Source organism: Argopecten irradians, chromosome 15, assembly GCF_041381155.1.
Source record: "Argopecten irradians isolate NY chromosome 15, Ai_NY, whole genome shotgun sequence".
NCBI classification, from domain to species: domain Eukaryota; kingdom Metazoa; phylum Mollusca; class Bivalvia; order Pectinida; family Pectinidae; genus Argopecten; species Argopecten irradians.
This window is the reverse complement of record NC_091148.1, coordinates 17,957,906-18,102,084: the sequence shown is the minus strand read 5'-3', so window position 1 is coordinate 18,102,084 and position 144,179 is coordinate 17,957,906. Positions and strand designations below refer to the sequence as shown.

The window sequence follows — 144,179 nt, the reverse complement described above, 5'->3', positions numbered from 1 at the left end:
AATGTAACCACGGACATAGTGAGCCGGGAGGACGTTTTAGAATTCCCAAACTTTAAATCAATTTCTTCGTACGCAGGCAGATTTTGACGAGAGATTTTATTTTTCCATTTCATAAGAAATTATACTGGGTACATTCACACCATTTTTACAGACTTTAGCCATCCTTGCCCGACTGTTCACTTTAAATTCATTCAATACTTACAACATAGGGGCCACCGTCGACTTCCGTTTCATAGAAGTCCTCGATACGACTACCTCCGGTCGTTGTAAAATCGTAGACACCAGGGACTAAAATCAACATTATCTTGAGTAACATTTCAAGTGTAGTTAGCATTCCGTCAATTTAATTTTTTGTCTGAATTTTATGAATCAGCAACTATGATCGGCTGTGGTGACCCATCCTCCGTACTTCAGGACTATTTCTCATTGTAAAACTGGAGGCAACACATCTCTGATAATTAAAGCTATATGTGCCGTATTTGTCATAGTCACGAATCAAGAAGAGCTTTTAATATGTTATTCAACTCCAAAAGTTACCAACATTTTGAGAATTACAATACTTTCAATGTATAGGTTTTAATTTTACAACTACAAAAAAGAGCTCAAAATGGTTTGTGGCAGTACTGCCAAAAATCATTATATTAACATCTTCAGTGTAGTGAAATGAGTACATACGATCAGACCATGAAGCCATATTGTTGTCCCCGATTTCATTGCACATTTTTACAGTGTTATTAGTAATTGTAAAGTGATTTCTGAAGGTATGTTTCCATCTAAACATGTATAAGGCATAAAAAACAAGATTTTAACAGTACATAACCAATGTGTTCTTACTAACGTTTATAAGGCATTATATATGTTTGTCTGTCCATTTGAATGATTTTCACAGCTTTATTCATTAAAACTTATGGTTTTAAATAGATAATTGAAGAAAAAATAACATGTCCAAATTTTCGGCCAGTTACGGCACATATAACTTTAAGTCCTTTGATGTACATCTAAAGTATTGCATACTGGTACACTGTCATTGCAGGCCTGTGATTGGACAGATGTTTTCTTCTGGACTGTCTTCAGTTAAACAATGAGATAGTCAAGGGGTGGATATAACGTCAGTAACATACTTCGAGGATGGAGGTGACAAAATGAAAAAAGTATAAACATGGATATGGTTTCCGGTAAGATTGGTTGTTTTTTTACCAAACTTCATTATTATCCACAACTTCTGCAGGATTTGGGCCTCTTCATTAAAAAGTCGTTTGAACTGAGGAAAGCGGGCTTGCTGAATGCATAAGTTGTTCTTGTTTTATTGTTATTGTGTTATACATGTAATGTTATCTTTGTAATTTGCTATCGATCCTTGCTTGTGGATGTAAAAATGCAAATAAATGAATTGAATTTAATTGTATAAAGCTGAACTGTTCTTGTTTTCAGAAACTTTTAATTTCCTGTGTAATCTATGTTAACAGTAAAGAATAACTTCAATGCTTTGCCGATAATCGACCATCCTCGATACTCCAGGGGTTACGATCTCTACACCCCTGGACTATCTCATAGCAAAACTGGAGGCAACAGAACAGAACTGGTAATTTAGTCCTTTGATGTACATCAAAAGAGCCGCATAACAGTACACCATGGTTAACTGTGTGGCTTTGAAGTTGGACTCGCTCTCTCTGTAGTCTTCAAAGGAAATCTTTGCTGTGATTGGTCACATGTTTTTCCGCTGAACTGCCTTCAATTTCACTATGAGATGGGGTGTAGAGATCGAAAGTGATCGGAACCCCTGGAGTATCGAGGATGATAGTCGACTAAGGCGCGGTAATTCCAGGTAGGATGACGGGGGAGACAAATGAGGACTATGAGCATTATGAAAATTAGTATATTTTTAGATTTTAGTGGTGTTCAGAAGGTGGTACTATTAATTTAAAGATGCTCCACCGCCGACAGAGCATAAATGATATTCATCAGTTGAACAATATTTGATGTTTGATCATGTATATATATGTCTAGTCCGCTAAACCTGCATATATTATTAGGCCTTTCTGAATTTGTTTTGCCTAATATATATAATAGGCAAAAAAAAAAAAAATTAAAAAAGCCAAATAATATAGGCAGGTTTAACGGACTAATGTATGTCTAATTAACACAAAAAAATGATTTAAAATAATTTATTTCGCCTTTGGTGCATGTGCAATCAGTACTTCCTTCCATATAGGATATAGTGACACGGAATTTTTTCGGGATGCAATTAACTGTTTTTCATATTTTTAACTTGAAGTAAAATCAGAAGCTCAAACTGTTCAATGGTGGTAATGGTGTAAAGTAAGTAAATTTTGTAACTGAAGAAAAATACTAAATCGTCTGTTCCTGTTTTTGATAGTGCAAAAATACCATTTGTCAGCGCTGGAGCATCTTTAAGTTTAAATTTAAAAATATCTTTTTAAAAATCAAAAGCCATTTCGGTTTAGATATGAACTTTTAAGACTCCAGAATAATATGAAAACACGTTTCAATGCTTACCCTTTGAGAAGTACATCGCAGAATTGGAAACACTAGCGGTGGTGCCCTCGATAAGAATCTGTGAGTAGGTTTGACATGTTTTGTTGACCCCATTGTATGAGAAAGAAAGACAGCCCTTTTCTTTATTACAGTGGTCTGCACACATCGTCCGACTTCGAATAGATGTAGTTGAAATGATATCATCAAAACTGATGTCCTTCTGCGCAACGTGGTTTCTCTTCCTGTATTTGTCACTGGTACAGATATCCTGAAGTGCACCGAACCGCATTGTCATGAAAAACAAAATGACGCTGAATAGATCCATTCCTGGTTTTGAATCGCTTTCTCAACAGCAGCAGTATCTGTGGTTTAGTATCACTAGGTTTAGCATTTAAGATTTGTGCCTAGATGTGTGAAGTAAAGTAACACGACATCCAAGCCTCACATCTATATATGTCTGTTCAGATAAGGTCTCCATTTATTATTTAATTGACTATTTCACGGAACACTGGTTCTACAAAATTGTCAGGCTGTTGGCGTTACCTTGACACCCATCCACATATGACCTTGGCTGTTGGCGTAACCTTGACACCCATCCACATATAAACCTGTTTGTTGGCGTAACCTTGACACCCATCCACATATGACCCTGACTGTTGGCGTTACCTTGACACCCATCCTCAACATATGACCCTGACTGTTGGCGTTACCTTGACACCCATTCACATATAAACCTGGCTGTTGGCGTTACCTTAACACCCATCACATATAGCCCTGACTGTTAGCGTTACCTTGACACCCATCCTCATATGACCCTGACTGTTGGCGTTACCTTGACACCCATCCACATATGACCCTGACTGTTGCCGTTACCTTGACACCCATCACGTATAGCCCTGACTGTTAGCGTTACCTTGACACCCATCCACATATGACCCTGACTGTTGGCGTTACCTTGACACCCATCCACATATAAACCTGACTGTTGGCGTTACCTTGACACCCATCCACATATGACCCTGACTGTTGGCGTTACCTTGACACCCATCCACATATAAACCTGACTGTTGGCGTTACCTTGACACCCATCCACATATAAACCTGACTGTTGGCGTTACCTTGACATCCATCCTCATATAAACCTGACTGTTGTGGCGTTACCTTAACACCCATCACATATAGCCCTGACTGTTAGCGTTACCTTACACCCATCCTCATATGACCTTAGCTGTTGGCGTTACCTTGACACCCATCCACATATAGCGCTGACTGTTGGCGTTACCTTGACACCCATCACATATAAACCTGACTGTTGGCGTTACCTTGACACCCATCCACATATAAACCTGACTGTTGGCGTTACCTTGACATCCATCCACATATAAACCTGACTGTTGGCGTTACCTTGACATCCATCCACATATGACCCTGACTGTTGGCGTTACCTTGACATCCATCCTCATATGAACCTGACTGTTGGCGTTACCTTGACATCCATCCACATATGACCCTGACTGTTGGCGTTACCTTGACATCCATCCTCATATAAACCTGACTGTTGGCGTTACCTTGACACCCATCCTCAAATGACCTTGGCTGTTGGCGTTATCTTAACACCCATCACATATAGCCCTGACTGTTAGCGTTACCTTGACACCCATCCACATATAAACCTGACTGTTAGCGTTACCTTGACAACCATCACATATAGCCCTGACTGTTAGCGTTATCTTAACACCCATCACATATAGCCCTGACTGTTAGCGTTATCTTAACACCCATCACATATAGCCCTGACTGTTAGCGTTATCTTAACACCCATCACATATAGCCCTGACTGTTAGCGTTACCTTGACATCCCTCCTCATATAGCCCTGACTGTTGGCGTTACCTTGACACCCATCCACATATAAACCTGACTGTTAGCGTTACCTTGACATCCATCCTCATATAACCTTGGCTGTTGGCGTTATCTTAACACCCATCACATATAGCCCTGACTGTTAGCGTTACCGTAACACCCATCACATATAGCCCTGACTGTTAGCGTTACCTTGACATCCAACCTCATATGACCTTGGCTGTTGGCGTTACATTGACACCCATCCACATATGACATTGGCTGTTGGCGTTACCTTGACACCCATCACATATAGCCCTGACTGTTAGCGTTACCTTGACACCCATCCTCATATGACCTTGGCTGTTGGCGTTACCTTAACACCCATCACATATAGCCCTGACTATTAGCGTTACCTTGACATCTATCCTCATATGACCTTGGCTGTTTGCGTTACCTTGACACCCATCACATATAGCCCTGACTGTTGGCGTTGCCTTGACACCCATCCACATATGACCTTGGCTGTTGGCGTTACCTTGACATCCATCCTCATATAAACCTGACTGTTGGCGTTACCTTGACATTCATCCTCATATGACCCTGACTGTTGGCGTTACCTTGACACCCATCCACATATGACCCTGGCTGTTGGCGTTACCTTGACACCCATCCACATATAAACCTGACTGTTGGCGTTACCTTGACATCCATCCTCATATGACCCTGACTGTTGGCGTTACCTTGACACCCATCCACATATAAACCTGGCTGTTGGCGTTACCTTGACATCCATCCACATATAAACCTGACTGTTGGCGTTACCTTGACATCCATCCTCATATAAACCTGGCTGTTGGCGTTACCTTGACACCCATCCTCATATGACCCTGGCTGTTGGCGTTACCTTGACACCCATCCACATATAAACCTGACTGTTGGCGTTACCTTGACACCCATCCACATATAAACCTGACTGTTGGCGTTACCTTGACATCCATCCACATATAGCCCTGACTGTTAGCGTTATCTTAACACCCATCACATATAACCCTGACTGTTAGCGTTATCTTAACACCCATCACATATAGCCCTGACTGTTAGCGTTATCTTAACACCCATCACATATAGCCCTGACTGTTAGCGTTACCTTGACATCCCTCCTCATATAGCCCTGACTGTTGGTGTTACCTTGACACCCATCCACATATAAACCTGACTGTTAGCGTTACCTTGACATCCATCCTCATATGACCTTGGCTGTTGGCGTTATCTTAACACCCATCACATATAGCCCTGACTGTTAGCGTTACCGTAACACCATCACATATAGCCTGACACATCCATATGACCTGGCTGTTGGCGTTACCTTGACACCCATCACATATGACCCTGACTGTTGGCGTTACCTTGACACCCATCCACATATGACCCTGACTGTTGGCGTTACCTTGACACCCATCCACATATAGACCTGACTGTTGGCGTTACCTTGACACCCATCCTCATATGACCCTGACTGTTGGCGTTACCTTGACACCCATCCACATATGACCCTGACTGTTGGCGTTACCTTGACACCCATCCACATATGACCCTGACTGTTGGCGTTACCTTGACACCCATCCTCATATGACCCTGACTGTTGGCGTTACCTTGACACCCATCCACATATGACCTTGGCTGTTGGCGTTACCTTGACACCCATCCACATATAGCCTGACTGTTGGCGTTACCTTGACACCCATCCACATATAAACCTGACTGTTGGCGTTACCTTGACACCCATCCACATATGACCTTGGCTGTTGGCGTTACCTTGACATCCATCCACATATAAACCTGACTGTTGGCGTTACCTTGACACCCATCCTCATATGACCCTGACTGTTGGCGTTACCTTGACACCCATCCACATATGACCCTGGCTGTTGGCGTTACCTTGACACCCATCCTCATATGACCTTGACTGTTGGCGTTACCTTGACACCCATCCACATATAAACCTGACTGTTGGCGTTACCTTGACACCCATCCTCATATGACCTGACTGTTGGCGTTACCTTGACACCCATCCACATATGACCCTGACTGTTGGCGTTACCTTGACACCCATCCACATATGACCCTGACTGTTGGCGTTACCTTGACACCCATCCACATATAAACCTGACTGTTGGCGTTACCTTGACATCCATCCTCATATGACCCTGACTGTTGGCGTTACCTTGACACCCATCCACATATGACCTTGGCTGTTGGCGTTACCTTGACACCCATCCACATATAAACCTGACTGTTGGCGTTACCTTGACATCCATCCTCATATGACCCTGACTGTTGGCGTTACCTTGACACCCATCCACATATAAACCTGACTGTTGGCGTTACCTTGACATCCATCCACATATGACCCTGACTGTTGGCGTTACCTTGACACCCATCCTCATATGACCCTGACTGTTGGCGTTACCTTGACACCCATCCACATATGAACCTGACTGTTGGCGTTACCTTGACATCCATCCTCATATGACCCTGACTGTTGGCGTTACCTTGACACCCATCCTCATATAGCGCTGACTGTTGGCGTTACCTTGACACCCATCCACATATAAACCTGACTGTTGGCGTTACCTTGACACCCATCCTCATATGACCCTGACTGTTGGCGTTACCTTGACACCCATCCACATATAAACCTGACTGTTGGCGTTACCTTGACACCCATCCTCATATAAACCTGACTGTTGGCGTTACCTTGACACCCATCCTCATATAAACCTGACTGTTGGCGTTACCTTGACACCCATCCATATACCCTGACTGTTAGCGTTATTGCCCATCTCATATGACCCTGACTGTTGGCGTTACCTTGACACCCATCCCATATGACCTGACTGTTGGCGTTACCTTGACACCCATCACATATAGCCCTGACTGTTAGCGTTACCTTGACACCCATCCACATATGACCCTGACTGTTGGCGTTACCTTGACACCCATCCTCATATGACCTTGGCTGTTGGCGTTACCTTAACACCCATCACATATAGCCCTGACTGTTGGCGTTACCTTGACACCCATCCACATATGACCCTGACTGTTGGCGTTACCTTGACACCCATCCTCATATGACCCTGACTGTTGGCGTTACCTTGACACCCATCCTCATATGACCCTGACTGTTGGCGTTACCTTGACACCCATCCACATATGACCCTGACTGTTGGCGTTACCTTGACACCCATCCTCATATGACCCTGACTGTTGGCGTTACCTTGACACCCATCCTCATATAGACCTTGGCTGTTGGCGTTACCTTGACACCCATCCACATATGACCTTGGCTGTTGGCGTTACCTTGACATCCATCCTCATATGACCCTGACTGTTGGCGTTACCTTGACACCCATCCTCATATAAACCTGACTGTTGGCGTTACCTTGACATCCATCCACATATGACCCTGGCTGTTGGCGTTACCTTGACACCCATCCACATATAAACCTGACTGTTGGCGTTACCTTGACATCCATCCTCATATGACCCTGACTGTTGGCGTTACCTTGACACCCATCCACATATGACCTTGGCTGTTGGCGTTACCTTGACACCCATCCACATATAACCCTGACTGTTGGCGTTACCTTGACATCCATCCTCATATGACCCTGACTGTTGGCGTTACCTTGACACCCATCCTCATATGACCCTGACTGTTGGCGTTACCTTGACACCCATCCACATATGACCCTGGCTGTTGGCGTTACCTTGACATCCATCCACATATAAACCTGACTGTTGGCGTTACCTTGACACCCATCCTCATATGACCCTGACTGTTGGCGTTACCTTGACACCCATCCTCATATGACCTTGGCTGTTGGCGTTACCTTGACACCCATCCACATATAAACCTGACTGTTGGCGTTACCTTGACACCCATCCTCATATGACCCTGACTGTTGGCGTTACCTTGACACCCATCCACATATAAACCTGACTGTTGGCGTTACCTTGACACCCATCCACATATAAACCTGACTGTTGGCGTTACCTTGACACCCATCCTCATATATGACCCTGACTGTTGGCGTTACCTTGACACCCATCCTCATATGACCCTTACTGTTGGCGTTACCTTGACACCCATCCACATATAACCCTGACTGTTGGCGTTACCTTGACACCCATCCACATATAAACCTGACTGTTGGCGTTACCTTGACACCCATCCTCATATAGACCTTGGCTGTTGGCGTTACCTTGACACCCATCCACATATAAACCTGACTGTTGGCGTTACCTTGACACCCATCCTCATATGACCCTGACTGTTGGCGTTACCTTGACACCCATCCTCATATAAACCTGACTGTTGGCGTTACCTTGACACCCATCCACATATAAACCTGACTGTTGGCGTTACCTTGACACCCATCCACATATACCCTGACTGTTGCGTTACCTTGACACCCATCCTCATATACCCTGACTGTTGGCGTTACCTTGACACCCATCCTCATATGACCCTGACTGTTGGCGTTACCTTGACACCCATCCACATATAGCCCTGACTGTTGGCGTTACCTTGACACCCATCCCACATATAAATACTGACTGTTGGCGTTACCTTGACACCCATCCTCATATGACCCTGACTGTTGGCGTTACCTTGACACCCATCCACATATAAACCTGACTGTTGGCGTTACCTTGACACCCATCCTCATATGACCCTGACTGTTGGCGTTACCTTGACACCCATCCACATATAAACCTGACTGTTAGCGTTACCTTGACACCCATCCTCATATAAACCCTGACTGTTGGCGTTACCTTGACACCCATCCACATATGACCCTGACTGTTGGCGTTACCTTGACACCCATCCCATATGACCCTGACTGTTGGCGTTACCTTGACACCCATCCTCATATGACCCTGACTGTTGGCGTTACCTTGACACCCATCCCATATAGCCCTGACTGTTGGCGTTACCTTGACACCCATCCACATATGACCCTTGGCTGTTGGCGTTACCTTGACACCCATCCACATATAAACCTGACTGTTGGCGTTACCTTGACACCCATCCTCATATGACCTGACTGTTGGCGTTACCTTGACACCCATCACATATAGACCCTGACTGTTGGCGTTACCTTGACACCCATCCACATATACCCTGACTGTTGGCGTTACCTTGACACCCATCCTCATATACCTGACTGTTGGCGTTACCTTGACACCCATCCTCATATGACCCTGACTGTTGGCGTTACCTTGACACCCATCCACATATGACCTTGGCTGTTGGCGTTACCTTGACACCCATCCACATATAGCGCTGACTGTTGGCGTTACCTTGACACCCATCCACATATGACCCTGACTGTTGGCGTTACCTTGACACCCATCCACATATGACCCTGACTGTTGGCGTTACCTTGACACCCATCCACATATGACCCTGACTGTTGGCGTTACCTTGACACCCATCCACATATGACCCTGACTGTTGGCGTTACCTTGACACCCATCCACATATGACCCTGACTGTTGGCGTTACCTTGACACCCATCCTCATATGACCCTGACTGTTGGCGTTACCTTGACACCCATCCACATATGACCCTGACTGTTGGCGTTACCTTGACACCCATCCACATATGACCCTGACTGTTGGCGTTACCTTGACACCCATCCTCATATGACCCTGACTGTTGGCGTTACCTTGACACCCATCCACATATGACCCTGACTGTTGGCGTTACCTTGACATCCATCCTCATATGACCCTGACTGTTGGCGTTACCTTGACACCCATCCACATATGACCCTGACTGTTGGCGTTACCTTGACACCCATCCACATATGACCCTGACTGTTGGCGTTACCTTGACACCCATCCACATATGACCCTGACTGTTGGCGTTACCTTGACACCCATCCTCATATGACCTTGGCTGTTGGCGTTACCTTGACACCCATCCACATATGACCCTGACTGTTGGCGTTACCTTGACACCCATCCACATATGACCCTGGCTGTTGGCGTTACCTTGACACCCATCCACATATGACCCTGACTGTTGGCGTTACCTTGACACCCATCCACATATGACCCTGACTGTTGGCGTTACCTTGACACCCATCCTCATATGAACCTGACTGTTGGCGTTACCTTGACACCCATCCACATATGACCCTGACTGTTGGCGTTACCTTGACACCCATCCTCATATGACCCTGACTGTTGGCGTTACCTTGACACCCATCCTCATATGACCCTGACTGTTGGCGTTACCTTGACACCCATCCTCATATGACCCTGACTGTTGGCGTTACCTTGACACCCATCCACATATGACCCTGACTGTTGGCGTTACCTTGACACCCATCCACATATGACCCTGACTGTTGGCGTTACCTTGACATCCATCCTCATATGACCCTGACTGTTGGCGTTACCTTGACACCCATCCTCATATGACCCTGACTGTTGGCGTTACCTTGACACCCATCCACATATGACCCTGACTGTTGGCGTTACCTTGACACCCATCCACATATGACCCTGACTGTTGGCGTTACCTTGACACCCATCCTCATATGACCCTGGCTGTTGGCGTTACCTTGACACCCATCCTCATATGACCTTGACTGTTGGCGTTACCTTGACACCCATCCACATATAGACCTGACTGTTGGCGTTACCTTGACACCCATCCACATATGACCCTGACTGTTGGCGTTACCTTGACACCCATCCACATATGACCCTGACTGTTGGCGTTACCTTGACACCCATCCTCATATGACCCTGGCTGTTGGCGTTACCTTGACACCCATCCTCATATGACCCTGACTGTTGGCGTTACCTTGACACCCATCCACATATGACCCTGACTGTTGGCGTTACCTTGACACCCATCCTCATATGACCCTGACTGTTGGCGTTACCTTGACACCCATCCACATATGACCCTGACTGTTGGCGTTACCTTGACACCCATCCTCATATGACCCTGACTGTTGGCGTTACCTTGACACCCATCCCCATATGACCTTGGCTGTTGGCGTTACCTTGACACACATCCACATATGACCCTGACTATTGGCGTTACCTTGACACCCATCCACATATGACCCTGACTGTTGGCGTTACCTTGACACCCATCCACATATGACCCTGACTGTTGGCGTTACCTTGACACCCATCCACATATGACCCTGACTGTTGGCGTTACCTTGACACCCATCCACATATAAACCTGACTGTTGGCGTTACCTTGACATCCATCCTCATATGACCCTGACTGTTGGCGTTACCTTGACACCCATCCACATATGACCCTGACTGTTGGCGTTACCTTGACACCCATCCACATATGACCCTGACTGTTGGCGTTACCTTGACACCCATCCTCATATGACCCTGACTGTTGGCGTTACCTTGACACCCATCCTCATATGACCCTGACTGTTGGCGTTACCTTGACACCCATCCTCATATGACCCTGACTGTTGGCGTTACCTTGACACCCATCCACATATGACCCTGACTGTTGGCGTTACCTTGACACCCATCCTCATATGACCCTGACTGTTGGCGTTACCTTGACACCCATCCTCATATGACCCTGACTGTTGGCGTTACCTTGACACCCATCCTCATATGACCCTGACTGTTGGCGTTACCTTGACACCCATCCTCATATGACCCTGACTGTTGGCGTTACCTTGACACCCATCCTCATATGACCCTGACTGTTGGCGTTACCTTGACACCCATCCACATATGAACCTGACTGTTGGCGTTACCTTGACACCCATCCCATATGACCCTGACTGTTGCGTTACCTTGACACCCATCCTCATATGACCCTGACTGTTGGCGTTACCTTGACACCCATCCCATATGACCCTGACTGTTGGCGTTACCTTGACATCCATCCTCATATGACCCTGACTGTTGGCGTTACCTTGACACCCATCCTCATATGACCCTGGCTGTTGGCGTTACCTTGACATCCATCCTCATATGACCCTGGCTGTTGGCGTTACCTTGACACCCATCCACATATGACCCTGGCTGTTGGCGTTACCTTGACACCCATCCTCATATGACCCTGGCTGTTGGCGTTACCTTGACACCCATCCACATATGACCCTGACTGTTGGCGTTACCTTGACACCCATCCTCATATGACCCTGACTGTTGGCGTTACCTTGACACCCATCCTCATATGACCCTGGCTGTTGGCGTTACCTTGACACCCATCCACATATGACCCTGACTGTTGGCGTTACCTTGACACTCATTCACATATGACCTGACTGTTGGCGTTACCTTGACACCCATCCACATATGACCCTGACTGTTGGCGTTACCTTGACACCCATCCACATATGACCCTGACTGTTGGCGTTACCTTGACACCCATCCACATATGACCCTGACTGTTGGCGTTACCTTGACACCCATCCACATATGACCCTGACTGTTGGCGTTACCTTGACACCCATCCTCATATGACCCTGACTGTTGGCGTTACCTTGACACTCATTCACATATGACCTGACTGTTGCCGTTACCTTGACACCCATCCTCATATGACCCTGACTATTGGCGTTACCTTGACACCCATCCACATATAACCCTAGGATTGGCGTTACCTTGACATCCATCAAAATATGACCCTGGCTGTTGGAACCATGAATAAGAGTCAAATGATATGGTAAATTTAAAGATGCTCCACCGCTGACGAATGGTATTTATTCGATTAAACACAGGAGAAGACGAAAAAGTATGTTTGTCAAGTTACAAAAGTTATTTGCTTTACACCGTATTACCCTCATTGAAAAGATTGAACTTCTGGACTTTTTTACTTCTAGTTAAAAAATATTAAAAATAATTGCGTTCGAAAAAAAATCCACAACATTATGCCCTATAATATAGTATATTATTTATCCATGATTTATCATTTTGGAGTTTGGGATAAATGAAAAAATGATAATAACAAATTTACAAACAAACTGTTTGTCAAAGTCCTGAATTTCGGTTGCTATGGTAACGTCATTACAACACTGAAATATTGAAAAAGGTTATCTGAAATTTCTACATCAATATATATATATAGTTTGTTAAAAATACAATATTCATACAAAGCTGTTTATTTGTAGCCTTATATCTCCTAAACTAAACTTGAAAATGTCATATACTTTAATCTAAAAATGTAGTGATTTTAGAAGAATTCTACATCTAACGTCTTGCAGTGCATGTTTACATGTAATATGCATTTGACATTGGTTTATAATAAACCGTTTTCTGTATGTATACAGTGATGCGTGACAGATAAAGCCTTGGTATACATTGATTTTACAGAGATCGAAATTATCTTTTTATTACAAACATCGGTTATTTCATCACGTGGATGTTTCATGAACCGCTGTAAAGGGTGAATTAAAGAGAATTTTATGAAAAAAGACAGAGAGAAAGAAAGATATGTATTTGTGATATTTATCATTGTATTTTATGGTGGCATATTTCTGCCATCGAGTTGCCGACTTACGACTTAATGATGTCGACATAATTAAGGCATTATGCCGACATCATATAAGAAGATGTCGACATAACAGAAGAATATGTCGACTTACCACATGTACCTGCCCACATAATGATTCCATAATGATTGTGACACCGACTTGTCTGTTATTGATGTCGACATCTAAACTAAAAGATGTCGACATCTGGTCTTGAAAGTGGAAATCAAAGGCCACCCTTTCACTGTGTACATGTAAATAGTAAAAAAGTCACGTGCACATGTAAATAGTAAAAAAGTCACGTGCTTATACCTCATTCATGCCATTTGTCGGAATATACAATTGTATTATGGGTAACTAGTGATCACGTGATTGTAGTGTTTACTTCCAAATATGGTGATAGATTGCTTGCCATTTCTTCGGAAAAATTGATTTATTTGAAAATATTTAGACTCCAAAATGTTATTAATATCGCATGCATATCATTTTGACTTGCACATATGTACTGTTTTAGTATAAATAATGAACTGAAAAGAGCTATAAAACTGCCATTTTCACAATTTGTAAATAAATGATATAATGCGAATTGACCAATTCAAAAGGTCTAACCGTCTAATCTAGGATCAGCGAAGATCGGCTACTCCCGGCTAAATTCGTAGAATTCTAAATTTATATTGATATATATAATGACCTGCTTTAAGTTTCAGAACAGATACATATAAATAGAGAAAATAAGATCTTCGTCAAAAGGCCAAATTATATATACTAAATACCAGGTCAGAGAAATCACTCTATTTGGAAGTAAACACACACTCATGTGATCACTACATTGTAGTTACCCATAATACAATTCCATATTTATTTCGGCCAATGGTATGAATGAGGTGTAAGCACGTGACTTGTTTTACTACGTTTGACTACAAAGAAGTAAAGAACGCGTGTTTTGTATCATTATGGGGAAAATCCCCCGCGGATCTTAGTTTCATTTCAACCATTTGAAATTGCTAAACAATACTATCAAGGGCGTAGCTAGAGGCTTTTACATGTGCAAGCCCAGGCAAGGGGTCTGGGGGCCGCCTAGGGTGTTTTAGTGTATGAAAATCTCATGATAGGTTCTACATGTATCATGAGTGACTCTTAGGGGACTTGACGTTACAGAATGTTTTCATGTGTAAAAATTGAATTATACATATATGTTTGAAAAATATGAATCATTAATTTTAGATAAATCATCTACGTTTAGGTTATTTTTTACTTTGATATAACATTACATTCAAGACTTCGACGGATTGACATAGATGTTTTAACTTTACAAGACCACGAATAACTCATACAAGAATTTTTATGTGCAAGCCCGGGTTTTTTTTTTTTTTTTTTTTTTTTTTATAGAGCAAGCTACGCCCCTGACTATCATATCATAGTTTAATTTCCAAATTCTTTCCAAACATATGTTTGAATTATATCACACAAAGGCAGAGTTTGTGTTAGCTTACAGAAGGCTTAGAGTAGACTTTGATTGAGAAACATTGATAAATTGAAGATTACATGTTGTGCCAGATGTAAAAGTTCATGTACATGTATATACAGTGTGTACTTGACAATTACTTGAAACAACATCTAATAAATTTGTGTTGAAATTATAATTGACGTTGACCAGGAAATGCACCAGTCTAAATTTTGGTTGAATAATACATTGAAAGTTAATTATAATCTTAACTTTTCCACCTTGTGGAAAAGCCTTCAAAATGGATTATCTCCTTTGATTGAAATGACAAACCATGTACATATGCTTTAATATGAAGGGTTTTTTTTTCATTTTTTTAACTCAGAAAATAAATGCAGATTAAATATATTAATCAAATATGTGTCTTAATTTGATTTGAAACATATTTGTTTTGCTGAAAATTTGCAAAAAAGTTAATATCAATACAAAATATTCATGATTGTAATTTTATTGTTGTTGTTTCTGTACTTGCGAGAAAAACCATGTTGTGGAGAAGAAGTTTGTTAGAATTTGAATTGTTTACAAATGGATGAGAGTTGAGAATGAGCAGAAGGCAATAAGAATATATATGTCTAACAGTCACCTAAATTCCGATATGCACAGTTATAAATATTGTTTTGCTTTTAAACAAACAAATAAATATGTCGCAGTCCTTGGCACAGAGGTCAAGATCATCGATTTGAACAAACTTTGTACATCCGGGCGCTCAAAGGTACAACTCTGTATATCTACACATAAACATACAGTATATAGTGGGAACACAGCCGCTTGCGATGATTGTTTACATTCTATTGTAATAAATAGTGCGACAATCCGAGAACTATTGCGTTATTTTAATTATAAAAAAGGTAAATAAATATATTTTAACAAAAATATTTAGATATAAACATCTGGTATTCATATATTTTACTCTATTTATACTCCATTTTCGACCGCCACGAGTAAAAAAAACACGGTCGACATTAGACATACGTATAAACATTGACAGAAGTTACAAAATTATCAGAAACTACATATCAAATTCCAAGTTTTCCCAAATAATATAATGATATTTTAATAATCGATTACTGTTTTCTAAGTTTAACTTGGTAAAACATCTTACGATGTGTGATTATGACTAAATTAAAATTTGCCTTCGTAGATTACCCCAAGCGCACGGCAGCCATTACGTACAGTACTGCCGAGATCCCGACTTTCGTCATTTTTCAGAGTCACAAAATTATATATTCTAGTTAACTTTTTCGTCAGAAATTTTGGAATTTAGTTTATGACATTCAAAAGAGTCATTTTATAGTTTCTTTTTATCATATTTTAAAACAAAAACTTCGAGTATTTTAGGATTCTCGATGCCATGCGCAATGTGTCCTGGTCGGCATTTCTAGTATTACGATCTAGCTATGTTGTAATTCATAAATCTAAATGTAGTCTATCTAACATGCATTCAAATTACTTAAAAGTAATATCATCTCAATTTGGCATTTCACATTACGGCACAAGGAATAAAAGTGACTAAAAATTAAAAAATAAACTCATGAAATTGAACGATTTCACTATTTCACTATTTTATTTTTCGAGATATCGGCAGCGATACTGTACGTGTACGTACACATACATCTTCATTTATGTGTAACCGTGGTTTATACCATTTATTTAAAACCAGATATACATAGGAAATAACGAAATATATATCTTTTACAAGTACTTATTGAGATATACGTTGGTAATTACGTATAAATATTATTAATTTCCCAACTATTGGCTGTTGACCGAGGTGATCTACCGGCGAAGCCATGCACGAGCGGCCGTAGTCTGACCAGGTGGTTCACATTTCGTTATATTTATATTAAAATAGTGTTATGAACAGATTTTCCGTGTATTACAGAAATATGATACATTGAAATCAATTATTTATTCATAACTTTTTCACAACATGGATTTCTATGTGTGAACAAAAAGCGTGTACATGTGACGGCCCGACACCGCTTCGCAAGCTGGCCTCAACACTAAATCTACACAAATATATTTAGCAATAAGAAATTGTAAATATAAATGTCTGTAACCTCTGAAACAATAAGAAACTATTTTAATGTCAGAATTTGCAAGTATGAAAGTGTATACTTTTGTCAACGTATCGATTTTGCAGCAGTGCTGTACGTATCTGTTATTGTTTTTATTACTCGCCATATTGTGTTTGTACCTTTGAGGACCCGGATGTAAACTTTCTGTGACGTCACGCCATCTTTTCTGAAATCTCCTATTAAGACGATTGTAAATTGTTTACAACAGACACTGGATGATGCCGGCCAAAAGACAATTGCAAAAGGTCACTTGAGACTTCACTTGCACAAGAGGAGATTAATTCAACACACAACCATATATACTTTTAAGTTTTTCTCATAAATCATTACATATATACCTTGTACACATCCACATCTATAGACAGTTGCGACGCTAACAGGAAATTAATGAATAAGCAAAATGGCGTGCGAGCGTCGAAGGGTCGATATTTTGGTGTTTGGGGGTACGGAGGTCTCCCCCGGAATAATATTACGATTAAGAATGGCTGAGGTAATTTTACGATGTATTTTGATGATTTTGCGAGCGCCGAATCCGCGAGATTTTGGTGTTTTGTGGGCCCGGAGGTCTCCCCCGGGGAAAAAATTGGGGGGTCCGGAGGTATCCCCCGGGAAAAAATATTACGATTTAGAATGGCCAAGATGAGTTTTACGATGTATTTTGAGGATTTTAAAGCGTTCTTAACGTGTTTATTTTTCGATTTAAAGTTACCTGCATTTAGAAATTATAATTGTGAATGTCGTCATATCATTATGCAACCCTGCTGGACCTAAACATACCGGCTTCACACCATCACCACATTGTTGTTTAACTCAAGAAATAATGAATTGATTTAATAGTCTTGCTTAGACATATAAACAAATTGATATTTTAAGAAACATTTTTGAAATAGTAGAATCCCTTGATGGATATTTTTAGTCTAGTTCATGTGTATTGAATCTTTATTATTAAAGGTTTGAGCATTACGTGCTTGAACGTTTTAGGAAATGCGCCGCAAACGGCAAAATTTTCTAAAATGAAGTACGAAAAATGTGCAGGAGAACCCTTTTTCTTCCTACGCCCCTGCAGTTGCACATTAAAGTTTAATTAACTTGTTACCCACTACTGACTGATGTAAATCATGCCAATAAAAGATGGATCTTTTCTCTATTTTTATAATTCTTTACCTTTTTCTTTCCTCTTGGAAATGTTTTATAACATGGGAAAACTAAAAATGAAGTCTATATAGCAGTAATAAAAAAAAACATAGCCACCTGTCACCCATGGGTTTTTTTCTGATTGGTCACCTGAGTTCGGATACAGAATGAAACAAAGACATACACTGTATATAAGCACCATATATTAACCTATCAGGCCCATGAAATCAGTCAGTGATGATATCAATTTAACCCTTTAAAGATGCTCCACCGCCGACAGAGCATTAATGATATTAATCATTTGAACAATAATTGGTGTTTAATCGTGAATGTGGATTCCTTATCAACATCAAAAATAATATAAAACAATTGATTTCGCCTTTGGTGTATGTGCAATCAGTACTTCATTCCATATAGGATATAGTGTCACGGAATTTTTTCGGGATGCAATTAATTATTTTTTCATATTTTAAACTTGAAGCACAATTAGAACCTCAAACTTTTCAATGGTGGTAATGGTGTAAAGAAAGTAACTTTGTAACCGACGAAAAAATACTAAATCGTATACTCCTGGTTTTGATAGTGAAAAAATATCATTTGTCATCGGTGGAGCATCTTAAATCTATAAAGCGTATTTGATTCCATTACATCTGTTAACGTTTCCTATCATTTCCTATGAAAATTGAGCAAATAATGCTCATAAATGTGTTTCCCTATATAAACTATGGTAAAGGCCCTATCCCCCGTGGAAAATTCCGAGACCCCAGGGCCATGATATTCACAATATTGGTAGAGGGTCTTGAGACCTTTCAATCTATGAAGAGTCATTCTGACAAACAAAATGATACATTTTCGTACGGAAAAGTCACAGGGCTGAGAAATATTTATTTGTTTGTTTACAAGCAAAACATCATTTATAACCGTGCATATCGGAATTCAGGTAACTGTTAGACATATATATCCTTATTGCCTTCTGCTCATTCTCAACTCTTATCCATTTGTAAACAATTCAAATTCTAACAAACTTCTTCTCCACATCACGGTTTTTCTCATTTTACATTGTACAGCAAGTACAAAAACAACAACAATAAAATTACAATCATGAATATTTTGTATTGATATTAACTTTTTTGCAAATTTTCAGCAAAACAAACATGTTTCAAATCAAATTAATACACATATTTGATTAATACATTTGATTTGCATTCATTATTAAATTTAAAAAAAAACAAAAAACAAAAAAAAAAACACCCTTTATATCATAGCAAAGGTACATGGTTTGTCATTTTTATCCATAGAAATGATTTTGATTTTACTTTGAATTTATTTTGGCCTTTTATTTCGGATTATTAATATACTAGCTTTATACCGTTTTTCCTCATTATCATTTTAATCAAGGGAGATAAATCCGTTTTGAAGGATTTTCCACAAAGTGGAAAAGTTAAGATTAAATCACTTTCCATGCATTATTCAACCAAAATTTAGACTGGTACATTTCCTGGTCAACATCAATTATAATTTCAACACAAATTTATTAGATGACGTTTCAAGTTATTGTCGAGTATATATACATGAACTTTGACATCTGCCATGGCACAACATGTAGTCTTCAATTTGTCAATGTTTCACAACCAAAGTCTACTCTAAGCCTTCTGTTTCAAATGGTGGAAATGAAATCACGATCCGGGGGAGATTTTCCCAATTATGGTACAAAACACGCGTTCTTTGTAGTCAAACCTAGTAAAACAAGTCACGTGACATACCTCATTCATGCCATTGGCCGAAATAAATATGGAATTGTATTAGGGGTAACTAGTGATCACATGAGTGTGTGTTTATTTCCAAATAGAGTGATTTCTCTGACCTGGTATTTATACATAATTAGGCCTTTTGACGAAGATCTTATCTTCTCTGTGTTATTATGTATATGTTCTGAACCCTAAAGCAGGTAATAATATATATAAATATAAATTTAGAATTCTTCGAATTTAGCCGGGAGTAGCCGATCTTCGCTTATTTTAGGTTAGACGGTTAGACCTATTGAATTGGTCAATTCGCATTATATCATTTATTTACAAAACGTGGAAATGGCAGTTTTATAGCTCATTTCAGTTCATTATTTATGGTAAAATAATACATATGCGCAAGTCAAAATGATATGCATGCAATCTTAAAAACATTTTGGAGTCTAAGTATTTTCAAATAAATCAATTTTTCCGAAGAAATGGCAAGCAAATTAGCACCATATTTGGAAGTAAACACACAATCACGTGATCACTAGTTACCCATAATATAATTGTATATTCCGGCCAATGGCATGAATGAGGTATAAGCACGTGACTTTTTTACTTCGTTTTTACTACAAAAAATAGATGCAGATATATCCCGAGTTTGGAGCTAAAACCGCGTCCCGGGAGGATTTTTAGCCCAAAGGTTGAATCTGGTAACAAAAATTCGTTGTGCCTTTATATAAGTGTATCGAGGTATGTAAATATTTATGTATATATATGGACAGAGCAAGCTAACAAGTAAAGCTAGTTTCCAAATGGGTACATGTATTATGTATCTGTACTGTGACCTTTTTGGCTTTTAAATTACGTAACTGGTATTTTTCGTGATTCGCAAGAAAATGATATCTTGAAAAAAATCATTGTAAAATAGTATAGTACGGTATGTACCACATGGACTTGGTACGAATCCTAATCCACAAAGCACACACACAGCTTTTAAACGAATTTACAACCCACGGTTATATATATTAATAAATGATTATGACCAAGAGGATGGAAATTCGTTGTACAAAGCAGAGTCCTTTTGCACTCTATAACTTCCTCAGCTCGGACTGACAGCTACATGTACAATGTGTACGTACACGCAGGCTACAGCTGCATGGCCGGGATGTGCTGGATCACAATTTTTAATTTTGAAATCAAATAAATAAAAACTTTTCTTAATTTACAAAATCAACGTCGAACTCTGCTGTATGGTGCCTTGCTGCATATACACAGTGCCCTATGAAAGGGTGGCCTTTGATTTCCACTTTCAAGACCAGATGTCGACATCTTTTAGTTTAGATGTCGACATCAATAACTGACAAGTCGATGTCACACCCGGGCCATCCTCGATACTCCAGGGGTTCCGATTACTTACGATCTCTACACCCCTGGACTATCTCATAGTAAAACTGGAGGCAACTGGAAAGAACAGGTAATTTAGTCCTTTGATGTACATCAAAAGAACCGTATAACGGTACACTGTGGTTGACTGTGTGACTCTGATGTTAGGCGTCGCTCCCTCTGTAATCTTCAAAGGAAATCTTTGCTGGCCTATGATTGGTCAAATGTTTTCAGCTGAGCTGCCTTCAATTTCACTATGAGATTGTCCAGGGGTGTAGAGATCGTAAGTGATCGGAACCCCTGGAATATCGAGGATGCACCCGGGCATAAACACGATTAATCGCCGAGTTACCAACTTTCTTCATAATTATCTTGGAATCATTATGTGGGCAGGTTCATGTGGTACGTTCGACATATTCTTCTGTTTATGTCGACATCTTCCGATATGATGTCGAATTAATGCCTTAATTATGTCGACATCATTAAGTCGTAAGTCGGCAAATCGATGGCAGAAATATGCCACTATATACATGTATTCATATTGGAAAGTCGAGTTACACTATCGCGACTGACTATCGTGGATCTCGTCGTATAAGGTAAGTCAATTTTCGAGGATGTAAGTTGACTTTCCATGATCTAATTAAGTCGACTTGCCGACATAAATATCTCAACAAGTCATGATATAACTCGACAGGTCGACATAATTATCTCGGCAAAGTTACGTTACATAACTCGACCTAAAATAACACGATGGCAGAAATATGCCACCATAATTATAACTCACCTTATTACGACGAGATCCACGATCGTCTGTCGCGATAGTGTAACTCGACTTTCCAATATGATATGTGGATTTGTCGTTGTTAAAACTCATCTTGCCGACATAAATATCTCAACAAGTCATGCTATAAATACACATATCTGGTCAAAGTCGAGTTACCCTAAGTCGACCTAAACTAACTCGATGGCAGAAATATGCCACCCAAGTATTTATAAGTGAGAGAGTAAGTCTCATATACGTACTTGATGCCACCATAGTATTTAAGCAAAGTAACATTAATATTCTTCGAATTATATCAACTAATAAGGTTGTATGACATGTATAATGGGTTGTTTTTTTTTAAGTTGAAATATATTTAAAACCTGTACCTGTTTAGATTAAAAAAACAAAACGTTAAACAACCCAATTAACAAACTTTAGATAGCTCGTCGATCGCCGTCACATATAAGTAAACATCAGCCGTGTTTGGGTGCGTAACTCGTATCATTCGCCATCAACACAGCCGAGATTATATTGCTACCGGTTATTGCCCCTGTCACACAGCCGCCACGGTCGAGTGACTCCACAGGTAAGCACACACGAGTGTATTCAAAAGTGAGACAATATACTGTGGTGTTTGGTACACACAAACTTAAAAAATGTGTGCAGTAGGCGTGTCAAAGGAAGGGGACTTACACATGGAGACGGAGGAGGAAAGCGGGAGCGACAAGGCCTGTGGGTGGGGCTGTTTCACCCCACGGGCCTGTCAGCGGTTCCGTACACCGAGATGGCTGTTGTTTATATTATCCTGCGCCAGTTTCATACAGGTAAAGTTTATGTATAAACGTACGTAGGTATAGATCTGTCATAGACATTTCTGTCATTTGAAAGCCTTCGGCCATTGCACTGAAAAGACTGTGTTTACTAAACTAGGTGATCGACTAACTGATCAAACGCGATCGTCTGCTATATTTGAAATACTCCATCAAACTAGTCGAAATAGCTCGTAATTTCTGTATGAACTCTTAATTTCTTGATTTTTATACGAAAACACAAGAAGTGCGTGCATGAAACCGGGTACAATTCATATCAATATGTCTACAAAATGTCTGTAAAATACCTGTAACAGATGTAAGGCGTACAATCAGAATAATACATTTTTTATTGTATGAAAAATATTTCAATATCCTATTGATTTCTGTACTGATGAATAAAACTGTTTAATTTCATCAAATCATTAAATTATATATATGATCTGGTTTCATGTTTAGGAACTATATATGGTTATTTGGGATTTTTAGCAGAGTAATAGTAATACCAGATTTTTCATTCATTAGTAATACATTCCCTTTCATAAAAGATACCGTAGTTATCCTATTTAACACAAAAATATACATGTGTAGTGATCAAATTATACATTACAACGTGTTTTATATCAATTTGTCAAAATAAGAATTTATTACATCTAACATTATAATCAAATAATGCCAGCTAGATAATTACAAAAAGGGAAATTAAAAAAAAATAAACCAATTATGAATGTCAAGTAACACAAGGTCCATGGCTTAGGCTAGTGGTTGAATGTCAAGATGGCTTAGCCTCTCATCTGCTATTGCTTGCAAGGCAAGAGCTAGTGGTTGAATCTCAACCTTTCATTCACTGTGGCCTACAGGCGGAGAGCTAGTAGTTGAATCATACAGATGGAGAGCTAGTGGTTCTCAACCTTTCAGTCACTATGGAGAGCTAGTGTGGAGAGCATATGGAGAGCTAGTGGTTAAATATCTAAACATTTTATTCACTATGGCTTACAGGTGGAAAACTAGTGGTTGAATATCTCAACTTTTCAGTTACTGTGGAGAGCTAGTGTGGAAGAGCATATGGAGAGCTAGTGGTTGAATATCTTAACCTTTTATTCACTATTGCTTACAGGTGGAAAACTAGTGGTCGAATATCTTAATCTTTCAGACACTGTGGCTTACAGGTAGAGGGCCAGTGGTTGAATATTTTAACCTTTCAGTCACTTTGGCTTACAGGTGGAGGGCTAGTGGTTGAATATCTCAACCTTTCAGTCATATGTGCAGGCCTACATAACGTGGAGGGCTAGTGTACTTTGTGGTTGAATATCGTAACCTCTCTGGCCTACAGGGGGTACGTAACAAAATGAGCTGAAAATCGCAGACCACTACATACAAACTGGTATTAGCTTTCATATGAACTCAGAGTGTTACCTGAATTTGAGGGGCATATGTTTGAAAGTGCACAGAACCTGTAGGACACATTCATACGTGTATATGATTATCATCCCAGCTCCAGTGACCCATAAGGAATTCAAAGCGCTGATTGAATGGCTATGATCAATGCCCCCATAATTCATAATTAATTAATTTCAAAAATCAAACCAACAATTTACTTTTTAAGCAAGTCCCTGTCATCCATGAGAGAACATGATTAATTATTTTACATCAAGCCAAAGATCTTACAGAAAATTCAGTAACAGAAATCATTGATTAATTAAGCCATTCATGAATTGACATGCTTTTCAATGCTTGCAGAATCACTGTTTGATTAAGGAAAATTGCCCTGCTAAGACTGAAAATCAATCGCTAATGAAAGTCAACATTGGAAAGGTCTGCCATCGGCAAGGAAAATTAATTAACACATATACCATATTTGACCAAATGGGTAGCCATGTTTATATCCTCTTCTTTACTGATAATCAAATAATTATATGGTTGACTATGCTATTTATCTATTATGGTCTGGTTGAGAGGGCACTATTGCCTCATAGTATTGTCGGGAATGGAATAGTGCCCGAGCGGAAGGCGAGGGCACTATCCCATCATGAGACGTCAAGTGATACCTCGCAACGCTATCTTTATTTCCACACCACGTTGTTACATAAAAGTGCAACATATGAATTGTCGCAGAAATATGGGATTCTATAAAAACAGGATTCAGCTTCATGAAAATTAAAAGTAGATCAATATAGAACATTAGTGAACTATCTTCTGTAGAAAAGCAACATTTGCTTCCATCCCCACACAACAGTCTGTCTGCCATTTTGGTTGAAGCGCAACGTTATAATGACGTCTTGTAATGGTGACGTCACTATGACGTTCAATTTCGCGCCACTTCAATAGTGCCCGCTTGCCCAGGCACTATTGCAAATAGTACCCATGTGTGTAGCCAATCAGAATCCAGTATTCTGTCATGTGATGTACTAATATACAATATCAAGAAGTACTGGAATAAAACGGCCTTAAAAGATTCTCCAATGCTGACAAATGGTATTTTTTCTCTATCAAAAATAGGAGAGGACAATTCAGTATTTTTCTTTGTTTGCAAAAGTTACTTACTTTACACCATTAATGCCATTGGAAAGTTTGAGCTTCTAATTTTACTTGAAGATAAAAATATTAAAAATAATTAATTGCATCCCGAAAGCAAAAGCAAAATGAATTATTTTATATTACTTTTTGTGTTAATTATACATATATAAACATGATTCAGCATAAATTATTGTTCAAATTATGAACATTGTTTATGCTGTGTTGGCGGTGGAGCATCTTTCATTAAATCAAATTTTTATTACCTAAAACCAAAAGCAAAATGTATTGTAGAACTGAATAATTTACAAGTTAATTGTAGTTCATTAGGCTTTTCATCGTATATATGTCAATCATCGTATATATGTCAAATGGCTTTTAAATCCCATTTAGTCCCAGTGTTGTGTGTTGTACCATGCAGTGAAACCTCCCAATTAGTGACCACCTCTATATACTGACCACCTGCTTAATAAGACAACTTTCTCATGGTCCCAAATTGTTTTTCAACACAATTGGCCATGTGTATCAAGACCACCTGGCTAAAAAGACCTTTTTGGTCTCTTGAGTGGTCTTTATAGACAGTTTTGTAGTCATAGGGTGGTCTTTATAGACATGTTTGGTGTCTCTTGAAAGGTTTTTATAGATAGGTTTGGTGTCCCTTGTATGGTCTATATAGACAGGTTTGACTGTCCCTTGTATGGTCTTTATAGACAGGTTGGACTGTCCTTTGTATGGTCTTTACAGACAGGTTTGTGGTCTCTTAGGCGATCGTTATAGACAGGTTTGACTGTCCCTTGAATGATCTTTATAGACAGGTTTTTGGTCCCTTGGGTGATTTTATAAATAGGTTTGACTGCAGTATTTGTTATTGACTATTATTTTTTACCTTTATTGTTTAGATAGACATACATAGTGGTCAATAAAATACACAGGTCAAACTGTTTTGATGAAACTGGTCATTTGGAAACCAAGGAAAGTTACCTTATTAAGAAGTTGGTCATTATACAGAGGTAGTTGCTTAGGTTTTACTATATTGAATTATCATCAGGTCAAAAAAAAATGTATGTTTCAGGTACCCCTACCTACCCTAGTTTTTACTTCCGACCCTACCTATTTTATCACACTTTTTCAAAACAAAAATGTAGTGTGCAATTTAGATTTTTACACTTGCTTTAAGTTTATCCAGATAAAGTTCAATTATGGTAATGAGAAATAAAAGACTTCTAGCCAGCCTAAAGCCAGAAAGACAAATTACTTTGTTATGTAGTAATAAAGCAACTCAACCCCACCCCAACCTCTCCTAATAAAATAAAAAAAAAAAAAAAAAAAAAATTCCCAACCAACCTACCCTATTTTTTTTAATCATGTAATCTGAAACATGGATATAATGTTTTGGCCTCAGACATACATTTGTGTTAGTAATGCTGAATGTACATCTGTATACATACATTTATACAGGGTAGCTATAGGTATTGTACAAAAAAAAGTTACGTACCAGTAACTTTCCCACAATCAGTGAATTATTGCAGCCTACGGGGCAGTCAAGTACATTTAAATGTTTAAATATATTACATGTTCAGATATATGAAAACCAGGCTTCTTCATTCAGATTTTCAATGAATAACTTTTCAGATATAAATCAAACAGAATTAAGGAGACACAATAGCATACACACTAAAAATACTTTATCAACATGTACAGGACCCAGTGAAAGTACCTGTGGTAATGTATGACATCTTATATTACTGGTGTAGCAGAAATGGACACAGTGGATCATTGATGAGCAGGTAGCTCAGTCAGTATAGCAACATTGCTTAGAGGTCCAGGGTTTGAACCAGAGGTCTGGGGTTTGAACCAGAGGTCCGGGGTTTGAACCCCGTTCTTGTCACTTAACATTAACTCAACTCCTGTTACACTGGTAATATACCGTATTCGACCCAATAAGCGCCCATGTCCCTATAAGCGCCCTCCCCCTTTTTGAGGCCTCAATTTCAATTGCCCATGCATAAATAAGGACCAAAATTACATAAACGGTATAGATTTGCAATAATTTCGACTTATTAGCACCTTTTCATTTTTATCAATTTTTTTAAGCGCCCTGGGCGCTTATTGGGTCGAATACAGTAAGTAAACTTAGGAATACATGATAATCTAGAATAAAACATTCAAGATTGCAAAATAAGTCCATGTTATTGGAGATAAAGGCTTTATCTCCAATCACATGGACTTAAATTTAATCACAAAAATAAAAGATATAAGAAAGAGGGATGAGAGTGTCTGATTAAAATAACTCCATAATCACAAGCAAGATGTTTTACTGACTAAACAAGAGCTGTACTTGGTCACCAAATCCGGTGACTGACCCAGTCCTGAGTCCTGCTGTACTCCTCCCTTATTTCTCAAAGTCTTTGCATGCTCTATTTATCAATTCTGAACTATTATCTAACACTTAACTATCAATACATCTTTTCTTGGGCATTATTCATTCCTATATATCAGTATATTCACTCAGTCATTCATTTCATTCATTCATTCATTCATACATTCATTCATTCATTCATTCATTCATTCATTCATTCATTCATTGATTAATTCATTCCATTCATTGATTAATTAATTGATTCATTCATTCATTAATTCATTCATTCATTCTTTTTATATCATTCATTTATTCATTTTGTTTATTTCAGATGATGGCCATCAGTGGGTTTGTGAATGTAATTATATCCTCTATTGAGAGGCGGTATGACTTGACCAGCGCTGAGTCAGGACTAGTCGCCAGTTCTTACGATATCTCCTCCGCGATTCTCCTACTTCCTGTCAGCTATTTCGGGGGACTGGGTTCGAAGCCTCGTTACATCAGCCTTGCGTTTTTACTGTTCGGAATATCCTGCATCCTGTTTGCGTTTCCTCACTTTGTGTCGGGGTTGTACAACTCTGGTGTAGACGACGGAGGACTCTGTGTTATCGGTGGGGCTACTGTCTCGTCCTGCGAGGGAAACCAAATCTCTTCTCTCTCTAATTACAAGGTAAGCGACAGCGGTCTCATTCTGCGAAGGAAACCAAATCTCTTCTCCATCTAATTACATGGTAAATGACAGCGGTCTTGTCCTGCGAAGGAAACCTGAAATCCCTTCTCTCTCTAATTACAAGGTAAGTGACAGCGGTCTTGTCCTGCGAGGGAAACCAAATCTCTTCTCTCTCTAATTACAAGTTAAGTGACAGCGGTCTTTTCCTGCGAAGGAAACCAAATCTCTTCCCTCTCTAATTACAAGGTAAGTGACAGCGGTTTTGTCATGCGAGGGAAACCAAATCTCTTCTACCTCTAATTACAAGGTAAGTGACAGGAAATCACTGCTTTATCAGTTTTGTATGAAGACTATCTGCAAAGCTCTGGCATATAGACCATAGATTTCATTCGAAGATAGTTTAATACTTAAAGATGCTCAACCGCCGATGCATGGTATTTCTTTCTGTACCAAAAACAGGAGCAGACAAATTAGTATCTTTCTTCATGCAGTTACAAAAGCTAATTATTTTACACCAATACCAGCACTGACCCGTTTGAGCTTCTAATTTTTCTTCAAGATAAAAATATTAAAAATAATTAATTGCAACTCGAAAAATATTCCATTGCATTTTATCACTATGTCCTATATGGAATGGTGTACTGATTGTGTATGCACCTTAAGCAAAATGAATTATTTTATATATATTTTTGTATCTGTTAGACACATATAAACACGATTACACATCAGGTATTGTTCAAATGATGGGTATCGTTTATGCTCTGTCTGTGGTGAAGCATCTTTAGAATTACATTGTTAAACTCATTTCGGGATCTATGCATTAACATATTTAAGTTAGACCATAAAAACTATTTATCAACGACGATTTAAAGATGCTCCACCGCTGACAAATGGTATTTTTTCACTATCAAAAACACGACCAGACGATCTAGTATTTTTCTTCAGTTACAAAAGTTACTTACTTTACACCATTACCACCATTGAAAAGTTTTAGCTTCTAATTTTACTTTAATTTAAAAATATGAAAAATAATTAATTGCATCCCGAAAAAATTCGGTGGCATTATATCCTATATGGAATGAAGTACTGATTGTGCATGCGCCAAAGGCAAAATAAATTATCTTATATTATTTTTTGTGTTAATTAGACATATATATGCAAGATTAAACATCAATTACTGTTCAAAGGATGAATATCATTTATGCTCTGTCAGCGGTGGAGCATCTTTAATCTACAAGATTGAACAGCCATTTTGACAATGATCAGTTGACATTACCATATCAACATAAGTGACGTCATAATGGTCACATTTTGGGAGTCATGCAGTTATGCCACCATAGACTTCACTTTGCCTTGGTTAGTGTATGATAGAAGTGGTATGTGAAAGTAAATATTTAATGAATAATGTTGATGGTATTGCATGTATTTTATAATGAACAGCAAAAACATAAGGCATTTTGTATTAACTTTTAAACTTTTAATGCATGCATGTTTACTCCTACTGATGTTACCAGATTTTTTTTCAGTTATGACGTGACCCAACATATCATATTATAACCATATTGTTGATTTAAGCTCTAATGCAAAAGGAACCGGTTATCACCAGAGAAAATTTAGAACATATATATATATTATGACATAGTTTATATCTGCCATACTCTGTTATTTATTCATATCATGATAACAACTTGTTGACAGTATTGTTATTTGTGTCCTTGACTTCCAGGTATGATACAGTATACATTATCTATGCATACAATGTGAACATGTGTTTCTATTGTACAATATTTAAATACAGTTAATACGGGTAATTTTGATTACAAATAAACTTCTCCTTCTCCTCACTCTGTTTTATGAAGGATCTGACAAACTCAAGTCTATCAAGCCTTATATGCAATTAAGCCTTTTCACAACATTTTTGTTGAAATCTTCTTTTTAATGCATAATGTTACAATGTTGCAATTGTGATATGATCATCTTATACATTTATATGATCTCAGTGATTATTGCATTTATTGAACTTTGACCTCAATCATATTGTCTCTATACGGCAGTGATTTACTTACTTACAGTACTTTGACATTGATCACTGTTTTAGTAATATGATTTGACTTTGGCCTCTACATATTTCATTATTATAACCTTGACCTTTGTTACAGTACATACTATATGCTTCTATTTTGATCTTTAACCTCTTTTTCACTATCACATCATTGACCTTTGTTATAGTAATGTGATGTTGACATCTTTTGCAGTAATGTGACCTTTAACCTCTGACATAAATATGTCCTTTATCTTTGTGACAGTAATTTATCCTCGATTTTTGTTTTACTGATGTCTCTATTACAGTATGCCCTTTGCTTTTGTTACAGTAAATGTTCTATGTCCCAGTATTTAACCTTTGACCTCTATTACAGTATGTCCTTGACTTTGGTTACAGTATATGTTCTATGCCCCTATATTTAACCTTTGACCTCTATTACAGTATTCTGTGACTTTCCTTACAGTACATGTGTCTATATATTTAACCTTTGATCTCTATTACAGTATGTCCGTGACTTTTGTTACCGTGTACATGTGTCCATATATTTAACATTTGACCTCTATTACAGTATGTCCTTGACCTTTGTTACAGTACATGTTCTATGCCCCTATCTTTAAACTATGACCTCTATGACAGTATGTCCTTGACCTTTGTTACAGTACATGTTCTATGCCCCTATATTTAAACTATGACCTCTATTACAGTATGTCATTGACCTTTGTTACAGCACATGTTCTATGTCCCCTATATTTAACCTTTGACCTCTATTACAGTATGTCCTTGACCTTTGTTACAGTACATGTTCTATGCCCCTATATTTAACCTATGACCTCTATTACAGTATGTCCTTGACCTTTGTTACAGTACATGTTCTATGCCCCTATATTTAACCTTTGACCTCTATTACAGTATGTCCTTGACCTTTGTTACAGTACATGTTCTATGCCCCTATATTTAACCTATGACCTCTATTACAGTATGTCCTTGACCTTTGTTCCAGTACATGTTCTATGCCCCTATATTTAACCTTTGACCTCTATTACAGTATGTCCTTGACCTTTGTTACAGTACCTGTCTATGCCCCTATATTTAAACTATGACCTCTATTACAGTATGTCCTTGACCTTTGTTCCAGTACATGTTCTATGCGTCCATGGTCCTGATGGGTGCGGGGACCACCCCTCTGTACACCTTGGCCACAGCCTTCATTGAAGAGAGTGTTCCAGTGCGTTCATCTTCCTTCTATCTTGGTAAAGAATCTCAAATCTTATATGTCTTTTCCATCTGTCTATTATTAAGGCCACTTAAGTAACAAAAAAAGGTCTTTGTGGCCAAGTGATGATTATGCGTTGTGGTCAAGTTTTGTTGAACTTGACCATTTGGATCCTGAGAATGAGGTCTTTTTACAGAAGAGGTTGCTAAAGCAGGTTTGAATGTACTGGATCCTTTTTGTTAAAAAAAAGACTTTTAGGGTTATATTGAAGGAAAAAAAACATGTTGTTATAATTACTTAAGTATCTGACTTAATAGCATAATAAGGAGTAAAAATATTATTTCATGACAACAAATTTATGTTAAGAGATATAAGTCGCTATTACAACAAGACGTTATGATGAAATAATCCAATGTACGGTGGTTATATAAGCCTTATAGGGTTCCGTAATTTTTTATTTATTGTTCTATATAATGTATAACATTGAATGGAGACATTTTTATTGGCGTTAAATGTCGGTTAAGAACAAAGTCATAAAGACATATAAAGTTATCTCAGAGTGTGTTTCTGTTGTAAATATTATGATTATTGTAGAGTCAGATCCTGTAAATAATCTGTGGTAAGGTATAGTGTACCCAGTGACCAGTAAGGACTGCCACAGGGCATCTTAGAGCACATCATAAATCTTGTCCTTCCAGTGGTGGTAAAGATTAAAGAGGATTAAGTTGCTCTTGTTAGAAGTATTTTCACATCCTGATACAGGGTTGAAATTTGAATTGTAAAATCTATAGGTGAAAAAGACCACAACACAATATGTATTATTTTACCTTGATGAATATCAGATTCTAGAATCAGAATTTTTATATTGGTTTTTGTAAAGTATTTATTTATTTTTACACTTTGATGTGATATATGTGGACATGAATACCACATTTGCTTTAAGTATAGATTAAACTTATGTAAAGCATATGTGAAACACTGTTTACAAAAATACAGAATAGCGTGATAAAACTTTGAGGGGCTGGAAACTAATAAATTGTTCATTATTTCTCTGAAAAGTATCAAATCGTTCAATTAGAAAATGCATTTTAAATTTCCTCAAGTTGAAGTAGGAAGTAGGGAATATAATTTATGGAGCAAGGAAAGAGGGGATTGGGGAAGGTTGCTAGTTGTGGATATTTCAATATATATATAGCTCTTATTAAACTTGGAGTCAGCTGTCCTGTAATTATATACAAAATGTTCACCTTAAAATACTACTACCTGGGTTAAGATCTTAAAATGCATTAAACTTTTACCTGGGTTAAAATCTAATAGGGGATGGGGGGGGGGGGGGTTTCGGGGGGGGTGGGGGTTCAAAATGATACTTGTCCTGAACATAAACAGGTTGTAAAAACCTATAGACAGAATATGGCTGTATTCTTTACTTGTGATTCTGTAATTTATCATTTCTGAAAAATATTATGTTCATTCACAATCAACTGTTACCCAATATCTCTGTAATGATTCTATTGTGTATTTGTAGGTATCTATTACGGAGCCAGCATCCTCGGTCCAGCGTTGGGGTACCTCCTCGGGGGATTACTTTTGAACGTTTACGTGGATTTCAATACTGTGGACATGGACAGGTAAAATTCTGAGCTTAATTATATTGCCAGTTACTTGTAATGACCCGAAAATTTTTTACGCATTGATAAACATTTAGTAGAACCATTTGATTTTGTTGCTTAGGACTATTTAGAAGTTTTGGAAGGGGATGTGAAATTAATTTTTTTTTTTTTTTTTTTTTTTTTGTAAATATTTTTTTCCCAAAATAAAACTGAAAATCATACTTGCAAAAATATGAAAGTGAAGAGACTTGGTGAACAATTTTTCTAAAAATTTTCAGATCAAATTTTCTTGCTCAGAACTATGTCCTGTAAATTGCAAAAAGTATCAACCCTGCAAAAAATGGCATATGTATATGGAGGTATCTAATTTTAAAGTTCTCTAATGCATTTGTTTTCCAAATCCTTTCCATGAATTAGATGTTTTTGTAAATGTTTTCTTGCAGTTTGACAATCGACTCGACCAGTTCGCGTTTTGTCGGAGCGTGGTGGGTTGGCTTTGTGGTGTGTGGGATTCTTGCCGTTATAATTTCCTTCCCTCTGGGAGGATTCCCTCCCGCTCTACCAAGTAAGTGTGTCTTTTGTGTATTTCTATGAGATTGCAGATGGTAGGTTTTACCCTATACACTGTCAGTAAGCTTGAGTTATTCTGCTTTTACAGGGACTTGACTTGTTATGATATTTGACCCAGAATGAAACATTACGAATCTTCAATTATGAACTTCAAAAAAAGGATTTATACAATTAATTTTTAAATTATAAAATGCCATGGTTTGAGTAGAATTAGACTCACTTCTGGCGTTTATGATGACATTTTTTTTTTATTGGTCTGTCCTTTATGGACAAGTGTCCTTTATATAGTGGTGATTTTATAACAGGTTTGACTGTATACAAAACTAACTTTGTTTTCATATAGTCCCCATCTTGTTAGATATATACTCCCGAATTTGTCCAGAAATAAGACCCACCACCTTATCTTACAAATTTTATAGAGAATGTACTTGATTTTGTTACTGAATTAAATTAAAATTTATTCATCCTGTCATTCTTTCTGTTTTCAGACTCAGCACAATACATGGAGGAACGCCGTAAGGAAGTATACAAGAATAAAGATAAGACAGACGACGATGTCCCTCGTACATTCAGTTTCGTTAACATTTGGAAATCGTTGAAGTTGTTAATCACCAATCCGACATATGTATTCCTCAGCCTGGCGACAGCGACTGATGGAATCCTATTGGTGGGGATATCGACCTTCATTCCCAAGTATATAGAGATACAGTTTGGTCTCCCTTCGTCCACTGCTGCCCTCTATGTTGGTAAGTTCAGTTGTGATTTTAATGCTCCACCAAATTATTTCCGCATACGATTAATGTTGGCATTTTTCATGGCCAAAGGAAATTGAGAGAATAAATTGCCATGATTTTGTTTCAAACACAAGTAAGATAGAATCATAAGAGTCTAGGCCTCGATTTCTCGAAACAAACTTTGACTCAAAAACTGTTTTAATTAAAGAAAAATAACATAATTAAGTTATATAAGGAGAAAAACTTAAGTTTTGACTTAAAGGAACAGTCGGGCAAGGATGGCTAAAGTAGGTAAAAATGGTGTGAATGTATCCAGTATTATTTCTTATGAAATAGAAAAATAAAATCTCTTGTCAAAATCTGTCTGCGTACGCAGAAATTAATTTAAAGTATAGGAATCCTAAAAATGTCCTCCCGGCTGACTATGTCCGTGGTTACATTTCCACGCAGCCTCGCTTTCAATGCTTTCAACTTTTCTTTATTTCAATGGTCAGAACTTGGAAACTAAGCCGAACTTGACCTTCGTATTAATATGCGAGAACTTTTGGAAGGCTAATGAAAGCATTTAGACTGGTTTTCTTTGCCCGACTATTCACTTTAAGTCTTCACTTTTGTTTCAAGAAATCGGAGCTAGGTCGCAAGATTAAGTTTTAAGATTTAGAAATAAGTCGATTCACACTTAGTGTTTCTCCCTGTCTGTCCTATTCAGTCCCATCACATTGTATTCTATCCCCTTCTGCATGTTCAAATTTCATTCAGACACAGAGGCCCAAGAGCAAGTGGTCTTTATGTACAGAGGTTAAACTTATTGTATTTAAATTGTTCATTTAGGACCTTGTGAAAAGTGGTCTTATTAAGCAGACAGTCTTTATACAGAGGTGGTCCCTAAAGGAGGTTTGATTGTATGTTAAAAATTTAAAGTAAAATTCTGAATGATTTGTTTTGTAGGTTTTGTGGCCGTGCCGGGTGGTGCTGGGGGTACTTTCCTCGGTGGATACATTATAAAGAAGTTTGACTTGCATGTTAAGAGGATAATCCAGATAACCATAGCAGCCGTCGCCGGGAGTCTCGTCTTCAGTCTCGTACTTATCATAAACTGTCCCAGCATTCCATTGGCGGGAGTCAACATCATGTACGGCAGCACGGACATTAAGAGGTACGTAATTGTATAGTTGATCATTTTTTCATGCCAAGATTTTTACAGTTTGATTTACCTACAAGTAGACAAATATATATACTGCAGCCTCCCAAACATGCAGACATTATGCAGCACATTGCTCCTACTTAAGGCTGTCTTAGCTGTTTATATAAAGTAAAACTTATACACCAAACAAAACCATTACCTATATATATTTAACATTGTCCTTTATTGCACATTATAAAACATATTTCCTGGGAACTTTTGTAATTTCAAAATCCCTAGTTACGTTAAAATGTAATTTGAGATCTAACAAGTTCATATAATGCTATATAACTTTTCCAAAAGTCTTTAATGTACAGCACATCATTCCTGCGAAGTTGATTCTTTTAAACGTAATTTTCCCAGGTTCATATAACGCTATATTGATATTATCAAAAGTCTTATCAATAAATATTTACCATTTTTCCTCACAGTACGTCATTCCTGGGAAGTTCATTCTTTTAACTGTATAATTCTACCAGGTTCATATAACGCTATATTGACTTCAGCAAATGTCTTATCTATAAATATTTGACATTTTACAGCACATCATTTCTGGGAGGTTTTATGAATGACAGCTGTCACACCAACTGTGGGTGTAGCCAGGAGGAGTTCAGCCCCGTGTGTGGGCGCGACGGTCTGACCTACTACTCTCCATGCTACGCTGGCTGTCAGGCGGTGGTCAAGGACGCGGATAGTAACATGGTCAGTACTACAGAGACAATAAGGTTAAAGGTCATCCATGATTAGGCAACGATATATTATTAGGTTATCTGACCCAAAGCTTGTTCACATGAGTGACCTTGCATGACCTTAGTTCAGGGTTACAGAGGTCAAATAGGCTGCAATTTTGAACTACTTACTGAGTACTTTATTTCTACTATTTGTTGAAATGTATTAATAGTCAGATGACTGTTAAGGCCCATTGGACCTCTTGTCTACTGATAAACCTACTTTTAATCGTGGCTAATAAATATTGCAATTTTCATTTCAAAACAAAGTTGTGAAGATTAGCTTTCAAAGATTTAAAAATTGAATAGAAATACATTTCGATATAAGGGAGGTACTTACGTGTTTAATCGTTTGACTTAGATTCATGTTTTCATTGAGTGTGTTGTTTTACCTTCCAGTTCTATCACAACTGTACTTGTGTAGGAAATGGTACGACAGACTACCATGCAGTGCTCAACAAATGTGAGCCGGAATGTCCATTTCTGCCTTTGTTCATAGTGATATTTCTAGGTTCGGTACTGTTGACGTTTTTCAGCTCGATGCCGTTCCTAACTGCAAGTTTAAGGTAATTTCTGAAAAACTATTTTTCATGCTTCTCGAGAAAGAAAAGAGTGAGGGAGTACAAATAGTGTTACCTTGTCAAGTTGTGTCTTCTGTCCAATGCAGGGGGTAACTATCACTGTCTTTATATCCATCCCAGAGTCTGCCTGATTGACAATGATTGACTGATTACTTCTCCTAAACTACTGGAGGCATTTCAACAATAGGAGCAAGACACACCAACACCTTTTTTTCAGAGTTATGTCCCTTTGGTCACTCCTCAACTACTGGTAGGATTTCAACAAGACTTGGTGGCAATAATCCTTATACAGTATAAATATGATTGTCTTCCTCAACTACTGGTAGGATTTCAACAAGACTTGGTGGCAATAATCCTTATACAGTATAAATATGATTGTCTTTCCCTAATGATGTTTTACACCAAATATGGAAGAAAGCCAATCAAGGGTTAAGGAGGAGTAGGATTTTAAAGCCAAATTTCATCAAAGTTCCCCCTTCTGAACCCCACCCCTCTGTCCCCAGGGGTCGGACCTAAGCTTTGCTGAAATTTGGCTTTAAAATCAGACTCTTCCTTAATCCTTGAATGGGTTACAACCATATATGGATGGAGGGCTACCAAGTTTGTTCAACAAATGACCTTTACCTTTTTCAGAAACTTTCATATTCAACAAAGGAGTTCGTTGTATTGCATATATTAATTGTTAACCAGTACTATATACTGTGACTTTGTTGTTTTGTACCATGAGTCATATGACCGTTAAGGCCCATGGGCCTCTTGTTTGAGTTGCAAAATTAAAGATAAGTATTCTGTATACCAACTTTCTTTTGACTGTGATTTATTTATAAAGTTTATCTCTTATAACAGGAATTTCTGGACATTTTTTTTTAATTCCGCGAATGTTTATCTTCGCTAACTTGTTTGGAAATGGAATTACGAAATTTAGTAGTCACGAAAGAAAGTTTGTTTACAGTAATGAGGATTATTTTATTAGTCGGAAGGTTAATTAACAGTTGCTTCGTTATCGTCTTTTCTCAGGTGTGTCCCTCCTAACGAACGGTCCTTCGCACTGGGAATCCAACTGTGTGCTACAAAATGTTTGGGTAGGTATTTTGTAGCATTTTGATGTGTTTCTGAAAAGAGAAATGATAATAAAAAATAATATCCTGACTAGAGGTTTTCATATATGAAATATCTTTAGAAGACTCTTGTTCAATTAACATTTGGCCACATTTACTGTAAAACTGTTTAAGCCCCCATGGATCGATTGCTCTGTTGAAATCAATTCCGGTCCCATGTTCACTACCTTAGGCCCCCATGGGCCTCTTGTTGATTTGAGAATCCTTCTGAATACATTATGAACCTCCTAAGGTCCCCATGGGCCTCTTGTTCAGTTAAAATCTATTCTGGTTCCATGTAAAACTCCTAAGGCCCCATGGGCCTCTTGTTAATTTAATATAAATTCTGACTCCATGGAAAACCCCTTAAGCCTTCAAGAATCTCTCGCTCTGTTTAAACCTGTTCTGGTCCCATATTATAAAAACGATTTCTTTGGTCCCCATGCATGGGCATCTTGCTCCATGGAAACCCATTCTGGTCCCATGTAAAACCCTTAGGCCCCCATGGACCTCTTGTTAATTTGACAATCTTTTGGATTATATTTATACTTCCTAAAACCCTTAGGCCCCCATGGACCTCTTGTTAATTTGACAATCTTTTGGATTATATTTATACTTCCTTAGACCCCAATGGGCCTCTTACTCTGTTGAAACGCATTCTGGTCCCATGTAAAACCTTTAGGCCCCAATGGACCTCTTGTTAATTTAACAATATTTCTGATTATATTTATACCTCCTTAAGCCCCAATGGGCCTCTTGCCTCGTCGAAATGCATTTTTGTCCTATATACAACTCTCATGGGCCTCTGATTTGAAGACCTCACTGATCACATTTCACAAAGATGATATTGTTCATTTTACAGGTTTTATTCCTGGACCTATTTTGTTCGGATGGCTGATAGACCTCTCCTGTCTAATCTGGAACACAAAATGTGGCGAGGAAGGTTCCTGTTTTTTCTACGACAACCAACAAATGAGTAACAATATTTTGGCCATTTCTATAGTGATGAAGGCCCTTACTACCATATTAACTGTGATAGCCTACGTATGTTACGTCAAAGGGAACAAAAGTGAAAGTGAGGCAGCAGAGCATCAGGCCAATGGCAAGGTCGGAGAATTGTCCTCGTATGAAAACGGAATGTCGGAAAATTCAAAAGATCTTGTTTCAAATGAGCTCACAGATTCTGAGATAGGAATAAAGAACGAAGGATTTATTGATCATGAAACAGAGAAGGGTGAAGCCAATTTATCAAATATTGAATTAGATACTTCAGGTCCAGTTTTTGTGAATCCATCGAATACAGAACTAAATACATCACCAACAGAATCTCAAACAGTTACTGAACTCTGATGAAGTTTTACAATATTACTGTTCATGTTCAAAAGCTGCAAAATGTTTGAAATATTTTGTTCCTAACTTTCTGTTGAAAATTTGAAATGAATTGTTCATATCTATTTTAATTGTTTACTTATTTCTTTAACTTTAACTTTAATTTGAATAACTGCAACAAAAATGTATCATTAATGTGGGTTTTTTTTCTCTCTTTCATCAACTTTTGTTGGACTGTCATATCCTGCATGTTTGAAATTTTCAATCAAAATACTCATTTTTTTTTTACTGTATTTTATTTATTTACTTTCGTTTTGTCTCTCATTGCATAATTATCCTTTTACAAGTTATCATAATAGTTTACCAGCCATTCTACACATACAGAAACCAATTTTCCATATCTCACTTTCTGCCACTTCTGTACAGTAACTGTAATAAATATTAACCGGTTTTTCTTCAAACTTGGTAACAAGGTTTAATACCTTAAATGCCTGGCCAGGTTCGATCAACTCTTTCAGCAGAAGTTATTTATCAGAGTTATGGCCCATTAATTTACTACAAATGTCATTTTTCTGCAGTTTCTGTGTAATAACTAACAAATGTTAAAACTAATATTGTTAAAACTTGGTAACAAAGTTAAATGCCTTAAGGGCTTGGCCAAGTTCGATTGCAACTTGCAACGGACCTTATTTATCAGAGTTATGGCCCTTTGATTTAATAAGAAAAAAAATCATTTTAGGCCATTTACCTGTAATAACTCTAATAAATATTATTTAGTTTCCTTTACCCCATAATACATGTTTTATCATAAAATAACTAATAAAACATTTTACTTCCGAATAAAACTTCAGTTTTTCATGTTTCAACCAAGGTTAAACCTAACCTCAATAATGTTTACCTACAATATGTCCTGAAAGCGGGGGATGGAAATTCTACAAATTTGCTTATAAACTTATAATTAATTAATATCAACACTGCTTATCTTGAAAGATATTTTCAAACAATTTAAAAATCTATAAAAATTAATCCACACAATCATATTTTGAAAGATTTTGAAGGTTAACGGTAAAAATGTATCGTGTGGCTTCTGATATCTTCAAAAAAATAATTTCAAATGTCTCGCAATCTGACTGAAATCCAAACACTGATTCATAGAATCTGTACCCCCCCCCCCCCCCCCTCCCTCTTTTATGTTCTGATGGCATCGGTATTTCCATGAGAATCTGGCAGTATATCAGCTTAACAAGACAAAAGAAATTCAGTTTACATTAATCCATTTATAACATGTCATGGAGGTCTACTTCAATGCTGGCCAATACTTCTCATTGCGTGAGATTCAGGTGTGTGTAGTGGTCACTCAATCATAATGGCAAATCAGGTTTATGTAGAATTTTGAAATACTTTATTTTAGATTTCAAATTCATGTATAAGAATGTACAAATATTCCATAATTCATCCAATCAGTTTTTTTCTGTTTCATATAATCATAGTTTATATTTCAAGATTATAATTATATTTTTTGTTGAGAAAATATTTATATATATATATATGTATGCGAAATTATATCTAATATAAACAGAATATTTTTATAATATATAAGATAAAAAAAATTGTATAACAGTACTTAAATATGTAATGTTGACAACGAATATATATATGTACAGTACATTTGTATATAAAAAGATCAATAATTTGAATATAATGCTGCTTATTTTCCCTAGCGCTTTAACAACTGTCACTGTGTTTAAGAATTTCTAGTAATGTTTATAGATAATTACCTGTTTCCATCTAAAATATCATTATTTTAGACAAAAAGTTAAGTTAAATATTGTGATTCATAAAAAAAGATATCTCCCTAATTCCATATCTGTTCAATAAGGGCAGCTGAGCATATTATTGGTACTTAACATTTGCAATGGGCTTTAACTCTTTCACCCCTGAAAATCTATAATGAAATGTTCCGGTGTTTGAATCGGATTAGTTTAAATCTGTTTTTAGGTGAATCAGTTAAAGATGCTCCACCGCTGACAAATGGTATTTTTTCACTATGAAAAACGGAAGTTTGATTATTTTTCTTCAGTTACAAAAGTTACTTTCTTTACACTATTACCACCATTGAAAAGTTTGAGTTTCTAATTTAAAATCATTTTACTTCAAGATAGAAATATTAAAGATGCTCCACCGCTGACAAATGACATGTTTGCACGATCAAAAACACGTACAGATGATTTAGTATTTTTCTTCAGTTACAAAAGCTACTTACTTTACACCATTACCACCATTGAAAAGTTTGAGCTTCTTATTTCACTTCAAGTTAAAGTTACAAAAAATAATTAATTGCATCCCGAAAAAATTCTGTGATACTATATCCTATATGGAATTAAGTACTGATTGCGCATGCACCAAAGGCAAAATAAATTATTTTATATTATTTTTTGTGTTAATCAGACATATATATACAGGAATAAACACCAATTATTGTTCAAGTGATTAATATCATTTATGCTCTGTCGGCGGTGGAGCATCTTTAAATATAATTAATTGCATCCCGAAAACTTTCAGTCGCACTATATGTCCTATATGTAATGAAGTACTGAGTGTGCATGCACCAAAAGTAACACGAATTATTTCATATGTATTTTTGTGTTAATTAGACACATTTAAACACGATTATACATAAGTTATTGTTCAAATGATGAACATCATTTATTCTCTGTCAGCGGTGGAGCATTTTTAAGATTAAAAATAGCATTGATTAACTTCATTAATGCTTCTCCGAATGAAGGCCATAGTGTTTTTGTTTGACTTGCTTTACAATATGTTAATGTACAATACAAGTGCATGTATTAACACTTTCGTGGAAATTGTAACGCTATATTGTGATATCATATATTTTCAAGGGTCATATTTTATTTATTGGCAGCATTTATTTCCTTAATAGTGCTTATAGAATTTTTAATTTTTTTGCTTTTTGCGATAAGGACACTGCCCTAATGATTTCCTTCACTAGAAGAGAGTTATACTTATTGTTGTTAGATTATTCAAACACAAAACTAAGAAAGCTTTTATTATGCATTATATTTATGTTAACTTTATTGAACTTTTCTAATACTTTTTCAGTTAGCCTTAGTCAATACTTTGGTTTCGATATCCCAAAGCAACGTGGGTAAAGTTCAATTTCACGTCGATTATTCCCACCTTTCTTTGATTACGACGTCATCTTTTGATGTGAATTTTGTGACGTCATAAGCACTAGAAGGTATGACTTATTTACCCACATCATTTTGGAATCTCGAAACCCATGTATTTCTCTTTAACCATTCAAATGCATTTAATTGTGCATAATATTTGTATATATCTAGCCATCATTCTAATGTCTTCCAATGTAACCAAGCATTTTCAGCTTCCTATTAATTGTAAAGTCTATGCAAGGTTGTTTAATTAAGCTAGTAGAAGTTGTATCGCTGGGACAAAATTTATAAGAGTGATGTCTGTGGCAAGAACATATGTAATAAGCAATTAGCTGTTTGAGTGTAAAATGATGAGAGAAAAGAAGTGAATGAAAAAAAATACCATAGTGGACCATGAGATCTATCTAGCCCACTAGAGGGTATTTGTTATGAACAAAAGTTTGTTACATGCATATCAAGTTCGCAGCAGTAAGAAATGTTAATGTTAACAATTCTGCTGCAGTCAGGGATCAGTTGTTTACTATTTCATTACGGTATATGCAAGACTTACTTACTAACCTAAGTTGTTATATTCAAGTGGTACTGTACATTAGTAGCCATGTTTATATAAAATTATAAGATCAATTAATAACTGATAATTAGTCAACCAATTGACAATGATTATTGTTGAGGGTTGTTATACAATAAACTGTTAAAAATGTTGATATCTTAAGAGTTTGTCTTTTGATTCCATTCTATTGAAATATTATCAATTAGAAGACTCCTCATCTATTGGAATTTTCTTTCAATCAAATCAGGCAATCAACAAGTGTTTCAGTCAAATTCATCTGGCAGGATAAAGTTCCACATTTTAATGGCGTTTTGGTTGAAATACCTGGGTACATTGTTAAATTATCTTGCATTATATCATAAAATCATGAAGAAAGCAGATTTTACTGTACTGGGAAACCTGAGTTGTTAAAAATGCTAACTAACAATACATAACTTAGATGCTTACATGCATTCCGAGTTATCTGAGTTACTTCCCTTCGATTGTTACAAAGGGAAGTAACTCTGATAGATCAAAATGCCTTCATAAGACCATGTGATTTTTATGTAATCTAAATAACTAAGACATGACAAATTTGGATATCTGGATATTGTTTCCAAGGACACAATGGGTCTTGATTGCTCACATGTTGCCTGACATGAATAATGATCATGGTGCATGATATACCAAGACCATCAATAAGATATTAAACTTAACATATTTGGCCACCTTAAACGAAGGTCTAGCTAGGTTATTCAACAAAACTTGGTAGCCCTTCATCCCAAGAGCTCAATATCGGGCTCACAATAGTTACTGACAAGAGATCATATAGATTTTCATTTCAACAAGTTTTACTACCGTATTCGACCCAATAAGTGCCGGCCAGGGCGCTTAAAAATTGAAAAAAAAAAAAAAAATGAACAGGTGGTTATAAGACGAAATTATTGCAAATCTATACCGTTGAGTGTAGTTTTGGTCTTTGTTTATGCCTGGACAATTGAAATTGAGCCTCAAAAAGGGGGATGGGCGCTTATAGGGACATGGGCGCTTATTGGGTCGAATATGGTATATGTAAATACAATGTACATATAAATGGATTAGATAACAGGCTAAGCCTATAGAAATCTTGTTTATAGGTCATTTAGATATTTTAATCTATTTTACACTTGTGACTTTGAATGAAGGTCAAGGTCATTCATTTTCACAAACTTGGTAGCCAATCTTCATAGAATTCTACATGTATGTCACTGTCTGGTGTCTAGGCAACTAGTCTCTGACAATAAGTTGTTAAAACATTTTAGTGTATTTGACCCTTGTGACTTTGGGTCATTGACATTTAAACAAATTTGATACTTGATGCTCTACTCCCAATATGAGGTCTCTAGACCTCTTACATTTTGAAAAGTTTTTGAAAGGGAAAAACTGAATATCAGACAGATGGACAGACAACATGCCTTAATTAATATGCATAAGCTCACTTTGGGTAGATGAGTTAAAAATATGTAGTAATTCCAGGATTGAGGTCATCAAACAAAAAACAAAAGATCTAACAAGTTGAAAATCTATCTTTTATTCAAAATATACATAAAATTTTATATAATAGCACCATATAATACTGGTTTGTGATATGTATAAGCACAAGTTGAGCACATTGATGGTCAAAATCTACATATAAATTATGATATATCCCACATTGATGGTCAAAATCACAGGGACATGGCACAAATTTTTTACCAACAAAATTTATATGTATATATAAAGATACTTTAACATAAACTGTTGGTTAGAAATTTGTGCCAGGTCCCTGTGGTCAAAATCTACACATAAATTATTGACGGTCACAGATGTAGATGTTCTAATAATATTTCATTTCATATGATATTTAATGAAAGAAATTTTAGATTTAAAAAAAAAAATTTGCAATCCTTTTGGAGAACAAATCAGATTCTGAAGATACAATTGTAGAAGTTGTTTTCTTTCTCTGTAATTGTATGAGATTTCAAATTTTCCATTGCTCTGAAAATAGTTCTGATGTTTCTCTGAATAATGGAAAATTTGAAATCTAGACTCTGAAGAGTTTTTTTACAGAATCTTTGTCAGAGGCCAATGGTTGGTTGCACTATGCAATGCTACACTTATAGATGTATGTGAAGTGCGACCAACCGTGTCTTTCTGTGATGACGTCATGAAATGAACGCAAAGTAAAGGACTTTTCATTACACTGCTCCATATTTTGGACATATGTCCAAATTTGAGCAATCAGGTAACTGTAGCAAAAACTGAAACTGAGGCAGCCTATTTTTGACATTGTGTCAATATTCACACAACGATGGTATTTATGCAATGGATTTGTGACCAGTGCAGCAAATAATAAAATCATATTACATGTCAGTTTTGGAACTTATCTTTGCATGATTGCACAGCTTTGCATTTTTTTCTGATATAAATTTCAAAACTGGGAATATAAGTTATCTCCCCTTTGATCATATGACTATAGTTCAAAGTTGAGACTTTATGAAAAAAATGTTATTACGAATCACTGGATAATGATCAATACAGTATATGTTTTTCGTCAAAATATGATGAACAATTTATACTGTAGCATTATATACAATGTATTTGAAGTGATTTTGAAAATAGCCAAGATCTAAGTCTTTATATAATTTCTAACATTTATATATTGCAACACACCATTCCCAATGCAGTTTAAACAACTGTCATAAATATTCAAAAATATGAATGTTGTGTAAAAGTGATCGATATAGAAAAATTTCAGAAATTTTGATTTATCAAATATCAATAACAAACAAATGACCATTTGGTGTACCCTGAGCCTATTAAAACGCTGAAATGTTTCATGTTTGATGGTGTTTTTGAGTAGAACATTATATAATGATTACACATGTATTTACCTAGTAAATGACTGGTCCATGTGATTCATATAAGTTTTCCTGGGTAACAGCACAGGGTCTTGTAACATATTTTTGAGGATAAAGGGATGCTGTGTATATATATACTACACAGTACTCCAATCTCAACGCCATTCAAACTATGTTACATACCCCTGTGGGTAAATTTGTGTGACCATTATTTGATGATATACATACAAACATACAGTCTCGTCACATACACAATTTGTTATATGCTGAGGTTATTAGTTCGTAAACAAGAATTATGTAATTTTCTCTGAAAAAAATTTGTTATGGTCACAAGTACATGATGTCACTATCAATACCTACTGGCAAGGGTAGATAACTCTGTAATTACTTGTACAGTTTCCCAAATTTCACTGGCTATCCACTGAAAATATAATATAACATCAGACCTGGCTCTAGTTTTAGTAATATTCCTTAACCAACAGAAAAAGCTTGAAAAAGCTGGAAATAATTACAGAAATTAAAAAAAATTCTCAGATTATGTAACCTTCCTGTACCTATAACATGTATTTATCACATAATCCGCCTGATATCCAGTGATATTGTCCGTGCTATATTTTTGCATATGTCACTATAGTGTTATATGACCTGGGGCGATTTTCATTGGCTTGAAATTCATTGTGACGTCAGCCAGAAACAATAAAATGACGTCAGGATTACGAGGATGGCGGAACAAAATGGCAGCCTCTGGTGGAGTTTCATGGATTACATTTTGACATGAAATTCTTTGTTATGTAGGTATTTGTAGATATGTGATAAAAAGTATCTTAAATTTGTGATCATTTCATATGAGATTTTATGAAACGTGTCTACGAAGTTTTATATATTTTTGCGAGCCTTGGCGATGTAACATCCTATAATTATTGTATGCAGAACTTTAATTTAAGTAATTTCTTTAAGTTACGGGATATTGGTAAAACTGTTTCTATGGTATGTTTGTGTTCCCTTAATTTGATTGTTCAGTGTATCAATTAACAACAGATTCCATTAAAAAGCTGATTGTAAGGATTATTGCAATGTAGCTCCATAGACCAATATACCAATACATTCACAAGTAATAAACATAAATAAGATTTTTTGTTCATGGTGTAAAATTGACTTACTATACAAACATTACAACAATCACAGAACATTGAATGATTTAAAGTTGACACAAAAACATTCACTTGTTGACAACTTACACAACACCTAAGACATGTTTTCAATGATTAAAACATCAAACAGACATTTTACACAAATAAAAATACTTTACACAAACTCTTAACATTTTAAATTATTAATTTTTACAAAATTGTCAACAAATACTGTGTATATAGTAGCACTTCTAAGTATCATTTAAAACATGACAAATACAGACAATAACACAACTATACCGACATCGCCGTAATTAGCGCCCCTCCTTTTTTATGGAGAAAAGTTGAAGTTGTATAAACTTTTTTATGGATTTAACAAAGTTTTACAACATGTGATGCCTCTAACATCAACATTGTGTCCAATATATGTGGGAATCTTTTACATGTGAATCCTGAATACAACATCTGTAATAATACATTCAGAAAGGGTTCATATACATATTTCTTTCATACCTACACGTGTAATACTGGCTGGTCTAGGGCAATATACTCATGTCGCCTGAGGCTGTATTGCATGGCTACCCATGCAATAAAGCCTCGTGACGTCATGGCGTCAACAAAATCTCTATTTCCTCGGTAAAATTTTAACATTTTTTCACAAAATTGACTGGTTTTACTATAAAAGATGCAAGCAACGGAATTTGTGTTGAAAATATCACGTAATTTTTCATGTATGGAAATTGACTTCCAGTCGTGGATTTCTTCAAATTTATTTCAAAATGTCGGGATGTTATAGTTGTAAAATTGCAATAAAACGTCGAGGTATGAAAGAAAAATACTCTTTCATAAGTGGATATGAAGGATAGGGATATTCTACCCTCGGGATCACAAAATGTTGCATAACCCTTGACAAGCCTCGGGTTTTACTACATTTTGTGACCCTCGGGTAGAATATCCCTATCCTTCATATCCACATATGAAAGAGTCTTATATCACTATACTTACATTTTGGTTCATTAATAAGCGTCACCCTTTCTTACAATTATCTAAGTGCCCTGGGCGCTAATTACGGCAAATACGGTAAATGTAAAGCCACCCTTAAAGCTGGTGTGTCTCATCAACACACAGACTTAATATGGACTCCATTCTAAATACCTAATATAATTCTTACTCAGGCAATATTTTTTTAAAGATTTACATATATATAAACAATTCAAAATAAAGAAAGATGACATCTCTTTTTCACAATAAGCCATTATTGAACACAAAATATTACACAGTGAAACCTCTGTAACAAAACTGCCTAGAGGTCTAAGTAAAAGAGGTCTTTTGAACAGGGTAGTCACATAATCTCATTTTCACACGGAACATCAAGAACAGTAACTCTGTATGATACCAGTAGACAACTGCATCAAGAAGAGTAACTCTGTATGATACCAGTAGAGCAACTGCATCAAGAACAGTAACTCTGTATGATACCAGTAGAGCAACTGCATCAAGAACAGTAACTCTGTATGATACCAGTAGACTGCATCAAGTACAGTAACTCTGTACCAGTAGAGCAACTGCATCAAGAACAGTAACTCTGTATGATACCAGTAGAGCAACTGCATCAAGAACAGTAACTCTGTATGATACCAGTAGAGCAACTGCATCAAGAACAGTAACTCTGTATGATACCAGTAGAGCAACTGCATCAAGAACAGTAACTCTGTATGATACCAGTAGAGCAACTGCATCAAGAACAGTAACTCTGTATGATACCAGTAGAGCAACTGCATCAAGAACAGTAACTCTGTATGATACCAGTAGAGCAACTGCATCAAGAACAGTAACTCTGTATGATACCAGTAGAATAACTGCATCAAGAACAGTAACTCTGTATGATACCAGTAGAGATAACTGCATCAAGAACAGTAACTCTGTATGATACCAGTAGAATAACTGCATCAAGACAGAACAGTAACTCTGTATGATACCAGTAGAATAACTGCATCAAGAACAGTAACTCTGTATGATACCAGTAGAATAACTGCATCAAGAAAGTAACTCTGTATGAACCATAGAATAGCATCAAGAACAGTAACTCTGTATGATACCAGTAGATAATGCATCAAGAAACGAGTAAAAACTGCATCAAGAACAGTAACTCTGTATGATAACAGTAGAGCAACTGCATCAAGAACAGTAACTCTGTATGATACCAGTAGAGCAACTGCATCAAGAACAGTAACTCTGTATGATACCAGTAGAGCAACTGCATCAAGAACAGTAACTCTGTATGATACCAGTAGAGCAACTGCATCAAGAACAGTAACTCTGTATGATACCAGTAGAATAACTGCATCAAGAACAGTAACTCTGTATGATACCAGTAGAATAACTGCATCAAGAACAGTAACTCTGTATGATACCAGTAGAATAACTGCATCAAGAACAGTAACTCTGTATGATACATAAGATAACTGCATCTATCAGAACAGTAACTCTGTATGATAACAGTAGAATAACTGCATCAAGAAACAGTAACTCTGTATGATACCAGTAGAATAACTGCATCAAGAACAGTAACTGTATGATACAGTAGAATAACTGCATCAAGAACAGTAACTCTGAGTAGTGATAACTGCATCAGAAATATTGATACCAGTAGAATAACTGCATCAAGAACAGTAACTCTGTATGATACCAGTAGAATAACTGCATCAAGAAGAGTAACTCTGTATGATAACAGTAGAATAACTGCATCAAGAACAGTAACTCTGTATGATACATGCATCAAGAACAGTAACTCTGTATGATAACAGTAGAACTGCATCAAGAAAGTAACTCTGTAGTACGCATCAAGAAATCTGAAACTAGATACTGCATCAAGAAAGTAACTCTGTATGATACCAGTAGAATAACTGCATCAAGAACAGTAACTCTGTATGATACCAGTAGAATAACTGCATCAAGAAAGTAACTCTGTATGATAACCAGTAGAAAAATGCATCAAGAACAGTAACTCTGTATGATACCAGTAGAATAAACTGCATCAAGAACAGTAACTCTGTATGATACCAGTAACATGAGCAACTGCATCAAGAACAGTAACTCTTATGATACAGTAGAATAACTGCATCAAGACAGTAACTCTGTATGATACCAAGCAACTGCATCAAGAATGGTCTTATTAATCATAGCAAATGGTCTTAATACAGAGGTGGTCGTTAAGGCTGGTTTTATGTATGGCATTAGTAATACCTGAGACTAATTAAACCTTGTATAATTGAAATAATGGGTAGGTGGCCCATACTGCATGTGCTTGAATCTCTTTTATATCCAATTGGTCTTAATACACAGGTCAGAAAATGTTAAAATTAGTCATAAAGGATCCATATGAGTGGTCTCATTAGGCAGGTGGTCTTAGTGCAGAGGTAGTTGTTATGGTGGTAAACCTACTATAAAGGACACCTGTCTATAACAGACAGGCTCATCAACCCAACCAGGTACAATTTACTATGTAATAAACTCTTTATAAAGGACACCTGTCTATAACAGACAGGCTCATCAACCCAACCAGGTACAATTTACTATGTAATAAACTCTTTATAAAGGACACCTGTCTATAACAGACAGGCTCATCAACCCAATCAGGTACAATTTACTATGTAATAAACTCTTTATAAAGGACACCTGTCTATAACGGACAGGCTCGTCAACACCATTTGGTACAATTTACTGTGTAATAAACTCTTTATAAAGGACACCTGTCTATAACAGACAGGCTATCAACAATTTACTATGTAATAAACTCTGTATGAAGGACACCTGTCTATAAAGAACATTCTGCTTTGGTGTCCGTTATAGACAGGTTTGTAGTTGCTATGATAGGTTTTACTATTACCTATGGGTACACATGCTATTTTTAAGCATGATTTTATTCAAAGTTAATGGACCATTAATCCATACAAAGTTAAATCAAACATAAAAATGATCTAGTGTACAGCTGCTGTAAGTTTCATTAGGTATTTTTTACCAATTTATCATAATCAATAAACAGATATGAATCCAACATGATTTTCTTGAAGTGCCAGGAATATTATATTTGTGAAATCTGTAACCATGCCAACGGTAACCATAACAATAAATGCCCAATGGAATGTTTTATCCTTAGTTATATATGTATTATATATACTTAAAGATGAATGAATGTTAAAATTTGTGAAATTATTGATCGTGTGCCTTAAATGACCTATAAAAGGGCTTTACAATGATTACTGTTTGCTTTAGATATTAAACAAATTAACCTGACGAAATATCTACATAAAATACGTGTACAAAACATTACAAAACATATATTTAAATAAACAAATTACTACAATATTTACTTAAATATTCCTAGACAAAAATATACTAGTCATATATGAAATCGCCCAGAAAGTGCACCAATGATCTTATTTGTTCAATAACTGAAAAAAAATACAATAAATAGTTACAATAAATACATATCAACTAAAAGTTACTTCTTCCATTGATTTTTGCCCTAAGACAATATTTCTTAACTCTAATTTGTAAACTAATAAATTATTTACATTTTAAAGGATAAATATGAGAAATTTCAAATTAAAATAATGGTTTTATGGACAATACATAATTTCATGAAAAATGTATTTTGTGATTTCTTAGCAGTCGGATAGCACAATTGGTAAAATGTAGTTTGATTAGTTTAATGGCTTATCAACCTACTCACCCCTAAAAGGTTATAATGGAATGGCCTAGTCTTTGGTTTAGAAAAGCCTATGTGTCTTCAGGGGTGGTTGAGTTGACTGGTCATTTAAGGATATGCCAAGTATAATCTTTGATTCCATGTTTTACAAACTAATTCTTTTTATCACTCTACATTTTGCACCTCAATATTCACTGTCGCATCTTTCACACATCTTCATCGTTTATACATGTAATGCACCATATAAATAGCACCATTTTGTTTTGACAATGTAAATTTTGTCCACAGTAAACTTTAACGGCCATCAGGTTTCACTTTTTTTTTTGAAAAATTAGTTTGTGAAGATTAACATTTAATAAAATAAAGATTGAATGGAATTTCTTATCAATAAAAATGTTTTGGATTTACACCCACGAGGACAGAATAATCACAAATTTTTCGCACATTTTATTCCCAAAAATAAATATCACACGAAATAAAGCTGCTTTACAGAATTCTACATGAACCTTCATATATTACTTAACACAAGACTTTTGGTTCAGGTAAATACCATTTACTATAAATACTTAATTTGAATATTCGGTCTTAGCATATTTTAGAGTTGCCTCCCTTATAGGTAGGTATCAAATGTTACCTCATTATTTTATGAGCACAATTTACTTCCTTCTCTGAGAAAAGTATGACTTTACACTCGCAAACACATGACATCACAATCAATACCTACCCGCAAGGGCAGATAATTCTGTAATGCAAATACAGAATTTATCTTTCATGAGTAAAATTCTATATGTTACTATTGTCAAGAATCACCACTGTATATGTATAATGATGAATAAGATACAAAATATGAAGCTATTATTGCATCTTTCATAAATCATAATTGTGAAATGTAACTGAATTGGCAACAATACAAAACAACAAAAACAATAATTTATTTAACAGACGAAACAAATTATTTTCTTAAATATAAACAAAAATTGAAATGTCACTGCAATTATATTAGCAATGTAAAATATAGAGATCTAACACATTGAATTTCTAACAAAAATTTAATAAATAAACAAAATTATTCAAGTCAACAAAAACTTATCTTGTGTAGTAAATACTGTATCTCCGTCACTGACATCTTCATCTATATACAAGATATCATTATTTATAGGTAATTCATCGTGTAGGGAAGATGTCATAGTGTCTATACTCTGAGTTGTCTCTCTTTGGCGGTGCCCATTTTGAATTGTCTCCCTTGGTAAATCTTTAGATGACAGAGAGGTGGCACCACTGTCTTTGTCCTCAGATTCTTCACTGCCCTCTTGTGGTGAGCCTCGGTAGAGGATCAGAGCCAGAAGGAAGAATAAAGTGGAGAAAAACTTGCCAATGAGTCCCAACATTAAAAGATTATTGCTCATGTTTTGATTGTCGTAGAAGAAACAGGATCCGTCCTGTCCACAGTCTTTTTGCCACAACACACATGACACGTCTATCAACTTCCCAAACAACATTGGTCCAGGGATTGATCCTGAAAAATATCAAATAAGAATTCAAGATATTTTAAAGCTGTAAATTGCATAAGTAACGAACTTGGTTAGCGAATGATTATCAAATAGGTATCAGGGGAGACAACTGTAAGGACTACATTATTAAATTATTGAAATATTTTGTGGAAATTGCAAAATTATTTTATTCATTATCATCATAGTACTTACTCTTTACTAAAACCGACTCCTAATGTTTCCTTTTTTCATTCAAGAAATCAAAAGTACATTTTACATCAAATTCAAAATAATACTTAGGGAGCAGTCCATTATGAAATTTCAAGTGCAAAGGTCTGTTACACAGGTTTAAATGTAATGAATCGGGTACATTGTATTTAAGACAATTAAATGGATCATGTTACAATAATCACAGATTAGAGGTCATTGAATCAAGGTCATACAATGGCTTGGGGTTTCAAATGTGTTTAAAAAAACATTTTCTCTAAAACTTCACTCTCTAGACTCAGACTTTATCCATTGAATCCATTGACACTTTTTTCAAGCTTGACACAGCAACCGTTCTTCCATTCATCAACTTTACTGTATATGGCAATAAGTTAAGCCCCCTCTTGGCAATAAGCCCCTTCCTCTTTTTATCTTTTTTCTATGGTTTTATATATAGTTAGTTAGTTATACTCAATCTTCCCCTAGCTATATACAATGTATGATGGAATACCTACCCAGACACCTTGCTATGATCCACTGTATACCCAGGGCAAATGATCGCTCCGCTGGGGGCACACACCTTCATAATAAACCACATTGCAATACACAGCTCAAGTTAGGTCACGATGACATGCATGTAATTTAATTTCAAGTTAGGAGTTTTCAATAGGTCATTTAACAAAGAGCACAATTAGGTCAAATTATGGTCACCATGACCTATATCAAGAGTTCAATTATCATTATTGTCTGACAATTAGGTGCCCATAACTTTATATATTCCTTCTGATAAGACTAGGTCAAACATGGTCACTATGACCTATATTATCAATCAACCATTTTTGTTTGACAATATGGTGTCTTATAACTATTCCTTCTGATAAAAATAGGTCAAATCAAGGTCACACCAACCTAGATGATAAAGTACTATTTATAGCTTACCTTAGGGTAGCTGCAAGTGCTGGCATACTAGAGGTGAAGGTCAGAAGCATTAGTAATCCAAATATGGGCATGAAGATGGGGAGAAGACTACAGGCAGTGTCACATTTTCCGTCGACAGCCGTCTGACTGTCCTCAGATGTCGGGTTCACACAGCTACAGTTATGATACACCTTATAACAGAATTTAAAAGTAAAACATATCTAGTAATTATAGTAGTGACATCTATAATACAGACGTGTTTTATATATACATGTATTAAGGTTTACAAACAAAAACTTCATGATAAACATGTTAACATATTGCAATCAAACCTATCTATAAAGATCCCCCCCTACTTCCACCCCACTCCCCGCTCCAGGAAACAGCAGCCAAGTAGATTGCAGAGCCAGAGCATCATATCCACGATGATTTTTACCCACAATCCTACACATGAATCCAAAATGGCCCCCGAAACCTTTAAGTTCTCAGTGCAAGCTGAGTGTTGAACATAGGGTTTTCTTATATTTTCAAACATGTGTTACCTTCAAAGTGATCTTAATGAGCAGATGTTCATTACACAGAGGTGGTCAATAAGGTAGGGTTAACTCTACAGTGTATTACCTACAAAGTTGTAAAAAATAGTAGTATTTTAATTACTTCCCTTTGCTGTTTCATCATTTTGTCTACTATTTTTTAATCTTACTAATGGAGCAGTGGCAATAATGAGGCCAAATGGCCCAAAAAATATCAATTTATGATTTTGTCTTAATACACATTTAATACATATTTTCTATTAATGTGATACTTGATAGATAAAAAGATGGAATTTGGCAGAAAAATTGTGACGTCACGTCCCCAAAATTTGGCGGGAAACGTCACGTTATTTTTAGAAATTACTTAAAATGGCAAATTTTTTGTTGTTCAATTCAATATTTAACTACCTCCGCATTTGTGTACCAGCCTGAAATGTTGCTTATAGAACTATCAGCCTACAATGAAGACTATCTCCAAAAATATTTTTGGTACATCCTTGCGGAAGCATTCAAAATTAAACAAGTAGGTGAGAAAATGGAGCCTTTTTCAGGCCTAAGTAACTACGTTGTCATAACATAAAGTTACATCTTGGGCGAATCGATTGCAGATCGGTAAATTATTGACAGATATGATGAAAAAAATATATAATCAGCAAAAAATCGGCTCATTGCTATGAAAATAAATCATTAATTTCCCCCCTTTTTCCGCGTCTTTAGATTAAACAAATAAGATCGATGCGATGTAGCCTATCACTTCTGGGTAACGATCACGTCGGATTGTTTAAACGTAACCATTCAAGAACGAACCTGTTTTATCGACTAGATAGATCTAATTCCTGCTATCAACAAAGACGAAATGTAGTCAGATAACTTCACAAGGAAGGTAAGTACACTAAAGTACTAACAATATTTTTAATCCAAACACAAGATGGCGACGTGATTTGTGGTAGGTGCCGTCAACAACATCATACACATCGATTACCAAATATTCCTTCTTCGACCATTTTCAAACAATCAACTGATCAGAGTACTTTTTCAGCAAAGAAAAGCACACTGTCTTCTCCAAGAAACATAACGTTGCCAATACCCTCAACAGGTGGAAGTCACACTTAGTGTGTTGTTTGTCAAGACTCTCCATCCCATTTAGTTGTAGTACCATGCGGCACAAAGTACAATCTGTTTTTACGAAAAGGTATTTTATTATCAAGTGGTGCTAGGTGTTGTTCTGTACACATGTCAAATGGACTTTTTAACTTTGAAGCATTGGAAAACATTGTAGCATCCCATGATTCTACGTCTATGAACAGAACAGATATCACGCATTTGATTTCAAGTATTAGAGATGCCGCCAACAAAAGCAAAGATCAACGTATTGATTTTGATTCTCCTGATGCCCTCAGTAGTGATGATTATTTAGTACTCACAGGGTTAGATAAGGAACAATTTTATGACTTGTGTTCTCATTTGAAAAGTTCATTGCGCAATACAAAGAACAGAAGTAGGAAATCATGTGTTGGTATATTTCTCACCAAATTGAAAGGAGGTATGTCAAATAGAATGTTGTCAACCGTGTTTAACATAGGAAAGAATTCCATCAGGCGAGCAGTTTCATCAGCAAGAAACGCTCTTGTAAAGGATTTTGTCCCATCCCACTTAGGATTCCAACATATAAAAGATAGTAGTTTTTCCAATTACTTCCCTTTGCTGTTTCATCATTTTGTCTACTTTTTTTAATCTTACGGTACTAATGGTTAGGAATGTTACAGGTTGTACGTGACTTACCCTTGAGTTGACGTCCCCGGTAACTGTTGTACAGCCAGCATAACACGGAGAAAAGTACATACTGCCGTCACTCCCGCACACCGGGTGATACTTCTCGTCATGGGAACAGTCACATGACTGATGACAAGAGGCTACTGCCCCAATACCAATCGTCCTGTTCAACAGAAATTTCATTATTAAGTAATGTAGTGAATTCAGTGGATGATTACTACAGGTGTCTAACTGCACTAGATACCTGTTCGCCATTTTAATTTTTTTCTTTCGTATGTGAGCAAAAAATAATCACTTCCTACCTTAGAGGACATCAATGTCCAACCCTCATCCATTTTCAGGGTGGAAAATAATAAACTTTCCTGAGATGTGAACATTGGCCAATTTAGAGTAAAAGGGAGATAATTCACTGCTTGTGTTGTTATATGGATGGTAAGTTGAGCCCTATGGTATATTAAGGGAATATAACTCACCTATTCTAATTTTCCCTGTATGGACTGGTACATTGACCCCTGTGGTATAAGGGGAGATTAACTCACCTTTTTCTGGGTTTTTCCAGTGTATTGTACATTGACTCCTGTGTTATAAGGGGAGATAACTCACCTGTTTTGTGTTTCCCTATAAGGTATGTTGACCCCTGTGAACGCCTGGTTGGGACAGTGAATGATAAAACACAGTGCAAGGATAAGAGAAGGTAGAGTGAGGCCAAGACACAGGCGGACGATTCCCTTCATTCTGAGTTTAAATCTCTTAACCAGGTACCCTCCAAGGAATGTACCACCACCTCCAGCCGGAATCGCAGCAAACCCTACAAAGTTGTTGGAATGTTGTAATGATTACAGTAGTACACTGGTGTTATAATAACTATTGTAATGGCTAGGGCATTTCTTTACCAAAAGTTTCATTGGATATATAGCTTAACTCATTCACCCCTTAAATTTCATAATGGACTGGTCTAGTCTTTGATTTAGAAGAGTCTAAATCTGTCTTCAGGGGTGAATGAGTTAAAGGTTTTACCATTATATTGTTACTTCTACATTGAGATAATCCAATTCAACAAGTCACAGATTTCCTTTAAGATGCTCCACCGCTGACAGCGCATAAATGATATTCATTATATGAACAATAATTGGTGTTTAATCATGTATATATATGTCTAATTAACACAAAAAATAATACAAAATAATTTATTTTGCCTTAAGTACATGTGCAATCAGTACTTCATTCCATATAGGATATAGTGCCAAGGAATTTTTTGGGATTCAATTAATTATATTTCCTATTTTTAACTTGAAGAAAAAATTAGGAGCTCAAACTTTTCCATGGTGGTAATGGTGTAAAGTAAGTAACTTTTGTAACTGAAGAAAAATACAAAATCGCCTGCTCTTGTTTTTGATAGTGAAAAAAGATCATTTGTCGGCAGTGGAGCATCTTTAATGAAAACCCACACCTTTTAAGAACAATAACAAAAGTATAGATTCCATTCATGAGTATAATGCCACAAAACTCTTACCAACAAACATGGCTGCTGTAGATGAAGGAATGCTGAATTGCTCCTGGATAAACTTGGGTGTGAAGGTCGCAAATCCTGCCAGTACATTCCCTATCATACAGAAATATTACACTCAACAATAATGATCAGATAATCCAACAAAGTTAAGTTCCCTACCGTATATGCAATCAATAAGGTGCATTTTCCTTTCTTAGATGAACCACAAAAAGTTTCATAAAAATGGAGAGAGGGCTAAGAGCCCATAAAATATTCATTTGAAATTGAGATTAACAATAGAAAGTAGTTCTGTAACTTGATTCTGGTATGTGACACACCACCTTGCTTAGTAAGACCAATGCACCAAGTAAGATGTTTCAGTATACCTTTATAATGAAGAAGATGAGTTCTTAAAAGGAGATCAAATGTCATAATATAGGTCACATAGAGTTTCTTGTCTACCTAACTTTCATTGTTATGAAGCTGAAGTGTTGACATGTGGTTTTTGAGCTAACCCATTAGAGCCCTGGCATGTTTATCGGAGGACGCCATAGTGTCCGACCAGTTGAATTCTTGCTGTTTTCCAATGTTTCTGGATACCCAGTTGCCTTTATACGGCATGATATATAATGTATCATATACCAAATTAAAGATAAATTATCTGGCTGTCAATTGAGAGTATTCTCATTGTCACATCTTATACGGTTTATTAATTATCATACTTTTTCTGAAATTGGGAAGTGTTATATGGACGGCAGAGTTAAAGACCACAGTATTACATATATATAGAGAGAAAAATGTCTACGGTATAGAGCCAAACGCCTGTGGGCCCCCATCTCCCTGTGGAACAACAGAAAAACCATTAAATGAAACAGAAGTGCATTTCACCTTATTCTATAACCAAACCTGTTTACCTTCACACGCCGCGGCTAAGTTCAGGAACATGAAGGTAGGGTTCAGCAGTAGAACTCTCAGAGATGTAAATATTCTCGCCACAAATAATTTCTTTTTCCCCGGCTCATATTCTGGTTCTGAAGGTCTTCGTTTTGTTTTGTAAACCTCCGTCCCTTGTTCTGCCCTGAACTTTGAAGTTCCTGTTGAAGAATTTTAAAGAAATACTTTACAAACAATTTCAAATAACTGTAACGATTTCAAAACTCTGCAATAGTTATTCTTTGTGTTGATAATTTGTTATCATGCTTTATGTTTAATATTGATTTAAAAGGGCCATAAAAAGATACCAATTTTTTTGCTTCCTGGAGATTGAGTTCTCATTGCAGTATATGAGTAATGTTCAGGGTGCCAATTAAGGGCCCCATGACCAATAACAGTCACTTGCTTCTGGTCTCAATGTCTTCAGGCAAAAAGCACCAATTTATGATAAAACTTGTGTCATCAATTAACACCAACTGATTCATAATTGGTTTTACACTTAATTTTGATAAATTTGAGCCTAGACAGTCATGCACATGGTTTTTATTTTTCATTTAACTGCACTTTCATGAATACTTACATCTCATGAATACATATGCATGTATGTGTTAAGATACTACTAAAAGTAAAGGACTACCAAGATTGTTCCTTTGGGTTTTTTGATGTTGTTATGGGATACAAACCTGGCAGGTTGCTAGGGAAACCACACAGGGGAACGGCCACAATGAACGCGAGAGCAGCACTTACAAGGAAACCGATCCACCAGGCACCAACATAACGGGGACCAGCAGGAGCCATACTGAAACACAAAATGGAAGATGGTTATTTTTCAAACAGGGGAGTTAACCCTACACCTAGGGGAGATCAATTTTAAACCCAGGGGAGATAACCATAAATACTGTGAAACTGGAATGTAATGAGTGTTTTTGGAATTTCATGTACAGTCAAAACTGCCTATAAAGATTGCTTCCTTCCAAATAAGGATGTGGTCTTATTAAAGAGGTGGTTACAATTATGGCAGGCTTTTCTGTATTGTTATTTTCATTGATGCTCTTTGTTACCTCAGGAATAAGAAAAAGATTGAAAACTAATTATTGACTTTACATGAAGTATGTGACATGTTCGCCCTGTTGTACCTGACTCTAGAGCCCTTGTCGATATCTACATGCAGATCTAGAAAAGCCCCACCAGCCAGGTAGCCCACCGCTGGTCCCAGGATAGCACAACCGTAGAACATCCCTGGAATAAAAAAAAGAGATGATCAGCCATAAAAGTAATATCAAATAATGATTTTTTTTCAAATCTATACACTACAAAATAACAAGACTTTATTGTTGCTCATCCAATTTATTTAAAGCAGATTTTGCACTTAAATATTCTTCTCCAGAAATACCGTTGGACTAAAATGATATTTATCCAATTACTATGTAATTTGTATATTTTTAATTGTTGTTCTACTAATTTTCACCGAAATCTTATTCTGCCAAAATGTTGGATCTTTTTGACCCAAACTTATTTATTTGATTTCAGTTCTATTGCTTTGATGGTTTAATTCAAACCAAACTTTTTTTTATGTACATGACTTGTATAAGAACACTGAACAAAGTTATCCAGAATTTTTAAAGTTTTGCTTCCAACTTTGAGTTAAACACGATTAATTCAATGTTTCAATTAATTTGATTAATAAATTGACAAAATATAAACCTACCCTGGTACATGGAGGATGATGTTACTGGTAGGTTGTCGTCGAGATACGTCGTCCCCAGAGTGTACAGAGGAGCGGCCCCCGCGCCGTGCATCAGCTGTCCCATATAGAACACGTACTTATAGTACGACAGTCCCTGAGACCCGGAGTGGGACATACACTCATCCAGGGATGAATTACTCTGTTCACCACACAATGACGGTCCGTTGGGACGTCCCACCTCGTACAGTCCAGATGTAAACTGTGGTAACGAGAACATCAGAGAGCCTAGCCCCATCACAAATACTCCGATACCGAGATATCGTGGCTTACATCCGAGTCCGCCGAAGTAACTGACCGGGATCAAACACAACACAGATGCAATGTCGTAACAACTGGCGATCGCTCCAGATTCAGTGCTGCTCAAGTCATATCGACGCTCCACACTCGAGATGACGACATTCACAAAACCATTCACCACCATGCCCTGTAGTAGACAAGATATTACATTAGTACAGTCAAACCAGCCTATAAAGACTTGAGTTAACAACTTTACATCCTCGATACTCCAGGGGTTACTGTCACTGACCTTATATCCAACCCTTGACTATCTCATAGTAAAACTGGAGGTAACAGAAGACACAGGTAATTTGATCTTTTGATGCGCATCAAAGGAATTGGTATAACAGTACACTGTGGTAGACTGATATGTTGCTTTGAAGATTGGCATCACTATCTCTGTAAACTTCAAAGGCCTGTGATTGGTCAGAATTTTTCTCTTGACCTGCCACAAGTTTTACTATGAGACAGTCCAGGGTTGGATATAATGACCGTAATAGTAACCCATGGAGTATCGAGTATGACAAGTTCAATATTCAACAACTTAGAAATATACCTCCTAGGTTGAGATTGTTTAGTCAATTATTAGTTACCAACTACATAGTTCACCTATTGCTATAACGGTAAAGATTTTGTTTTGTTATTTCCTCTTATATATAGACAGGCTGATTTTTTTTTTGTCACTTTGCACTTATGTATTCCTCAATGAAGCTCATATAGTCAAAAAGAGTTACCTCCCTTCTAAAATCAAGCTGGACAAAATGGTTGAGACCTAAATTTTGAAAGAATTTACAGAAATGTTGCAGAGAATGCTATATTGCTTTCGTAATTACTATATTTTGGCTTTCCAGTAATGTACTTACAAGATTTTTAGCCTTATTTCAAGATAGTATAAAGATAGTAAACAGTATTTATAAGATTGTATAAGACAATAAATAAATAAAACATAATCAGTGCCATCAAATTCATAAATTCATGTATTGTTATAAGCATGTTTTAAGTTGTTTTTTTTATATGAATTTTCTTCAATATTTAATCATTATTCTGTGAAAAATGGGTCCTTTAGATTCAGCATTTGTGGGGTTTAGGGTTCTTTTAATTCATGCTACTTCAAAATATACACGTATTCCTCTAAAAATTCTGTGAAATGAACAAGAGAATCAAACTTTTTCAAAACATCTCATTCACAAAAGTTAAGAATTTGTGGAATCCTTGTGACTTTTTTATAACGATTTGGCCTGGCTGAAATTATCCTTTTTAAAATCACATAACACTGTTATTTAAATGAGCTTTAATTGTCACTTGTGCTGTCAGATAAAAGAAATTGATTATCAGCTGTGGTGATTCTCCGTGGCCTGGAATTCAAAGAAGACTCTGATGTGACAGGCATGTGTTTAGTTTTCTGTGTGTGACAGCGAGTCTGGAGATGTAAATTGGACAACTGACTAAATTACTGCCCATATCCTCCCAGTTCAGCCCTCATAACCTCACAATTTCATCTCGTAACCTCACAGTTTCATCTCATAAACTCAGCAAAGTTCACACTGATCCCCAGCACCCTCTAATCATGATGTCAAACACCCAGGGATCAGGTTTCAAACATAGTACCGCAATTCAAAACCCTTTTCATGAAATTATGAGAAAAAGAAACAATTTGAAACAGATTTCTCCGTTTCAATAATTACAGTGCTGGCACCAGCCAGTGGGCCCTCGAATTAAGTGTTCAGAGCAGAGTCAAATTGGCTCAAATGGTCGTAAATAGTCGGTTTTTGTTACGGAATCATTTCTTAAATTTCACGCCCTGTGCCTAAACCAGAACCTTAACCATAAGGAATGCTGCAATCGTTCAAAGATACAACGTTTACACTGAGGGCGATTCGGAGATCATGCAAAACGTAGCACCAGAAATATGTGGAAGAAATACCAAAAATCGTAATCGTAATCGTAACAGCTAGGGGAATGTGTATAGGCTATTCTTTCACAGGTGCAGCTGACAAATTAGAGAGAGTTATGAAAATCGGAGTAATAAAGAAAATGTACCTTGTATATCTGTAATTGTTAACAACTTTATACATGTTTCTTATTTATTAGATATGTAAATACACTATGATTATTACCAGGCGTAGTATATGTATGTGTATACATTTTGTACATGTACTTATAGAAGATATAATATACCATTATCTTTTGTGATTTCCAACTCAGAAATAATCAGAAAATGGGCCATTATAAAGATGTGTACTGGTATGTTCATACAACTATAGGTAAATATTCTGTACAAAAAAAATTGAATCTTTAGAGCTCAAACTAAGAATTTAGGTTTCTGAAATTGACAATAAGTCGACTAAGAAAACAGAAACCAGCCGTTGTCTACATACTTTTAAACAAAATGAAATCTGCAATAACGTAAGTTAATTGCATGATACCTACCAGACTCTGACCTTACTTTCTAGCAGTTCAACTACAGTATAACTTGTCTAACTTGTGACCAGCATATGTGGTCCATATAGCTAGGTTTCTGGATAATACATGTTTTAATCACAATAATCTAGAAGAAAACTGCCATACAATGAAGCTAGAATTGACAGTCATCTGTAATAGACAAGGGTCCATTTGGACAAGTTACAATGTATAAGAGCTAAAATATAGCAGCCTTTTGTTTCTGTGGAAGACACATACATGGGATACACTCTTTGTGTGTATAGTAAAACCTGTCACCATAGCAACCACCTCTGTATAAACACTATCTGCTTAATAAGACCACTTTTCTAGAGTCTCCATTGACCAATAACAACACGATTCAGCCTGTATATGAAGACCACCTGGCTATAAAGACCATTTGTCTTCTGCCCCTAGAGCAGTTTTATAGACAAGTGTGATTATTTTAATCAGTAAATATAATTTTTGTAGAAATGTTGAGCCCACCTAATTTTGGACCAGAATACACTCTGGGCGTGAAATATGAGCTAATGAAAATAGGGTACAACTATAATGTACAACTACAAATAATATACACTTTTACTGTTTTCCTATGATTCCATTATGATGTTTGCCTTTATGTTCTATAAATAAACATATTAAAGAGGAAGGTGCTATTTTTACCATCTGTAAGTGTTAATTAGCAGTATTTTTTGTGCTAGTTTCATTATTCAATGTTTTTTTGAGAGAATCTGTTCACACACTGTCGGTGTTGTTGATAGTGAAACTCTAATGAGTATGACCAAACAATGATTATACCAGAGATCTCAAATAAACCCTGAAATTGGTTGGTTTCGAGGAATCATTTGTCATGCATATTTTTGTATGTTGATCATGACCTCACAAAATAACATCAGAAGAAGAGATCAGAAAGTAAAAAAAAAAATACACAGAAGATTTGGACAATAACATATTTGTCTAATAGAGTTCTTATACAGAGTTATCTTCCCTTTGAAAGAGTTATCAATTATTCTGAAGAGATATCTATCCTTTAAAAGAGTCATCTACCCCTTGAAATAGTTGTCTACCCTTTGAAAGAGTTGTCTACCCTTTTGAAAGATTATCAACCATTCTGAAGAGTTATCTACCCTTTGGAAGACTTAGTTACTATTGTAAGAGTTGTATTCCTTGTGGGGGAGTTTTCTCCCCTTTTAAAGAGATAATCATAATAATTTATGATAATTGTATTACTTTTTACATATTAATTGTTCGCATTAGTATTTTGTGCAACAAAATCAGTTTTCTCAAAAGTGGATATAGTTCAATTTTATATACAAACAAGACAAATTATCTATGTACATTTTTCGTCCCTGGAAGCTCTTTTGAACTCTACTGATTCAAAAGCCTGAACAGATTATTAAGAATTTTCAGGGGTGATTGAGTAAACCAATTTTGAAGATATATCTTGCTACCTGCCAACCACTACAACATGGGTTCCATAGTAAAAAACGGGATTTTATTATCATATTTGAATACAGATTATCTCCCCCTAGTTTGAATCTCTGGAACTCTTAAAATAAACATATCATAAAGATGATTGTCTCCAGAATATAAAAAAACCCAATTTTATTGACAATTTTTATATTTTTTAGGCAAAGACACTAATGGCCCTGTTTGTATCCATGTCAACAACAGTGATGGATTAGTATTGCTTCAACATAAAGGAAACAACTTGCGGCTTAAAGTTTGATATAGATAAATTATTTTTAGCTTTACAAGTATAAGATTGTAATATTGAAAAAGATAAATAATTCTCAGTTTATTAAGATAAAATTGTAAAAATTGAAATAGATAAATATTACTCATTTTATTAAGATAAAATTGTAAAAATTATATAGATAACTAATGTTCAACTTTGTAGAGATAAGAACTTAAACTTTAAATAGATAAATAATGTTCAGATTTATATAGATAAGAATTATAATCTACATGCAGCTGTTTCAAATTTCTCACATCATAAAACCCTAATGTACTATCTAATAAATGCATTATAAAGACATTACATGTGCTGTTAAATTATCACAAATTTATCTGGAATTCTGCACGTTGTCTTTAATGCATGGTGACTTCATGACAAATTCACGAATCTATTTAAGATAACGCAAGAGAACTACATAACTAGTTCAAAATTCATTTGATATTGGTGTAGATACTCAACCAGATGGGTAAAAACATTAAAGTTATTCACTTTAAGAGCTAGAATTCTCGTACATCAACATACCGTAGTTATTACGAGAATAAAATTTCAAATAAATTAATTTAAAAAGTATTACAAATGCATTCAGATCTTTAAAAAAAATATTTGTAAGGTTTTGGAATCTTTTGTTTTTATTACTTGCGATTTGCTCGACAAACTTCACATATTTAACTGTTAAAGATAACAGGAGAGTAAAGTTTCGTGGAAGAATGTTTCACATTTTTTAAAGTTTCACATTTTAAAAAAGTTTCCTGGTTTTATAGTTTAGCCCATACATGTAGAGATAATGAAACGCCATCCTAGACCAGAAAGGACTGCAGCTGCAGCAGCCATATCTTTACAAATATTTGAAAACAGAGCTTCGACAGGTTTCTTAACACACACTTAAGTTTCTGTAAAACATTTGGAGAAGAATGAAGAAAATGAGGAATTGATAAGGGTTTCGCAGTGGGGAGGATTTATATTGCAGGAGTAGTAGGGGTGATCAGTTTCTGATAGAGGAGAGATCAGTTTAATGTGTGTGGGGTATATATATGGGGGTGGGGGAGAGGGGCCTGGGGAGGAGAAGGGGTGTCATGTGTGGAGTATATATGTGGGGTGTGGGACCAGGGGGAGGGAATAGGGTCTGGGGGAGGGGAAGGGAAAGGGGTGTCATGTGTGCAGTATATATATGGGTGGGGTGGGGATATGGTCTGGGGTAGGGGAAGGGGTGTCATATATGTGCATTATATATGTGGGGGGTGGGGACCAGGGGGAGGGGAGAGGGTCTGGGGGAGGGAGAGGGGTGTCATGTGTTCAGTATACATGTGGGGGTGGGGACCAGGGGGAGAGGATAGGGTCTGATGGGGGAGTAGAAGTGATTAGTTTCTGATTGAGGAGAGATCAGTTTAATGTGTGTGGGGTATACAGGTATCTGGGGGTGGGAAAGGGGTGTCATGTGTTTTAGGTGTATATGTAGAGGTGACAGAGGGGCCAAGGGAAGGGGAGGGGTCTCAAGGGGGAGTAGAAATCAGTGGGGTATAAATGTGTGGGGTGGGGACTAGGAAGGGGGCAAGAGTTTTATGTGTGTGGGGAACTATGTGGGGGATGGGGGATGGGGAGCCGAGGGAATGGGAAGTCAAGGGCCGTGAAGGGGGGGGAGGGGGGAGGTGGTAAGGAACTAGATACTGGATAAGTGTCATATCAATGTATTAGGTGATCATAAGATTACAAGAGAAACATTTCAGAGCTTTTAGAGGTAGGGAGAATGGTGTAAAGGATGCAAAGAGTAGAGAAATGGGAGATTAGTAAAGATTTACATGTGACAAGTATGAAACTAAACCATTGGGTTATATTGGGGCTGCAGAGCGGGGCACTTCTGGTCCTAACACCAGACACTGACATTCTGACAGTCAGATGTCAGATGGCCACAGTACCTTATGGTACCTCAATTAGACTGCTTACCAGACCCTGTCATATTTGTTGATAAAAATTTCTCCACAAGTTCTACATAATACTAGATTATCTCTACCAAGTTTGAAATTTAGTATCAGACATTTCTTGGAACAAAATTTATCAGAGACAAAATATCAGTGATGATTTACATATTCTATAGACTGGTGGTGAGTGTAGGTACCTACCATCATCAGAGTAAGGGTGCAAGGTGCATATTAGAGAGGAGGGGAGGGGGTAGGAGGGGGTAGGAGGGGATAGAAGGGTGTAAGAGGGAGGGGTATGTGGGGAATATAAGGGGGTTGAAGGAGGGATAGGAGGAAGGGGTATGAGGGGAGTAGAAAAGAGGGGATAGAAGAGGTAGGGGTAGGAGGGGAGGGGGTAGAGGGGTGTTAGAGGGAAGGGTATGAGAGGAATATAAGGGGGTAGGAAGGAGGTTGAAAGGAGGTATAGGAGGAAGGGGTATGAGGGGAATAGAAAAGAGAGGATAGAAGAGGTAGGGGGTAGGAGGGGAGGGGGTAGAGGGGTGTAAGAGGTAAGGGTATGAGAGGAATATAAGGGAGAGGGAAGGGGGTTGAAAGGAAGGGATAGGAGGAAGGGAGGGGTATGAGGGGAATAAAAAAGAGAGGATAGAAGAGGTAGGGGGTAGGAGGGGAGGGGGTAGAGGGGTGTAAGAGGTAAGGGTATGAGAGGAATATAAGGGGGTAGGAAGGGTGTTCAAGGGAAAGGTATGAGAGGATATAAGGGAGAGGGAAGGGGGTTGAAAGGAGGGATAGGAGGAAGGGAGGGGTATGAGGGGAATACAAAAGAGGGGATAGAAGGGGTAGGGGGTAGGAGGAGAGGGGGTAGAGGGGTGTAAGAGGTAAGGGTATGAGAGGAATATAAGGGGGTAGGAAGGGTGTTAGAGGGAAAGGTATGAGAGGATATAAGGGAGAGGGAAGGGGGTTGAAAGGAGGGATAGGAAGAAGAGAGGGGTATGAGGGGAATAGAAAAGAGGAGATTGAAGAGGTAGGGGGTAGGAGGAGAGGGGGTGTAAGAGGGAAGGGTATGAGAGGAATATAAGGGGGTAGGAAGGGTGTAGGAAAAGAAAAGAGGGATATAAAGAAGGGGGGGTAGAAGGGGTAGGAGGGAGATTGAAGCAGAAGGAGGGAAATAGAACAGGCGGAGGGAGGGGGGGCTGAGGGGAAAGAGGAGAAGGGATAGAAAGGTGGGTGTAGAATCGGAAGGGGGTTAAGGGGGTTTGTGTTAGGGGGGATATGGTAGGGTGCTCAATCCACGAGATTAGTACTGAGATTTTTTTCAGAGAGGTTTCCAAATGTATGATTTTAGAGATATGAGTAAATGATGTATAAGAGCACTTTAGGGGACAGCTGGGACAGAATCATCAAGGAGAAGGTAGTGTACAACCAGGGGAAATATAGAGACAAATTATACTGGATGGTTTTACACTACAGATGATTATCACTGTATTGGAGATATCGTAGAATAACAAGATTAACAATTGTGATAAGGAGCACTTTAGATGGAGAGTTTACAATGTTAAACACAGGGACCTGGAAAAAGGTTCCAACCTATAGTCCAATTATATTGTATCTAAATACATAATTAAATATATGGATAATAGAAGATTTCTGCCAAGACCCTGTGCATTTGGAGGCCTGAGCCCGGCACAATAATGCTTTCTCAGACAGATTTTTTTACTCAAGTATATGATTTTCCATAGGCTTGAGTAAAAAAATTGTCTGAGAAAGTTTTATGGTGCCAGGCCCTGATCATGCAGGAGAGTGAATTGATTTGAAGGAGAGTTTACAGTCTAAACAACAGGGACCTGAAAAATCTCAAACCCTGGTTCATAGATGTATATATACATGTATCCTGCAACTGTCCCACATACTGACCGATAACTACTGCCGGATAAACTTGTGCTTTATCCGTCAATACGATATGCTTTATCCGTCAATACGATCACGTGAATTTGTTCCATATCTGACGGAACTTTTTCTAACTTGACCCAAAACTTGAACCTTCCGGTGAATGAAACGTCATTCAGTCCCGCTAAAACGTGACGTCACATTCACCGAAATGACGTCATTTTTACGATATCGAAAATCTCGTATGGCGGTGTCGTCGTTTTCTTGGCTCATGACAAAGGTATGTATTGTTAAGTAATTCTTTAATGGGTATTAATTGTTATTTGAGTATTTTCATTTCTTTCAGTGATATATCACACTGGATAGAATTACGGTTACTGTTTGCGAATGCGCTTATTTCCCACGGCAGTAAAAAGGAGTACACTCTCATTCGGTTAAGTGAATGAATCTTTACCTCTGCATCAAAGAAGCGTCTCGCTTCGAGCGAAACAAAGTAATTAACTGTCAATTTGCTTTCGTTTTGAATGTCATAATGGTTGCATGATAAACAGAATACACGGTTAGTATCTTACAATACAAGTTTTATTTTGGTGCTCGACACGGAAAGCCGAGATGACTCGGCAAAGCCTCGTCATCTCGGCTTTCCTAAGTCTCGCACCAAAATAAACTTTGTATCGTAAGATACTAACCATGTATTCTCTATGTATTGTATCTATAATACTGAATGATGAGTTGAAAATTTCTGCCAGGACCCTGTGATTTCCTGCTAGAGGTCTGTTCATGTATGGGAGTGACATGATTAGCTAATGGAATGGGAAGTCTCTGGTAATAGTATAATGGAGAGCTAAAAAGGTATAATAATATAATAAGAGAGCCATGGTAATGTAGAGAGAGTGTCAAATGAAATTTGTTCTCATGTCTCTTAGGAGAAATTATCTGGAGTAAGTATTCCAGGGAGACATAAGGATCAATTTCATATTTTATCAATCTGTTGCGGAAAACAAATTCTGGGGCTGATTTGGTTTTATCAGAATTTATAAAACAAATATAACAGATTGCTCAACAAATATAACAGATTGCTCAACAAATACAACAGATTGCTCAACAAATATAACAGATTAATCAACAAATATAACAGACTGCTCAACAAATACAACAGATTGCTCAACAAATATAACTGATTAATCAACAAATATAACAGACTGCTCAACAAATACAACAGATTGCTCAACAAATATAACAGATTGCTCAACAAATATAACAGACTGCTCAACAAATACAACAGATTTTTCCACTAATAAACAGATTGTTCAACAAACACAACAGTTTGCTCATCAAATACAATTCATTGCTCAACAAGTACAACACATTGCTCATCAAATACAATTCATTGCTCAACAAATACAACACATTGCTCAACAAATACATTGCTCGACAAATACAACAGATTGATCAACAAATAAATACAACAGATTTTTCAACAAATACAACAGATTGCTCAACAAATATAACAAATTGCTCAACAAATATAACAAATTGCTCAACAAATGATACAGAATGCTCAACTAATAAAACAGATTACTCAACAAATACAACAGACTGCTCAACAAATACAACAGATTGTTCAACAAATACAGCAGATTGCTCAACAAATACAGCAGATTACTCAACAAACAAATACAATAGATTGCTCAACAAATACAACAGATTGTTCAACAAATACAATAGATTGCTCAACAAATACAATAGATTGCTCAACAAATACAATAGATTGATTGCTCAACAAATACAATAGATTGCTCAACAAAGTCACATAAGTGGTTTGATTGCCAGCTAGATAACTGTCAATTCTTCCAGCTAGAGAACTGTCAATTCTTGCCAGCTAGAGAACTGTCAATTCTTGGCATAACCCTAATAAATAGAAGATAAACTGTCTATTTTCAAATGAGAATTTTTGTTGTTTATCATCCAGTAAAGGAATATCATTCATTTTCTTGAAACATTTTAGATTACCTCCTGAATATGAGAGGAAACTAGGTACCACCCAAGAACATTGAATTTCTACTTTCAATGTTTAAATTCAAATGATAAGACAGAAAATGTATATACCACAGGCAAAATAGAGAGTTTTATAGTCATCTAGGGATTTTAATGAAGCCATATGACACTGAACATATGTATCTAGTTTAAAGAGAGATAATTAATGACAGGTAGGAAGGGGAGATAATCAGGTGAGTTAGGGGAGATAACTAGTGATAGGCAGGTCCAGATTATCTGTTACAGTCAGGCGGAGGGAGGGTGTACTGATAAGATTCTGGGGTCAGAAAAACCCTGACAGTTTACCAGGAACTGATAATGATTAAATTGAGATAGGAAAGGAAACATCAGACAGGCTGGAAACATTTGGATTTAAGATGCCACGATTTAAGATGCCACGCTTCTTTCTCCGTATCATCTTTAACTATATCACACACACCTCTATTGCCCCAACACACCAGTCCGTGATCTCAAGGCTATACTAATGATATTTCAGTAGACCACACTTCAGGAGGTCCTGAGATGTTCATTAAAATCAAAAGAAAAAACATTTTTATGCTAAACAAAGTGCAGAAAAAATCATTTGATCAAAGGTTGAACTGGTGAGAGATACAAACTGCAGAAATAAAAGAAGAAATGAGGGTATTGAAAACCATGCACAAAAAAAATTTTTTGCAAACAGAACTTTAGAATGATTTTTATCTAGAAATAGGGCAGCATTGAAAGATACAAATTGAAGAAATAAAAGCAAAGATGAGGGCATTGAAAGCCATAAGAAAAACTATTTTTCAGCACACCGAAGATTTTATCTAGAAAGGCAGCATCATTCAAAGATACAAATGTGAGAAATAAAAACAAAGGTTTTATAAAGCAAAAGAAAAAAACGTTTTACGCTATCAGAACTGAAGAAAAAGTTTTGATAAACGAAGACAGACAGAGATTGTGTACATAATAGAGGTAAAAATCAGAAAATGTGCCGTATTTGCCGTAATTAGTGCCCAGGGCACTTCAAAATTTAACAACCCTTGAGGCTTATGAGTGAACCAAATCGTAAGTTGTGGCCGAAAAAAATCAGCCATATTTTATCTCTTTCTGTACTCATGGTACATTAATCTGTTACAGTAAACATACACATGTCTTTTATCCTTTGAGACTCATAATCATGTCGTGATTCACATGTAAAAGACTTGCAAGTTAAAGTTATATGGGTTACAATTCTGATCTTAGAAGCATCACATGTTGTAAAACATTGTTATATCCATGGGATGGGAGCATTTATACTACTTCAAATCTTTCTCCAGAAAAGGGAGGGGTGCTTTTAGGGGGAAAGTGCTAATAACAGCAAATACAGTATTAGAGGAGAGGGATTGTGTTGAGTTGGAAAGGAAAAACATACACTGGCAATGACAGGTAATATTTTGATGAAAGGTTTTTGATGTTCTCGAACTCTGGGTCTTGGGTTTGAATACTTTTAAATGACCTTGACTGTTAATGGGATGTTAAACTAATCAAACTACAGTATAGCTAACACAACGAACCAGGGTAATAGGCTACTTAGAACTGAAGCAATCCTAAGGCAAGGGAGGAAATGAGCAGTCTGGCAATATGATGATAACAAAGAATAAAAGAGCAAAGGAGTAATAATGTAATGAAGATAAATATTACAATCAGAATTTTTTTGGAAAGATCTTGTTTATGATTTGGATGGAATTGTCTTCAGGAGTGGGAATCAGTTGAAGAGGTAAATGGGAGGGGGTGGAGTCTACACAGCTTAGAAAGGGTGGGGGCAGGGGGATGGAGTCTACACAATTTTGAACGAGGTGGGGGCAAGGGGGTGGAGTCTACACAGCTTGGAAAGGGGTGGGGTCAAGGGGGTGGAGTCTACACAGGTTGGAAAGGGGTGGGGGCAAGGGAGTGGAGTCTACACAGCTTAGAAAGGGGTGGGGGCAGGGGGGTGGAGTCTACACAGCTTGGAAAGGGGTTGGGGGCAAGGGGGTGGAGTCTACACAGCTTGGAAAGGGGTGGGGGCAGGGGGGTGGAGTCTACACAGCTTGGAAAGGGGTGGGGGCAGAGGGGTGGAGTCTACACAGCTTGGAAAGGGGTGGGGGCAAGGGAGTGGAGTCTACACAGCTTAGAAAGGGGTGGGGGCAGGGGTAGAGTCTACACAGCTTAGAAGCTTAGAAGGGGGTGGGGGCAGGGGAGTGGAGTCTACACAGCTTAGAAAGGGGTGGGGGTAGGGGAGTGGAGTCTACACAGCTTGGAACGGGTGGGGGCAGGGGGGTGGAGTCTACCCAGCTTGGAAGGGGGTGGAGACAGGGGGATGTTTAATGAATTGGAGACGTGAAGGAGGAGGGGGTGGGATGATGGAGTCTCAACAGCTTGGATGGGGAAGGGAGGATAGAATGGGTGGGGTGGAGGGAGTGGGTTTGATAATGGAGGGGTAGGGGGGAGCATGTAGGAGAGAGGGAGGGTGAGGGAGAGGGGGAAGGAGAGAGGGAGGGTGAGGGAGAGGGGGAAGGAGAGAGGGAGGGTGAGGAGGAGGGGGAAGGAGAGAGGGAGGGTGAGGGAGAGGGGGAAGGAGAGAAGGATGGTGACGGAGAGGGGGAAGCTGAGGGAGAGGGGGAAGGAGAGAGGGAGGGTGAGGAAGAGGGTGAGGAAGAGGGGGAAGGAGAGAGGGAAGATGAGGGAGAGAGTAAAACTAGGGTGACGAAGAGAGAGAAGAAAAGAAGTGACACAGAGATGGTCCTGATTGAGTAATTGAGTTGTAACTAAACAAAACTATACTATGTTTTGGATACATAGGCAACTACTCATGTCTGTTGTATATATCAGTTAGTTACCAAACAATCCCCCTCGTAATGCTTTCTGTACGTCACCTAGTATCTCTCCACTGATAACACACTACCGCAACATTACACAGACCAGAGGCAAAAACCATTAAATGACGTTGTCGTGCCTGAGTAAATTACTTGTGAATGAAGTTGCACAATTCTTCTGCACTTTGTGGTAGATGGTAACAGCTCGCCTACACCCAGCACATTACTGCATGTTTTGTAAACAACTGTATGTCTCACAGCTCACACGGTATATGAATGCAATAATATTTTTTGTGTGCAATTTAAACTTTAAAAACCTTAAACTTAAATTCAGTTGTGAACATGCACAAAATTCAAAACTACGCTCTTTAACCTTAAAATTATATCAAATGCATATATAACTTTCATTATGGGTGGAAAATTTTGCCAAGTCATAGTGGAGTCTGTAATTATAAAAAACAAATTCATATACATGTAGAATAGAGATATAGAAATGTTGATATGCACCATTTAATGTTTTGTTAGCAGTGCAATTCGGTCCTTACAAAATACAAATGTATGTGCATTTAGCATTAAAGTCCCACTATATTTCCAAAACAAAAATTTTAAGTTTCTTAAAATCAATAATAACATTAAAATATCTAAATTGATGGCCTAAGATGAAGTTACAACACTAAACAACAAGAGATCCCAGAGGGATCTTGGCGCCCACCAAAGATTGATCTATGTCTGACAAATGAAAGAGGGATCTTTTCTCTGCTTTTCAAACTTACACTTCTTTTTTCTGCTTTTCAAACTTTAAACTATCAAAATCCAAGATGGTGGTCGCAAAATGCAATAGGCAGAACTAGGGTCCTAGAGGAACCTACATATGATATTTGAGAACAAACCCTTCAATACTTTCTGAGAAATAGCGGTAACAAACTTTAACTATCAAAATCCAAGATGGCTACCGGTCGGCCATTTTGTTGACCGATCAGTCCCAAAATGCAATATGCACAACTGGGGTCCTAGGGGAACCTACATATGAAATTTGAGAACAATCCCTTCAATACTTTCTGAGAAATAGCGGTAACAAACTTTAACTATCAAAATCCAAGATGGCCACCGGTTGGCCATCTTGTTGACCGATCAGTCCCAAAATGCAATATGCACAACTGGGGTCCTAGGGGAACCTACATATGAAATTTGAGAAAGATCCCTTCAGTACTTTCTGAGAATTAGCGGTAACAAACTTTAACTATCAAAATCCAAGATGGCGGCTGGTCGGCCATCTTGTTGACCGATCAGTCCCAAAATGCAATATGCACAATTAGGGTCCTAGGGGAACCTACATATGAAATTTGAGAAAGATCCCTTCAGTACTTTTAGAGAAATAGCGGTAACAAGAATTGTTAACGGACGGACGGACGAACGGACGGAAGGACGGACGGACGACGGACCACGGACGAAAGGCGATTTGAATAGCCCACCATCTGATGATGGTGGGCTAAAAATAGAGATTTCCGGTGTATTATCTATGTTAACAATTCTTTATAATCATTAATGCACAAAAGTTTCAAACCTATGGTCTATAACCCCGTGCATATATGATTTTTATTATCTATGGGTGGAAAATTTTGCCACGTCATGGTGGAGTCTGAAATTATGAAAAACAAATTCATAAATAGAATAGAGATAGAGAAATGGTTATATGCATGATTTAATCCTAGTTTGGGATGTTTATAGAAATCAGTCAACCGTTACATCATCTCTACTCAATAAGGACATATGGTACAAAAAGGACTGAATTGTCCCTTTAAAAAAAAGACTTATTATGTATTTTTATGCTAAATTTCATTTAACAGACACCACAACATCGGACTGGGTCTGGTGAGGTTATTTTAACCTCCTTCTAACGACAGTGCCATTTAAGGACATGCCAGGTTTGTTGGTGGAGAAAAGCCGGAGTACCAGGAGAAAAACCTACCAGCCAGCGGTCAGTACCTGACAACTGTTCCACATGGGATTCAAACTCGTGACCCAGAGATGGAATATAAATATAAACTTTATTTATTTTACATCGATTGAGAAACAAGTTATACAACTTATGTAAATCACTCTCGATGGCCCGAATGTAAGCGTGCGATGGGTCTTAGTTTGGGAGGAAACCGGAGTGCCCGGAGAAAACCCACATGATTGGGCAGGTGACCCCTGACCTTTTCACGTCCGTGTCGGGGATTGAACCCCGGCCGGCTAGGTGGAAGGTGAGCAGCTTAACCACTACATCACCCGATCACCAGAGATGGAGGGCTTGTGGTGATATGTCATGATAAGAAAGTTGTGAGATCCTAGACCCGGCTGTGGTAGAGAGAACCTGGGTATGTCATAGACATAGATTCAGGCCTTACTACAATGATATCTTTACCACTTGGTCACCATGACAACAGAAAGAGTAGGGCTATATTGTTTTGACATCAGTAATTGTAAACATTATACTTTAAAGCAGGGAGAGATCTCAATTCATTTAAGTCATATCTTTACTTGTACATTTTTACTTCACATTAAATGCACTCAAGAGACTGGACAGAAAATGATGGGGATGAATGGGGACATCGATGGTTATTGTTTGTAATAGTACAACTGTATAGTTGGCTAATTTTGTGAGGAGAAAATTTTGCAGTTTTCTTTATGATACTTGATACAAAGAAAGAAAGAAAGAAAGAAAGAAAGAAAGAAAGAAAGAAAGAAAGAAAGAAAAAAGAAAAAGAATATGATGGAGATCAATGTGTTTATTATTTGTAATATGTACTACTATGTATAGTTGGCTAATTTTGTTAGGAGAAAATTTTGCAGTTTTCTTTATGATACTTGATACAAAGAAAGAAAGAAAGAAAGAAAGAACGAAAGAAAGAAAGAAAAGAAAAAGAATATGATGGAGATCAATGTGTTTATTATTTGTAATATGTACTACTATGTATAGTTGGCTAATTTTGTGAGGAGAAAATTTTGCAGTTTTCTTTATGATACTTGATACAAAGAAAGAAAGAAAGAAAGAAAGAAGAAAGAAAGAAAGAAAGAAAGAAAGAAAGAAAGAAAGAAAGAAAGAAAGAAAGAAAGAAAGAAAGAAAAAGAAAAAGAATATGATGGAGATCAATGTGTTTATTATTTGTAATATGTACTACTATGTATAGTTGGCTAATTTTGTGAGGAGAAAATTTTGCAGTTTTCTTTATGATACTTGATACAAAGAAAGAAAGAAAGAAAGAAAGAACGAAAGAAAGAAAGAAAAGAAAAAGAATATGATGGAGATCAATGTGTTTATTATTTGTAATATGTACTACTATGTATAGTTGGCTAATTTTGTGAGGAGAAAATTTTGCAGTTTTCTTTATGATACTTGATACAAAGAAAGAAAGAAAGAAAGAAAGAAAGAAAGAAAGAAAGAAAGAAAGAAAGAAAGAAAGAAAGAAAGAAAGAAAGAAAGAAAGAAAGAAAAGAAAAAGAATATGATGGAGATCAATGTGTTTATTATTTGTAATATGTACTATTATGTATAGTTGGTTAATTTTGCACAAAGAAAAACTGATATTTGAATTCACAAAGAAAGAAATAAAGAACGAAAGAAAGAAAGAAAGAAAGACTTTTCCCTCCTTAATAACTTTGTTTTGCATCAACCTAGATGTAGTGTAGCAACACTGTGTATCAAAAGTGTGACTTCCTTAATATCACAATATATACATCACTTTATAGTGTTGTCTTACCGAAATATCACATTACATTAACAATCTCCTTATCATCTAATGTAAGACGTGATCTAAGACCACACATTGTATAAACCTCGGCAGATTCTGCCAACAACAACGTCCCCTTCGTTTCCAATGTTCCTTGACAACAAAAGTGTTCCCAGCCCTAACGTAATATACAACATCTTTAAACTTACAAGATTTCCTTCTTCCCTAACAGTCAGTCTCCTAACTTTTGAGTCTAAAACATGAGAACGATTTATTTCATACATCCTTTTCCCTGGCAGACATCTTTATTGTAATACCCCAGTAGTACACATGGAGGTTGTACTCTACTATTCTTGAAAGTTTGCCCATCATCCTTCATGATTAGATTGATGTATGAAGGCTTCTCATTGGCTATTAGTACAGATTTATGTTTCTAAGCCTGCTTTTCATTGGATATTACATTTCACAGTAACAATGGACCCTGACAGCTACATTTTTATAGCTTCCACTATAGCCATGAACATACCATTACAGATTAGCTTTGTTTTAACACAAATCCTGCTGTCCTGCCTGGGGTTTCTTTTCCCTGTTTATAACAAATCCCTGGCTAACATTATTTATCCTTTAATACTGTCCTTATCTTGATTGCTCTAAAAGTATTATCCCTGAACATTCCCAGAATCTTCTACAAGTTATTTATCTATTATGTGCAGTATTAATTCAGTAGTTAAGTAATGTAGGATTATATATGTAGACTCCATGAGAGCTTTACAAGGTAACATAAATACAGCAGACACATAATCAAACTTAGATTTGTGCTCATTATCAGGAAATGGATTACTAAATACGTGTTCGATACAATTATTTTACATTGACAATTTTTTTTTCAAAGGCAATGATATGGTCATGGATATTTAATCAATTAAATACTGAGTTTTTTAATAAGAAAGAAATGATAATTCATTAAAGCCCAATATTCTCATCTGAGTAGAATTTGCCACGGCAAGAGACTTACTATATCTAGTCAAGGTTAAATTTCCAGCCACATGTATTTGCTTATCATCACAGATGCATGTACCTATCAAATGACACAGGCTTGTTATCATGCAAATTTTTTTGCCTTTTATTAACTGATGTGTATCTACCAGGTATATTAATACACTATATATTGACTTTGATGTGAGATAAGCTAATTGTAGGTAGGGATTGACCCAACCAATCTCGCTTGTCCCACTCACTAAAGCCATACATTTATTTAATACATTATATTTACTCACAGAATCACGTGGTGAAATAGGTGCAATATGTTCTTTTCTTAATACCTTTATACATGTATGATATATTTTAAAGAGAAAAGTACAATATATTTTATGTAAATAAGTTTGAAATTGACTTTTTTTAGGAGTAGTCTGTCATAACTCTTTTTAGAGTGGCTTTTTTAAGATTTGTACCTTTTAATGTTTTAATATGATTGTAAATCTTTGAAGGTGAGACGTTAATAAATTATCTTATCTTATCTTATCTTATCTTACCAAACATTGATTAGGCAATTAGCCTATTAACAGACATGGACTTATATACACACACAGATTCTTACCAGAAATTGGGCTTATGACTCGGCATGAACTTTTTACCCAACATAGAGCTTATTACCAGACAAGGGTTTTTTAAGGGGAATTAGCTTATTTTCAAACATGTACTTAATATCATTAGGCAACTAAGTTATTACCATACAAGGGCTTAATACCATACATGGGATTATAACCAGACATGGACTTATTACTGAACACAGATTTATTATCAAACATGGGCTTATTACTGAACACAGATTTATTATCAAACATTGGCTTATTACTGAACACAGATTTATTATCAAACATGGGCTTATTACTGAACACAGATTTATTATCAAACATGGGCTTATTACTGAACACAGATTTATTATCAAACATGGGCTTATTACTGAACACAGATTTATTATCAAACATGGGCTTATTACTGAACAAGGACTTATTACCAGATATTGGACTTATTTAACAGCCTTACAACTAGACCAAACTTTTAACAGTGTCCTTCAAACATCTTCCACCTACCTGTATACCGCCAGCCCAGCACAGCCAGAATAACATCCAGTGTGGGGTACGAAATCTCTGACACATCCCTGGGCTGAACGGTCCCCACCCACACGGCTCATTCTCCTCCTCCTTCTCCTCCTTATCACAGCCCGTCCCCGGGGACATTGGCGTGGAGTTGATGTCATATTTATCTAGGGTGGGTACTGGGTTGTATGATGTGGGGGTGTCAGGTGTGGGTGGGGCGCTCGTACCGTTAGGGTGGTTCAGTATGGAAACGTACTCCTGTGAAACCGTCATCCTGTCAAAAATAAATCAGAAAATATAAAGATATTTTTGTTTGCTTATTTTGTGTGTGTGTTGTTGTTGTTTGATTTTTTTGTGTTTTATTAAAAAATTTGTTTGCCCTTGAACAGGCTGACACCAGTGTTTGACATTTCCTCGACTTTAGTTAATATGTCTTAACATAATGTTCTCCATTAAAAAGTTTTACAAAAGTAAAGAGACGGGACAGAATAGACTGGACATGGGTAATACTATGTGGTTCCTTCATTTCATAAAATTTGGGTAGAAAAGCATTCATATTTGTTTCACAATGGTTTCTGAATAAGTAATTATGTATTCTGCTATTTCTATTCTAATAAAATGCAAAAATTAGCTTTTTTTTTCATCATAATCTAAACAAAATTGCATGTATTTTTAGCACAGAAATGACTTGGCAAGGATTTTACTGATGGGCAAGTCCCATAAGGCTTTTACAATAATTACTAAATTTTACTCTCAATTACCTAAACTTTTAAGATATATTACCGTATAATTGATCAATTTTCCCAGTAATATCTCCGTCCAAGTTCAACTAATTTGTAGGAATATTAGCTTATTTTGCTTGTTTTTTTTAAAGCTTTATACATTTAACTTAAAGAGTTTAAATCATCCACCCCTGAAGACACATTTGGACTCTTGTAATCGAAATGATGGAAGAGTTCATTATGAATTTTCAGGGGTGAATGAGTTGATGATACCTAATTTGCGCATTCTATATTTTTAATCACTTACACCAGTCAACCTTAGTTTTACTGTTATTTTGTTTTATTCATTTGTATAGTAAATTTGTTATTATACATATTCCATTATTCTCTCACACTTGTTAACCCAAGTTTTTATAGTTGTTAGTTTATTTTACCTTTTCTTGGTGCTGCTGCAAAAATCTTCATTAATTATCTCAGATATGACTCAATTTTGGTGCAATAAAAAAGTTGTGGTATTAGAAGAGAGCACTCACTTACAGGTTGTAGTATTAGAAGTGAGTATTAACATATGTCTTTATATCCACTCTCCCACTTTCCATGGACTTATTGCCAATGATTCAATTTGGACACAAATTAATTGATGTAGAATTGATGTAGAATAAGTAGAGAGTAATCACAAACAGGTAGTAGTATTAGCAGTGTGTATCCTGTCTGATACAGTTGAACTGACTTAATCCTGCCCCCACACACACACATTACATACTCTCACCTTCATCTTTATTCTTTCCTCTGATTTACTTATCTCCACATAAACTCTCTACATCTTCAGTCCCCAACCCCCTTCTCTAGCTCCCCCTCCCATCAGCCTCCCATCCCCATATATCTTTGTCTGACCTCACTCACTGTGTAATTTATAGCTATGACACCCCCCCTCCCCTCAGGTTTAATTGGGATGAACTTTCCCCTTATAACCCTGATAAAGACCTACTAGGATTCCATTACAAGAATCTTCTCTTACAGATTTCACAATTTATAATTTAATCTAATTTCTTTGAAGCATTCTACTTCCATTAGGTCAGCTAAAAGGCCCCTCACCTCTCAATATCTAAGCTATTCTGTTGTCCAAATCAAGTTCTATCAACTTCAAGATTATAATACAAATTTCTAATTTCTGTTCAATATTTCCCTATTTATGCTGGATTGGACTGGATGATCATCGATCCTCAGTGACCAGGTGTATGTTTATAGCTAAGTTGGTAGAGCAGTTGGCTAGTGTTCAGAGGTCCTGGGTTCGAATGCCAATCTGGAGGCTACATTTTTCCTCTCCTGTAGTATTTAGTTCAAGAAGAGAAGCTCAGAGATATAATGTTTTAACAAAAGTTTAGATACCAGAGTAACCACTGTAAACCAACGTTCATTTGCATGCGATTTATCTTTGCAAATTTTGTGTTCCAAGTAAATTCGAAAAAGTGTATCCCCTCAGATTAATGTATACATCAGTAATTGACATGGTCAGTCCACACACACACCCCTCAGTCCCCCTCCCATAACACTATCCTTGACGCCAACATTCCTTTTAGTATCTAATAGAAACCACCAGGGGTTTTAGTGACCTGATCTCTGACTCAACATTATATCAGGGTTAAAAGTGTAGGATGAAGGATGAGTATCAATTCCTAGCCCTCCCCCCCCCTAAGAATTCACCCCTTCCCCCTCCCTAAACTTTATAGCTCTGGCCACACAGCTTAATTTCAGTATCCATGACTCTATAAATCCAGATAGCCATATTACTTGATAACATAAGGTTTCCCCTTCATTTGTTTTTCCTCAACTTTATATCAGTGATATAGGCTTATAGCGTAGGATAAGTATCAAATCCTCAGAATGCCCTGCTCCCCCTCCACCATTTTATAGCTCTGGCCACGCATTCTCTCTGTCCCTATAAATCCTGATAGCTACATATATTACTTGGTAATAGGAGTTTTCCACATCACTCCCTATTTCTTCTTTACTAGTTCTCATATTAAGTTTTAAGTTGAGTTTTAATTTCATGAAAAGATTACATTTTCATGTTTCAGCAATCAAAAGTGAACAGGTGAAAACATTTATACATTAACATGTTTGACTTATAGCAGGTCCCATGCCCCAATTTCCCAAAACAAACTAAAGTAAAAAAAGAAATCATATAAGTTACATATGGAGAAAATGTAAGTTTTGACTTGAAATCAATTGTTTCATAATATTGGAGGTTGGTGCAAGTCCTTGGGTCAGTTTCAATTGGTCAAACCTTAGAGGTTAGTTACTAAAAGGTCAAACTTCAGAGGTCATATCTCAGAAGTCAATTCAGGGCTTTTTTTCAGCCTGATTCGGGGTCGAATTTCGGCCCCATTCCCCATGGCAAATCCTCTTAATTTTTCCCAATTCAAGCCTTAAATTTTACAAAATCAAAAGTTATTGAAAACTATCCAAAAACATTGCATGAACTTAGTTGCCTAAGGCTTTAAATATTTATGAACTGGCTTCAGAAAAGTACATAAACTACACTGGAAATAAAAAGTCTTATTTGTTATGCTTTATTTCATTTTTCATAGTTTTTCCCAAATCTTGGTTTTGTCGAACATTTAATATTTTCCCAAATTCAAAGCCACAGACCCCATTCCCAAAGGAGAGAGGAAAAGCTCTGCAATTACTAAGAGGTCAATTGCTAAGAGATCAAACCTCAGAGAGCAATTACTCAGAGGTCAATTATCTCAGAGGTCAAATCTCAGAGGTCAAATCTCAGAGGTCAAACCTCAGAGGTCAATTCCTCAGAGCTGGCACTCTTGACCAGCCACTACATTTTCCTGTTCAACCTGGGTATCAAGTCAGGATACCCAGTTAGTCCAAATATTATTCTGGCATTCTATTGTCCTTTTATATAGGCCTTATCGACTCAAGGCCTAAGATTATTTCAAAAAGATGATAGAACTGCAAAATAATTTGAATTACCTGCCATAGGTATCCAGTCAACCTGAGACCTAACCTTGGATCTTATTAGCAAGATGTACTGTACCAGCTAGTCTTTGGCCATCCTAGATCAGCATACCCTAGGACAGTACCTCTGAGAGCCCTGGACAAGTGGACGTTACAATGATCACTTTTGCTCCTATGACAGGTCAAGTTGTGAAGAAGCAAAACTATTATTACTTTTCTGACCACACTTCCCCCTTCTTGTATGAAGATGAACTGACCACACACTCCTATATCAGCCACTGTTTCCCCATCGCAGACCCTTATTTTATCCAGATCATTGTTAGTATAACCCCCTAGTATAGTACCCAAGTTCAGATGACTTACCTGTGAGTTTTTCACCTGTCTATCTGTAAGAGATCATCCAATGTCACTAGTCTGACCACATATCCCCTTCTTGTATGAAGATGAACTGACCACACACTCCTATATCAGCCACTGTTTCCCCATCGCAGACCCTTATTTTATCCAGATCATTGCTAGTATAGACCCCTAGTATAGACGACTTACCTGTGAGTTTTTCACCTGTCTATCTGTAAGTATCATCCAATGTCACTAGTCTGACCACATATCCCCTTCTTGTATGAAGATGAACTGACCACACACTCCTATATCAGCCACTGTTTCCCCATCGAAGACCCTTATTTTATCATTGTTAGTATAAACTCCTAGTATAGATGACTTACCTGTGAGTTTTTCACCTGTCCGTCTGTTAAGTATCATCCAATGTCACTAGTCTGACCACACATCCCCTTCTTGTTAGATGATGAATGCTCCCTAGGATACTGGCAGCTGTCAAACGTCTGGGGAGTATTGGTTTGGATGGCTGTTTACTCCGCTCCAGTCAATCTCCAACTGCCTGGCCAGATAAGATTTATATTGGTAATGGGCCTTATAACAAACACCATCACACAATCCACAAATTGTTTGGCAGTAAATAGAGCCCTGTAACTGATATATCGCCTTTCTCATCGTTAGTTAGCCTTCACTATTGAGTCTTTACCATCAGTGCAGATTTTATGATAATTCTAAAGATATGATAGTATCTGGAGATGAACAAAGTGTGTTCATACAATTAGTAAGTGTATCTTTTACAATTTCTGTGTGGTATCAATGGAAAAGGTTAGAGAATTATTATCTGGGGAAAATAATACACTAAAATCTGGTCTTTAAACACATTGATTCAGATTCTGAGATGAACAGATATCTAATGTATCTTGACTATTAAAATGGCCACTAGACCCTAAACTTGATAAAAAATTCTCAGCTGAATTGTATTACTAGATTACTTGTCTCTACTTCAAAAATGATAGTAAATCAATTGAAATTTAAGTAAAATTTTTAACATTGTAGAGATTGGTGGTTAGTCTAATGTATTTGACTTTTATACTTGTGTATGATATTACAGCACGTGCTGCATGTATACCCATCAGCATGATATCAGTATAATTAACAGCATATCTTCAGCAACATAATATGTGCTGCAAATTGGTAAGATTTGATTATTTTATATCCTTATTCCACTCAATAAGCGCCCTGGGCGTTTAAATGTTTAAACAAAATTTAAAAGGTGCTAATAATAAGACGATATTATTGCAAATCTATACAGTTTTGTATAGTTTTGGTTTTTATTTATGCCTGAGCAATTGAAATCAAGGCCTCAAAAACGGGAGGAGCGATAATAGGAACATGGGCACTTATGGGTTGAATATGGTAAGCATAAATGAATAGAGTTTATTGAGGTGAGTGTTAATTTTTACTTTCCATATTTAACCCGATTAGCGCCCTCATCCCTTTAAGCGCCCCTCCAATATCATTTCATTTGAATTAAATGTAAACTGAAAATATGAAAACTGTGTTGAATTCCTTACTGTTTTTGCATATTGATTTTATGGCTTACTTGATTTTATGAAAGGCCAGTCAAAGTTTTTTTTCCCCTATTTACCGTCCCCTTACTTGCTTTAACTTTTTAAGTGCACTGGGTGTTTATTTGGTCAAACACGTTATGTCCGATTACCTGTAAGCACACCGGCTGGTTTAGATGGTCAGAAAAGCCAAAGTACCAGAGAAAATCCACTGACCTTCACACAGTTTGTACCTGGCATATGCCTCAGGTGGGTTTCAATCTCACAATCTAGAGGTGGATACTAGTGATTATTTATTGGAGGGGGAGGAGATGGGGGTGTTCCCCGCTATACCTTCATTCTATAACAATAGGTAGGAGAACAAAGGAAGTGTAATTATAGTCTGTATTATATAAGTGTCATTTATAGACAAACGACAAATGTACTAGGTGACTTTAGCCACTCAGACACAGCAGCCACCTAAAAACTATTGGTAGTTTTTGTGATGACTGTCAAATGAGCTAGCATAGCATATGTAATGTATAACTTTCGATTTGTAGAGGCTAAAAAATTACAGAGAAAAAAATAGATAAGATTGATCAGATTTATAATATTTACATTGCCAGAGTAAACAGACTACATATCAAACTGTCAACACGTCAGAATTACTAGTTTAAGGATTGACACCAAGGAAGGACCAACCAGATACGAAACAGAACTCACAAAAAACAAATACTACCTACACCATGTATCATATCAAGATAACTTAAACTCATTCACCCCTGTAAACTGATATGGACTCTTCTACTTCAAGACATAGGACAGCCCATTATATAATTTCAGGGGTGAATGGGGTAATGGTAGCTGAAGATTTCATTCTAAGAATGAAATGCAAAGAAAATGAAGTGTTTATTATCAGTTTAACGTCTTATTAACAACCAGGTCATTTGAGGACGTGCCAGCTTTGCTGGTGGAGGAAAGCCAGAGTACCAAGAGAAAAACCACCGACCAGTGGTCAGTACCTGGCAACTGCCTCACATGAGATTCAAACTAACGACCCACAGGTGGAGGGCTTGTGGTAATATCTCCAGACATCTCAACCACTCGACCACAGTGGCCCCTAAAAAATTTAGTGTTTCTTAATGAAGCATATTGTAAACATACACTTATAGAATATTAAAACCTGTTATAAAAGACAGCTTTGTGACCTGTGTATAAAGGACAGACTCATCAACCCAATTAGGTACAATTTCTATATAATGACCTCTATATAAAGGACAACTGTCTATAAAGGACAGACTCATTGACCAAATTAGGTACAATTTACTTTGTATCAAGGACATCTGTCTATAAAGGACAGACTCATCAACCAATTAGGTACAATTTACTCTGTATAAAGGACACCTGTCTATAAAGGACAGACTCATCAACCCAATTAGGTACAATTTACTCTGTATAAAGGACACCTGTCTATAAAGGACAGACTCATCAACCCAATTAGGTACAATTTACTCTGTATAAAGGACACCTGTCTATAAAGGACAGACTCATCAACCCAATTAGGTACAATTTACTCTGTATAAAGGACACCTGTCTATAAAGGACAGACTCATTGACCCAATTAGGTACAATTTACTTTGTATAAAGGACACCTGTCGATAAAGGACAGACTCATCAACCCAATTAGGTACAATTTACTCTGTATAAAGGACACCTGTCTATAAAGGACAGACTCATCAACCCAATTAGGTACAATTTACTCTGTATAAAGGACACCTGTCTATAAAGGACAGACTCATCAACCCAGTTGGGTACAATTTCTATATAATTGACCTTTGTATAAAGGGCACCTGTCTATAAAGGACATTTTGCAATGTCTCTTTGGTGTCCTTTATACTTTTTGACTGTATAGTAACCGGTATATTAAATATCTATTACTTGTAAACAAACATTGTTATCTGCCTGGAAAAAATACTGGATAAGGTTGCTATGGATACCTATATGATTCATTTTGACATGCTTATCTTGTTCAATTTGAATCCAAGACTAAAATAATCCAAGATAGATTTTTCGTGTAAATTCTCAGTTTAATATTTCAAATTTGAAATTTTGCTGATGGCACCCAGTCCACATAGAGATAAGGGATGGTTTTGTTCCGATCATGAAACTCTCAGCTTCTCAGAGCTTCTGCCTGTCAATCTCGTTTTACTGAAGGGAGTTCCACCTGGTGAAAATCTGCAGCACCTGCATGTGTCTGTAACTACACAAGTCTGATACATTTGTTAAAATATATTTGTTAAGTGTCTCAGTAGGGGTATAGTTACTAGGATCCCTGATGCCAGAGTCGGATTGTTATATACAGATCACTACACAGGGACTTGGCATGAATTTCCAACCAACGATCAATATATATGATACATATACATGTACCGTATTCGGCCCAATAAGCGCCCATGTCCCTATAAGCGCCCCTCTCCCTTTTTGAGGCCTCAATTTCAATTGTCCATGCAAAATTGGAAATCCGTACCAAGTCCCTGTGGATCTCTATGCAGACCCCGGAGATAAGTTAACTAATAGGGAAATCGGAGCTTTACTAAAATCTTTGGGTTTAATAAGGTTCATGTCTAAGATCAATAGCTAATATCAAAGCCTTTGTCAGCTGTGGGTGACAGTGATTATTTGTACATTAAAGTTTTTTTATACAGAACTTCAAAGCTGAAAAAAAAATTCACTTGATTATCTCCCCTTGTTCGAATCAGGATCATCTTGAATGATGCTAAGTTATGTACGTCCATACATACATGTCCTTGGCTGATAATATGACATAAACAAACCAAACCAAACCAGGTCTAGTTAAGCATATTTCATTTTAGGACTAATCCAAAAGCAAGAATGGCCAACAGACAGCCATCTTGGATTTTGATGATTGGAGTATTTAACAAAAGACCAACATTCTAAAGCTCATCTTGATTTTGATATGAAAAGAGATTGTGCTTTAGTCTCTACCACATTCTTTCCTATACATTAACAGAGAGAAAATCTATTTCTGTTTTGTGTCCGTGCAGGCGTTGAACCTAGATCCCTGTATGATAATCCCTAGTTATCTCCCCCTGATCCAGACAAGACCGTTCTGTCAGCCGAGTGACAAAAACCATGCCAAACATTGTTTATATATACACAGAACTACCTGTTCAGTTACAAAGCTAAACATCAAGTTGTTCTTTATGAAGAAGACAAACAGACACCGACTCTATCTTGACATGCCCGACCAGAATCAATCCCAACACCATCTAGAAGATCCCAAGAATTGGTCCCAAACCTGACCTAGGCAGACTTTCTCATGTACTTGCATGGAATAATCATACAAGTCAGTCCCAGTACATTGCCAACATTTTATGCCCTACCCATAATCCCCTTAGGTCTTGTCAACATTCTATGATACTCAAATGTATTGCCCCTCCTTGTCTAAGACATATGTATTCCTCTCCCTGTCTAAGACACATGTATTGCCCCTCCTTGTCTAAGACATATGTATTCCTCTCCCTGTCTAAGACACATGTATTCCTCTCCCTGCCTAAGACACATGAATTGCCTCCCCCTGTCTAAGACATATGTATTCCCCTCTCTGTCTAAGACACATGTATTCCTCTCCCTGTCTAAGACACATGTATTCCTCTCCCTGTCTGATACACATGTATGCCCCTCCCTGTCTAAGACACATTTATTCCTCTCCCTGTCTAAGACACATGTATTGCCTCTCCCTGTCTAAGACATATGTATTGCCTCTCCCTGTCTATGACATATGTATTCCCCTCTCTGTCTCAGACGCATGTATTGCCCTCTCCCTGTCTATGACAAATGTATTCCCCTCTCTGTCTCAGACGCATGTATTGCCCTCCTTGCCTAAGATACATGTATTTCTCTCCCTGTCTAAGATACATGTATTTCTCTCCCTGTCTAAGACACATGAATTCCCCTCCCTGTCTAAGATACATGTATTCCTCTCCCTGTCTAAGACACATGTATTGCCCTCCTTGTATAAGTCACATGTATTCCCCTCCCTGTCTAAGACACATGTATTCCTCTCCCTGTCTAAGACACTTGTACTGCCCCTCCCTGTCTAAGACACATGTATTCCTCTCCCTGCCTAAGACACATGTATTGCCCCTCCCTGTCTAAGACACATGTATTCCTCTCCCTGCCTAAGACACATGTATTGCCTATCCCTGTCTAAGACATATGTATTCCCCTCTCTGTCTAAGACGCATGTATTGTCCCTCCCTGTCTAAGACACATGCATTGCCCCTCCCTGTCTAAGACATGTATTGCCCTTCCTTACCTGAGACACATTTCTGGTCTCTGTTCCACCCTTCTGCCGTTTTAACCTGCACAACTACATCCTACCAAGAATATCCTGCACCCCACTAGCAACATAGTGTAAGCTGGTCCTGCACGTGCAACGCCACTATGCATACACAGAATGCAGCAATTCCACTATTTCCAGAATGCCCTGCACAATTTTCACCTGCGAAGAATGCCCTACACAGTGCTATTATGTCCAGAATGCCACGTGCTTTAATCACGTTACAGAGAGTTCAGATAAAACACATGCCATTAGACTAGAAGAACATTCAACAGTAAGGACCATCATATCTGATAATTGTAATGTCATCATCTTCAAATATTAACATCAAAGGGTTAAAAATGATCAACAAAATAATTAGTGTATGTTTTCGGTGTAGACATAGATATGTGGTTTATCAGTGAAGGTTGTTCACATTTTAATTAAAGTTTAATTATCCTAACTTAATTAGCATAATGACTTAAAAACTCTGTCACGTCCACGTGCCTGTATTTTAGACTTCGTACCGCTCTACCTGAAGAAAAGGTGAAATGTATTCCTGTTGACAGGAAATTTAACACATGTAGTTATAAATTCTACACCGTCGGTTAATTAACTTTCTTTTTACATGGAGACAGAATTACGTAATTTTCCGACCGAGCCAAGTATATACATTACAGCACCGAAGGCCAAACAAAACTTGGTATGAACTTACCCATAGAGTTGTTCAGTAAACCTCTCAGTCTGAATCTGACCACTCAGACTGTCCAGACTGACCGCCGGGAGCCTGGCTAAGGAGACTGACCACCACTGGAGTGACCAGTTGTCCTGACAGGTGACAGACAGTTACTAATTGGACACAACATTCCTGGCAGTCACATTCGTATTAATGTACAAGCTAACGTATCTGAGCCCCTCATCCCCCTGTTCTCCCAATCAACCATTCACTAGTCTCGACAGCCTTTTACAACTGTCACCACAACACTCTCAAATCCACTATCCCTTTAATGATCTTCATTTAAATTCAAATCAGATCCACAGGTTCAGAGGGATTGTAGCATTAGATAGGGTAAGAATTTAATTGTCCTCTACCACTCCTGCATGTATATCTATAAACTTATACCGGGAGAATACAGATTGATTCGGTATGGTTAGCATACAGCTTCCTTTCATCAACTCAAACAATTACTATATATGGTTTATTTTCACAAATTATGGAATAAAACTTCATTTAAAGACACGATAAAATTCACGTTTTACTTTAGATTACATAAAAATCAAGCTTTTCCTGAGCAGTTTGATAAAGTTTTAAGAAATAAAAATAAAGCTTTATCATTAAGCTGCTCATGCACAAGGTATGAGTAAACTGCATTTATCACTAGTTGGGATGTACACCTGCAAAACATTTGTTTCAAAAGCATTGAAAGCTTATCGCTGTAAAATTAAAATCACAAAAGATGAAAAATTACAAAATTGACATAATTTTAGGTTTTACTGCCTCTTCTGTATTTAGTTGACCAGTTTGAATATTCATAGGACCTTCTTTTTTGTTGAATTCAGAATTTTTAAACAGACAATTGTTAGAATATATTTTTGCTGGCTCATGGTGGAAAATGTATGCTAAAACAGTTTCATCTGATCAAGGAAAGCCTTGTTAGCTTTCTTACATATTGATAAATTGATTTTTTTTCTTCATTGTATAAGCTAGAGGAATTTCAATAAATCAAGTCATAAATTAAATTCAATAAAAAAATTCAAAGCATCATAAACGTTGTCTAAAATTTCATTGGGGAGATTGGATGTTTTACAACCGCAAGGAAAAATTATATTTAACACTTGTATTTTTAGAAACGACTCACATTTTTAATCGGGTAAATGAAACGTATAACTTATAGTTGCTGTTTTTGAGGAAAAGGAGTTTAATTTGGAAAAATTTCGTGATGAAAATTTGTCAATTTTTGAAAAAAAACTTATCTTATTGACCCAATCGGCCAAAGTTTGAATAAAACTTGAAACTTGACCCATTTGACATTCAAATTAAGTCAAGGTCATACTATATGTAAGGAAATAGTTTTATTTCATCTTTTATGCAAGATTGTGTAGAAAATCACAAGATGTATTCATTTGAATCCCATCTTCTTACTTGCAAAATGGCAAAGAATTGCATAGTCCGCTAAACCTGCCTATATTATTTTTTTTTCTTTTCGTTTATGTATTAGTCACAAAAAAAGTCTCATGATATCGGCAGGTTAAAACGGACCGAGATTTGGACACGCGTTGCACACACGGGAGGTCGTTTTATAAATGACACTAGATGAACCGAACCAATCAATCATACTTCAAATGAGTTGAAGTTAATGTTTTCGTGTTTATATTTCCAATATGGTTTTGAAAAAGAATGTGTATAATACCACTTCATACTTCTGACCATCAGCTAAGGTATTTCCAACAGGAACTCGCCGCATAGCAATCCAATTTGGACCCCATGAAGCCAAGACTTACTTAATGAAACATGATGAGCACTCAATTATCTTATGGAATTGAAGATAAGAGAGAATTTATAACCAAGTTGGCAGAGGGTCAATTTTTGCAATGAGAATATAGATGAAAGCTGTGATTTTGATAGGCATCTTGGTGTTAATTTAAGAATTGGCTGAGGGTTCGCTGATAAATATATACAGATAGATAATACAAGGCTTAGAGGTGAGATATGAATGAAGATTGGTTCTTAATTACCACAAAATATGTAAAATCAAACGAGAACTTATGATTTAGGATTTTGTATAGCTAAAGAGTCCGTAAGAATGTTCGTTATAGGCCACCATGATTTGTTCGTACTGATAGGGAAGAGAAGAAATTGTGAATGGAAAAGAAAGTTTCATGCATAAAATGCATATTTCAGAACGTGGCCCGATATATGTGTAATGTTGTGGGATGGACAGAGTCAATTGCCATCAATTAGCCACTAACGTTCCTAAACTGAAGGAAATTCTCGGGCATAAAATTTCCATTCTTCAGATATCTTCTCCGCATTAATACGTTCCTATGGAGGATTATTCTGAAGTTTGGGAATGTTGATGAAGTTGGGCGAGGTAGACAAAATGTCAGTCTAAAAATCTAGAGGTCCAGGTTCAAACCTCAATTTGGCTACAAGTCTCCTAATCTGTTACGGACTGTCAACCGACTCATTTTCGTGTGAATTAAATTTCACGCATTTTTGCCGGTGATAAAACAAATTGAGAATAAAACGTGTAAAAATGTTTCAAAACACAGGTAAAGTATAATATTATCTAAACCTGGAAATGAAAATGACGTGAAGAAGTTGTATAGGCCATCCAAGTAATCGTAAAATAAAGTTGCCGCAAAACTTCGTCGGATTATAGTTGTAGTAAGCTGATAGAACAAGTTTCATTTCCTGATAAGTGGACAACCTACCGTGTGTGCAACGTTTTGGGAGACTGCGGTATAATGGTGTCGTGTCTCTTTGCTATAGAGGAACTCTTGCCCTTTTTATAGTGCTATTTCACTGACGCATGTCACCGAAGATACCGAACAAGCACAACCCATGCCAACACTACATTCTACTGACGATCGCCAGCCAGTAGAACGTTGAGGTTGATGTTGAACTCCGATCAGATAAGGCATTTTCCCGCAACACCACCAAGTTCAAAAGTACTACTTGTAGAGCATATATGTGTATAAAAACCGACATTTATTTTCACGCTGTTTGTTTATTTCAAAGTTCACTTCAAGATTGTTTTCAAAAGAAACCGAGACCCATCAAATGTCAGTTTTACTGTAGCGATTCTAGTGGCATCGTCAATATGATACTGGCTAAGTAACTAAACACTTATCGTGGTCCATTCTTCATCAGATAAATCATTCTGACCGGATATCATACTACAGACTACGTCAATAGTTAATACAGACCAATATCCTCCGGCGGCAGTTTATCGGGAGGTAGCAGAACCAACTGACTACCGAAGTAGTCTACTATAGTCTACATTTTAGGATATGATTAATTGATTGAGTTTAACGTCCTTGTTCCGGTTATAACCGAGACTAGGACATTTATTTTAGGATAGGGAGAGGGGGGGGGGGGGGGGGTATATGTAGTACTACTGTTTATATGAGACGGGGTAGAGGAGGGGTAGGGACGGAAGATATATAGTACTATTTTTATGAGTTGACAGGAAGGGGTAGAGGGAAGGGGTATAGAAAAAGGTAGCGACGGGTAATATATAGTACTACTGTAATGGGGGAAGGGGATAGAGGGAGGGGGGTAGCGATGGGTAATATATAGTACTACTTTTAATGGGGTTAGGGGGTAGAGGGAGGGGTAGGGACGGAAGATATATAGTACTATTTTTTATGAGTTGACGGGGAGGGGTAGAGGGAGGGGTAGGGACGGAAGATATATAGTACTATTTTTTGAGTTGACGGGAGGGGTAGAGGGAAGGGGTATAGAAAAAGGTAGCGACGGGTAATATATAGTACTACTGTAATGGGGGAAGGGGATAGAGGGAGGGGGTAGCGATGGGTAATATATAAGTACTACTTTTAATGGGGTTAGGGGGTAGAGGGAGGGGGTAGGGACGGAAGATATATAGTACTATTTTTATGAGTTGACGGGGAGGGGTAGAGGGAGGGGTAGGGACGGAAGATATATAGTACTATTTTTATGAGTTGACGGGGAGGGGTAGAGGGGAAGGGGTATATAGAAGAAATGGGTAGCGAGGGTAATATATAGTACTACTTTAATGGGGGTTAGGGGAGGGGGTAGCGATGGGTAATATATAGTACTACTTTTAATGGGGGGGGGTAGAGGGAGGGGGTAGCGATGGGTGATAGAGAGTACTACTTTTAATGGGGGGTAGGGGGTAGAGGGAGGGGGGTAGCGATGGGTAATATATATAATATTACTTTTAATGGGGTTAGGGGGTATAGGGAGGGGGTAGCGATGGGTGATATATAGTACTACTTTTAATGGGGGTACGGGGTAGAGGGAGGGGGTAGCGATGGGTAATATATAATATTACTTTTAATGGGGGTAGGGGGTATAGGGAGGGGGTAGCGATGGGTGATATATAGTACTACTTTTAATGGGGGTACGGGGTAGAGGGAGGGGGTAGCAATGGGTGATATAGAGTACTACTTTTAATTGGGGTAGGGGGTAGAGGGAGGGGGTAGCGATGGGTAATATATAATACTACTTTTAATGGGGGTACGGGGTAGAGGGAGGGGGTAGCGATGGGTGATATATAGTACTACTTTTAATGGGGGTACGGGGTAGAGGGAGGGGGTAGCGATGGGTGATATAGAGTACTACTTTTAATGGCGGTAGGGGGTAGAGGGTGGGGTAACGATGGATGATATACAGTACGACTTTTAATGGGGGTAGGGGGTAGTAGAGGGAGGGGGTAGCGATGGGTGATATATAGTACTACTTTTAATTGGGGTAGGGGGTAGAGGGAGGGGGTAACGATGGGTGATATATAGTACGATCTCTTAATGGAGGTAGGGGGTAGCGATGGGTGATATATACTACTATTTTAATTGGGGGGAGGGGGGGTAGAGATGGGTGATATATAGTACTACTTTTAATGGGGGTACGGGGGTAGAGGGAGGGGGGTAGCAATGGGTGATATAGAGTACTACTTTTAAAGGGGGTAGGGGGTAGAGGGAGGGGGTAGCGACGGGTAATAAAACGTACTACTTTTAAAGGGGGTAGGGGGTAGAGGGAGGGGTAGCGACGGGGTAATATAAAAGTACTACTTTTAAAGGGGGTAGGGGGGGTAGAGGGAGGGGGTAGCGACGGGTAATAAAACGTACTACTTTTAAAGGGGGTAGGGGGTAGAGGGAGGGGGTAGCGATGGGTAATATAAAGTACTACTTTAAAAGGGGGTAGGGGGTAGAGGGAGGGGGTAGCGACGGGTAATATAAAGTACTACTTTTAAAGGGGGTAGGGGTAGAGGGAGGGGGTAGCGACGGGTATTATAAAGTACTACTTTAAAAGGGGGAAGGGGTGGGATAGGAATGAGTGATGGGATGAGGTAGTAATTAATTGGTTATAGGGGAATTTGGGACAGTATATACATGTACATATAGTTTAAAGTCAGTTAATGGGAGGACGGGGTAAAAAGGAGGGAGTGGTAAATAACACTAGTTATGTCTAAATCCCAAATATTGGCTAATAGGTTGTTATAAAAAAAAGGTCTCTCCAGTAAAATCATCCAAACGTTATATCTATACATATAATGCTTAACAAATGACTTTAAAATAACAGTACAACTTCTTTATAAAATCACACCCTACAGTGATATTACTTATGTTTTATCTTACATTTGGCAAACATCTAATATCCTTAGGTTCTTGTAACAATCAACTCTTTTTTTTAAAGTATTGGCTCTAAAGATAAACCGTATCTACTAATTTTAAATGTTGATAAGCGTAACAGCCCTATATAATACTCCTATAAGCCTGAGATGACGAGTGTCAAATCCCCAGGGCTTAATCGAAGACCTCTTGGTCCCACTAATAGCTGGAGATTTCTAAAATTATTCATTTTAATGTTGGACGCAAGTCATTTTAAGGAGCAAAGGTTATCTGAAGATTTAGAAAAAAAAATGTCCAATTTCATTTTTGGCCGCATTTCATTTTTGAAGTCTGAATCGTTAGCTGGAGGGTTAAAAGATAATAAAAAGTTTTCGATGATATCATCAATTTTAGCTTGAGACATTTCTGGGTCTGTAACAAAATACATGATTTAGAAAATCTGAGTCACTGTAACTGCCAGGGTTTGGACCATGGACCTTCGGATTTCTATAACATATAGCAGATGCATCTTTACTTTGTTGCATTTTAACAAACAAGCGGTCCATTTTCATCCATTCACACCAAATATGATGTCATCATAATACACATATGACGTCATTATAATACACATATTATAATACACAATGTATATTACTTCATTATTATAGGCTCCCGTTTACACTGCACCCTTTTATTCAATAGTAATAAAAACAACAACCGTCATACCAAACCACAAATTTTACAAACATGGTATCTGTCAGTTTGGTCCAATCCCGTTACTGTTTGGCTGAAACTATCGTGCGTATGTCTTTCCCCTCTTTAGATTGAGTTCTATGGAGGAAATTATTTCAAGCTAAACCTCTCTCTCTCCCTCCCCCGATTTTTTTTCCTCGGCCGATTTATTCTTAGAGGGAAATATTTTGATAGATAAACCGTCAATGAATTTATTTCTAAAGGGGCATTATTGGTAAACTGGTTCATATTATTGGGACGTCATCCACCCTCCTTGGGGTGACAATAGCGTCGTCCACCATATATATATTGCAGTATAACAAAGAGATACACCTTCAAATAAAATAGACACAAGGCATCAATCCCCTGGCGAAACGTTTTCCCTTTCTCTCGTAGAACTAAATGGCTATGAGAAAGAATCAGCAAGGCATTTAGTTTCCCTCCTTAAAATAGTTGAGAGGGGCAGAATTCGGCTAGCAAATATATCCCATAAAATGGAATTGTGTGTGAAGGGTCAGGGATGGAACAACCAGCGAGCTAAGAGTTGACCCCATGGGGGAAGGAATCACTAAAAACAAATACCATATACGATGCAAAATGTCGTGCAGTATATGCGGGCAGTTTGATTGGTAGTTGGCGAACTGTATTGCACAAAATAAGCCACAAACCAGTTTACAAACGAAACAAAATAAAGAAAGTGTATAGTATTTATATTTTCAGTTTTCAGCCTACCTTTTATGGATATTTTCAATTCAAGTAAATGAGTTTGAACCCTCGGATAGTGGGGAGCGCTTATTGGGTCGAATACAGTACTCAAAGTGTGAAGACAACAATCTCAATTCCTGACAAAAACTTTTTTAATGTAACATCTTTAAAAACCCGACACTACTTCAGGTTTTATGGAGAATTCACACAAGAACGCCGCTATAATAGGGGAACCTACGTGAGAAGCTGCATAAGATCTTCACCGCAACCCCGATAGCGTTAACGAATTCTACACTCGGTCTTTTACATACGTATGTATCATTTCCCCCCAAGTTTTTGCCCTGAATCTCTAGCTGTGTATTTTTTTCCTGCGATGGTTCGCCACTACAGATTTGACAGGTGTATCAACCAGATATCTATCCTTATCTGAAACCTCGTATTCAAAGACTTGGCGAAGAAAATGAGTTTTTCTCCGTCACCTCCCATGGAGCCTTAACTTCTCTGATCTCTCATTTCTTTAGGTTATGACAGCAGATTGCCTTGGATGAAAAAGAAAGCAGTGAGGTTAGAAAGGTATATTTACGTTTCTATCGCCAGAATTCCTATCAGAATCTGGATTATATATTTTGTATTTCACATTTCGAAAAACAGCACGATGAGGATATTGAAGTTCTCTGACTAGTGCTTGTTGAGATTTCAGCAAGATAAAAATGGTATTATCTTTTTTGCACTGATAAGATGGATGGGCTAAGTTTTGGATTTTTGTTGTGTATCTGTCCGTACTTATCTAGAAAGTCTATTACGGCTAATGTACACAATCCACAGGGTTATTAGTTCAGTCTCATCGTATCTGGTTTCAGAAATATTTTCACTCTTTATCGAAATTTGATAATTTTGATTTATTTCATCCTAAATCAAATTGTGACTCATTGGAGAATTATATACTGTAGTTAATTTCTGATTTACTGAGGAGAAACATTTTAAATCACCAGTAAATGAGTTTACAGAAAAGTGATATTTATTACAAACACCGATAGGGGCACGTACCCAAAAGGCAAGAGGGGCAATTAGAGAAATAAAATAACAACGTGTTTTTCTATCATTAGAACCTAATGGTCCTGTTACAGGTTTATCCACGTAACAGTATGTCATGAGTTGGTCACTGTGACCTACATTTTTTACATTTGACCTACATTAAAGTGAAATCTTTTTTTAGATTTAACGTTTGCCCTAGTCGGCACTAGGCCTTCATACTTCAGTCATGCATTCGCCTTATTGAGGCACTTTGTCCATTACCAAAAGTAGGTCACTGTGACTGTCATCTTCACTGAATAAAAAAAGTCCAAGTTCTCTGTTACCTGTACAAATTGTTCATGGAACATTACACTTAGGTCATAGGTGAATTGAGTTGATAATGACTACAATTAACGGAAAATATTCACATTGATACACATGTTTTTGGTATACTTAATATAAATTATGTAAATATTCTGGTTTCAAATTTCAACATAAGAAAATTAACAATGATCTTAAGAAAAAAAGACGAGTTTGTGGAACTGGTTGTATAAAAAAATGAAAAAATAATCGATGGTGATCACTGAAATTGGCTCGATTATTTCCATTTGTCATCTCTTATTGGACAAATGTCTTTCAGTTATCAAAAACTTAAAAACCAAAAGTAGGTCACTATGACCATCATTGTAGTTTTTGACAAAAATTCTCCTCTCCGATCCCTGTTTCCTGTACTTATTGTCTATGGAACGTCCCCCTTGGATCATGGATGTAATAAGTTGAAAATGAAAGAATTAATGAAAATAAATCAAATTGAAACGGAGTTAATGCCCTTTAATTATTTTTTTACTTTAATTGGTATATGGATGTTGTGTGTATCCTGGTTTTGAATAGAGCAAAAACGGTTTTGGGTTCATAGGGCTCTTAAGAAAGGAGTTATTGTTTTGTGGACTTTATTGTATAAAAGATAATATGAAATAAAACCTATAATTGGAATTATTGCTCTTTAACATCTGGAAAGTTTATTATTGGATAGATGTTTTTCAATTTCAACAAAATTTTATTTCAACAAATTGAAAAAGGATTAAACAATATACAATGCCAATGTAAGTTCACTTCTGGACAGATGTCTTGTTTTACGTTTTGGCTGGTGAATAGTTTTGATTGTGGTGCACGATGCGTATTTTGTGTGATCTGGGGTAAAGGAAGGAGGGGCATATAAGTGAAAGGATAGGCAAAATGGAGATAAATTGGTATTTTCTTAAAGAATTAGTCTGACTCCCAAGTCTAGCGTATATGTAGCCTGCAAAAAAGTTTTGAAGAGCGTGTACATCTACAGTTATAAAGTGCCAGAGTAAGTAAAAAGAAAGTGAATGATGGGGAAAAAATAGAGAGAAAAACCACACAATAAACAGTTTAGCAGTGACGTGTGTAGCTCAAAGTGAAAACTGAGTAAGATGTTAGTGTGGATATGGCTGCTGCCAGATTTCAAACATCTCACTATAAACAGCCCGAGTGTGACATTGTCTGGCAGTGGTAGGAGGCTTTTTGTGTGTGATGGCTTTGTCATTCCAGATAGGGTCACAAAGGTCAAGCGTTAAAAAGTCGTAAACATATAAAGTCGTTAATTTCCATGCATTTGGAATGATACTGCATATGTAGACGGCGGACAGTGAATTGTTCGGTTCTATATCAAAGATGCTCCACCGCCGACAAAGCATAAATGATATTCATCAGTCGAACAATAATTGGTGTTTGATCATGTATATATATGTCTAATTAACACAAAAAATAATATAAAATAATTTATTTCGCCGTTGGTGCATACGCAATCAATACTTCCTTCCATATAGGATATAGTGATACAGAATTTTTTCGGGATGCAATTAATTATTTTTCATATTTTTAACTTGAAGTAAAAAAAGAAGCTCAAACTTGTTCAATGGTGGTAATGGTGTGAAGTAAGTAACATTTGTAACTGAAGAAAAATACGAAATCGTCTGCTCCTGTTTTTGATAGTGAAATAAACAAAATATTTATAACCATTTGCCTCAACCCTTTGGCACAACCCTTCCACTCTCAGAAGAAGCAATAAAATTCGCAGTATTTATTCAAATTCAACATTTTAAAGGATTATTCATTATATTAAAACCTTAACTTTAGATCTCAGTATGAATTTTACATGTTTGTTGTATATTCGCATGAAAGAGATATTAAACACTCAAACATTCGACTAAACAATTGACAGTTAATTGATATCTCATTTTTGACAAGAAATGACAACTTTTTCCAGCCTCGGGTTGACCAGCCAAAATATTTCACTCGGGTTGAGATAGTCCGCTAAACCTGCCTATATTATTAGGCTTTTTTAATTATTTTATTTTTTGCCTAATATATAGTCAGCTCGCGGTACCTCTTAAAAATGTGAAATCGTAGGCAAAAAAAATAAAAAATAAAAAAATAAAAAAGCCTTATAATATAGGCAGGTTTAGCGGACTAGGGTTGAGATACCCGTGTCTACTAGACAGACCCATTAAAGATTCTATCAATCCACTATGAAGCGTTCTGTATGAAACGGATATGGACCAAAATTTCATTAAAAATATCGCTGGCCAGGAGTTAACTCGTCGAGAAACTTTGACAACTGTATCAAAGAAAAAATAATTAATCAGTCAAATTGAACTTTAGAAGACAGGTCTCTGTCATTTCTATATACATGTATCTATCACTAGTATCGTCAATCTAATGGAAGATACAATATCGCGAGGATGATATTTTCGCGATTTCTCGGGGCATTTGTATGGTCGCAAAATTCTTTTTCGAAAAAAATAAGTAACAAATGTATTTATAACAACAAAACCGGCTACACAGTATTATAATTCAGACAAACAATCATAATGTAAAGAATTTACCGTCTGATGGTCAGTCTATATACGATAATTATATAGATAATTTAATACAGATATGCATCACAACTGAACTGAAAATCGAAGCAATACCGCCCCTCTTCGCCTCTTTTTTCATTATTTTAGAAAAAAAAAGATAATGAAATGAGTAAAACATTTAACCATTTACCTCAACTCTTTGGCACAACCCTCCTACTCTTAGAAGCAATAAACATAGACGGTTCGTGTTAGAACAATGTAAACTAGATAATTAATTTACAAATTGGCACCAGCTGAGAGGGGAGATTTGTTCATGGTTCTATACTATTGTTTGTGTGCAATGGGAGGGTTCCAACATGTCTGGCAGCTCCCAAATAAAAACGATCGGTATACAATTTTATAGGAAAATCAATTCCATACGTCTACTTGTAGTTTTCGTACATGCCTGCTGTAAAATTAACTGTGTGATTATATTAATTCGTGTTTGGAATTTAGTTTAATTTGATGTTCATAACAATTTGTCAGACAACTTATTATACAGACAAAATAGCCAGGTAAATAAATTGTTATCTAAACCGTACCCCACCGGTATAGCCAGATTTCCGAGTTGTTAAAGCATTAAACTATCTTCCTATGGTCTATATAGATGCCAGAGCTTTGCAGAAAATCTTCATAAAGCGCGCTAGTGTAATGCTTAATGTTGTAAAGTGACTGTAGCTGCAGAGAAAAAATACTAATTCGTCTGTACTTGTTTTTGATAGCGGAAAAAATACCATTGGTCAGCGGTGTAGCATCTTTAAGCATTCTTCCAAATTATACTATTAATGGTAATATTGATATTTGTTTTAAAACTTCTGCTAAAGTCATGGTTTGTATATCAATAAATGACATTATCTCATTCACCCTGAAGACACATTTGAATTCTTCGAACTCAAAAGATAGGACAGTTCATTATGAATTTCTAGGGGTCAATGATGAATTTAAAGAAGTTGTAACTGGGCTGATAAGATTATTTTATAGGATGTTTGACTGAATGACTGACATTGAGCGTGGTTCTTGGTGGGGGTTTAGATCAAACGTTTAGTAAATATTGATATTTTTACTATATAATGACATCATTCTGACGTACACAAGGTCTGTTTAAGAAGATGTGACTGTAAATGTAGTTTTCTGTCTGGGATTTAGATTTTAAAATGACACTTTGTAAATATTGATAAAAGTTTTAAAGACTGCTCTGGAACTGTAACTGTAATATCTTTGTTGGAGAAATCAAATGAATGTCACAACTTGTATAAATACGTTCTCAATAAGAGTGGACGATAAGGGTACTGATATCATTTTGGCGGTAAATGATTTTTAATGAGTTAGAATTTGTTTAGGTTTAAAACGGCTTATCTATGACACAAAATGGATCTGACTATCTTCTATAAAACATTAATATCAAATTACTCTAGCTAGTGAACATACTACTGAAACTTTATCTCAGGTCGTGTCATACCTTCATATCTTAAACACTGTATGCAATAAAATTTGTTTACATAAAAATTGCGTTAAAAAATGAGGAGAAAAAAAAATCAATTTGTAGAGAACTTACTGTTTTAAAAATCAAAGTGTCTAGACAAGATAGTGGTATTCCAAATTCACACAGTTAAATGAAATTCTACTGCACAGAATAGACAGTGGAGTAAAGCCAAAAGTTCCAGAGAAAAACCACCAACCAGTACCAACAGGACAGGCAACTAAGAAATTTTAATTTTAATCTCCAACAACTTGCTCGCTTCACCACATATAATGGTCCATGTGCTCTCTATAGATTTTTTTCCGTTTCACCTCCTGCTTACGGAATGGAATCACTGGTTAGCCCGAAAACGGTATAATGTTACCATTGTAACGTATGCTTCAGTGGGATCATACTATAAAATGGTAAGCGTATCCACTATTAAAAAGACACCGCACAAACATACCACAGATTCCCAAAACTCACAAGCAAGCACCATAAACAATGCATTACATACAGCAGTTACTTTCCTTAAATGGTGTGGCTAGGAGGAATGTTATTTATTTTTCATAAAGAATGTAGAATACATTTATGTCATATTTTGTTTCGTGGTTGTGTAACAGAGATAGCCTGAATGAAGCAAACAACTAATGTCCTTCCGACACCGTAACAGAATATGGTGATTCCATGCATAGTCTCTGTATCACTTCCATCAATGTAATATCAGTAATTAACATATCTGTTAATTGACTTCCTGTTCTACAGCAGATCTGATTAACCATAAGTAATATCATTACATATGATATTGTAATCTTGTCAATCAATTAGCAGGGCCTTTACAGGAAGGCTTTATGGGGCTCATAATAGGGCTCATACTAGGGCCTGTAGAGGGTCATATCTCCCAATTAAAACCATCTTAAATTTTAAAAATAATTTCCCGATGAAACTTTTTATGCTTTAATTTTATTTCAAATTTACCAATTTTCTCCTGAAATGACTTTTAAAACTCTTCTAATTGGTAAGTAAAAATCCCAATTTCAGTTTTTTTTTTTCGTTATTGAAGAAATAGCCCCACCATACGGTCCACGATTGTGTCGATAAGGTGGTATTTCATTTAATACTGGTGATTATCAAATTAAGATTCATTGACAATTAACCTAAACTTAATAAAGGTAATTTGCATTAATTCATGTTAATAAATGTAATACTTAATAAAATTTAACGCAGATTTCTGAAGCGGTAGATCTATGTAGATTGCCTGGGCTGGAGTGTATCATTTTAAATTTGGTGATAAAATTTAGCTCAAACTTCGATAAGACCACAAACACATGTTAGATGTCAGAAATAAGGATTTATCGTTTGATACTGGTGATTAAAATATCGAGTTAGAGACCATTAACACACATACTGTCGGTGACAACTAGGCCATAGATAAATATAATTCTTGACAAAAACCAAATTGTACCTAAACTTCATCAATTAGAAATTTACAATGATTTGGATATAAATTCAACTAGTAGAATGATGTACTTGGCTAAACCTACAGTTTTATTGAGACATATTAACCAAAAGGTGGGGGGGGGGGGGGGGGGGGGGGGGTGGGGGGGGGGGGGGGGCATGGGACCGGGGGGGGGGGGGGGGGGGGGGGGGGGGGGTGTGTGATCCGTCTAACATGGGACCACAGTGACCGAGTGATTAAGATATATCGACATATTGCCACAAATCCTCCATCTCTGAGTTGGTGCTAAACGCTGTCGTTGGTTTTCGCCAGATACTCATGACCTTGGCTGACCAAACACTACTTTAATATAGACTGAAACGCATTGATCTTCAGGAAAACTTTGAGACACCAAGGTTTCGTGGATAAGACACAATACATATAGTTTAAGACACTCAGTAGTGTAATGAAGGCACAGAATACTACCTAAAGCTAAAGAGGCTTAGACTTTGGACCTTCAGGTCTTTGAGACACAGCTATATAGATATACTGTGGCGATATATAAATAAATTATGGACAAAACACAACACCTGCAGTTTGAGACTCTTAGACCTAAAACAAACTTTGTAGATTTATAAAGACACGCCAGGGGCATGGAATACTTTCTAAAGCTGACGAAACGTTTGAATTTTAGGTCGACTTTGAGATGCCAATTTATAATTATATAGCGGATAGGACACAATACATGCAGTTTAGGACACTTATATCTAAAACAAACTTTGTATAGAGTAATAGACACTCCAGGGGCATAAAATGCTATACCTAAAGTTTCAGGTCCATTTTGAGACGTCAATTTATAGTTATATAGTGGATACGACACAATTCATGCAGTTTAGGACACTTATATCTCTAAAACAAACTTTGTATAGAGTAATAGACACTCCAGGGGCATAAAATACTATACCTAAAGTTTCAGGTCCATTTTGAGACGTCAATTTATAGTTATATAGTGGATAGGACACAATACATGCAGTTTAGGACACTTATATCTAAAACAAACTTTGTATAGAGTAATAGACACTCCAGGGGCATAAAATGCTATACCTAAAGTTTCAGGTCCATTTTGAGACGTCAATTTATAGTTATATAGTGGATACGACACAATTCATGCAGTTTAGGACACTTAAGCCTAAAACCAACTAAATAGTAATAAAAGCACTACAGGGGCATGAAATACCACCTAACGCTAGAGACATATGAACTTTTGACCAGACGCAATGTTTATACATTCTAAACCAACAGCTGTCAAATGATCAGCTGGCTAGCCCATGTTAAGGGTAACATGTTAGTCTTTCTGGCTTATCTATAAATGATAGGTTTATAATCATCTAAAAAACAAGTTATTTGGCTTGCAACAGCAAGCGGAATCATTACAAGCTAGGTGTAGGTATAAAAACCCATTTACATGTGGACCAAGAAACACTTTAAATAGCCAGGTGTCAAATGTAAATGAAGGTCAATACCGATGAACTTGAACAATTTATAATTCCTTCCAACGTGAAACTATCTTTTACATAACAAATCTACATGGTTTTTTTTATCCCGGGAGAATATTTAACATGCAATGCAATTAAAAATACAGTCTGGAGTTTTAAAACATTTATGTAACAGACATGTACATGCAACAAACATTACTACTAAATTAAGTTAATATATACAAGTGCACAATGGGAATTTTCATTTCCCAGTGGCAGTTAAATACATAACTGGCATACGCAATGTAATGTCCTTACGTAATACTTAATTGTTTACATTTTAAGCAGTCCAAGTTTCCCCTAAATCAAACACCAGATATCAACAATTTTTGACAGCGTCCTGTCCTAGACACCGAACATCGACAACTTTTGACAGCGTCTTGTCCTAAACACCAGACATCGACAACTTTTGACAGCGTCTTGTCCTAAACACCAGACATCGACAACTTTTGACAGAGTCCTGTCCTAGAGTAAACACCGAACATCGACAACTTTTGACAGCGTCCTATAGACATATTTGTCGGAAAGTCTAATTCTAGTACAACGGTCACAGGCATCTGAAGTTTAAACTTTTATTACGACCAATACATATCGCACAATGAACAAGAAATATCAATTGGAAATAAGAAAAGCTATCTTTGGCAAGTACCATCATAAATCAAAATTTAAGAACGAAGGATCGAACTCAAAATAAAACATTTGTATATTTCAAAAGAGAAATCTTTGCACAATTCGAAAACAGCTCGGTAATCAGAATAATGTAATGTAGCAATCTCACTATGTTATACTAAGATTTTTTTTTAAATTCGTTACAGAAAGATGTAAAACTCACCTGATGAGATGCGTCAATATTTCTCCAAGCTCCGTGTAGTAAACACACGTAGATCTAGCCCAGTAACTGAGTTCTGCTGGCTCGCCGTATAACGCTGCCGTATCACCAGATGAGATGGGGACAGAAGATAAGGCCGCAATCCCTTTAAATATTAGCTTCAGGCCTATCAGTGCAGAAGGACCTCGGGATAACCTCCCTTGTCAGGCGTCCTACTGTGGGGAAGCGCCCTTTACTATACTATCCAGTACAAACCCGTCCCACTCATCTCAGAGATCTTAGCCTCGATCAAATCACACAGCAGGAAATCTTTCAATTCAACGAAGACATGATTTCAAATTCATTTTCAGTGTTGACGACTGTCGAAGACGGAGAAAAATATGATCGCCCCATGGGACAGTGTATGTATCTTAGCATGCTTAGTGATGTTTGCCTCGTTAGTAAGTTTACAACAACATTTAGCATCTAACGAGTCTATAAAATGTCAGTAAGTTGTTTGAAACAAGACAGCGGCTTGCAATGATACCAGTGCAGTTACCGACATTGGCAGGCAAGCGTATCTTTGCATCAAATTAATGTGGGAGCCAAGGGCTTTCATCAATCACAGCATCTCGCAGTTTTAGACCCACAGATAAGACCTATAGGAAAAAACGTAATGTACACAACTAATAAAATGATGTCGGATATCTTATGTTTGTATACGTATGTAGAAGTCTGCCACAGGGATATTTGTAAATCCCGCGCCATAGTTAATGGACTGGTCATCAGTTGATGATACGAGTCTCAGTAGAATTTTAATATTATATTACATCCCCACTTCTCCCCCCCCCCCTAGTATGAAACTTGGGATCAGATATGGCAAAATATTATCAAGATAATTATGTGATGTTTTTAATATTCTGGAGACTAGTGGCCAGTCTACGTACGTGTTAAATGTATACTACGTAGGCCGTCGGAATTGAAATGCACATGTTTATGGAAGTATGTCCTAATCCTTCCTTTTAAAGGTTTTAATAAATTCTATGATCCAGAGGGGATTATTTGTGATACTTTGAAATAAAAAAAGAAATGGGATCAAGTTATTGTTCAATATTATTCCATTTAACATTTTTTTTCATTTTAAAGTTTCTTACATACACTAATAATGACTATTTCACTAAATATATTTACCTGATGCACACATAAAAAGGGGAGTAAATATTTTTTCCAAGAAATATTAAAGATAATCGAAAACAATATTACCACGTTTGATATTGTATATGCTTTGTTTTGATAGCATTGTTAGTTAAAGTGCCACATTTGATGGGGGAATTCCAAGTTATCACACTGGTCCCTTGGACCTTTTAAATACAAAGCTTTATTTTAGGAGATGCCTTTAGCTATAATTCCCTCTTGAAAGAGGAGCTTCGAAATACCGACCTCTTGCTTTGTCCTAGAACAGGATGGCCCCTTTGGCAACCGAAGCCAATCACTTCAAGTTTTTCTTCTGCTTCAAGTAAATCCTTTCTGCTTCGAGTAAATCCCTCATTCTCCTTTATTCTGACTACGATAACCCCCTTCTCGCCTTGCTTTGAGCGTTTGTCTCGTGACAGGAAGACGTTTGTGTTTATTCCTGGCGTTTTTTCTCCTAATGTTCAGCATACACAAGAAGCTGGACGACTGGTTTTGACTGTTTTCAGTACAGTATGACCAGATGTGGTTTGCTGTTCTGTCCCTTCTACACTGTGTTTCAGTGATATAGCACTTTAAAATGGACGTTTCGACGATTACAAGGGGACACAACACCAATATACCACAGCCTCCAAAAATATATAGACATCAACACATGAAACCCATCGCACACAGGAGATTCCGTCCTTATATGACCTGAGCAGTTAATAGGACGTAACCAACATACCTACCAACGCTTCTAACCACATTTGGTGTAAATCTTTTAACTACTCTATGGGAAGTAGCGGTTAAAAGAACTTCAGTTAGCTGTTTATAATACGTTTAACATAACCAATAAAAACCTTGCACAAACCCACAACAAATATAACTCATTCATCCTGAAAAATCTATAATGAACTGTTCCAGCTTTATTTCCAGCTTTTTTTCAGAAAAGTTAAACTTAAGGATGTACTCCTCTGAGAAGTCAAAATTTTCTTGTATTAAACTTTTTTTCTCATATAGATTTTTGGAAATAGGAGTTCATGTCATAAAAGAAAATGGAAGAAAAAACATATGTCCGTGTGCTCGTTTTTGAGCTATTGTCACTCAAAGATACCTAGTTGACAAAATATTGGATTTTATGGGAATTTCGCCGTTTTGGCTATATACACAATCTCATATAGATTTTTGGAAATAGGAGTTCATGTCATAAAAGAAAATGGAAGAAAAAACATATGTCCGTGTGCTCGTTTTTGAGCTATTGTCACTCAAAGATACCTAGTTGACAAAATATTGGATTTTATGGGAATTTCGCCGTTTTGGCTATATACACAAGAGATTAAAGCCATAATTTTCTAATGAGGTGTTTGATATGTATGGATGTTTGTAGAATTTATTTTCTAATAGTCTCCTTTAAAAATATGCCAGTTTTGATTAATAAGACTAATATTTTTTCTCAGAATAACAATATATGTTACCCCTACCCCTTAATTTTGAACTACAAAATGCACCATTTTCAGCCATTTTTGCCAAATTTAACCCTTTATAGAAAAAGTTCTGGTATTAAACTTTTGTTAATATTTTGCATATCAACAGGGAATGGGTTGTTCTTTCTAAATCAGGCAGAAAAATGGGGGGTCTGTGTGCTTACTTTTTTGCCCCATTTGAATATTTGTTATTTTTCAGTATTTTAGAGTAAAAAATAAAAGTGCTCAAATTACCATTAAATGTAAAAATAAAGTGACAAAAGTGTATCATTTCACACATTAATGCTCAAAATTTTTAATTACCACGGACCCAGTAAAGATTTACAGCAAAAATTAGCTCGATACAGCTAAAAATACTGGCGCAATGATGATTTAAGTAAAATCAATTTCAGTAAAAAATGGTAAAACTGTGGCTCTACTCAAAGCGAAAAAAAGACACAATTTAAAAATGGCCGCCTAATGGGCCATTTCTTAAAATCCCCGTATAAAAAAATCTACTAAAAATAGTAATGTAATTTTTTGACAAAATTTGCAACTGGCAACTTGCTACAGATATTGATAGATTTTATTTGAAAATCTCATAACTTCTTTGATCTATGTCGAAACGAGACTTCAACGGGACTGAAACCTCAGAAGAATACAACCTTAAATTAAAATAATAAAAAAAACCCTCATTTTTACTTTTTTGGTCACGACACCAATAACATGACTTGATGATATAGTTTTAACACGACAAATCCACATAATCATATTGGAAAGTCGAGTTACATTATCGCGACTGACTGTCGTGGAACTCGTCGTAATAAGGTAAGTCAATTTTCAAGGATATCAGTCGACTTCCCGTGATGTAAGTCGACTTGCCGACTTGAATATCTCAACAAGTCATGGTATAATTGGACAGGTCGACATAATTATGTCGGCAACGTTACGTTACATAACTCGACCTAAAATAACACGATGGCAGAAATATGCAACCATAATTAATAATAAATATATAAAAATGCTATTATAAAAAGTAGATATAGTATTCTTTCTTTCGTGAATACTTTTATAGAAGGTAGATATTGGGTTCTTTTTTTCCAGAATACAATATAGCTATTCAAGATTACGATAATTATCCTCTCAGCATTTACAATAGTTAGAATGTTCCTGTCTCTGCAATTGAACACAAGAATATAAGCATCAGTATGTTTATCCCGACGCATGCCCTGAACACTAGCGTCTAATGGTCATGGCTAATCAAGTGCCATAAAGCAAAAGTGTCAAATGTAATACATTGGTTTTGAAAATCCCATATGAAAATAAATAAATAAATCGTCAATTTCAAAATCCATACATTGTCACACATCCATTTTTATTTCTTGATTGGTCCATTACGCTATATACCGCCTGGTATTTCCGGTATGTAGAGAAAATGGGCTTAGTCGATCATTAATGACCAGTTAGCGCAGTCGGTAGAGCATCCGGCTAGTGTTCAGTGTTACTGGGTTCGAACCACGGTCTGGGCGCTCCATTTCCTCCTGTGTAAAATACAATGTGGAAAGGGAAGACACCCTTTTGACATCGTGTTTTGGTACGTAACAGAATGGGACTAGGTTGGTGTAGACCCTGGATCCCTGGTGGTATGGCTGGTTCGTGGTCCTTTCCCTTACCAACACCGTAGGATCTGTATATACCCGGCTCTGGCTACAGAATGGGACGAGGTTGGTGTAGACCTTGGATCTCTGGTGGTATGGCTGGTTCGTGGTCCTTCCCCTTACCAACACCGTAGGATCTGTATATACCCGGCTCTGGCTACAGAATGGGACGAGGTTGGTGTAGACCTTGGATCTCTGGTGGTATGGCTGGTTCGTGGTCCTTCCCCTTACCAACACCGTAGGATCTGTATATACCCGGCTCTGGCTACAGAATGGGACGAGGTTGGTGTAGATCTTGGATCTCTGGTGGTATGGCTGGTTCGTGGTCCTTCCCCTTACCAACACCGTAGGATCTGTATATACCCGGCTCTGGCTACAGAATGGGACGAGGTTGGTGTAGACCTTGGATCTCTGGTGGTATGGCTGGTTCGTGGTCCTTCCCCTTACCAACACCGTAGGATATGTATATACCAGGCTCTTGACTCATAATCGTAGAAAAGCTGAATGAACAGCTCGATCCTGCCTTGGAGTCGAGTGGTGTCAACACTGTGATCACTTGTCTGTAACCAAGAAATGAGAGAGGGATGAATATCAACTAAAGAAACTCAATTTAATTTGCGGAACTCGAAAACTATAAACGAAATAATCTTTTTGAGTGTTCAAATAACCACTTATTAAAGAAAATCGTAATGGAAATGATTGATAGTGAACACGTTTAAGCAAAAAAAGAAAAATTACAGTACTTCAAAACCATTCATACGAAACTAATTTTCAACTTTGATATAAATGGAAGAATAAGAGTATATTACTCCTTTATAATCTCTGATTCTAATTGCGACTTATCCCAAATTTATCATTGATTTGACCTTCCTGATTTGAAATATATCTTGAAAAATTTGACTCAGATTTATCAATGGTTTGTATGGTTTGACATTGAATTGAGCTATAGTTTTGACATCTGGTTAAAATCTAGATATTACATAACCTAAATTTTAACCAGATTTGACCCAGATTTGTCCTTGATGACCTGTGCGAACAATGAAGCAGAGACACATGCTAATTTGTGTTCTGCTAACACTTTTGATGAGTACCCGGGAAAATCGTTCTTTAGATTTAATTTGTTTGTGGTTGATTTACCTATGGGTTTGACTTATATAATGAGGATTTCCATATATAGACCTTAGAGTTGCGATAAAATAACGAATAATAAATCTCTACTTCATGTCAAAATGGTTATCAATTTAACAAAAGCAATCGTTCAATAATTGTGTTTGAACACAACGATGAGGACATGCACATGAAGATAAGCTTAGTAATGTATATGTAAGATCTGGAAGAGGACATTGCAGTATGAATGATAACAAGGCAAAGGATATGAGATAGTAATGAAGATAAGCTTAGTAATGTATATGTAAGATCTGGAAGAGGACATTGCAGTATGAATGATAACAAGGCCAAGGATAATGATAATAGCTTAGTGTATGAAGTAGTTAGTAATGTAATGTAGATCTGGAAGGACATGCAGTAATGTAATGTATATGATGTAAGATCTGGAAGAGGACATTGCAGTATGAATGATAACAAGGCAAAGGATATGAGATAGAATAGAATATAACTTTCTTTATTATTTACATGTACTAAATGAAAAACTGCGTTTACAAATACAATTACTGTTCTCACCTGTGTCTAGGCAGTACACAGTCCAGTGTGACGAAGGTTCGTCGGGTCGACACAACGTACGAACTACCAGAAGCATCACATTTAAAACTGCCATTCATCTTTTTGCTGGTGTTTTCAACGACTAGAATAGCTCCATGCCAATATAAAGTATAGGAGAATAACCCATCGTTACCATGCTGCAAAGAATAAGAAAAGCATTTTTAAAATGAAGTATGCAATGGCAGCAATAACATGCCCAAGCAGAACAATGTTAAACTATATAAAACAAGTCACATCTACAAAGTTATCAAAACACTTGATAAACAATCTGAATAGTGGGAATCAAAACACTTGATAAACAATCCGAATAGTGGTAATTTTGACAAGGAAATCATTACAGGTATCCATATGCATTATTGACAGAGACTAAAAGAATTAAAAATGAAAAATGAAAGAAAGAAAAAGAAAGTGCAAACTAAGAAAAAAAAGCATTAATTTAACGGATAACCACATCATCTAATTACTTGATTCAGTCATTAATATGCAGGAAACTTTCAAACTCGGCTAGAAATCTATTTTCATATCATATCTACACTAGGGTTTTAAATCGATTTTGATTTTTGCAATTATGGATATCACTATATACTGCTTATATTTGAAAAAGCTCTTTGATATAAAAACCTTGAACAAAGCACAAATTGAAAATAAAGAAAATAACTTTTAAATTCTAATGAATTTTAAAAGAAATATGTTGTCCATAATGTACCGTTAACTAACGAAACAAAGAAATTACTGAGTTTAATTTCACAATTTTTGTTGATAGTTATAACTTACCGCGCTACGTTTTCCGTATTGGATGGCTAAGTGGATGAGGATGTCGGCAAGGGCGTGGCTGTAGCCGGGGACACGACTGTCAATCTCCTCAGAAAGAATCATCTGAGAACTGTGAATTGACATCAGGAAATCTTGACTGAGTTTCTCCTCAGACCTCGGAGATCGTCCCCCGTGATTGGCTAGTAAAGAAGAAAGTCATGGGATTTAGCAATGTACTTTGTAATGCACACAGCATTGATATTCTAAAGGTTTCTATCACTTTCATTATATCTACCCTTGGAATAAACTACAACAAAACTGAAGGCTCTGTGTGCGAAAACAAATGAAACATGTATAACTGGGTATTTTGAGTGTTCATGATAATCAATCAAATAACGGGATATTAGGCGTCGCAGTCTGTAAAATCTTCAAGGGAAATCTCTGTAGGCCTGTCATTGGTCAGTTTTACTCTCCTGAAATTAAATGCCTTCATTTTTTTTGTCCACGACAGTAAAAGTAACCCCGGAGTATCGTGGATGAGGCTGAGATTGATTGGCTGTTGAACAATTAAAACTTAAAAGGAAATTATATGTGTATTTATAACTTTCAGCAGACTGTCATACCTACTGGTGTAATACTGGCTGGTCTCGGGCAACATGTCATGTCGCCTGACGCTGTATAAACTATTGCATGGATACCCATACAATAAAGCTTTGGGACGTCACGGCGTCAACAAAATTACTATATCCTTGGTAAACTTTTAACATTATTTCACACAGTTGAATGGTTTTACCATAAATGATGCAAACAACGGACTTCGTGTTGAAAATATCGCATTATTTTGCATTAATGGAAAGTTGACTTGTAGTCTTGATATCATTATAAGTTATTTCAAAATGGCGGGACATTATAGTTGTATTTGAATAAAACGTCTAGATATGAAGGAAAAATTATCTTTCATAAGTGGATATGAAGAATATGGATATTTTACCCTCGGGATCACAAAATATTGCAAACCCTCGGCAAGCCTCAGGTTTTACTACATTTTGTGACTCTCGGGTAGAATACATGTATCTCTATCCTTCAAATCCACATATGAAAGAGTCTTATAATGTGTCTATACGATAAAATCAAACTTAGATATCGTCATTACATATCATGCTGACAAGACAAAATATTATTCAGTTATCGTGACTAATAAATATTTACAGTTTGCTTCGCCGAGGTTACATAATTTACACGTGCTCCATTATCATTATACCCCCATAACCTCAACAAAATAATCATCTATTCCTTAAATAAAGCAAGACTGGTTTTATTTTTGAAACTATAAGGGAAGGGGAGCTACTCTAACCCATAACTGAAAACCTTCATTTTCAGGATTTAAAGGAAAACAGAGTCACTAAGGTGCTTCTATCCATTTTTCTGATTCGACATTTTTTTTCTTCATTTTGAATAAAGAATGATGTTGACGTTGATAGAAAAATGTTTTGAACAGGTTAGAAACATCAATTGAAAGTCGAGACAGGCCCGGAAATCCGAGACAACTCCATAAATTATATGAAGGAAAAGGTCTCTGGGATTTCTTTAGAAACGGTTGTAAATACACGTCTCTTAGAATTTATTGTCACGTGATAAATGGAAAACTATTTCCACACCAATACAAAATGTATTACCAGGTATTCATTTTGAAAGGTTTATTGGTTTTATTAGTTTAATGTCCTATTAACAGCCAGGGTGATGTAAGGAAGTGCCAGGTTTTTTGGTGGATGGAAGCCGGAGTACCCGGAGAAAAATAACCGTTCAGCGGTCAGTACCTGGCAACTTCCCCACATGGGATTCGAACCCGCATCCCAAAGGAATTTAGCCTAACAATACAACGAACATTATCTTCATATTTTCTTATCAGTTTCCTTTCATACAACTCTCTCTTTACAGTAATTATAACTTTTTCGTGTAAAACAAAAGAACCTGACATTTCCAAAAGTGTGTTGGTAGCTTTCCGGGGTAGTTCTCACCTGTGTGAATGGTCTGACAGGTTTCAATGCAGATGGATAAATTCTGCAGAGTGAAACATATACGACAGACATTGCTATTGGACATTCGTTTAGAGGGAAACGGGCGCCTAATGCGAAACAATGATTTGTTCTTCGATATTAAATGTGATGCAGTGTTATTAGGTGAAACGTCTATATATTAAGTACTTAATAATATTTTCTTTTAACCTGAAGAACAGGTTTTACATCCTTCACCTAAACTTATAATGTGGGTTTGACGATTGTCTTTATCCATATCCGATTACGCTTTAAAAACGCACAAACCTTTATTTATTTATTTATGTTTCATAGCTCCCCTGAATAGCAACAATGGACCCAGTCGAGCCTCGTCTTGAAAACAGCTAGAGTAAGAGGTCATTATGTCGTATGTAAATGTTTTAAGTAACTGTTAACTTAATTAATTTTACGACTTCACAATTACATTCCTCACGACCTTTTCACGTAAGATGTTGGTTTGTTTAGTTTTACGTCCTATTAACAGCCAGGGTCATGTAAGGACGTGCCATGTTTGTTGGTGGAGGAAAGCCGGAGTACCCGGAGAAAAACCACCGGCCAGCGGTCAGTACCTGGCAACTGCCCCACATGGGATTCGAACCCGCGATGTAATTTCGCGCTTACTATTAAAGTACTCTATCAAATTTATTCTATAATATTTTCGCGACTCTTCATTTTCGCCAATTCTAATCGCCCGCGACATTTAACTATAAATGATTTGAAATTAAATCGCTTGCAGTAGTACCTGATTGCCAGTGTTTGAAAGCTAGACATGCTATAGTGTAGAACCCGGGATACAAGTCTACTTCACACCCCACAAAGCTGCGCTGTTGTCTCCGGCTTGTTGTCACCACTCTCTTGAAAATATTCCGTTCCACGTCGTTTTCCATCACGACGATGAAAAGATCTAAAGTGTTCTCTGTCCCTTCCTGTCCCCTATATCAATAGAAATATATCATATGAATCGCAGACAAAGACATCGTCACATCTTATAAAATTATTTATCAATGGGGTTTTTTCCTGAGACATGTCTCATTGGTAAAAAAGTAATATCTACAAATGCACATCCTATAGATCTTCTAAAGAAAATGGATGTGCTTCATATATCACAAAACGGAAATACGCAAATAGAAGGCAAAAGTCTGGCCACCAGTTTCTATAATATTAAAATAATAATAAATTTTGTTTTAATTATTTCTTTTTTTCCTCAATGTTTCAAACTTGGGGAAGATAATCTAGTATTAGAACTTTGCAGAGAAAATCTTATCAATAATTTAGGGTCTGGTGGCCAATATAAGAAGACTTTCATAACTAATTATTACAATAATGGTGCTGAAATTAGTTTCTTAATGAAATATTCATCGAAGTTGGCAAAAATTTACATTTTTTGTTAAACTAAACTACCAGCAATGTATCCGGAATTGCTATATTTTGATACACTAGTCTGACCTGAAGCTTTTCTGGAAGAGTCCGATATCCATTTGTGTTCTCTCAATGATAGACAAGTTAACAAACTTCCACGGTTGTATGGTGTCGGGAGGAAACACTCCTTTGATTCGAACCTCGTGCCAGCCGGTCCTTACTTTACAGATGTCAACACTGTCAAAGTACCTGTAAATGAATAGGGGATGTGTATGTGGAGCAGTGGTAGAGGGCGCAGATATGTTTGGCTAGGCGATTGGGTGCCGTAGATCGTGAGTTCGAGGCCCGGATAGGGCACGAGTCAATAAATTGTCATGCTTTGTTAAATTGTGTTTCTTTGAGATTTAAAATGAATACATATATAAAAAGGGAAAAAATGCATTCAAAATGTAAAGAGCATGTCGGAATCATGTTGACGAATTTGACAAAAATACAAAGATAAAAAACGAAGTGAATAAAACAGAGAAAAAAATGTGAACAAGAATGCAAGAACCCCTTAATCCGCAATTAATGTGCAAGAGATGTTATATTGACTACAATATGATTATTCCATTGTAGTCCAATTGAAAGCCGATATGATGTGTATAAGTTACGATAATGTAATTGGTAGTATAATCTGAACAGTTGGGGTGTGCTGTTCGGTGTCTTTACTGGCATATTTCAGTTAGTTCGCATTGTAAAACGAGAAAGACACAACACGATTATACTTCAACCTTCCACAACTGACAGACATTTTATAAACACTACACATTCCAAACAGGGAAGGCTGTCCTTACGTCTCCTTAGCTGTTAACAGGACGTCACGCCCAACCAACGACGGCCTCCCATGTATATGGTGTGTATGAAGTGCAAGGTTCGTGTTGTGCCTTCTTGTATAGTGGAACTCTTGCCCGTTTTATAGTGCTATATCACTGAGGCATTCTGCCGAAGACATCAAGCCACATACCTCACCCGATCACAATATACTTACAATGGGCGAACCAGTCGTCCCACTCCCTTTATGCTGAGCGCTAAGCAGGAGCAGAAACTACTAATTTTAAAGTCTTTGGTGTGGCTCGGCTAGGGGACATAATCCAAAACTTTCTGTCTTTGTATAACAACAATAGCTTAGTAAGAAACAAAGGAAAATGTGTTTTCCAGGTGGTTAGAATAAGTAAAAATCAATCGCCGCAAAAATATTTCAAGCAAAAAACCAGTAGAATCATCTAATCCGCGTTATTCAATTTGTCTGCAATCTTGGGAGAATTGTAGGACAATACAATCCCACAAGAAGGCAATTTAATCATTAAATACAATCGCCGTGAATTTACTCTTTACCAACTTATTTTTGCACGCAATTAAATTTTGCGTGTTTCGCTTGCGAATTGAATTTACGAAAATTAATCGACGCGAAAATTACTACAAGTATAATGATAAACCTAAAATGTAAAGCGCGACAATAAATGGCGGAGAAAAAGTTGTTATGCATAGAAACTAAGTCACTGCAAAATAGTTTTTTTTATAGTAAGCCATTTTACCTAGCGATATACGTAATCCTTGTATAACTTACTTCATGAAGTCATCTAGGCCCATCCAGAATATGCCATTCTCGTTTTCTGTGGGATTTAGTTCTTTCTTAGAAGAAGCGCTGATAGTTGACCATTTCTTAGATCCGTCCGACCAATCGCCATTCCAGGATTCCCGGCCCCACGGGTTTCTTATCCGGACTAATCTATAAAATATCAAAGTCATGAACAATTTTTTCATACTCACAAGCTTTTATATTTTTGAAGATAAATACCGAATTCAGATAAAATCATATAAATGAAGAGTTCTAATAGATTAAACAAGGATAAAAATATATTTGTAATAAATTTAACGTGAATAGTGTTTCGGAAGAGTGAGCGATCTCTGATTTACTAACAACGGTCGCTTTGCCAGTCTAGGTCAAATAGGTTCCAGTTAGTCTGAAAGGAGAGCTAGGCGGTGACGACAAAGTTCTTATCATTTGTATTTAGATCAACTGAATAATTCTTAGAAATATCCGCCGTGCTGTTTTCGAAGACAAGCACCGTATAAATTTAGGTCACAGCGACATCCGCCGAACAAATCTAGGTCACAGCGACAACCGCCTAACGAAGCTAGGTTACAGCAACAATCTCCGAACAAATCTAGGTCATAACGACAATCGCCGTATAAATCTAGATCACAGCGACATCCGCCGAACAAATCTAGGTTACATTGACAACTGCCGAACAAAGCTAGGTCACAGCGACAATCTCCGAACAAATCTAGGTCATAACGACAATCGCCGTATAAATCTAGATCACAGCGACATCCGCCGAACAAATCTAGGTCACAGCGACAACCCCCGAACAAATCTAGGTCACAGCGACAATCTCCGTACAAATCTAGGTCATAACGACAACCGCCGGCCGTTTAAATCTAGATCACAGCGATAACTACCGAACAAATCTAGGTCACAGCGACAACCCCCGAACAAATCTAGTTCACAGCGACAACCACCGAAAAATCTAGGTCACAGCGACAACCGCCGTATAAAATGTAATTCACGACCGAAAGATGTCATTGTATTATGACATTGTTATAAAAATAAATGTGCTTACTGGTTTCCCTGGACATCTTGAACATCTAATAATGAATACGCATGACAGGATATGAGTCCTAGCTTCTTGAATTCCTCTTCACTGACGTTTTTCATACTTCCTGCTCCACATGAGGTACCCATCAGGAACCTAAAGTTTAGTTTGATAAACTGTATATATAGAAATAGCAACCGGCACTTGTTCAGATCTTCTGGCTTCTCGTTTTGTATATCGAATTAACAATCAAAATTGAAAAGTTTAGTGACGCATAACATATATCATACCTAACATTGAAGAGGATCCAGTTGTTCACTGGTTAATTAGCTTGATCACAGTTAAAAGACTATTTTCAAATCAAAATAACATCATTTCTTGTAATACTTACTTTATAAGATTTTACAAGATTCTTAAGAAGAAATCTTTTCTGTGAAGATATAACAGGTTTTGTAGCAAATGAGAAATGAAAAATTATCTAATCAAGTGATTAGGCTAATCATCCTTTGAACAACTGGACCCAGATGGATTTAGTAAGCATAATTGCAAAGCTATATATTTATGTAAAATATAGATTTATGTAAAATGTATTTGAACATGACTGCAAAATGATTAAGTGAATGTGGTAACAATAATATTTACTTTTTAAGTATTTAAGCTCTAAACTAAGTTCATTAGTCTTCCCGCTCCCTCAACCTAACAAACACTAACAGTGTCAAATTCAAAGATGTCTAAGTGTCAATTTTACTCCTAAATCCTTATCTTATTAACATTTCTATAATGATATTAATTTGAGTTACCTATATGATAATATGATACGAAACCCCAACGCGCAACACTGAAAACATACTTTGGGAGGATAGGTTCACAGAAATTCTAATTTTTTCTTTAGTACTAGATTTGATTCTTTGCTTAGATAACCAACGCGTGCGAAATAAATACCATACACAACAACAGTTGTGGATCACTTGTATAACTACTTACTTTGATTCCCTGGCATTGACCAGTTTGGACCAGACGACAACCTTGTCGGTCTCCTTGTCGCCCTGTTCTGTGTCTGTAATAAACAAATTACGGGTTTCACATTATACAGTATGGTAAAAATGTTTTTAAGGGTAAAAAATATACGTATAAGTTTACCTGTAAAACTGGCATGAGTGAAATGACATTGTTTTACTTTTAAAACTGACATGAACTAAATGACATTGTTTTAATTGTAAAACTGACATAAACTAAATGATTTTGTTTTAATTGTAAAACTGACATAAACCAAATGACATTGTTTTGCTTTTTAAACTGACACAGACTAAATGACATTGTTTTACTTTTAAAACTGACATGAACTAAATGGTATTGTTTTACCTGTAAAACTGCCATAAATGAAATGACATCGTTTTATCTGTTACACTGCCATAAATGAATTAACATTGTTTTTCATATAAAACTGACATAAATAAATAGTATTTGCTTACCTTTAAAACTGACGTGCTCACACGGCTCCCCAGTAAGTAGAGAGAGGGCCTCTACTGTGTGCCCAGCCGTCAAAGCTTGGTAACATCCAAATAACTTAGCGGCAGCCTTCTCTATCAGTGGAACCCATAACTGCTTCCGCTTGCTCTGTTTTCAAAATTAAAAAAAAAATCTTTTCGCATGTATTTCGCGAGATTTTTGAGAGTGTAAGAAAATTATGCGCCTCTAAAATGTTTCACAGAAAATGTTAACAATATAATCATTTAAGTCTAGACGGTGTCATTATATCGCATGAAAAACGAGATTAAGTAAATTGCAATGCTATGGTTTTCTTAGAACTTGGTAGATATCCTTTGGTGCTCTTAAGAAAATTAAGAATATTTAAGTATTGGTTGAAACTAATGGAAACTCAAAATTGTATTTTGAAATCATGTTATCAAGAAATGTTAGACCACTATGATGTATGGGTGATAAATATAAAAAATGAATTGTATAGAATAGGTTTAGGTTACCTTTGGTAAACAGATAATATAGATAACAGTACTTTTTTGTATAATTAAACAAAGGTTAATGGATATATATATAAACAAGATTGTCTTGAACAGATAAGAAAATCTTCAAAAGGATTATTTCACTCGTATCTTTACCACGATTTTGTTTTACAAAACTATTTAAGAAAACACATCTTAAAAGATCGTCTCAAAGAAATTTCTAAAATAAGAATCTCTGCACACAGTCTTAGTGTAGAAAAGGGTCGGTACCAGAAAATACCACAACATTTAAGAATATGTACTTTGTGTAATTTAAATGATGTTGAAGATGAATTTTATTTTGTTTTGAAATATCCATGTTACTCTGATATCCATAAAAAAATATATGAAGAACTATTATTTAAAAAAAAACCAAGTATATATAAACAAATACAACTTTTGAATGTAAGAGAATTACAGAACTTAGCAAAATATCTTAAAGCTGCAAACGCAAAACGATCTTTATTAATCAATTAGTTATGCTCTTCCGAATGTAGTACTGTCTATCTGTATCTGTACAATATATATTACAAGATCCATTTGATTGCCATGTATTAATGCATGCACGTAGATACAACTGGTGAGTCAGCAGACTCAAAGTAAATAAAACTTGAACTTGAAAAGTTCCCTCGAACAATTATTAATTGAAAATCATCCTTGGCGAATTAACAAAGACACAAGCAGTTGTAACAAAATATAGTTCTGAACAGATCAAACTCTTATCCCGCGATCATAAAACAATCTTAGGGTTAAGTTTTTACTTTAATAATTTTAAATTTCTGGGTATTTTGTAATGTATATTTAAATGACTAAGCTAAAATGTGAGACTATTTTAGACTTATGATTGTTTGATGCCCTTGGGACCAGGTATCCCGGAACAGTGAGCGTCATTTGTGTAATCAACTTTTAACCAATTTCACAAGGGCTTTTTAGCTACCGCGATCTCCTCATTTATATAATATTTACATAACAACCAAGAAAAAAAAATTGGAATTCAGCGACTTGAAAGAAAGTAAAGCGTCGTCCCAATGGTAGTGCCACAAAATCTACCAGATAAAAGCAATACCCTTGAATAGAGAAGACGGTTACTAGAGTCGCAGGGAAACACATCATCCACCAGTACGATCTTCCAGCACCCGTCTTTACACAGACGTAAGTGGTAGGCCCCTTCCTGACAAAATGTTTTGGTGAGTATCATTTTCTCCAGTAACTCCTTGCGGTCTGCCAGTACCGCTAGCGCACTTAGGTACCTAATGGAATATATATTAGTACTATAGATTGGTTATATCCTTGGATATACAACTTACGGTTTCGAATTTCAGTTCTTGTCAATCTAAATTTTGAGATTTTGCTCCACGACAATGGCTAGTAAGCCAATGATCATCACAGGTTTGCAAACCAATTCAATGTACTAGTGTTCGAGTGTAATGTCCAAGAAAATACTAGTGTAAGAGTGTTTGTATATTTCTGAGGCTGCGTTACATTCGTGTTGTATCGCTTTGTAATATTGCCCTTTCTATAGTGCAACCCGATTAAAGCATGCCACCAAAGACGTCGAACAGAACACCTCGAACTTCAGTCGTAATTAGTCGTTTTTAGTTGCAATTACTGTGAATCTTTTGAAATGTACAAATGTATGTAGTTTCGTATAAAACATGAAAATTGAGATTATCAGACGGAAAACTTACCAGCAGTTGCCTAAATATCCCTGCTGGATATCATCTGGCAGTGGGTTTTCTCTGTAAACAACCCATTTCTCCTTTGGATTTTTAGTGGTGATGTCACCGCAACGGCGCCACTGTGGAATATCACCATGCTTCCTGGGCTTTAGGTATAGTGACCTCGTATCATGAGGAAAGTCAGCATCCGTGAATTTTGTTTTCTTCTGTAATTCAAGGGTATCCGTTAATAATTGTATTCTTGGACAAATTGAAATATAATACGTCATCATGCTCACTTTGTTAAGTGTCTTATAAACATTCATTGTAGAAGACGTATTGGTATATAATTTTAAATTAGAATATAATAAAATATGGTGATAAAATACTCTTGTGAATACATTGAGTTTTTTTCGAAAACGAAAAATTCATACAAAATGAATATCAACTTTGCGCATTGAGTAATTCAAAACATTTAAGAGGCACTTGTTCGGTCGTTTAAACCCTATATCGAATTGTGCTTTCATAAAAAGTTATAAACTTATAATAACGAACTCACATTTTTTTTCTTTCGCGTAACTTTGAAAGCAAGATCATTTTGAAAATTTTGAAAAAAAAAATGAAATACAAATATGCTTTTAATAGTTGTATGTTTTATCATCGGTTAATACAGAAAAAGTAGTTAGCACCTATGTTTATTGTTGTAAACGGATTTATGATATCATAAAACAAATAAAGGTATTATTAAATAAAACACACCTCTTTACAATGGTTTGTGATGTTTATCCATCTCTTCATAGCTTCTGTTTCCTCCTTCTTCTGTAGGTCCACGACGCGCATGCTCCTTTGTTGTTGGAGACGCTGCCTCTTTGCCGACCGAGGTATAGGTGTCGCCACCTTTGCCGAAGATGGACGAACGCTTTCACACATTTCACATTTTTCTTCCATAAATTGAGAATTCAAAAATGTACACACTTTACACCGCCATTGGGATGTCGCATTAGCATCATCTGGTTTGCTCCTGTCGCTTTTTCTGTCTTTATTTTCTTTATCGTTTCCTTTGCCATTATGGTCATTACTTGCTGCCTTGCTAATTTTCTGTTTATCGTTTCCTTTCTGTTCTTTATCCTTCATTTGCTTTTTATTTTCCTTTACTTTATCACCCTTCCCGCCTTTTCCTCCAGTGGCACCACCACTGGTATCTTTAGCCCTGCCCATTATATCACCCGTCCCCTTCCAGCATTTTCCCGCGATAGCCCCGCCCATTATATCCCCCATCCCTTTCCCGCCTTTCCCCCCTTTATCCCCTGTCTCCCTTCCCGCCTTTTCCACCGATAGCCCCACCATTATTACCTTTAGCCCCGCCCACTTTATCCCCTGTCCCCTTCCCTTTATAACCCCCGGTAGGATCACCACCACCACCACCACCTGTCTGCCATTCTCTTGGATTATCACACATGTTACATTTATACAAAGTTTCTGGATTCACGAACGTACATTGTTTACAATGCCATTCTTCTACTTTGAATTCCTCCTCCTCGCTTATTAATCTTGCTACTGGATTATTTCGTTTCTTACACATTTTGCACGCTTGCTCACGTATAGTGTTGTCAAACCGGCAGTGTTTGCACGTCCATCCTCCGATCACTGCATCATTTTCCTTGATCGTGACCTCGATATGAGTTCGTTGTTGATGACAAACAGCACAGCGTTTCCGGATGTTTTCATTCTGAAGAGTGCAGTGTTGACACGTCCACTTAACTTCCCTTGTTACGTTAGCACTCATATTTCCCTAAAATACAAAAAAACAGTGCAATTGGGTATTTCGGGGAGTTCAAAGGAAGCTCCATCCTCGGAAACGAAGGTTATTGATTGACACTTGTGTGTAACGTTAACAAAAACCAGGGTCCAGTTTCATGAACATTCCTTAACTTTAAGGAATTCCTTATCTTAAAAATATCCACAGGAATGCATTACAAAAGTTAATGAAAAATCTTAAGTTAAGAAGCCTTCCTTAAAATACATATTGGCTTTCTATAGAAAAGTTTAAGCTAAGGAATTTCTTAAATTTAAGGAATGTTCGACAATCTAGGCCCTGGCTAACGACGATAGGGGATACTCTACTGGTTGGGAAGTGATTGGCAGGTTACACTTTTAGCCATAACGTGATAATTTATTATGTTAATTTTTTTTATTTAAAAAAAAAACGCGAAATATTTTTCACTCGAAAATAACCGACTATAACGTACATGTTAATTATGGTATTTTATTTTCAAAAACGGTAAAGAAATGTCACACACATGTCCTCACAAAAAAATGAAAGGTGCAGAATGGTACGTAATGCTTCGTAGTTTACTTCGTTTGCATCAGATCAACTTTCTTTATCAGTCAATGCAAGCAACATAATTAACAATCAATCCTTAAAGGCCCATTACCTTTCCGAGCAAAATATAAATGTTCTTAAAAAACATAATAACATCAGAAAATGTGTACTGATGACATAAAATAAGGTTACGACACCAACATATGCAAGATTTCTGCGTTATATATGAAACAGTGGAGAGACAATTCGCTGTTTTGCCGTCTGCGCAGTGATAGTCAACTACCGACCGGTATTTAGGACGACGGCGGGAAACATATTACGACCGCGTTATGAAAATAAACATTTTATTTATTTAATCAAATCGTTCTGAATGTGATGATAGATGTAGTATTAACGATTAGTTAATAATTTTGCGACTCTACAAAATTATCGATCTTGTTTTACATTCCCAATTTAAAATCTAAAGCCGTTTCGGAAAGGTAGTGGGCCTTTAAATGAAATAGAATAATACTTTACACAACTACATGATACAATCTCATTTTAAGGAGGTAAGTTGTGTGATTTTAAATTACATTTATAATACATTTCAGAATTTGTCAATGGCAAAGCATTCCGATGTTTGTATACTGTTACCAGCTGACACTATACTTGTATTGTTTACGGCACTGTAAAGTATTCCTATGTGTTATTTATATGTGACTTTTGAAGAAAAAAGTATTAGACAAATCTGTATCAAGTGCAGTATACCGTATAATAAGAATTATTTGTGGGAATATTTTCTTTAGAAGTTTGGAGCTTTCAAATACATTCCGTGGAGAAACATATGATAAACATAACTATAATAGATAAAACATAAAAACTCATGAGTAGTCTCCCTTTTACTTAATTTATATGAGAGTTGTCTCCCCTAACATAGTCACTGGAAATTAATTAAATACGCTATTTAAAGTAATTATATATTGATTTATTTTGAAAGGATATGAATGGAAGAGATGTAATAGCGAGAAAATGATGAATATATCTTAAATGAATGTGAAAGTGACGAAAGGTTGTGAATAATAAATAAAAATATGGAAATTGGTGCGAGAGTCCTTCTGTGAAAGGAAAATTTTGCTTTTTATATGCCTATTGAATATTTTTTTTTTTTTTTTTAAAAATATATAAAAAAAAAAAAAAAACAGAATCCACTCATAAAAAAAAATCAAAAAAAAAATCGTCACCTCATTCATTGTCTATAACTGTAACGTGCGTGGTATTTACACGAGACTCTCTGACTAGCCAGCAATCTTTTGGTACCACGGTTCATAATCATATTTATACTAAAGAAGGTCAATAATTGTTAGACTGAGGATAAATCTTAACTTTGCACGAGGAGTACCATAAGCAATTATACAGTATCTTGACATTATTCTATGAAGGCAATGATTGGATTATCCACATAATACAAGAATTGGTAATTCAAGATTCTACAGATAATAGTTAGGATATTTCTTTCTTTCTTTTATTGATGTTATTATAAAACTTGTGTTTGTTAAAAAAAGAATACAAATTATTCCTTAAGTGAATTGCCGAATTTTTTGTTTACTTTATTTTGATGATTTTGTTTAGTTCAGGGTTTTTATTAGGGTTAATTTACATGCTTAATTAAATTGTTATAGCTGGGAATCAAATACTTTGTACATTCCAATTAAGTCTAGGATAATTCTTCTATTTTTTGCTTTTGTTATCTGTTTACTTTATGTTTATATAATAAACTGTTGACAATTAAAATAAATAAATAAATAAATAAATAAAACATGATCCGTTATTTTTATATTCATAGCAACCACAATAACAACAAAAAATTCTAAACAACAACGTCATATTGTACAGAAACCTGTTATGGTATACACCTTCCTTTTCGAGAGCTCGATAAAAATATAAAGCCATATATAGGTAACATAACTGGATAAGATATTGACATTTCGTTAATCTATTGAAACATGTTTTGATGACTCACGCTGTAGAAAGCATTAAACACTATATAAAAACATTGTGTGGTGCTTTATAACACATTATGCACAGTATAAATTACTTTTGCTCACTTAAAAAAAACATGTCGAAAGAGTCACTTATTGGTTTTACCATGTAGCCATTTTAGTGTACAATAGACGTATATCGCTTTTGAGCCCTTACTTAGTAAAATTAAAACATATGCATTGAAAGTCTTGACATTTCTCTATAAATATAACTTCTGGTGCAAAATAACATATCAAAAGTTTTTATCAGATTGAGTATTATGTCACATAAATTTTTTCACCAATACAACATTTATTTTAGACTAGTTATTTTTGTTTCAGATGAGAAAACACGAGACAAAGCTTATCATTGCTGTATTTTTCTTACAAATGTACTTTTGAAGGTATCGTCATTTTGTTAAATTCTCAATGATTGTCATAGCAGGAAAAATTATGAAAATAAGAGAACATTAAAGATGCTCCACCTCCGATAGAGAATAAACGATACCATTCATTTGAACAATAACTGATGTATAACCGTGTTTATATTTGTCTAATTAACACAAAAAAAGTTTTTGGTGCATGCTCACTTAATTCCGCATTGGATATATTGTCATGGAATGTTTTCGGGAGGCAATTAATTTTTTTAAAATATTTCTATCCTGAATTAAATTAAGAAGCTCAAACTTTTTAATAATGTAATGGTGCAAAGTTAGTAATTTTTTGTAACTGATTAAAACTACTTATCCATCTGCTCCTGATTTTGAAACAGAAAAATACCATTCGTCAGTGGTAGAACGTCTTTTGGAAATGGAAATTGGCGTTCTCCAAAATCTAAAAACACTTTATCTTAAACAACTTGGGGGAATAATATGATGCATTGATATATAATTCATTTCTAGAAATATATCCCAATAATCCATATTTATATTTTGAGTAGAAGACTGGACAAAGTGCTTATTAATTTTTACAGACGTTTATACTGCATCATGATTAGGTATAAGTTAATCTTAAACATACATCACATGCTTCATTTATTTTTAAGTCACTCTTGTTTGATATTATTATCGTGTCTTGCAATTTGATGATATAAGAAAAGATATGAAAGAGAAAATCAATATGCATTAGTATCTAGTCTACAAAAAATAAAATGCAATATTATTTTCAACAATGTAAGTTATTAACACGCTTTTGAAAGGCCAGAAAGGGCCAAGCGTGGATATAATTTTCAATCCAATATTTCATCATAACAAAAGATTTAGACTAGAAAAACAGCAGCTAGAAAACAATTGTATGATACCCACGTGGTTTTTTTCTGCAGAATTATATCCGAAATTAATAACAAGAGTTGTTTTAGTGTTCTGAATGAATAAGAAGCACACATGACAATATGGACCCGAATTGCGTATACGTTAGGTGTACTATATTTGTAATTTACATGTGTACTAGCAATCAATAGGCATATGTGTATACCCGAGGTGTACTAGCAATCAATAGGCATATGTGTATACCCGAGGTATCCGTATTTAGTCGGTACTCCTCTAGATTGTACATACATGAATAATACATATATAATCAAAACAGCTCTGCATTAAAACTCACGTATACAAACATATGATACATCGGTCATTGCTGCCATAAAGTAAACACACTTGTAACTTGAGTCACTTGATTTTTCCACGACATGGAAAGAGATAATGTGCGAAATGTGAGCAATGATAATAATTAGGTTAATTTGAAATAAAAACAAATCATACTAACATTGATTTTGGATTAGAATTATTTTAAAAGCGAAACATTAGCAATTGTAGCGTTAAACTTATTATTTTCTGTATCAATATATTGCACAATGATGTAAAGGATTGGTTTCGATTTGAAGTGGGAAGACTGGTTTGTCTGTTGTATAATGTGACGCGGTAGGATGTGCTTGTTCATTGACAATGGCAACATTCTTCAGGGAGATCGCACTTTAAAACGGGCAAGATTTTCTCCATTGTAAAAAGTCAAAAAACGGAAATACTACAATATCTCCAAATAAGGGAGGCTGACCTTGAATTACCAAGGCTTTTAATATGACATTAATCTAGTTAAAGATGCTCCACCGCTGACAATTGCTACTATATCATTTTCAAAAACAGGAGCAGACGATTTAGTAGTATTTTTCTTCAGTTACAAAAGTTACTTACTTTACACCATTACCACCATTGAAAAGTTTGAGCTTCAAATTTTACTTCAAGTTAAAAATATGAAAAATAATTAATTGCATCCCGAAAAAATTCCGTGGCACTATATCCTATATGGAATGAAGTACTGATTGCGCATGCACCAAAGGCAAAATACATTAGTTAATATTATTTTTTGTGTTAATTAGACATACTTATACACGATTAAACACCAATTATTGTTCAAATGACAAATATCATTTATGCTCTGTCGGCGGTGGAGCATCTTTAACTAATCAATCATTGTGCTTCAGATATGCTACTATATCATTTATTAAAATGACATAATATATCTATTGTTTGGATTGAAACACTATATAAGTATGTGTGTCACAGAAAAATGTTTAAATACCACTCATTAAATCTGTCACCAAATATAGAATTTGAAATGATATTTCCATAAATGGAAATGAACCTTTCAATTCCAATAATGTAAAGAGCACCGAAACCGAAAGTAGAAATGCGTGTATACATTTGGTAAAATACCCTTGGCACACATACCTATATTAGTCTCGTTTTAATACATTTTGGTATAAAACGTTTTGTATTCCATGAAAATAATCTACTTCAATAAGTATATAATAAAATACATCAAGATTCAGTATAACACTCACGTTTGTATCCTCCACTTCTAGGTTTGTCTCGATATCAGGAAGCTTTCTGCTGTTGACTGCGCATGCCCTAATCATATATCTGTAATTCTATATTTAGAATACTTGGAAGATTTACCTGGTTTTCCCATAACTGACAAACGTAAAGTGTTGTGATGTTAGTCTTACTTATCAGTATCCCTATTAAATGACAAAATAAAGTGTATGGGGGCACTGACATGCAAAGAATACCTAAATACTTGAGATGTTAATTAGGGTATTAAATTTAATATGCATACAGGCCGTATATTTTGATTTTCTTTTTTTTCTTTCTTAAAATAGTCATAAAGCGTTTTAAGAGTCGCTGTGTTAATTCAGTCTCTAATTGAGTGCATGACTGGATCCAGGTCAAACAAATTGTTGTGACACATGTATCATAAGGATTTTAGTGCTTTCTATAATAATACAATATTGTAAAACAAAGGACAGTGAACGCGTACCTACATAAACATGTTGGGATATCGGACAAAATATGGTTTTCTAATATGATTTTTTTTTTAATCTTCATACACTTTGCATTTTTAAGGAAATAAAATTCACCCTCACTATCGTTATTGCAAAATGCAATATTCTCTGATTTCTTCTCCTTTCTATATATATTCACACATTATGCAGATAACCGAGATGTATGCAATAATAAGATGTTTGTATGAAGTTAATTCGGAAGTATTTCCAGCAAAAGCCATCTGTATTAAAGGCTATGGAAAATAAAATTAAAGCTTTCGAATGAAATATGATTGTGTTCGAACAATTTTTTGTCTATGACCCAAAGTCCGTTCTTAGTCTCCGTGATAAACACGTATATTTCATTGACTATATAAAATGCAGATAGAATCCATCAGAAGAAAACAACGATATCGATCACAATTATATTAGCGATGTTCAATCAATAGGTTTTTACGGGATTTATAAAAAGATGCATATCAAAACAGTTATGTTACATATACATGTAGTTTATAGGCCTTTTGTTTCGGTAGCAACAGGATTAAAGATGTTTGGAAGGAAATTTAATTTCTCTGGTATCATGAATCACTCTCCATCTCTTTTGTAATATAAATTGTATATTTTACATATGTTGTACATAATTTGCACTTACGGACCGTATACATACAGTCATGTATGTGCGAAAAAATGACCGTTAGATACGCTAAATTGTAAAGGCGCTAATATCCGACAAAATTACGGTAAACTGTACGAGAAAGAACAAATCAAATCATGAATATCAGTAAAACAATACATGTCTATATATATAGTATACAATTCAATTCTGCCTCATACATTCTGGTAGTCTCATCTAAAACTCAAGCCGTTCTCTTCGAAATTTCATTGCGTGTTATCAAAATATTGCAACACAAGATTTGAATATATTTATTACTTTAACTGCATTCTCAATATTTTCCGTTTGTCAAAATATCAAAAACTCCTACTAAACAAGTACAACTAATTTCCGAGTTAAATACTAGCACTTCCCTTTTCGACAATATTTTCGTCTCAAGCATACATGAATCGATGAGAAATCATCAATACTAAAAGTATTTTGAAGACATTTCAAATTGATTTCTTACTTGAATATTAGATCTATCAAACGCTGCTTGAGATCGTGAACGTAAAAAAAAATCATCATTTGCAACATCACTTACTTGTATATGTAGGTATAAATTATTAACCTAACCAACCATCTTTAATAAGATAGACAACAAGCACGTTCACATTCATTTAAATTTACTTTTAATTAATCTCAATGTGTTCCGTCATAAGCTTTATCTTATATCTGCCTATATAAAAGTGAGACCGTTTTAACTGGGGCCGTTATTGCAGTGGGGCCGTTTTAACCGTACTCCGTAAATGTCAGGTGTTTTTCTGTTGTATTTCATTTAAGCTTATGTTTATACTCTGAAATATCAGTGAAGGCCACGACCACCGAATGTCCAGGATATGCCCACCGTTCACGGCCAAAGTGCTAGTGTAATAAAAGACCGTCAAAAGAAATCATTACGGATCCTTGTTTCTTTTACGAAATCAACATTTTGTATAACAGGTGAAAACTTTCCTTGTTATACATGTACAATACACTGTAACTAACGACGTGCCAATTCCTCCGGGATATACACCATTTCATTATCAAGCATACTTGTTAAAAAACCTTTTTTTCTATCTTTTTAAGGAAACTTTTTTAATGGAAAACTCATTTACATGGGGGTACATTCTGATATAATTCAGTTTAACCCACTAGTAATACTTAAAATTAATTTCAATAGAACTGCAGTTCATAGTTTAAAAGTCTTCGTTCAACTACCTATATATTATACATAATTGACATTTGCATACAATCTTTTAACTATTGTATTGCTATTTCTAATTTAAATATTCCCATTATATAGAAACTTCAATGCTGAGCATATAGAAGAGATTAGTCGGATTCACTTTAATGTTATTTTTTGTACCATTGTAATGTTACGGATATCACGTTTGTGTAGAAAATGAAGATACATACTAATGTATATTAACAGATAAAAATCTATTCACATTCAAGTTACAATTTAAGTTATTTGACCGTATAAAAAAGTTTCAAAAATACACAGGTTTATTTGTTCTGATTAAAGAGGAACATACCATACAATTATGTCAGAAAGACCGGTTTTGAAAAATAATATTGTAACTTATTGTGAGATATGCAATTCAAGATTCTTTTTTTCCCCACTTCAAACAGGACGTAGACCGAAAACATACCCAATGGGTATATTGCTTGAATAGACATTGATCTATCACCATTATGCGCCTTTTATGCACCCTTCAGTGTTTAGCGGTAGCCATCTAGGCATGCATCACTTTCTGTAAACACACAAACGTTATCTATGGAAACAGGAAGTAGATCCAAGCCAAAATGGAGAATGATGAATCAGTTGTGCGGCAAAATATTGACAAAAGCGAGGATTACATGTATGACGATGACCGTGAGCAGCTACTACCGAAGGGGGTGGATGCTGATGGTGAAATGCCATCACCAGAATTAGATTGGGTTCAGAATGTTCCAGTAGCACATGACGACACAATTACAGTCGAACAGTCATTCCAGCAGTCGGATGTTGCACGTATCAACAAAAGAGTTCGATGGTCAGTCAGGAACTGTTCACTAAGTGTGGTTCTGACAACGCTGTCTGAACTGTTGACAGTTGCCGGTGTGGGCATACATTTGTACGGGTTTACCGCCCCGTACTGGAGGAGGGAGCAGTTTGGTGGAGTACACTTCGGCCTGTGGATTTACTGTAATCAGACATGTTACACTATCCACTCGTATAATAGTGAGTACCACAGAAAGTCGAACCTATCATCATGGGGTTACTATCACTGTCGATATATTCGAGGAGTTTCGAGGATATGGTGGGATTAACAAAAGTTATAGTAACTTACCATAACTGTCGTTACATCCCCCATTCTCGATACTTCAGGGGTTACTATCACTAGCATTATATTTAACATATCGTCGATACTGCAAGCGTTATTTTAATTGCATCCACTTCATTCTCCATTTTGAAGATTACTATCACTGTCATTTTATCCACCCCATCATGGATACTTCATGAATAACTATCACTTTTGTCATATGCATCCCCGCCATGAATATTTCCTGATTTACTCTCAGTGTTGTTATATCAAACCCATCATGGATACTTCATGACTTACTATCACTGTTGTTATATCCACCTCATCAGAATAATTCATGACTTACTATCATTGTTGTTATATCCACCCCATCAGAATAATTCATGACTTACTATCACTGTTGTTATATCCACCCCATCATAATAATTCATGACTTACTATCATTGTTGTTATATCCACCCCATCAGAATAATTCATGACTTACTATCATTGTTGTTATATCCACCTCATCATAATAATTCATGACTTACTATCATTGTTGTTATATCCACCTCATCATAATAATTCATGACTTACTATCACTGTTGTTATATCCACCCTATCATAATAATTCATGAATTACTATCATTGTTGTTATATCCACCCCATCATAATAATTCATGACTTACTATCATTGTTGTTATATCCACCCCATCATAATAATTCATGACTTACTATCATTGTTGTTATATCCACCTCATCATAATAATTCATGACTTACTATCATTGTTGTTATATCCACCCCATCATAATAATTCATGACTTACTATCATTGTTGTTATATCCACCCCATCATAATAATTCATGACTTACTATCATTGTTGTTATATCCACCCCATCATAATAATTCATGACTTACTATCATTGTGTTTATCCACCCATCAATTCATGATACTATCATTTGATTATATCCACCCCATCATAATAATTCATGACTTACTATCATTGTTGTTATATCCACCCCATCATAATAATTCATGACTTACTATCATTGTTGTTATATCCACCCCATCATAATAATTCATGACTTACTATCATTGTTGTTATATCCACCCCATCATAATAATTCATGACTTACTATCATTGTTGTTATATCCACCCCATCATAATAATTCATGACTTACTATCATTGTTGTTATATCCACCCCATCATAATAATTCATGACTTACTATCATTGTTGTTATATCCACCCCATCATAATAATTCATGACTTACTATCATTGTTGTTATATCCACCCCATCATAATAATTCATGACTTACTATCATTGTTGTTATATCCACCCCATCATAATAATTCATGACTTACTATCATTGTTGTTATATCCACCCCATCATAATAATTCATGAATTACTATCACTGTTGTTATATCCACCCCATCAAGGATACTTCATGACTTACTATCATTGTTGTTATATCCACCCCATCATAATAATTCATGACTTACTATCATTGTTGTTATATCCACCCATCATAATAATTCATGACTTACTATCATTGTTGTTATATCCACCCCATCATAATAATTCATGACTTACTATCATTGTTGTTATATCCACCCCATCATAATAATTCATGACTTACTATCATTGTTGTTATATCCACCCCATCATAATAATTCATGACTTACTATCATTGTTGTTATATCCACCCCATCATAATAATTCATGAATTACTATCATTGTTGTTATATCCACCCCATCATAATAATTCATGACTTACTATCATTGTTGTTATATCCACCCCATCATAATAATTCATGACTTACTATCATTGTTGTTATATCCACCCCATCATAATAATTCATGACTTACTATCATTGTTGTTGTATCCACCCCATCATAATAATTCATGACTTACTATCATTGTTGTTATATCCACCCCATCATAATAATTCATGACTTACTATCATTGTTGTTATATCCACCCCATCATAATAATTCATGACTTACTATCATTGTTGTTATATCCACCCCATCATAATAATTTCATGACTTACTATCATTGTTGTTATATCCACCCCATTCATATTATTTTCACCACATCTCCATCATTTTGCCACAAACACTTTCATTTCTACCAATGAAATGATACATAAAAGCCCTTTACAAGGAAATAAAGTACACGTGAATAGATTTGATATTATGCAGTAGACCAGATTTTACTGATAAACAGTAAAATGCAAATTATGTACATAACAATTTAAGCAACACACCAAGCTAACAATACTTTAAAAGTACGTCGGAATTCCGGTAGTTAACATAGTAAGTGCCATGGAACGTTCAAGATTATGAAAGCACATGCAACTTATCAAGGATATATTATTTAAGTCTCGATTACTCGATAAATATGAGATGAGTTGTAAATTAATATGTTTAACAGACCAAGTAAATGACTGTCCTTTCAAAAGAGGATGGTCAAATAAATTAGCATGAATTGTCCACCTAATGGATATTATTTTGGCTACTGGATCAAAAACTTACATAAACAATCATGGGTCAAATAAATACTGTAACCAAACTTTCTTTCGAGTGCGATTTACTTTCGCGAATTTCGTGATCCAGGTCGTCACGAATAAATATTTACATTATCTGTATTGAAATGAAATATAATTCAATTGTTAAATCTGCGAATAATTATCTTCGCAAACTTGTTTTGAAATGGAAATCGCGAAATTTAATAGCCGCGAAAGGGCGTTGGTTTACAGTATTACAAAAAACTCACTCAAAACTGGTTTGGTCTCTGTAAGAAGAATAAAAAAGACAAAATAGATACAATATCTTCCTCTTACACAAAACAATAGATCACTTTGGTTTCTACCACGTTGCCACAGTTCGTACGTTGATGCGATTTAAATAATTTAATTTATTCTAATTCAGGTTGGTATTACGGCGTTCAGGCATGCGCAGTACTTGGCTTTATCTGGTCCGTTATTTCCGGTATCTTGAGTATCCACGCCCTTACCAAGACCAATAGAAGATCTTACATCCTCTCACTATTCTTCTTCTGCTGGACATGTTAGTAATTTTAATTTTTATTGCACTTTTAACGTGTTATGTTATTCATGACAATGCAAGTTAATGCGACAAAATAAATCCCTGAAATGATTTGCAGATGGTCACAGTATATTAGCCATAGTTTCAAAGGAAGTAGGCGGCCATTTTTATTTTAGGACAACTGGTTACTGGTTTATGGTATGGGTCGGTATCAATAGGATTGTCATGTAAAACCGGTTTTCATTTCGACATTGAACGATGGCCGATATATAGTTGTCATTTTTAATGTAAAGTGCAAATGACGTGCTCAGACTTTTAAAAAAAAATACTTCATAAAAACACTCGTTAGTACAATTGCACAAGTGATACTAATACTTGGCCCTATGTAGAGGGATACATCTAGCGTTGTCTCCATGCAAAAAATTCTTTTCTCGAGGGTCAAGCCAGAGAAAAAATTAATTTTCGGTTATGTGCTGAACTTTTATTAATAAGTTATTTCTTATCTCCAATTCCGATGGAAAGTCTAACTTAATCAATGTCATGTGATCAAGTTTAAGTTAATGAGAACATTCCAAAGTGACGCAAAATAATAAATTTTATATCATTACACGGGTCCATATCTTCGTTGATATTAGATATGCTTTTATATTTTGTAGTACTATTTTTATATAATATACTTTCAGGTTTGTGCATGGCAGCCACGGTGGTAATGTTTGTCTGTAAGGTTTTGGAAGGGTACGCACTTTCATTATCTTTTGCTTGTTACGTCATCGGTGGGATATTTCAACTGGTCGCCGTGGCTATCTCAATCATTGACATTGGACCTCAAAATGTCTTCAACATGATCGTTTGTGCAACAAGAAGTCGAAAGACACACAAGTACAGAACTGTTGAGGAAAGTGGACATGACAACACTTCTGAACTCGGCTAGAGGGTTCTTTTATAGTGAATGTACTCTAATGTTATATGTATCAACTGTTCACACAGACAAGACACGCATGGTGCTTTATCAGTAACAATACAGAGTACACTCAAAGACAAAGTACATAGACCCAAGGAGTCACGTATACACTATTGTTGTACTTCACAATGGGTAACTGTTTGGTGCTGAGAAACATATTCCAACTTTGCACATCTAAGAGTTATCTGCCCTTGCGGGTAGGTATTGATTTTGACGTCATGTGTTTGCGAGCGAAACGTCACTTACAGAGAAAAATATCAGGTAACTATGTAATATGCAAAGACGGAATTTGTTAGTATATACGATAGGAACTATTTCTTGCCGAGCAACGTATTAAAGATTGCTGTATATTTGTTATTATTTAAAATTTTAATTCTTAGCTTTAACAATCTTTCTTGGAAACTCCATCATCTCTTAAATAGTCATGGTAACGATATTAAAATGCAATATTTTGTACCCTTCTTCTTTGAAAAAGTATTTATCTCTGAAAAACTCGTGTAAATGATACTGTAATGCAATAATTCTTACTCTCTTTCTTTGTAAAATAAGTCCTCTCTGAAAGTCTCATGGTAATGATACTAAAATGCACAAGGTAACGATACTGAAATGCGATATTTTTATTCACTTCTTAGGAAAAGTGTTCGTCTGTGAAATGCTCATGGTAACGATACTGAAATGCGATATTTTTACTCTCCTTTTTAGGAAAATTATTCGTCTCTGAAATGCTCATGGTAACGATACTGAAATGCGATATTTTTACTCTCTTCTTAGGAAAATTATTCGTCTCTGAAATGCTCATGGTAACGATACTGAAATGCGATATTTTTATTCACTTTTAGGAAAAGTTATTCGTCTCTGTGAAATGCTCAAGGTAACGATACTGAAATGCGATATTTTTATTCTCTTCTTAGGAAAAGTTATTCGTCTCTGAAATGCTCATGGTAACGATACTAAAATGCGATATTTTTACTCTCCTTTTTAGGAAAATTATTCGTCTCTGAAATGCTCATGGTAACGATAGGAAATGCGATATTTTTACTCTCCTTTTTAGGAAAATTATTCGTCTCTGAAATGCTTGTGGTAACGATACTGAAATGCGATATTTTTACTCACCTTTTTAGGAAAAATTAATCGTCTGTGAAATGCTCATGGTAACGATACTGAAATGCCATATTTTTATTCTCCTTCTTAGGAAAATTATTCGTCTCTGAAATGCTCGTGGTAACGATACTGAAATGTGATATTTTTATTCTCCTTCTTAGGAAAATTATTCGTCTCTGAAATGCTCGTGGTAACGATACTGAAATGCGATATTTTTATTCACTTCTTAGGAAAAGTGTTCGTCTGTGAAATGCTCAAGGTAACGATACTGAAATGCGATATTTTTATTCACTTCTTAGGAAAAGTGTTCGTCTGTGAAATGCTCATGGTAACGATACTGAAATGTGATATTTTTCTCACCTTCTTAGGAAAAATCATTCGTCTCTGAAATGCTCATGGTAACGATACTGAAATGCGATATTTTTACTCTCCTTTTTAGGAAAATTATTCGTCTCTGAAATGCTTGTGGTAACGATACTGAAATGCGATATTTTTTACTCACCTTTTTAGGAAAATTATTCGTCTGTGAAATGCTCATGGTAACGATACTGAAATGCCATATTTTTATTCTCCTTCTTAGGAAAATTATTCGTCTCTGAAATGCTCGTGGTAACGATACTGAAATGTGATATTTTTATTCTCCTTCTTAGGAAAATTTATTCGTCTCTGAAATGTCGTGGTAACGATACTGAAATGCGATATTTTTATTTCAAAGCACAAGGTAACGATACTGAGGAAATTCACTTCTTAGTGAAAAGTGTTCGTCTGTGAAATGCTCATGGTAACGATACTGAAATGCGATATTTTTATTCTCCTTCTTAGGAAAATTATTCGTCTCTGAAATGCTCATGGTAACGATACTCAAATGCTCAAGGTAGCGATACTGAAATGCGATATTTTTACTCTCCTTCTTAGAAAAATTATTCGTCTCTGAAATGCTCATGGTAACGATACTGAAATGCTCAAGGTAACGATACTGAAAATGCTCATGGTAACGATACTAAAATGCTCAAGGTAACGATACTGAAATGCGTTATTTTTACTCTCCTTCTTAGGAAAATTATTCGTCTCTGAAATGCTCAAGGAAACGATACTGAAACGCTCATGGTAACGATACTGAGATGCGATATTTTTACTCTCCTTTTTAGGAAAATTATTCGTCTCTGAAATGCTCATGGTAACGATACTGAAATGCGTTATTTTTACTCTCCTTCTTAGGAAAATTATTCGTCTCTGAAATGCTCAAGGTAACGATACTGAAATGCTCATGGTAACGATACTGAGAATGCGATATTTTTTACTCTCCTTTTTAGGAAAATTATTCGTCTCTGAAATGCTCATGGTAACGATACTAAAATGCGATATTTTTACTCTCCTTTTTAGGAAAATTATTCGTCTCTGAAATGCTCATGGTAGCGATACTGAAATGCGATATTTTTACTCTCCTTTTTAGGAAAATTATTCGTCTCTGAAATGTTCATGGTAACGATACTGAAATGCGCTATTTTTACTCACCTTCTTAGGAGAATTATTCGTCTCTGAAATGCTCATTATAAAGACAATGCCATGCACAATTGTGTAGAAGCTTATAAAAACCAAAATCAAATTTGTCTAACAGACTACCCAAGAAGGCTTATAACAATGTCTTTATAGAAAATCAATCTTATATATACACAAGTAAAACTTTGTTGAAAGTGTCCATTTAGACCCAAAGAAAGTGGTTTACTCAAGCAGATGACCTTTATAGAGATGTGAGCGTATGGACAATTAGTTGTGTATTGGATCTGTGTAACCAGTACCTTGATCTGAACAGGATACGTCCTGTACTGCTACCCTAGACTCTCTATTGGAGTGAATTATTTTGGCATGGTATAAGTTTGATATACGTCATGCCAACTGTAAAGGTCATTGGACAGAGCTTGGATCCATTCTGACCTACAAACCCTCACCTTAAGGTCAAAGGCAATGCAGTATCAAAGGAAAACTGACAATTTTTGGCTTTCCTCAGCTAAATCTCAATTGCAATTTTTGACCCAACACAAATTTTGACCAGGATTAAAAACAATGATGTCTATAAAAGAAAACGTTTACTTTTTGTTAGCGCAATCAATTGTTTATACTTTTTCAATTTAGTTATGTTGGTAAAGGGCTGTGATTTTACTATAATCTGAAATTTGGTTTAAGGAAAGAACTTTCAAATAGAGTAAATTAAGGCAGCTATACAAACATACCTATATTTACCGGGGGAAAACCCCAGACGTTCCGGTAAGGATCCGTCTTTCCTTGTTTGTTTAACGACATCTACATGTGTGTACCGCACATAGGGCTGTGAAGTTCATTGAAGTATATTATCAAAGTGCACCAAACGTTTTTAATTATATCGTAAACTGAAAATGCCATATGGCAATTCTTGACCTGAATGAAATATTTTCATAATTAATCTAAATATCAAATGGTGTATTTTTTGTTGATTGACGTTCTGTGATTTTATTTTTTCCTTTTTGAAGTGGATTTTGATAGTTAATCACAATATTACTGTGTACTATGTATTTATTATAAAGTGAGGATACCACAAAAAGTGATTTGTTAATTATCACAATCTCTCTGTACGTTATTCAGTAGAGAGTGTGCCATATTGATGGGAGGTTTACAATGTATATTTATGTTTTTGTGGTCTTTTATTATTTTGTTATTATTTCTTGTCGTAAAAAATGTCAATAATTGAATAAGCATCATGATTGCATTTATACATTTAACCTATAAAATATTATGTTTTATTAATAAAATGATTAATGGGTATTTAATTATCCGTGCTTTTATTTTAAATTGTTCTTTTGTTTGATTTTATTGAATATTGTTTTTTTATTTGTTCACCGTCTGATTATCAGCTAAGGACAGCTTCTCAATAAATACGATTTTAAAAGACTGCATACTGTACGTTTTAGATTTCCTTCACCCTCGATATTCCAGGAGTTACTATCACTGTCGTTAAGTGGATATGATATTAGTGATAACTTATCATATTGGAGATGCGTTTCATTGCAATTGTGGGACTTTACTAGTGCATTATATACTGCGATATAAATGAAGTTTACAGCAAGAAGAAATTTTGTACAGTATACTCCATTTTATCATATCACACTGACAAACAGTTCACTATTCGCTTTCTAAGCTGTTAATTGAACGTTAAACACAATTAAGCACCCAACCAGCCAATATCCCTTACGTTGAACTGTATCAGCAGAAAGCATTTTCATACTAGTATGTTATAACTTAGACCATGGATGACTATAACGAGAGTAATAGAAATTCTTGGGTGAACAATTAAGGCGGACAGAAAATCATATGGTGCGTCTCGGTAAGGGGACAGAATCAAGGCCTCTACGGATTGTAAACTCGCAACCCAATGTCAAAAGACGTAAGGAAAAGGCGTCATAATAATGATGATGTATCGCACTTTTAGTCGCCTTTACGACCACACCATGAAGGTAGTCAATAGTGATATATATCAAATTTAGTCGCCTTTACGACCACACCATGAAGGTAGTCAATAGTGATATATATCAAATTTAGTCGCCTTTACGACCACACCATGAAGGTAGTCAATAGTGATATATATCAAATTTAGTCGCCTTTACGACCATACCATGAAGGTAGTCAATAGTGATGTAACTCACATTTAGTCGCCTTTATGATCACACCATGAAGGTAGTCAATAATGATGTATATCAAATTTAGTCGCCTTAAGGATAGGGCCATGAAGTTAGTCAATAACTATGTATCTAAAATTTAGTCGCCTTTATGATCCGACCATGAAGGTAGTCAATAATGATGAATCTCATATGTAGTCGCCTTTATGATCAGGGTCCAAATTCATGACCATCCCGTAATTTTAAGGAAGGCTTGACATAAATTTCCCCATAGAAAAACATTAGAGGATAAAAAAGAAAAAAAAAATCAAGATAAGGAGCCTTCCTTATAATATGTGATGCTTTGCTATGGAGAATTTTAAGTTAATGTATTCCTTAAATTTAAGGAATGTTCATGAAACTGGGCCCAAGCCATGAAAGCAGCATGAACTATATCATAACAGTCCAACAATGCTGCAACAAAGACTTAAGTCCGAGATTACAATGTGTAACTTTACTGATTTGAACGCTCCAAGGAAGAACACTCCATACATGTATATAATAATTAAATCCTTCTCAAACCAACTACAGGGTAGAATCTAGTCAATCCGTGCAGTGCCATTCAGACGATAGATGGAATTGTCCCTCTTCAAAGCCTAACAGCAGAACACGTTCTAATCCATGCTACTGGTATTATGTTCTGGAAGAGTAAAGAAAGTTTTGCATTATTTATCTTACAGTTGGATTCTTGGTTGGTTGATTAAGTTAACGACCTAACAATGTACACACCAGTCGTCCCACTCCTTGTATGCGGAGCGCTACGCAGGAGCAGAAACTACCACTTTTATAGACATTGGTGTGTCTCGACCAGGGTACAGAACCCAGAGCCTATATCACAGTGTCGAACGCTAACTCGTGACTACATATTTTACAGTTATATTATTATTATTATTTTAAAACCCAAAGCACTTATAATCAGGTGTGTTTCATGTTTTCGGGAACATATAAGAATAGTTTGTGTTGAAAAAACCCAGTTTGTACGAAGCGTCTGCGTCATGGTCTCCGTCTAGTGAATTGGAACGTGTATTATCTGCAAATGATGCTTTGGTCATCTGGTTTCTGTAAAGGTTACTTGAAGTCAGTTCGTGATTTGTATGTCTGTTTGTTGTTTGTTTGTAATAACTG

At 36.3% G+C, this 144,179-nt stretch overlaps 4 protein-coding genes across 10 annotated transcripts; 2 read left to right on the top strand and 2 right to left on the bottom strand.

Moving 5' to 3' along the window:
* The first annotated feature begins 23,041 nt into the window (after positions 1-23,041).
* Positions 23,042-45,913, top strand: LOC138309636 (solute carrier organic anion transporter family member 4A1-like). The gene is made up of 11 exons (XM_069250859.1): positions 23,042-23,307; positions 28,497-28,835; positions 32,015-32,129; positions 33,618-33,720; positions 34,146-34,267; positions 34,761-35,018; positions 35,955-36,162; positions 36,732-36,891; positions 37,317-37,483; positions 38,516-38,580; positions 39,458-45,913. The coding sequence occupies exons 1-11, from the start codon at positions 23,140-23,142 to the stop codon at positions 39,943-39,945; spliced, it is 2,193 nt and encodes a 730-aa protein (XP_069106960.1). The 5' UTR covers positions 23,042-23,139; the 3' UTR covers positions 39,946-45,913.
* Positions 45,914-50,809: 4,896 nt separating this feature from the next.
* Positions 50,810-108,038, bottom strand: LOC138308958 (solute carrier organic anion transporter family member 4A1-like). 6 transcript variants are annotated; one of them, XR_011206169.1, is made up of 14 exons: positions 107,241-108,038; positions 84,790-84,962; positions 80,367-80,646; positions 61,416-61,878; positions 60,844-60,946; positions 60,391-60,506; positions 59,689-59,868; positions 58,799-58,888; positions 57,889-58,093; positions 57,295-57,448; positions 55,001-55,170; positions 54,577-54,641; positions 51,467-53,880; positions 50,810-51,331 (listed from the first exon to the last, which is right to left on the bottom strand). XR_011206169.1 is itself a non-coding variant. In XM_069250017.1 (13 exons), the coding sequence occupies exons 3-13, from the start codon at positions 80,643-80,645 to the stop codon at positions 53,435-53,437; spliced, it is 2,271 nt and encodes a 756-aa protein (XP_069106118.1). In that variant the 5' UTR covers position 80,646; positions 84,790-84,958; positions 91,005-91,267; the 3' UTR covers positions 51,436-53,434. The 6 variants fall into 6 exon arrangements, 1 of the variants encoding a protein (XP_069106118.1); XR_011206170.1 differs by having other exon boundaries at positions 84,790-84,958; XR_011206168.1 differs by lacking the exon at positions 107,241-108,038 and adding an exon at positions 91,005-91,267.
* Positions 108,039-110,181: 2,143 nt separating this feature from the next.
* On the bottom strand, positions 110,182-131,029 carry LOC138308812 (calpain-D-like). The gene is made up of 14 exons (XM_069249819.1): positions 130,849-131,029; positions 125,112-125,484; positions 124,452-124,894; positions 123,723-123,919; positions 123,101-123,284; positions 121,507-121,651; positions 121,019-121,091; positions 120,062-120,190; positions 119,005-119,166; positions 117,483-117,644; positions 116,779-116,969; positions 114,004-114,182; positions 113,191-113,366; positions 110,182-112,070 (listed from the first exon to the last, which is right to left on the bottom strand). Exons 1-14 carry the CDS (start codon positions 130,921-130,923, stop codon positions 111,884-111,886), a joined length of 2,676 nt encoding a protein of 891 aa, XP_069105920.1. The 5' UTR covers positions 130,924-131,029; the 3' UTR covers positions 110,182-111,883.
* A 2,631-nt stretch (positions 131,030-133,660) lies between these two features.
* LOC138309302 (uncharacterized) lies at positions 133,661-139,059 on the top strand. 2 transcript variants are annotated; one of them, XM_069250480.1, is made up of 3 exons: positions 133,668-134,186; positions 137,187-137,324; positions 137,987-139,054. In XM_069250480.1, exons 1-3 carry the CDS (start codon positions 133,769-133,771, stop codon positions 138,232-138,234), a joined length of 804 nt encoding a protein of 267 aa, XP_069106581.1. In that variant the 5' UTR covers positions 133,668-133,768; the 3' UTR covers positions 138,235-139,054. The 2 variants fall into 2 exon arrangements, with proteins under 2 accessions (XP_069106582.1, XP_069106581.1); XM_069250481.1 differs by lacking the exon at positions 137,187-137,324 and having other exon boundaries at positions 133,661-134,186; positions 137,987-139,059.
* The last annotated feature ends 5,120 nt before the right edge of the window (positions 139,060-144,179 follow it).

Excerpts from the sequence above, each read along its gene's own strand:
- LOC138309636 (XM_069250859.1), top strand. The coding sequence starts at position 23,140 with ATGTGTGCAGTAGGCGTGTCAAAGGAAGGGGACTTACACATGGAGACG. Across the intron at positions 28,836-32,014 it reads CTTCTCTCTCTAATTACAAG|TACATGTTCTATGCGTCCAT; the intron begins GTAAGCGACAGC and ends CCTTTGTTCCAG. Across the intron at positions 34,268-34,760 it reads ATTCCCTCCCGCTCTACCAA|ACTCAGCACAATACATGGAG; the intron begins GTAAGTGTGTCT and ends TTCTGTTTTCAG.
- LOC138308958 (XM_069250017.1), bottom strand. The coding sequence starts at position 80,645 with ATGACGGTTTCACAGGAGTACGTTTCCATACTGAACCACCCTAACGGT. Across the intron at positions 60,947-61,415 it reads ATCATCCTCCATGTACCAGG|GGATGTTCTACGGTTGTGCT; the intron begins GTAGGTTTATAT and ends TTTTTATTCCAG. Across the intron at positions 57,449-57,888 it reads TATAGGGAAACACAAAACAG|GACGATTGGTATTGGGGCAG; the intron begins GTGAGTTATCTC and ends TCTGTTGAACAG.
- LOC138308812 (XM_069249819.1), bottom strand. The coding sequence starts at position 130,923 with ATGATTAGGGCATGCGCAGTCAACAGCAGAAAGCTTCCTGATATCGAG. Across the intron at positions 125,485-130,848 it reads TAGAAGTGGAGGATACAAAC|GGAAATATGAGTGCTAACGT; the intron begins GTGAGTGTTATA and ends TTTGTATTTTAG. Across the intron at positions 114,183-116,778 it reads TTTCAAACACTGGCAATCAG|CCAATCACGGGGGACGATCT; the intron begins GTACTACTGCAA and ends CTTCTTTACTAG.
- LOC138309302 (XM_069250480.1), top strand. The coding sequence starts at position 133,769 with ATGGAGAATGATGAATCAGTTGTGCGGCAAAATATTGACAAAAGCGAG. Across the intron at positions 134,187-137,186 it reads CACTATCCACTCGTATAATA|GTTGGTATTACGGCGTTCAG; the intron begins GTGAGTACCACA and ends ATTCTAATTCAG. Across the intron at positions 137,325-137,986 it reads ATTCTTCTTCTGCTGGACAT|GTTTGTGCATGGCAGCCACG; the intron begins GTTAGTAATTTT and ends ATATACTTTCAG.